General features: G+C 40.5%; 2 protein-coding genes across 10 annotated transcripts in view; both read left to right on the forward strand.

Moving 5' to 3' along the window:
- The first annotated feature begins 788 nt into the window (after nt 1-788).
- Tamm41 (TAM41 mitochondrial translocator assembly and maintenance homolog) lies at nt 789-49467 on the forward strand. Of its 6 annotated transcripts, none has more exons than XM_047534885.1 (8): nt 789-1152; nt 3543-3725; nt 6746-6838; nt 18408-18558; nt 28944-29089; nt 37192-37357; nt 38689-38751; nt 49331-49467. In XM_047534885.1, the coding sequence occupies exons 1-8, from the start codon at nt 1018-1020 to the stop codon at nt 49405-49407; spliced, it is 1014 nt and encodes a 337-aa protein (XP_047390841.1). In that variant the 5' UTR covers nt 789-1017; the 3' UTR covers nt 49408-49467. The 6 variants fall into 6 exon arrangements, with proteins under 6 accessions (XP_047390841.1, XP_047390845.1, XP_047390843.1 ...); XM_047534886.1 differs by having other exon boundaries at nt 796-862; XM_047534890.1 differs by lacking the exon at nt 789-1152 and adding an exon at nt 3810-3909 and having other exon boundaries at nt 3589-3725.
- Nucleotides 49468-107369: 57902 nt separating this feature from the next.
- Nucleotides 107370-144179, forward strand: part of Vgll4 (vestigial like family member 4) — a 139638-nt gene continuing 102828 nt past the window's right edge. Inside the window, exons 1-2 of one of the 4 annotated variants that reach the window (XM_047535013.1) lie at nt 107370-107722; nt 122936-123011. In XM_047535013.1, coding sequence (XP_047390969.1) covers nt 122948-123011 — 64 coding nt within the window. In that variant the 5' untranslated portion in view covers nt 107370-107722; nt 122936-122947. Of the gene's footprint in view, nt 107723-107968; nt 108022-108523; nt 108768-114278; nt 114402-122935; nt 123012-144179 lie in introns of those variants that run through there. The other 3 variants (XM_047535015.1, XM_047535014.1, XM_047535010.1) reach the window with 3 other exon arrangements.

The raw sequence follows: 144179 nt of genomic DNA on the forward strand, positions 1-144179 counted from the left end.
ACAGTACTTTTCCATTTATGAAGCATTTTCATATCCATCATGGGATTTGAAAAGGGCTTTAATGGGAAGAAGTCACAGCCAAATATTAACAGTTTTTAATCTCCAGATGGTGGAGTTTAGGCGTATTTTTTAAATTGTTTTTTTCTAAACCTTCAAAATCCCCTTCAAGCTGGGCACCTGGCACCCGCCTGTAATCCCAGTTACTTGGGAGGCGTAGGTGGAAGGATCATAAATTCGAGGCCTGCCTCAGCAACTAAGCAACTTAGTGAGCCCCTGTCTCAAAATAAAAAATTAATTAATTAATTAAAAAAGCGCTGGGGATGTAACTCAGTGACTAAATACCCGTGGGTTCAATCCCTAGAACCTCTCCCCAACACGAAAAAAAAAAAAAATCCTTCAATATAAAATCACAAAGAGATGATGGTTGCATAATATTGTTAATGCATAAATGGCACTTAACTAGTTAATTCTACATATGAGCATAATTCTACATATCTTCATTTTAAGAAGTCTTCGACACACACGATTTTTTAACCATTTCTTAAACTGTGGCTTGAGGAGAAAGTTACGGAAGATTCTTTAGACTCAAGATTGGTTTCGTTAGCCGACATTCACCTGCGACCCCCATCCGCCCTGAGACCCGCGCTTATTTGTTCAAGTTGCTCAAACCAGGCCTGCAGAGCGCTCCTCCGACCACCAGGGGTCTCTGCAGAGCCCTTGTGTCCGCAAACACCGGAGAACGCCGTCTCTTGTGCGTGGGGGGCGGGGCCAGGAACGGAAGCTGAGCCTGCGTGACCGCCGCCCACCTGAGGCTAACCGGGTGCACCTCTTGCCTTGGGTTCTGACTGACTGCTCCAACTCCGTACGAGTCTTTGAAGTCCCTCCTCTCCACTCAGCCTTCATTCGTTTGATCGGGTCCCCAACTTCCATTTCCTCGCCCTTAACCCTTTGTCCCTGCTACCGTGTTCCTTCATCCCGCTCCGCCAAGGGTCCTCGGTTTCTCTCAGCCTCTGGCCCATGGCGCTTCAGGCGCTGCACAGTTCGGGGGTGGCCTTCCGCAAGATCCTGTCTCATTTCCCCGAGGAACTGAGCCTGGCTTTCGCCTACGGCTCCGGGGTATACCGCCAGGCGGGTCCCAATTCAGACCAGAAGGTGAGCCCGGCCCCAGAGACCGGACCTTCCCCATGCGACTCCTCCGGTCAGCCCCATTGTCCGAGATCCGCTTGTTCTCACGAGTCCCTTCGTGCGTTCGATCCCTTCAGAACCCTAGAGTGACCTGTGGGCTCTGCGCACTCCAAGCGTCACTTAGGAGGATGCAGATCGTTGAGAAGTATTCTTAGTATTACGATAACGTGAGCTGAGTTTTGAAGAATAATTTAGGAGTCCATTTGGGTCTAGAGCTGGAACTGCAGTTAGGCGTAGGGAAAAACTGTTGCATAGGCAAGGTGGAAGAAAGACAAAGAGATAGTTGCTAGGTACTAATTCAGTGTTTTCAGCCTTGACTCTACATTGGAATTTTCTAGGGAACTTTAAAAAATAACCAATGCCTGGGTTCCACCTGAGATTTCTGCTTTAATTCATCTAGAATGACGCTTGGGCTTCAGGAATTTAAGAAACTTCCCTGGTGATTCTAGTGTGCAGCCAAGTTTGAGAATCCTGTCCGTAACTGTAGGAGAAAATACGAAATAATCCTCTGACTTAAAGAAAACTGATGAATTGTCTGTAGGGTCAGGGCAGGTACCGTGAAGGTAACTAATGACAACAGTTAGTGGTGGCCAACGTATGTGTACTCACGCTCAGCACATTTAACAAGTGTCTAGTGGGGACTAAACATTGTTACTCTTCAGAGTTGGCTGAGCACAACAGCAATATCGTTTTCATTTGTGATTTACAGAATTCAGTGTGAAAATTGCAATAGGGATTCTGGGACTTGGATACTTGGCTGTAATTTGCCTTCTGGTTAGTTTGCCTATTCACTTCCTGGTGAGGCTATCTGTAGCCTGGATTTCCTGTCTATGCTGTTACAATGTTTTTCTTTAAATTGGCAGCATTTGAAATTATATGAGAAATTACAGGATAGTATGGCCTAATTACTTTTTCTAATATACTTTTACATAATTATAGATTTTTTTTTTAAAATCATGTTTATCCATGTCTTCCTCACATCTTAAATATCACCAGTGGTTTGTGGATCACACTGGGGGAAACCCAGAGCATCCTTTAGTCTCCTGTAGCCTCCTCATCATTTTTCAGTGAAGGTTTTCCTTTGAGTAGAACTGGAATTCCCTCCAAGAAAAGATTCTTCCCTTTCCCTCATTCATGTTAACAAGGCTTGTATATTCCAACACTAAATCTCTTCCAAACCAGTCCCTCCCCTCAGTGCCTCAGCTCATACCTTTTTGGTACTCACCTGGAATTTTACACCTATCAGATTTCCCTTATCCTTTATCTCGTCTCTCCAGTCAGTTCTTTTGCAGGAAAGTTTTCTAGCACAACAAACAGCCTCTCTTTCTGGTCACATCTCACACAACAGCAGTATGTTTTGTTCTGGCACTATCAAACTGCAGGTCCAGAGCATGCCTGTCTCCTATCCGTAGAAGCAGTTTCCTGTACATGACTCTCTTCCTTCTCCATACTTCCCCAAGTCCTTCCAACAACCCCGTTTCCCTTGCATGCCTTCTTTAAGACACATACTTGGGTCCCCTAGAAAAATCTCTGCTTTTTTTTTTTGTTTTTTTTGTACCAGTGATTGAACTCAAGGGTACTTAACCACTGAGTCACATCCCCAGCCCTTTTTATTTTTTTATTTTGAGACAGGGATTCACTAGGTTACTTACAGCCTCACTAAGTTGCTGAGACTGACTTTGGACCTGCAGTCCTGTCTCAGCCTCCCGAGCCACTGGGGATCTGCCCCGACTCTTCAGTGACGTTAGTACATGACACATTCCTTTATCAAGTCAATTTGTCTACTCTCTCCAGTAGACTGAGCTCTTCTACCCTAGGACCTATCAGAACTCATAGTTTCTTTATTAGTAGTTAGTTAATAACTTATTTCCTTTTATATACTACTTAGTAGAGTTTGTCCTTGTAATCTTATCTGAAAGAAAAGTGGAACACATTTATTTAACTGCAGTTAAGAGAAAGACAATGTAGTATAATTATTCAGCACACAGAATTTGTTATCATACTACTTAGGTCTACAGCTCACTAGCTCTGTGTGCCTGGGCACAATACTTATCCTGAACATTGGTTTCCTTTCCTATAAAATTGGAATAATAGCATGCTTACCTTGTGGGATTGTTTTGAAGATAAAATGAGTTACTGTATATATTACATATAAAGTACTGACATAATATATGTTTAATCAGTATTTGTTTTGATAAAACAAAGCTCACATTGCTTCCAGAGACTGACTAACTTAGTTTCTGATGATGACCCTAGATCTTCTGACTGTTAATCATAATAGCACAGTATTTGGGAGGTTTCTATTCTGTCTAGCCACTTTTCTAGGAATTAATGAATTAATTCTCTTTTCCTTACAGAATGCAATGCTGGATTTTGTGTTCACAGTAGATGACCCTGTTGCATGGCATTCAGAAAACCTGAAAAAGAATTGGAGCCACTACTCTTTTCTAAAAGTTTTAGGGCCCAAGGTTATCACATCTGTCCAGAATAACTATGGTGCTGGAGTTTACTACAATCCATTGATCACATGTGATGGTAGGGTAAGTGACTTTGGGCCTTTGTCTTAACTTGGGCTCTATTAACTTTGTTAATAGAGCACCAGTGAAATATGTATGTTTGTGCAGGCAGGAAAGGGTCACACCCCTGCTGGATGTCCTGAACCCAGGGACAGAGCAGACACTGGAGTCTTCATCTCCCCTTCAACCATGATTGCAGAGTGAGAAGGTGATTGAATGTCATTTGCTTTATTTTTTGGCCTTTGGCTCTCAAGTTTTAATCTATTATACATCCAATTGCAGGGATCCACCCCAAGTTTTTGATTCAGTAGGTCTGGGTTGGGGCTAGATAATTTGTTTTTCTAACAAGCTTCCAAATGATTGAAACTTCAGGTCTGGGAACCACACTTTGAGAACTACTGTTTTGGGCAATGAAAGGAATAGACAGTCCTGTTTAAGATCAAGGTGGAGATTAATCTTATCTGGAAGGAGGAGCAGACACCCCCAGAAAGAAGTTGGAAATGAAGAGGGCATCAAGTGGGGCTGGGAGTCTGTGGGGCCAAATGATAGGCAGGAACCTATCAGTATCAGCAGGTGGGTGGAATTCAAGAGTAGGGTGTTGGAGAGGAAGGGTCCCCAAAGAGGGATTGTCTGACATCAGGGACCCTTGCCTATCTTCTTTTAGATGAAGCACCCCAGAGGCTTGGTCTGTAGCTCAGTAGAATGCTGGCCTAGCAGGTATGAGGCCCTGAGTTTGATCCCTAGCTATAGCACTACCTAAAAAAAAAAAAAAAAAAAAAAAGCAAACCAAATGAAGCATCCCAATATCTTAAGAGGACTGCCAAAAGCTAAGCAGACCTGTGAAGACCAGTGGGGATCTAACTCAGATGCCTCCTGTACATTAACTGGGTTAGGAATGAGGTGTGGGCTTTCCTTGCTGGGCTAGCACTGCTGCTGATTTTAGAGCAAACTTACAGGCATATGGATCACATGGGGATCTTGTTGAAATGCATATTCTGATTCAGATAGTCTGAGATGGAACCTGAGATTCTGCATATTTTACAAGCTCACTGGTGATGCTTATGCAACTGGTCAAAGAAGCATGCATTAAAGGGCAGGACCTAGTAAGTGACTGGAGTACTGACTTGAGAAGATTTGAAGACCTAGCTGAACTTGGCTGAGGAATGAATGCTGTGATTGACTGGTGATGTCTGTAAACCCTTAGGGCCATCTATTTGCTTTTCTGGTTGAGGTTCTATCCTGCTTCCCCTGCTTTTTTTTCTTTTCTTTTTTCTTTTATGTGGTACTGAGGTTTGAACTCAGAGGTACTCTACCACTGAGCAACATCCCCACCCCTTTTTAAAAAAAAAATTTTTTTTAGATGTTGATAGACCTTTATTTCATTCATTTGTTTATATGTGGTGCTGAGAATCAAACCCAGTGCCTCACATATGCCAGGCTAGCACTCTGCCACTGAGCCACAACCCTATCCCCCCAACCCCTTTAAAATTTTTATTTTGAAACATTTTCTTGCTGGATTGCCCAGACTGGCCTCAGTCTTGTAATTCTCCTGCCTGAGCCTCCTGTGTAGCTGGGGTTCTAAGTGTACACATAGCTACACCTGCATCTTGCAGATGAGGAAATGAAGGTTTAAAGAGAGGAAACGCCTTCTATAAGGTCAGGACCTAGTTAGTGTCAGGTTCCTTGACTTCCAGACCCTTGCTGTTTCCACTGCCTCCCATCTCTTACTTGCTTGTAGCAAGAATGATTTCTGCAGTCCTGTGACCTAGTGGAGGGAAAAGGTAGGTAGTTATTCAGCACAACCTTCTACTTCCACTTATACATGCAAAACACATAACTCTTGTTTTTTATGCATAATTAATGTTATGCTGAGCCTATCTCTAATTAGTAATTTTCAAACAATATTACAAGCTTCAGTAACTAAAGATTTAGGCAAAATTGTATACCAAGGAGGCTGTACATTGTAATTGAAATTCTTTAGATACTTTGTAGATATGTGCAACCTGAGAAGGCTATTTGGATACCAAAGTTGAGTAAAGTGAATCTGAAGGTATTTGTTGACACAAATCAAACTCTGTAACCTGGGAAATCTACATTCAGGTTTATACAAATTATTATGGAAATTGACTTGACTATAATTCCATGTGTTTAGCACTGATAAAGAGGTTTCATTTGGGGATGTGGCTTTGTAACTATAAGCCTTTCAGAGTCAACAGCAACAGATAAATTCACCATGTAAAGGATATCAGTGAAAATTTTTAATTGAAGAAACTTTCTGGTACTTTGCAATGAAAGAACATTGGAACTGAAGTTCTAGGATCTAGTTTATTTGTTTGTCTTTGTGGTACTGCAGATGGAACCCAAGGACACATGCATGCTAGGCAAGCACCACTGAGTATATTCCCAGCCCTTATTTTGTTTTAGAGGGGACACGGTCTCTTGTATTATTCAGGCTGGTCCTATAGTACTGGCTCAAGCAATCCTCCTGCCTCAGCCTCCAAAATATCTGGGTCTCTAGATACATACTACTGTGCCTGGCTCTAGGACCTAGTTTTAACTCTGCTACTACTGTTGCCACTTTGGGTGTTTCTTTTATTCTCTCGGGCCTCAACTTTTTGTTCCTCAGATGGAGAACATTAACTAAATCAACATTTCTCAAACCTGTGGAAAGGACCAGTTTTTTTTGTTTTGTTTTGTTTTTTGTTTTGATTTTTGCAGAATAGACTGTGTTATGGACCAGTGGTGTCCAAGAGCCATTCTGCCTTTAACGTCACTAAGTTTGACCTAAGTTTGTGGTCAGCTCACCTCATGTACCTTGAACTATACTTTGAACCATACCTGACTTCCAGTTCAGTTTTGGACATTAAACCTCTCAAGGGTTTTGGTGGAGATGTGGGTGTTCACATGGAAGGCATTTTGAGTAATTTTGGAAATCAAGGTCCTACTCTGGTCCAGATTTTGATCTATTTCCTTATATTCTGTACTTGCATAAGCAACAACCTGATATTTTGCTTTTTTTCTCACCCATTTCTTTCCTTTTTCAGCTTATCAAATACGGGGTTATTAGCACTAGTCTTCTGATTGAAGATCTTCTCAACTGGAATAACTTATATGTTGCTGGACGCCTCCAAAAACCGGTGAGTGTGTGTTTTTTTAGGCTGCCATAATCAGGGTGCCTCTGATCCTTACTTGACTTTGATCCTTGTGATTACAATGAGATGGAACTCCAGGAAATGGAAATGCCTGTTAGATTCCTCCTACTCCCTATAAAATTATTACCAATGTCCAGATATTACTCTGATATTGTGATATAATAAGAAATATATATGATTGGTTTTTGCCCCTGGCTTCTGGCACAGAGCTCCTACAAGCTTTGGAATTCCTGAGTGGTAGGAATAATAAGTCCCTTTCAACCATACCTGAGTTCATGCTAATGAGGTAACTTTTTTTTTTCTTTTCCTTCTGCCTATGCTGGGGATTGAACCCAGAGCCTCATGTATATGCATATTGAGCAAGCACTGAACCTCTGAGCCCCATCCCCAGCCTTCCCAGGTGACTCCTGATGGGCCCCTAGAGAGCTTCAGGATAGGGGCTGGTTACCAGAGGACCACCAATGTGCTTAGTGGGTTAAACCTTTCATCCTGAGCTCCCTTTCTGCCCACCCCCGCACCCCCACCTCTGGGAAGGGAAGAGGGCTAGAGACTGAGTTACTCCTAAAGGCAGTGAATTAATCAGTCATGCCTAGGTAGTGGAACCACCATAAAAACCCTCCATGACAGAGTTCCAAGAATTTCCATGTTGATGAACATATTGAGGTGCTGGGAGGATGGTACCCTTAGAGAGGGCGCAGAGCTCAGTTCCCAGTCCCACCCAACAATACCTCACCCTGTGTTGTTGTTGTTGTTGCTGCTGCTGCTCCTCCTCCTTCTCTTCCTCCTCCTCCTTCCTCTTCTTTCTTCTTCTTTTCCTCTTCCTTTCTCCTCCTCCTCCTCTTCTCCCTTCTTCCTTCCCCTTCTTTCTTCTCCTCCTCTTCCTCCCCTTCCTCCCTCCTCCTTATCTTCTTCCTATTCCTTCCCCCTCCTCCCTCCTTCCTCATCTTTCCTCTCTCCCTCCTCCTCTTCTCTTCCTCTTTCTCCTTCTTCATATGCTTGGTGTCAAACCTAGGGTCTTGCACATGTTAAGTGCTCTACCACTGCGCTACATCCCCAACCCCTGCATCACTCTATTAAGCTGATCCTGAGTTGGATACTTTAGAATAAATTGATGATAGTAAGTAAAGTGCTTTCCTGAGTTCTGTGAGCCCTGATAACAAATTATCAACCCAGAGTAAGGAGTTGTGGAAACTCCCCAATTTACAGCTACTTAGTCTTGTGGAATTAAGCCCCTAACCTATGGGATCTCTATGTAGCTCAAGGTGGATAATATCAAAATTAAATTGTGGGACTGGGATTGTGACTACCGCACTTGCCTAGCATGTGTGAGGCACTGGGTTCCATCCTCAGCACCACGTAAAAATAAATGAATGAAATAAAGGTATTGTGTCATCTACAACTAAAAAAAAATATTTTTAAAAAAATTGAATTGTATTGTAAGACACACAACTGGTATCCAAAAAGTTGGAGAAGTGGTTGGTGTGAAGGAAAAAGCCCCATGCGTGTCAGATGCTGACAGTAAAAGACAGATTGTCATATGCCCACACTGCTGTCCCTGCTCTCAGGTACAGGGTCAGTCCATTTGGGCTGGAGGAAGATGGCAGAGGAGGTGTCCAGTGTCTTAGTGGCACCTCTGTCAGTACTATCCCCGTCATCTTTTCTTCTAGAACCTCAGTGCCATGGAGGTACTCTTTTGTCTACTTTTGTTTCCCTAAAGAGACAGTGCCTGTAGGACAGTGCTTGTCACACAGAAAGCAGTCAGTAACTGTTGAGTAAATGAATGAGCCAAGCTGTCATTCTAGGGTGGAGTGATATTCTGGACCCTGTTTTATCCTCCTGAGGCCAATGGTAATGTCCTGTCACTACTTTCTTACCTCACTGGAGATACTCCGAGGAGAGACTGTGTGATTTTGGCTTCTCCAGGGCTTTGATAAAAACAAACAGGAACAAAGAAGTGGGAAGGAACTTGAACCTTTAAAAAGTGTTTCCAGCTATCATGTTTTCTCTCTTTTTTTTTTTTTCAAATATATGGTCTATTTTCTGAGAAAGTTTCTTTTCCTAGTTTTAAGAACTATGTGAGCCAGGTGCAATGGCACACACCTTGAATGCACATAACTCAGGAGGCTAAGGCAGGAGAATCACAAGTTTGAGAACAGCTGGGACAACTTAGCAAGACCCTGTCTCAAAATAAAAAATAAAAAGTGCTGGGGATGGAGCTCAGTGGTTAAGTGCCCCTGAGTTCAATCCCCAGTACTATGCTAACTAGTCACAGTCGTCAATCTCACACACCTCCCAAGGAAAATTTTCATTATATTGACCAAGGGTCTTAGGTTCCAAAAATAGCAGATGGGTTGTTCTCAGGTATCTCCCATAACAGCGACCCCCTTCCTTCTTTTATAGTGAGCTATGGGAAAAATTAGAGAGTCCTCCAGTCATAGTTCATTTGGTTTGTGTCAGAAAATTTTCTTTATTGGTGTCTATAGGCTGTCAAGATGCTCTTGCTTTGTACCTGGTCTTAAAATTTAATAATGTAAATGGAATTTTATTCAGAAAGAATAAAACCCTTCCTAAAGAAGAATAAAATTCTGTCATTTGCAGAAAAATGGATTGAAACAGAGACCATAATTTTGAGTGAAATAAGTGAGACTCACAGATTAAAGTATCATATGTGAAAACCAGAGATATGTATTCTCTCATGTGTGAAAGCCAAAGGGATGAAACCAAAAGGATGCCATGAAATTAGAAGGGAGACCACCAAGGTAGAGGAAGTAGATAAGGGGAGTAGGAGATGCTAGGGAATGAAAGTGACCAAATGACATTTTATTTATATATGTATATATCACAATGAAATTAAATAATATGCACCAATAAAAAAATAGAAAAAGCCAGGCACGGTGGCACACCCTGTAATCCCAATGGCTCAGAAGGCTGAGACAGGAGGATCATGAGTTCAAAGCCAGCCTCAGCAATAAGGTGCTGAGCAATTCAGCGAGACCCTGTCTCTAAGTAAAATACAAAATAGAAACGGGGATGTGGCTCAGTGGTTGAGTGCCCCTGAGTTCAACCCCTAGTACCCAAAAAGAAAAAGAAAATAATTAATAGTATAACTCATTAAAATATGCAGAAATACTTGAGCATGGTACATATGTAATAAATATGTAAAAATTTATCAAGCCAAACCCTTCAGATATGTGAATTTATGTAATTTTTCCTTTGGTAAAAACTTACACTTACTATTATTATTTTGGCAGTGCTGAGGATCAAACCAGCACATACTAGGCAAGTGTCCTACCACTGAGCTGTATCCCCCCACCCAAGAAAAACAGATTCTTATTGAACCTAAGGAAATAACTGTATTACCATAAAATAAGAATATTTCCCAGTAAATTTTAAAATTTTGGAGAGATGATTAAGTAGGGAGAAAAGAAAATGTAATTTTGTTTCAGAGCAAACTACCAAATCACTATAATCCATAAATAACCCTAAATAGAAAAAGTTTTCTTGTGTCCGGAAAACAAGAGAATTTGCAAGGTGCTTTTTCATTATGTTTTGTTTTTGTGGTGCTGGAGATGGAGCCCAGGGCCTCACACATGCTAGGCAGGTGCTCCACCACTGAGCTACACCCTCAGCCCATACATAATTTTTTGTTTTTTAACATCCAGAAAGAGTAGGCCTACTGAAATAATTTCATATATCTATAGATGAACTTCTCATTCCTAGACTGGAAAACAGGTAAAACTCGTAATTAAGCAAATAAATGCAATTGAAAATATATAAATATTCATTTTACTTCTAAGTGTTTTTTAATTTATAAAATGTGTTATTGATAAGAAGATAAATGAGGGACTGGGGATATAGCTCAGTTGGTAGAGTGCTTGCCTGGAAAGCACAAGGCCCTGGGTTCAATGTCCAGCACCGCAAAAAAAAAAAGATGATAAATGAATGTGGAATTATAAATCTAAGGTCATATTCATTCCTACCACTTATTAGCAGTTTATATGAACTCAAGCAACTGGTTTTATCTTTCTAAATGTCAGTCAATTCATGTGTAGAATAGGGATAATAGTACTTACCCTGCCAGTGCCATAAGGTGTTGAAAATTGGAAGTAGAGTGATAATGCTGGGAAGCACACAGGCGGTTTAGAATCTGACAGAGCTAAGGTTAGGATCCCAGCTCTGACACTTCCTAATCTGTGACCCTGTGCTACTGATAGAGTCCCTCACACCTTGGTATGTTTTCATCTGTGGACAAGGGTTCTGAAATTCCTGGCTCTTCAGAACCATTCAGAAAATGATATTTCTTTTCTCTCCATCCTTGGCTATCTCAGTTACGTTGAGGTAAAATGAGATCATATAGAAAAATATTCTCTATTATACTTCTTTTTTTCTCTATTATACTTTATGCTTGGAATTTTTTAAATTAAAAAAAAAAAAAAAACAGGTGTTAGAAACCTGTAATGCCCCCAAATTTAAGAATGTAAGTACTGGAAATTACGTTTTTGTTTTGTTTGGTTTGGTTTTGGGGAGTGAACCCAGGACCTTGCACATGCTAAGTGTGTGACCTACTGAGCTATATCCCCTGGCCTGATCTCAGAATTTGTCTAAATGTTCTATGTTTTTATAAAATAAAAGCAGTCCAAGACAAGGAATAGCAGCTACACTTAGCCTTAAGCAAAACTATGCATTTCTTGACTAATTTAGAGACTAAAATATCAGTGATAATGATGTTTATCTCTCATGCTTATTAAGTTTCTAACACTAGAAAATTAGGCTAGAGAGCTAGTAGGGACATAACTCAGTGTGAGAGCATGTTGCTTAGCATTGGGTTCAATCATTCCAAGCTCCAAAAAGAGGCAAAAAAATGAAGACAAGAAAAAAAGCAAAAGAAAGTTAAGCTATCTTAAACTTGGCATGGTGGCTCACACCTGAATCCTAGCCCTCTGGAAGACTGAGGCAGGAGGATCTCAATTTCAAGGCCAGCCTCAGCAACTTAGTAAGACCCTCACTCAAAATAAAAAGGACTGGGGGTGTAGCTCAGAACACCCCTGAGTTCAATCACTGGTACCAAAAAAAACAAAAAAAGAAAAAAACTATCTTTTAAACAAGTGAAATTAATAAGCAGGTAAAGTAACTCCATCCCACTCCTGCCCCCAGTTTTCCACTCCTGTGGAAATCACTGTTAACCAGACTTCTCAGTGATAACAGTCTTTAAATAAACCATTTTTCCCTCTAGGTGGCAGCAAATATTAATCAAACTTGAGCAAATCTGATGAAAGGGTGGTAGCATTTTCAACAAGAAAAATGGGTAAATATTTTTAAAATTATGAAAATGAGTATGAATTCTTTTTTTATGTTTTAAAAGACGTTGCATTAAGTTATATTGTCTAAAACTCCAAAGTCGACTTGCCCTTGCAAATTGAAATAGAATTTCTCAATTTCTTGCAAGTTAAGTCTTTAAAAAGAATATACAGGAGTTAAAAAGATGGATATTTCTGGGAAAAGTTGGGTCTAAAATTAAACTTCTGTTATACTTTACTAGCAACATACCTCATAATTGAGGAGATACCACGTGTTTATTTCTAGTACAGCCTTAAATTTCTGAGTCATTTAGTCATTTGCAGTTGGTGTATGCTATGTGTGTGTGTGGCTGAGCGTGGAACCCAGGGCCTTGTGTGGCTGAAGGCCATCATTGAGCTACATCCTAAGCACTGCAAATATTTTCTGAGTGAAGAATCATGGAATTTAAATTATTTAATTGAACATTGTAGACAATCTTTTATAAGTTAAAAAAAAAAAAAAACTAAAGCAACTTCAAGTCAGTTCCCTAATTAATCTGACATAATTTTGGATTTTTATATTTCACATTGTTTTTCATGTAGATAATTTTGTTTGACATTTCTTTTTTTCTTTCACAGCTCTAGGGGTAGAACCTAGGGCCTCAGGCATGCTAGGCAAGCCCCTCTACCTCTGAGCTACACTGAAGCTTTGGTTTTTTGTAATAGCTCTATTGAGATACAGTTCACATACCATATAATTCAACCATTAAAGTGTACAGTTCAGTGATTTTGGTATATTTACAGTCCTGTAACTATCACCATATTGTAGCTCTATTTATTTATGTATTTTTAATAGAAAAAAGGCCAATGGTATAAAAGATCCCTGAACTGGGAATTGGAAAACCTCGTTTACTAGTTTTGGCTCTTCCCTGTTGTGAGCCAGCATTTGATTCTCTCGCCTTTGAAATGCAAAGATTGAGCCATTTATTTAGTTATTCAAAAGACAACTAAGTTTCTTCTTTGTGCATGCCAAAAATAAAAAGACCCCACATTTCTTGTCCTTGAAGATCCCCCAGTCTAGCAAGTAGATAAGGTTTGATCCCACTCTGTGTTCCGCCCTTCTTCGTCTTGAAGCAGTGACTATTTAGAAGAGTCACCCCTCTTGACCATTTGGAATGGAAAAGTTCTGGCAAATGGTTGAGTCCCACTAGGTAGAGTTGCCTTTTTTGTAACTGAAACTTCACTCTTTGCAATTCAAGTAGTCTCTCCCCGTGACTGTTATAGAGACCAAGGGTGGCTTTCTTTTTTTTTCTCTGTCTTGAAAGGTACTCACAAATCTCTCCTTTGAAAGTCCCTTCAAGCTTTGCCCCTTCCTCTCTGCAGTCAAGATCTGTGGCCTGGCAGTAGTGCTACTGTTATCTATGCAGTTCAGGTCGGGGCATTCCCAGTAAGGTACAAACAGCTATTCACAACTCTGAGGACTTTCTTCTTTTCCCAGGCCTCTCTGGCAGTGCCCCAAGCGTTCATTGGCTTTTCACTCTGAACAACAAATAACAGTGCTGCCGAGACAAGTTCCTAGTTCACCTTTCGTTGAAGAACCAGATCAGCACAGTAGCAGAGCCTTCAGAATTCACGTTTTCCCTTTGAGTAAGGATGTTTTTATTTGCACTCTCTTCCCCTTAAATAGTGGACTGATTTCTTACAACCTAAGTAGAACAGCTCTCTTGGAGAACAAGTGGTTATTCTGTTAACTAGGAAAAATCTTCCAAACTTATTTTATTTGCATCTTTGAATTTTTAGCATCTCAGAATAGTTTTTAATTTCCCTGGGTTTCTGTAATAACCACAAAAACAGAAACAAAAAAGAGAGAGAGAGAGAATTATCAGGAAGGACCTGGTGAATTAGGATGAAGAATGAAGAGCAGGAATGTGAAAGCAGAGCAGTATCACAGGGGACAAATTAGGGGTCTGGACCCAGATCGGTCCATTTTGCCACTTCTTCTCTTAGAGAAAAAATTTTAATTTCTCTGGCCCTCAGTTTTTCCACCAACAAGAGGAGGAGGGTGCCCTCCTAGATCAGTGATTCCATATGGAATACAAAATTGGGGAAAGTTAGTCAACAATAAAAATAGGAGTTATAGGACCTTAATATTTCAGGAACTGGAGATGCAACTCAGTAGTAGAGTACTTGCCCAGTAAATGTAGAGCCCCCAGTTCAATTCCCATATGGAAAAAAAAAAATTGTATTTGTTTTAATCATCTGTCAAAATAAGAAGTCAAACAGAATACATCCCTAACTGAATGCATGAGAACAACTCAAAATATTTAGATTTGCATAGTATAAGGGTGTGGCCCTGGTTTTTGCCATTGATTCATGGTGCGACCTTAGGCAAGTCTTGTTCCTGGGCTGTTCCTTGGTTTTACACTCTGCAGATGATTGCAGAGATACTAAACTCACCCAAGCTGAGAGGCTTAATTGAGGTCTATTAAGTTCTCATAATTATAAGGGTAGAGGAGGTGATATTGAATCAAGTGGTTTACCTCTCACATGTGAGTTTATAAATATTCCCTTAGAAAAAAGGTAGATAACACAAGGCAAAAGTTAGAATTTAGTAAGCTTGATTTATAAATTAATTATATGCATTATGGTACTGCCACTTTTTTTTAAACAACAAAAAACTGTGCCTTGGAATAACATCATTCTCCTCTTTCCTTGCTTTCTAATAAAATTTTATTTTGGAATTTGTTAGAGTATGCCTTTTATATGCCATTTTAATTTATCAGGCATTATTTGAATTTGACAAAAGGAACTTTTTCCCTGCCTTCTAGAATAGGAGGACAATTTATCGATAATACCAAGTTGTTTAGAGACAGTTGATACATTTCAAATATATACAAGTCCAAAGATCTCTCCTGTGTTCTTGGATAGGCAGAATTAATATTGTCAAAATGGCCATACTACCAAAAGTGCTATACAGATTCAATGCAATTCCAATTAAAATCCCAATGATGTACCTTACAGAAATAGAGCAAGCAATCATGAAATTCATCTGGAAGAATAAGAGACCCAGAATAGCTAAAGCAATCCTTAGCAGGAAGAGTGAAACAGGTGGTATTGCCATACCAGAACTTCAACTATACTACAAAGCAATAGTAACAAAAGCAGCATGGTATTGGTACCAAAATAGACAGGTGGATCAATGGTACAGAATAGAGGACATGGACACAAACCCAAATAGATACAGTTTTCTCATACTAGACAAAGGGGCCAAAAATATGCAATGGAGAAAAGATAACCTCTTCAACAAATGGTGCTGGGAAAACTGGAAATCCATATGCAGCTGAATGAAATTAAACCCCTATCTGTCACCCTGTACAAAACTCAACTCAAAATGGATCAAGGACCTTGGAATCAGACCAGAGACCCTTCATCTTATAGAAGAAAAAGTAGGTCCAAATCTTCAACATGTCAGCTTAGGATCAGACTTCCTCAACAGGACTTCCATAGCACAAGAAATAAAAGCAAGAATCAATAACTGGGATAGATTCAAACTAAAAAGCTTTCTCTCAGCAAAGGAAACTATCAGCAATGTGAAGAGAGAGCCTACAGAGTGGGAGAAAATCTTTGCCACTCACACTTCAGATAGAGCACTAATTTCCAGAATCTATAAAGAACTCAAAAAACTCTACACCAAGAATACAATTAACCCAATCAACAAATGGGCTAAGGAAATGAACAGACACTTCACAGAAGAAGATCTACAAACAATCAACAGATATATGAAAAAATGTTCAAAGTCTCTAGTAATAAGAGAAATGCAAATCTAAACCACCCTAAGATTCCATCTCAACCCAATTAGAATGGTGATTATCAAGAATACAAGCAACAATAGGTGCTGGCAAGGATGTGGGGAAAAAGGTACACTCATACATTGCTGGTGGGGTTGCAAATTAGTGCAGCCACTCTGGAAAGCAGTGTGGAGATTCCTTAGAAAACTTGGAATGGAACCACCATTTGACCCAGCTATCCCACTCCTCAGCCTATACCCAAAGGACTTAAAATTAGCATACTACAGAGATGCAGCCACATCAATGTTCATTGCTGCTCAATTCACAATAGCCAGATTGTGGAACCAACCTAGATGTCCTTCAATTGATGAATGGATAAAGAAACTGTGGATACAATGGAATATTACTCAGCCATAAAGAATAATAAAATTATGGCATTTGCAGGCAAATGGATGAAATTGGGGAATATCATGCTAAGTGAGATAAAGCCAATCCCAAAAAACTAAAGAATGAATGATCTCGCTGATAAGCGGATGATGATACATAATGGGGGGTGGGAGGGAGGCAAGAATGGAGGAAGGAGGGACTTTATAGAGGGAAAAGAGGGGTGAGAGGGGTGGGGGAGAAGGAAAAATAATAGAATGAATCAAACATCATTACCCTATGTAAATGTATGATTACACAAATGGTACTCCTCTACTTCATGTACAACCAGAGAAACAAGTTGTACCCCATTTGTTTACAATTTTAAAAAAAAGAAGAAGAATTTCTAGGGACTGGGGATGTAACTCAGTTCATAGAGTGCTTGCCTGTCAGGCACAAGGCCCTGGGTTCAATCCCCAGCACCGAAAAAAAAAAAAAAAAAAAAAAACTTGTAGACTTTCCTTGTATAGAAAAATCAGTCAATAGCTGATGTTTTAAAAAGATTATGGTGGGAGTACAAATTGATATAACCATTCTGATGAGTAATTTGGTAATTCTACTTCTAAACATAATGCCTTAAAGTATTCTCAATGTGGTTTGTGGCTGGGCACAGTGGTGCATGCCTGTAATCCCAGTGACTCAAGAGGCTGAGGCAGGAGGATCACAAGTTCAAGGCCAGCCTCGGCAACATAGTGAGACCCTGTCTCAAAATAAAAGGGACTGGGGATGTGGCTTATTGGTTAAGCACCCTAGTTCAATCCCCAGTACCAAAAAAAAAGCCGTCCCTGAACCCAAAGCAGCCTCTGCATTTCCTAAGACCTCATTAGAGATACACATTTTCAAGCCTCGTTCAGGTCAACTGAATTAGAAGCTTTGGGTTTGGGGGCCCATTATTATGTGTTTTCATAAGCTCTCCCATGATGCTAATGCTAGCAAAGGTGAGATCCCCTCGCCCAGAGAAACTCATTCCTTGTGTACTACGAAGCACGCCCAAGGAAGCTCATTTTAGCTAGTGTATCATGTGCCATATCTCAATTGGTCTTCCCAGCACACTTATGAGCTTGATTTTGTTAACCCCATATTATTGATTAGGAATTATGTCTATCACCACAGTTAGGAGGAGGAGAAGCTGGGACCTAAACATATTCTCTTAACTAGAGTGCAAATTTTGTCTGTGTGTATGTGTATGTCTGTAACTGGGGATGGAACCCAGGGCCTTAAACATGCCAAGCAAACACTCTACCACTGAGTTACATTCCCAGCCCTGCCTTACTGTCTTTAAAATAGAGACTCTCAAAACAGACTGGAGCTCTTTTTGTATTTAATGGGTTTGGAGGAAGTCAAAGACAGCTGCTTCCGCCATATATTTAGGAGAATGATCCTTTTTATTGAGCAAGGCAAGTACTTGAACACAGGGTACTTTACATTTATTGTTGTTTTCAATCTTTGTGACAATTCCTCGATAGAAATCGTTATCCCTATTTTATAAATGATGACTTAAGTTCTGAGAAGTTAGGTCATTTGCCCAAACTCACACAGTTAGTAAGTATCTGGATATGAGCCCAGAGCTGTATTTAAAACCCATGATTTTTCAATTGTAGCTAATTTTCTTTCCATTTTCCTTAACCGAGTTCCAAATCTGTGTATCTAAAAATCATAAAGCATGAACTGCCTGGGTTATATGTGAGCAAGAAGAGATGTGAGTTCTGAGTAAAGAAATAAAATGAAAATTTAAAAAGTGAGATAAAAAATAAAAAAATATTGATGTTCCCAAAGGATATTTATTCTTTTTCAAAGCCTGTGGTGAGTTTCCTCATTTAAAAGGAATATTAATTTTGTTTTCTTTGGCATTGTGATCCTTTCCTATGTGATGATTTCTCTGATTTTGACTTAAGAGGAGATTCTGGGATTACTTATTAGAACAGTAATTATTTCATGTGAACCAAACTAATTCCAAGGTCCTCAGTAGTAGGTGTCTGGGATGGTTCTGGCTACATTGTATCAACCTGCAACTTGAGCAATACTCCTCTTCTAAAATTTTTCTTCTGAATGTTCTGCCTTTTCCAGGTGAAAATTGTTGCAATGAATGAAAATGTCATCCTTCGGTCAGCCCTTGATAAAAATCTGAAGAGCGCTGTGACTGCTGCTTTCCTCATGCTCCCTGAAAGCTTTTCTGAGGAAGACCTCTTCATAGAGATCGCTGGACTCTCCTACTCAGGTTAGTGTCCTGTGTGCCCAAATCTTTTCCAAGAAGATTTGTCATCTGAAGGCTATGCAAATGCTTGCTCCTTACTTTGCACTGGAATTGCAACAGTCTTAGTTCTAAATTCCATCACTTCCTGTATAACTGCATGCAGTAACTTCTTAATTTGCCTCTCTACCTCCAGTGTCTCCTTCTTCCTTTTCCACATCCCTCCAAATATGATATGAGAGTAAATTTTGGTTGTTGCTTTTGCTCATTTTTTTTTGAAATGATTGTAAACCTACAGATAAGTTTTTGAGAAAAAGAAAACTCCCTAAACCCCTTTCCCAGATTCACCAATTTTAACATTTTACTACATGTTTTCTCATTCTCTGTGTATCAGTAGTTTCCAAACTCAGTATGCCTCTGAGAGCTTATTAAAACAGACCACTGACTGGATTTGGTGGTGCATACCTTAATCCCAGTGATTTGGGAGGCTGAGGCAGGAGGATTGCAAGTTCAAGGTCAGCCTCAGCAACTTAGTAAGACTGTGTTTCAAAATAAAAATAAAAAGGACTGGGGATGTAGCTCAGTGGTAAAGCACCCCCAGATTTTATTCCCAGTACTGCCAAAAAATATTTAATTAATTAATTAAAAAATATACAGACTACTGACCTTACCCACAGATAGCCGATTTAGTAGCTTTGAGGTTTGGCCTAAGACCTTGTATTTCTAACAAGATTCTGGGGTGTGCTAATGCTCCTCTAGGGACCCGGCTTTCACTGCTCTTTCTGTATATAAATACACTGTATTGTTAGTTTGTTTGTTTGTTTCTGAACTGTTTGTTAGTAGGTCATACATATCCTGTCTTCTTTAGACCAAACCACAGTACAGTTATCAAATTCAGGAAATTTAATATGGATGCAGCAGGTTGAGGTGTCCCACATCTGTAATCCCAGCAATTTCAGAGGCTGAGGCAGGAGAATCTCAAGTTCCAGGCCAGTCTCAGCAATTTGGTAACATCCTGTCTCAAAGTAAAATAATAAGGGCTGAGGATATAGCTTAGTAGTAGAGCACCCTTGAGTTCAGTCCCTAGTACTAGATGATGATGATGATGATGATGATGATGATGCAGTGTTTGATCAAATTGACAATACATATTCCAAATATCAGGTGTTCCAATAATGTCCTTTGTGACATGTTTTTCCTCAAGTACCTGACCCAGCAGCTTATTTACTCTCCAAATCTCAATACAGATAACATTTCGTGGAAATATTATGCTGTAAGAGACTTCAGAGGTGTCATTCTTCAGTCTTCTTCCTGAAATGTATCTAGCACAGTGCAGCTGTATTTGCAACACTGGAAAGAACAGAAGTGAAGTAAACTTGACCTTTTGTTGCTTCCAGCTTCACCTGGCAGCATCCATGCCCTTCATCAAGAGGCAAAAAATAGTGTGACTACATACCAGAATAAACGGGATGTGCAGTTAGTGGGAAAAGAGAGTGCCTTTTTAGGGTGGTTCCCTCCCTAAACTCCCATGTAGAAAAAAGAGATGTAACAGAAGCCTTTTGTGATAGGTTGACTTTGGGGAAAGATGCAGGACTACTCTGTATGACCCACAATGTTACCACTCCTTCATTTTTTTTCTCCCATGTAATAATATCCACATAGTAGTGGGTGGATTCTGGTTGGAAGTTCTCTTTAATATATTCTAAACATTGACTAGAAAATGACAGAACTATTTTTACCTGTCTGCTGACTCTTTTAGTGCTGGGAATTGAATCAAAACCTCACACTTGCTGAACACGTGCTCAATCGCTGAGCTCTGTCTCCAGTTCTTGATTTCTTAAGTGTACATTCAAGTTGCTATGAATCTGTAGCTGAGTTTTGTTGGAATTACATTAATAATGGTAGAAAAGGATGTAGGCGCTGTGAGTAGGTCATTTTCACAGGTTTGAGACTTGCTTCAGGCCATGTGTCAAAAGGCAAATTTTCCTCCTGTCTTTCCTAGGCTTCTGAGAACCCAGGATCCTTGAATCAATAGAATTATGGCCCTTTGTTAAACCCTAATCTCCCAAGACCTCAGAATATTCCAGTATTGAAACTACCCAACCAGTCTCTTTTTTATTTACAACTCGGACATTTTCCTTCATTTCGCAGTTAAGAGATTATATGGGTTCCCTTCCCTATGAAGTTCAACATTTCTCCTGGGAGAAGGAAAGAGGAGGGGATAGAGAAAACAGTGCCTCTCTTCGTTAATTGGACAAGTCCCTGCCAGTAGTTACTGGCAGAGTCAAGATCTGTCAGTATTACTATGAATAATAATAACCCATACATTTTATATAGTACTTAAAGGTCACTTTGCTCTGGGGCCCCTATTTATGGCAGCATTATTGTAAATGATGGGTGAGAAAGGAGTAGGTGGAGGACAAGGGCCTGCAAAATTAGGGAGGAGAAAGCGTTCTAGTCCTTCACTTATTCTTAGAAGTTGGCACTTAAGTAAACAGAAAAAGAATACCACATGAATTTGAAATACTCGCCTTGAACTTTCTTAAGTAAGTGCAAACTATAAAAGTGACTAATTTTAGGTAACGATCCTGTTTTAACATTTATCAAATGAGTCAGCCACTCATACCCTAAAGAACTGAAGATAGAACTTCTGCTCCAAGGAACTTCACACTGGTAAACACATGCAGTCACAGTGAGTCAGTGGTGAACTGAAAAAAAAAAAAAAAAGTGTGAAAAAGAAGACAAGGAGGCATTTAGGGGAAGAGCCCATGGACTGAAGTCCATGAGAAAGTTGCACTTAACATTATATGCCAGGAACTACCCCAGTACTTTGAATGTGGTAACTAGTTTAATAATCCTCATAGTAGCCTTTTGATTTGGTTGCTGTGTTATTGTCCCATTTCAAAGATGAGAAAACTGAAGCCTAGGGATGTTACCTGACCAAGGTCCTTCATCTACATGGCAGACCTATTACCAGCTTTCTGAAGTTGCTTAACTCTTTCCAAGCCCCCCTCCCCCATTTTCTTATTTATGAGGTAGAAATAAGTATCTCATAAAGAATTTTCCAGTGAGATAATATATATAAAAGCCCCCACATCTTATCTCATTGATAGTGCTCAGAAAATGATTATTATCGTTTTGTTTATTTACTGTAGTACTTAGGTTTGAATCCAGGGGCACTTAACCACTGAGCTACATGCCCAGTTCTTTTTATTTTTCATTTTGAGACTGAGACTGGACTTGAATTTGTGATCCTCCTGTCTCAGCCTCCCCAAGCAGCTAGAATTACAGCTGTGTGCTACCATACCCATTTACTGATTGATTGAATGGTGCTAGGGATTAAACCCAGGGCCTCACACATGCTAGTCAAGTGCTTTACCACTGAAGTTCATTGCCAGCCCAGCCAGAACTAGAAAACTTGTTACATGTTGACAAAAAAAAGTCTGTCCAAATTAGGATATTTAAGGTGGATGGACAGCCCAGTTCATCTGTTCCTTTAAGGTCCTTAAGGAATGAAAAAAAACACCTTCTCTAGCACTGTCCTGGGAGAGAGGAGAGTGAATGGGCTGCTGTCCATGCCAGATTGTCTGAACGCAGGCAAGCCGACTTCTAGGAACAAACAGAGCAGTGAGGGAGTTGCCAGTCAATTCTTGGGGGAAAAAATCAGTATGTACGCCAGTGCTCGAAAGTGTGAGTAAACGTCCTCTTGCCTGGAATCTGGTAAAAGCCAGTGGAGAGACATTTTTTCTTTGGAGTGAAAGCTATTAAGATTTTATTTCATGATGTCATACCTTCCAAAACCTTGCCAGCAGTGCCACTGGGTGCTCTGGACATGGGGGTGGGGAGACTTGGAGGATTCAGGAGGCGACTGTCAGGATTCGGAGGCTGCCGTCTGCTTGGCTGACTTGACCTTTGGTTGAGGCCTCAGCTGGAACCTCTGTGACCACTTGACTGTGTGGTCACTTGATTATTTCTGAAAATGCAGCATTTCCAAAGGACATGAATCATGAACAACGTCCAACTCTCCTGGGTGACTTACTGTGTCGGGGATTCTCTTAGTACTTTGCATGTGTCAATTTATTCATTCCCTCCAACAGATAAGCTGGTTCCTATCATGGCTCCCTGTTCACATTTGAGGGTGCCATAGCTCGTGTAATTGCCAAGCTGTGATTTGAACTCAGAGGGCCTGATCCCAGAACCCTGCTATTAACCACTCGCTGTCTGATGGGGGTGCTGGTTCACACCTGGGACAGTTTTCCCTCATGGTTCTACTGGCTCACCTCCCACCAGGGCACCCAAAGGCCTCCATCCTGGCTTATCTGAAGTCTTGCCTGCCCACCCCTGCCACCCCAATATTGCGTATTGTTTTTCCCTGCTTTTCTTTTTTCTCCTCAGCATTTTCCACAATCTAACACAAATTTTTATTTATTGGTTGGTTTATTTGTCTTTGGAAGGGAAGGAATTTTTGTCTTTTATTGTTGTTTTGGGGGTTGGGGGAGGTTGGTGCTGAGGGTTGAACCCAGGGCCTCCATTTTATACCTCTCTAAAGTAGAAAGAAGAAAAATTATTCAGATTTATATAACTAAGTACTTCAGCAGTTTATTCTTATCTCATTCTCTTCTACATGTGACTTAGTGCAGTATAATATCTTTCCTACAACTATGGAGATATTTCTGAGGATGCCTTTTGAGTAGTACTTTTTTTAGGCTGGCTCTTAGAGAAACTGCCTTAGGTTTTTTATTTTTTATTTTTTTGGTTTATTAGCAGTACTGGGGATTGAACCCAGGGTGTTCTACCTCTGAGCCCTGGCTTTATTTTTTATTTTGAGACAGGGTCTCACTAAGTTGCCCAGGCTGGACTCAAACTTAGCATTCTCCTGCTTCAGCCTCCCAAGTAGCTCGGCTGAAAGGAGTGTGTCATTTCATCTGGCTTGGCTTACTCATTTTTGTTATAATAAATATTATTTTGTTCAATTGCAAAAGAATGTAGTTAGATCCCTAATTCACACTATACACAAAATTTACTCAAAATGAATCATGGATATAAGAGTTAAATGTAAAAGATAAATCTATAAAAAGCTTAAAAGAGTGACTTTAAGTTAGAAAAATTATTTCTCAGATATATGCCAAAATGTATACCAAAAGCAGAAACAAAACTTTTGTGCTGCAAATCATATCATCAGGAAAGTAAAAAGCAACTAACAAAGTAGAAGAAAATGTTTATAAATCATATATCTGACAAGGAACTACTATCAAAATATATAAAGAATTCTTAGAATTACAATAAAAACAACCCAAGTTAAAAACAGGCAGAGGATTTGAATAGACATTTTTATCAAACAGAATACGCACATGGCCACTAAGCACATGAAAAGATGCTCAACATTATTAGTATTAGGGAAATGCCAGTCAAAGCCACAGACACCATTCAGAACCACTAGGATAGCTGTGCTATCAGGACAGACATGCCAATCCTGGTGGTACACACCTGTAATCCCAGCAACTGGGGAGGCTGAGGCAGGAGGATCACAAATTCTCAGCAACTTAGTGATACCCTGTCTCAAAATAAAAAATTAAAAGGGCTCAAGATGTAACTCCATGGTAGAATGCTTATATGGCATGTTTGATGCCCTGGGTTCAGTCCCTAGTACTTCAATAAGAAAACATCTAGTTTGGACTACAGTCCTTGGAAGTACCACATAAAATCCTGCACTGAATTATGTGTCATTTGCTTCCTGAGGGAGGGACTAGACTATTGTTATCTCCAGTAGCTAGCACAGCTTGTGGGACTTAGTAACCACCCAGATAGTTAGTGAACTGAAATGACAGCAGTATTGTGACTAATTTAAAAAGGAGAAAGTTAGCCAATAAGATAATAAAGTTATCTTAAACATAGGACTTCCTCTGTCCTCTATCCTCTGCCTATACTGTTTGTTTCTTTTTTGGTTTTGGTACTGGGGATTGAATCCAGGACCCAGGGTCTCTTTATCAGTGAGCTACATCTCCAACCCTTTTTATTTTGTATTTTGAGACGGTGTCTCACAAAGGTACCCAAGCTGGCCATGAACTTGCAATCCCCCTATCTGAGCCTCCCAAGTTGCTGGGTTATAGGTGTGCACCACTGTGCCCATTTGCCCATCCTGTGCACAAATCATACCATCAGCAGTATCTGCTTTCCTACTTGACAAAACATTCTCTAATACATTAGTTCTGTAAATCTGAAAGTAATTGTGAGGTTGTACGATTAGTAGGATTGTAAAGCCATTTTACAGAGAAGGAAACTGACTGAGAAAAGCTGACTCAAATCACCCTGGGACATTGCCAGGCTTGGAAGAGTCTTTCCACGGTACTGTGCACCCACCTCCCACCCTCATGTTTATAATTAGATCCCTGACTGCTGGGTGCATGCCTGGATCACAGAGCTATAGATGGTTTACAAGCCTCTGAGCTTGTCTCATGTCAAATCCAAAGAGAAATTATTCTTTTGGTTGCCCCATTGCATTATTCTGGCAGTTCTCTGGGTAGAACAGTCAAGAATTAAAAATAGCAGTAGATAAAAAATAAAAGTTAACAGTTTTTCTCAGTCCGTTGCAAATAGATCTCCAAAGGTAAGAAAAACTGATTCTTATGATCAGATGCTGGTTCACATTGTGCCTATGATTTTATTCACTTTGTTCTGAAGAAATGAGTAATCAATCCATTTGCATATGGGCCCCTGTGGCTGGGCTTGAGGTTCTGCTGTGCAGCAGTTGGAGAAACTCAATTCAGCAGACATTTATCCATGTGCCTTCTCTGCCAGGCAATGCACAAGGAGCTGGGGGGTTCAGAGCTGAATGAGCCCTTCTTTGTTCTCAAAGTCCAAGTTCTCTAGGTCCTTTAGTCATGGCACACAGTTTTTCTCTAGGGAGAGGATTCAGATTCATTTGCTTTTACATTTTGGTCAATCAAATACAATCATCTCGGAAAATTACTGTGTAAACTGTAAGAAATTTTTTGTGGAAAGTATAGAAAGACAAAAATTGACATGAATATTTAGGGCTCAGCAGTGGTGCAAACTGATCTTTCATTTCAGGGCCAGCCCTGTGAAATTCAGTGTTAGATGACATTTCACCCTTTCAAAGATTTCATTTCAAAGATTTCATTTTCAATGAAAGCATAAGGGTTTGCACGTTTGGAAGTTAACCCAGCTGCAGCTTCATTCACATTCATCATCACACCTATATGTCCTATGAATTTATTTGAAAATACTACAAGTAGTACGCCAACATTATAGAAGTGAGGAAAAATCACAGAGTAAAATAGTTGCCTAAAATGTCACTACCCTGATACTGAGAGTCACTTGAACTTTGGGCACATTATCTATGTACCTGAATCTCCTCATCTGTAAAACTGGAATGAGAGATACTTCATGAGGCTTTTCTAGGGCTAAGAAATAGCAAATGTAAAGCACATATACACAGAACCCACAGTAAATGTGTATTTTATCAGAGAAAAAATAACTTCTTTTGTGTGTATGGTGCTGAGGGTGGACCCAGGGCCTTGTGCATTCTAGATAGGCACTCTTCCATTGAGCTTCCCTGCAACCCCTGATTTTTATATGATCCCTTTGTCTTGTTTCCCATGTGTTTTTTTTTTTTTTTTTTTTTTTTTTTACAGTTTTTTTGTTGTAATTCTGTATCCTCGTTTCATATTGCATATTGTTATACAATCATTTTCTTTGTTGCATTATATGTGATGACAGTAATTTTTAATGGTGGTACACTGTTGCTCCGTGCTAGGATATGGACATACCATCACAGCTTATTCATTCCCCTATTGTGCGTTTGGGTTGCTTCCAGTATAAATAACACTTCAATGAATAGGGTTTTTGTTATTGTTCTTGTGGTGCTGGAGAGCAAACCCAGTGTCTTACATGTCAGACAAGCACTCTACCACTGAGCTATGTCCTGTCCTAAGCCCATTTTTGATATGTAGTGATATGACTTCCAGGGAAGTCATAGTCAGGTCACTTAATCTCTGTGGCAGTTGCCTTGTCTACTAACTGGAGAAGGAACAATCTATCTTAGAGGAGAGCTGTGTGGGCAAAATGGGGCAGGACAACAAAGCCCAGGGAGCAGAGCCTGGTGTGTACCAGATGCTCAGTAAACATTACCTCTTAATATCTGGTTTTGGTTTATTTCTTTAGGCTTGCTTGCCAGTGATGAGGTTTCTTGATTTGCTGCTTTCCAAGGATTTTGGCAGTTTATAATGGCAACAGTAATAGGTGAAAGGACCAGTTTCTCAACACCCTCATTGGCAGTGATCCTTGGTTTTAACTATATAACTCTCTTTCCCTTTAAAATAGGGCAGCAGCAGGTATACAGCACTCACCTAGCAGGTGTGAGGCCCTGGTTTTGATCCCCAGAACCATAATCAATCTATCAAATTGGAATGAAACATCAAATTCATCAAATTTGGGCAGCGTGTTATGATGGGATCTCTTCTGCTCACTCATCTGGTCAGTGCCTATGCCAAGGTTGAGTTCCTCAGGATGTTTAGAAACCTGCACTCCCCAACTGCATTCTACCAATTTATTGTATAAGTTGGACCTTTGAAACTTAAAAACCTAGAGTATTTTATTTCTTACTGAAGTGCATCCTCTCTGGATAAATTATAAAGAAGAGAGGTTTATTTGAGGTCACACTTCTGGTTCAAGGCCAAAGGACCACACCTGTTGGTGACCTTGCTGGCAGAGTCCCACACAGTGCAGGCCATCACACAGTGATAGGGAACATGTATACATCTGTCTTCTGCTCTTTCTTCTTATAAGCCACCAGTGTTCAGTCATGGGGCCTCCACCCTAATGACATTATCTAATCATAATTAATCTCCCAAAGGCCCCACCTCTAAGCCTCAGAGTCTGATTAAGTTTTTACCCTTTTAATACCTCCCAAAAAAAGATTAACCCCCAACATGAGTTTCAGAGGGGACAAATCATATTCAAACCATTGGCAGACCCCTTTATATTTTTACTTTTCCCCAAATAAGCCAGCAGTTTGCTCTAGGAAAATCACTGTGGCAGGCAGTGGCCTCTGATTTCTTCCTCCGTCCAGAGAAAAGAAATTGGCAAGGGTAACCAGTATGCCCTGGTTTTCCCAGTTAATACTTGTCCTGCTGTAATTGTCTGTAGTGCTCTCTTCATCCTCTAAAATGACCTAGTTTGGATGAGAAATTATACCATCCTCCTAGTCCCAGGGGTTTCTCAGCAGCTGGGGCATCTGTCTATACTTGCCACCTCCCTGGCACTTTCCTGTCTGTCCAAGAAATGTTTCAGGCATATTTTTCTCACCATGCTTATTTAACCTGGGAGTGTCCAGCTTCTTTTTTTGTCTCTCTCTCTCTTTTTCCCCTTTCTTCCCCCCCCCCCTTTGTGTGTGTGTGCATGTGTGTGTTCTGGGGATTGAACCCAGGGACCTCATACTTGCTAAGCACGTGCTACCACTGAGCTACATTCCAACTCCTACCAGCTTTTTCTGAATTCACATTCACCCACTGGGCATTCACTCAAACATTCCCATTTTATCACTCTTTTTTCCTCCACGTCTTACTGATGATTGTCATTGGCAGAGGCAGGCACTTTTCATTTTGTTTCAAATGTTTCTCTTTGTCTTTGTTATTTATGTCTCAGCTCAGTTCATGCCACAAGCAAATATAACATCCCTCATTTTTTACCACTTGTAGTTATTCAGATTCTATCTGCTTTTAATTTCATCTTAAATGGAAACCTCTTCATACTGGGATTTTTAAGACTCACTGCTCTTGCCCTCATCAAATGCAATAAGGTTAATTACATTCATACAGCATCACAGAAGCCCTCATGCAAACAAATCAACAAGGAGTGAGCAATGGCAGGGACAAATCTTAAGCGCTAGTATACAGCTTCTGCCTCCATGAATGGCCACAGGCAGAGTGTTCTTTATAAGATAAAGGATAAGTACAGAATCTTCTGCATTCGAAAAACAAAAACAAACTAGCTTCTCACTGATGATTACCTTGTTTACTTAGGTAACTATATTTTCACTAGTCAATAGGGTTTTGTGATTTGAGAGGCTCTCTCCCACCCCTCCCTACCACAAGTGCCTTCCTTGGATAACATATTTGCTGTTTTAAAAACTTTAAAATATGTATTTTTAGTTGTAGATGTACACAATACCTTTATTTCATTTATGTATTTTTATGTGGTGCTGAAGATCGAACCCAGTGCCCCACACGTGCCAGGCAAGTGCTCTGCCTCTGAGTTACAGCCCCAGCCCAGTGTTTCCTGTCTTAAGGAAGAAAAGTGGATGAGGGATCCAGCCAAGTCCATGTGGGGGCTACAGTTCCTAGATGCTCATGGGCATTCTAAATGGGAGTTTATTTTTCTGTTTTAACTAGGTGACTTTCGGATGGTGATTGGAGAGGATAAGACAAAAGTGTTGAATATTGTACAGCCCAACATGGCACACTTCCGCGAGCTGTATAGCAGCATTCTACAGGAGAATCCCCAAGTGGTATATAAAACCCAGCAAGGCAGACTGGAGGTAAACTGTAGGTGGGAAATAACTTCCATCATTCCTAAGGCAAGAGCTATTTGTGGCACTGGGGATTGAACTGAAAAGACAACTTGAAGAAATAGGAATTATTTGTGGTACTGGGAATTTAACCCAGGAGTGCTCTACCACTGAGCTATATCCAGTAGCCCTTTTTTATTTTTTATTTTGAGACAGGGTCTCCTTAAGTTCCCCAGGCTGGCCTTGAACTTGTGATGCCTCAGCCCCCTGAGTTGCTGGCATTATAGGTGCACATCACTGCACCTGCAGGAATTCTTAAAGTAAGAAAAGAGCAGATAATGTGAAATGCCAGAACACCCAATGCTCAGATTTTGCCATGTTTGCTTTAGGTTAAAGTTTTTTGGTTTTCGTTTTTTTCATTTTTACTTTTATCAAAGTAATATCTGCACATGGTTTAAAAGCCAAGTGGTATCTTGAGGTTTATAACAAAAAATAGCAGTTCACTTCTCTGCCCTTCCCTGCTTTCTCTGACTGCCTCAGCTCTACAACCGATTCCTGTGGTATTTACCACCACATTCTAAAATAACATGATTTGACTTCTTTCTTGATTACCATCAGTTTTATACTTTATTTTTGCCATCCTACTATGAAGATGAGGATTCTTTTTCCTCTGATACTACCCCACCAATGCACACACACTTTGTCTCTCTCACTCACTTTCCACTCTTACCTCACCTCCTTATGCTCCACATATAGTTATTGTATAATTATTGATAAAGTTAGTATTCAGTATTTACTTTATTATGACCCCCCCAACCCCCATTCAGGGAATGGAACTCAAAATGTTGCACATTCTAGGCAAGTGTCCTACCACTGAGCTCCACCCCCAGAGCTATGACAGCTTCGTTTTTATTGCTGAGGTATAGTACTATGAAATTTCCTTTCCTGTACAACTTGTTTCTCCTGGAGTCAATAACCGCCTCCTCCCCCTGTCCCCTCTTGCTTGGCTTATTTGGTAGAGTGTTTGTGCTTTCCTAGCGTGGGCAAGGCCCTGGGTTCTATCCCCACCACAGGAAAACAAAAATTCCTCAAACTCTCAGAGATCTGTAAAACTCATCTGCTTATAGACAAATACATTGAATATTTTCTTTATTCTCTTTTTTCCCCCCTTGGGGACATTCTTCTTTGAGGTCCTTGTCCTGTCCCTTCCTGAGAATTTCCTTTGCCTGTTTTCTGGATCTTGTATCTTCCTCCTTTATGATTTACATTTAATTTTGGTGAAGTATGTCTGTACCTTTTTCACATAGATTTAAGTGAGGCAAGTTTTCAAGTGCAGATAAATTGGCTAGATATCAAATTCTAGGGTAGAAATAATTTTCCCTCAGAATTTTAAGTCATATTTCCATTTCTTCTAACTTCAGTATTACATTAAAATATTCAGTGACATTCGATTGCTTGTCCTTTGGATATGACCCCTTTTATCTATGATAGTAGTTAGACTTTTTTCCTTTTTTGCAGACTTTTTTTTTTCTGTTGTCGTTGTTATTTGTTTGTTTTGGTACTGAGGATTTAATCCAGGGGCATTTAACCACTGAGCCAAATCCTCACCCCTTTTTATTTTTATTTTGAGGCAGGGTACTATTAAGTTGCTTAGGGCCTTGCTTAGTTGCTAAGGCTAGCCTTGAGCTTGAGATCCTCCTGCCTCAACCTCCCAAGTCACTGGGATTACAGGCGTGTGCCCTGACACCTGCCCAGTATTCTTAACTTTTGTGATGATTTACCTTTATTTTTTATATGTCTCTTTTAAATTTATTAAAATTTAAATTTAAAAATTAAATTGGTGAGCCTTTTCTATGTGGAAAATTGTGAACTTCAGTTTTAGGGAATTTTTTTCTATTAAATAATTTCCTCATACTCATTTTCTTAGTTTATACTTTTGGGAATGCCTGTAACTGCTTTGGGTTTTTTTTTTTTTTCTTTTTCGGTCTTGTTTTGTTTTCCACTTTCCTGTTTCTTTAAGGTTTTCTGTTCAGCTTTCTGGAAGAATTTTTCAAGATTGATCACTTAACTCTTCTATTGAATTTTCAGATCGCCTTGAATACTCTTTTTTTATAATTTTAATTATAAAATTATAAATTTTATAATTTTGAAGTTTTTTCTTGCTTCCTTCATTTGTCTCTTTTTCTTAGTTCCTTTGATTCACTCATCTGTTGTGTTAGAGGTCTTCCTCAAACATCTGGATGCTTCTCCTGGCCTGTTTTTAAAAAGTGAAGCACTAAAATGCAGACTGAGAGTTCTTTGTGACAGATAGGGTATACCAACTGATGAGCTTCATACAGAATTAGGTAGCAAGGAATTGGCTATTTTATTGTAGGACCCTAAATGTCAGTATCTGTAGAATTTCTCCAGAGAGATATCTTCTCTCGGTCTAGAGAATAGTAAAGGGTTATATTTCTAACTGCCAACTTTTCTAGAAACTGAGCAAAAAAAGAAAAAATTGGAATTTCTCTAAGTACGAAGCTAGACTTACCCAAACTCCCTGTGGTCTGCAAAAGCCTACATGATCTAATTTTCAGCTGATTTCTTTTCCTAAGGAAACTTAACAAGAATAAGATTAGGGTATTGAGCTCTCGTACACAGATCAACATCTGTTCCTGAGGCTGCAACTAATACTCATGTTCTCCCTCTTTTTCTACCCATTCCAAATTCCCTTCACCCTCACCTAACTTCTCCTTATCTAGATGAGGTGGCTTAGGCCCACACCTGCAAAGAATATGAGACCCTCATCACCATTCCCATCTCTTGGCTCCTCTTATGATCAGAACTGGTCAAGGGGTACTAAGAGATCTGTATTTGCAACCCTACCTCCTACTGATCAGGGTCAGTTGCTCCTGTTGATATGTAGGAGACTCATTTCCTAGACTTTAAGCATGGAATTCTAAAGTAATGGGTGACTGTCCTATTAAAGTGTAATGAGATACTTGCTATGTCTTGGGAGAAGCCATCCTCTTCTGGGAACTGGGACCTTTAAACCCACAGATCTAGAGAGTTGTGAGGTGAGACATAGCTGGTTCCCAGGTGGTCACTGGAGGTGATACTAAGCAGGATCACTTCTTCTACCCTTGGTTCCCAGACCTTTGTCTCTGCCAGTTGGAAATGGTACTATGCAGTGGTCATTAATTTAGGACGTCTACTACAGCATCTTCATAGGCATAGGGTATCATTGCCAAGCTGGTGCCTCAGCTGTACCTTCATGGCTGTCATAGACCTTTTCAGTGTGGCCCATTGACATTTTAAACCAGATAATTGTTTGTTGTGTGGGGTAAAAATTGTCCCCCTTTGAGAACCACTGCTCCACTGGGCTGGCAGCTGTGGTACAGTATGTGGTAGTACAGTGGAGCCATGGTCCTGAGCCCACTGCTGTCCCTCCACTCCTCCTTTGCTCTAAAATGACCCCATGAGTTCTGTCACATAGTACACCAAGTTGATGAATCCATCGTTCTCTGATCCTCATGCAGTGGTACTGGCTAGGTTCTGTGGGCAGGAAAGGCAAAACTATCATCCTCTCATCTCTCTTGGTAAGTGGGTCTGAACATTATTCTCTATTCTGCCTGAGAACCTAAGGAGGCCCAGCCCATCACTGTGCTTCTTTCTTAAAGGTGGGAGACATGAGATGCCATAAGTTAGACTTTACTCTGGAAAGGATGTCCCAGCATTTAGGGATCAAGACTAACTTGACCCTGCCAGGCAAGGCAGGAGGATGGTGAGTTCAAAGCAATTTAGCGAGGCCCTATCTCTAAATAAAATACAAAAAGTGCTGGGGATGTGGATCTGTGGTTAAGTGCCCATGGGTTCAATCCCTGGTACAGGAAGGAAGGAAGGAAAGAAGGAAGGAAGGAAGAAAAGAAGGGGGGAGAGAGGGAGGGAGGGGAAGGAGGGGGAGGGGAAGGGAAAAGAAAGAGATAGAAAGAAAGAAAAAGAAAAGAAAAAAATTTCCTTATAGCTCACCAGGTAACACATTATATCATTGATCTAGTTCAACATGATGATATACTAAATGTCCAAATAAACTGTTTTCCTCTAAATGTAACAGGGGATGTTCTAGCTGTGAGGTGAACCATAAGGTATACTCTTTTCTGTCCCATGAATGAGAGATGATTCTGATCCTCTGACCTATTTAAGATGGAAAAGAGTGCATTCATTCACTATGTCTGTGGTCTCAAATGCATACCTGTAGTTTTATTGATCTGCTTTTAGAAGATTTACCACATCTGGCACAGCAGATGCTGTTGGGGTTCCTATTTCCTTGAGTTTGTAGCACAGTCTGCAAAACCTATCAGGGTCTATTTGGTTTTGTAAGGGCCACACTTAATGGGTACGTGATGGGGTCCATCAACCCTTGTGTTTGTCAGGATTCTCCAGAGAAACAGAACCAACTGTGTGTGTGTGTGTGTTTGTGTGAAGAGACAGGGGGAGAGGGAGAGAGGGAGAGAGAGAGATTGACTTTAAGAAATTGGCTCATCAGTTGTGGGATCTGGCAAGTTCTATTTGTCATTACTGGGGATTGAACCCAGGGATGCTCTGCCACAGAACTACATCCCCAACCCTTTTTATTTTATTCTGAGGCAGGGTCTCATGACATTCCTGAGAGCTGGCCTCAGCCTCTCAAGTCACCAGGATTATAGTCATGTGTCACCGTGCCTGGTGGAGTCTGGCAAGTTCTAAGTTTAGGGGTATCAGGCTGGAGACTCAGGGAGGGGTCAGCATTGCAGCCTTGAGTCTAGAGACAGAATTCCTGGGAGAGGGAGAGACCTTGGCCTTTTCTCTTAATTCCTTTATGTGATTGGATGAGGCCTACCCATAATCACAGAGGATAATCAGCTGTACTCAAAGTTGACTGATTTAAATGTTGATTGCATCTTAAAAATACCTTCCAGTCAACATCTAGTCTGGTATAGTACTAAGCAGCTGAGCACTATAGCCCAACTCAAGGACACCCAAAATTAGCCACCACATCCTTGAGGGATGCAGCTGGTACTAATCACTGCCATCGCTCCCAGGGTAATGTTTTATTTTTTCTTTACTCTTTTGGCCAGGGGAGAGAATGTCAACTTCAGAGTCTTCCACTTAGTCTTCTGCATTGTGGCAGCTCCAGAATTCCATCTTGGAGTCTGTTTGCTGGGACCACCCCTGGCACCAGTTGAGTAAGGTCAAGATTGGGCAGATTTGCTTAAAAAGGCCTCTGATTCTGTGGTGGTGCTTGGGAGCCAGAGGGCCCCTCAGAGTTGTCCAACATGGCTCAGAGTCTAGCCTTTGTACTCTGGCATTGTCCAGTTATTGGATATAAGTAACTTCCTTTGGCAGGAGATGGTTCTAAGGACTCCAAGAGAGGGGGTCAGCTGACTTTCCCAGTACCTTGGTCCTCCTCAGATCTGAGTGGTGTGCCACAGCTTCCGCTATCATAGGACTCTGTCTGCTTTTTTAAAATATGAGTTTTATTGATGCATTTTTCATGTAACATAAAATTGAACCCAGAGGCACTGTACCACTGAACCACACCCACAACCCTTTTTAAATTTTTTTATTTTGAGACAGGGTCTCAATAAGTTGTCCAGGCTGGTCTTGAGCTTGAGGTCTTCCTGCCTCAGCCTCCTGAATTGCTACAATTACAGTTGTGCACAAATTCACTGGTCTTTATTGTATTCAGAGAGTTGTGCAGTCATCACCACAGTATAATTTTAGGACATTTCCATCACTCTGTACAGAAACCCCATACCCGTTAGTAATTCCCAGCTTTCAACTGCCCCAGGCAACCATTAATCTACTTTCTGTCTCTATGGATTGGCCTACTCTGGATACTTCATATAAATGGAATCATACTTTTAAAATGTTTTTTGACTTGCACAACTTAACTGCTTTCACTTTCATGCTTTAATGAGAATTTTAAAATACAAAGAATAAATCTACCAATTTATTTGAAGATGTCACCTAATATTTTTTCTTTAAACACATGCTTTCAAATAAAAATTTCAGTACATTCTTTTCCTCAAGAGAAAGCATTGGCAAACACTATTTTCTGATTGTTCATATTATTCAAGCCACTTTGGCATTTCTAAAATTCTTAGAATCTTATTTATTTCATTGCTGAAGCATAAATTAAATATAAGATCCTTTTGACTTATCTTAATACATGGCCCCAAAACAAGAATCTATAAATATCATTTCTGGAATAATCTACAGAAATATCAACATTTTTTGGCATCTGTATAGCAAACACTAAGTAAAGATGGAGCCTGTGAATTTATAACCATCCTAGTGATAAATATGAAGTATTTAGATTTAAAAAAAAGAAAACCTCCTCTATCTTTACTGGAGCCACTAAATAATGGCATTTCCTTCTTCTTTGCATAGATTTTTAAACAATACTAGAAAATTTAGGCATTTGACATTTATATATATGTATGTGTGTGTATATATATATATATATATATATATATATATACACACACATACATATACTTAGTAAATATTTGTTGAATTAAAAACATGGTAGAATAAATGAATTCTAATTATTTTTTTTGAATTCTGATTATTAAGAAAATTGATCAAAGCTAGAAAATCTTAATCTAAAATTTTATACATTTGTTTGTCCAAGTTTTTTGTTTTTTAACTATCCTCTTAATTGAAGTTAAGACCCAAGCATTTTTTTAAAATAATGTAATGGAATTTCTTAATTAGAAAATAATGTGCTGGGGGCTGCATTTGTGGCTCAGTGGTAGAGTGCTCACCCAACGTGTGGTCCGATCCTCATCACCACATAAAATTGAATAATTAAAATAAAGGTATTGTGTCCATCTGCAACTAAAATATATACATATATATGTATAGATTTTGAAAATATATGTATATATTTTGAAAAGAAAATAACATGCTGAGCTGCTGAGGGCAGTATTGCTGGTTCTCATCTTGGCAAGCAGGCAGTGTTTATGTGTAGACTTTTTTTAAAAAATGTAATTCCAGCAGCTTGGAAATTTGAGACAGGAAAATCTCAAGTTCAAAGCCAGCCTCAGCAAAAGCAAGGCACTAAGCATCTCAGTGTCTCTAAATAAAAAATTCAAAGCAGGGTTTAGGATGTGACTCAGTGGTCAAGTGCCCCTGAGTTCAATACCTGGTTCCCCCGGCCAAAAAAAAAAAAAAAAAAAAACAATGAAGCAGAGTAAAGTGTAATAGTGAAGCTGGTCTGATTGCAGTCCTGTTACTACCTTTGGATTCAGTGGTTTCCAGGCAGAGTCTAATGTATAGTTTTATGTTTTATATGTGTATTTTTTAACAACATACTTTAGAACTCATTAGGAACAGATCCATTCACATTGCTCCCTCTTACTTAGCAAGTGATGACAGCCAAGTTATATTGATTCATTTATTTGTTCCTTCATTCATCCAGTGTATTTCGAGTATCTACTATGTGCCAGGGGATTAAAAGTGAATATAAGTCTTCATCATCAGTATATTCCCATGGTTTGTGAAGTCCAACATGGTATGTAAAAGACCGTAAGGGCAAGAAGCACAAATTCACATTTCACTCATTATTACTGGCTCTGTTTGTTATTATTACATGCTATGTGCATGTTATTCAAACTCCCTGCATTTACAATGGGAAGGATAATTTGAGTGTCCTGGTTTGATAGGTATTTGTTACCTATAACCCACCTTTTCATAACCACTGGATTTTAGACAAATGAAAATTTTAATAAAGTCAGAAACTCATCCTCAGTAGAGGCTTCTCTTCTTTTCTCATGTCAAAATAGAATATAATAGGAAAAGAATTGTCCTTTTTGAAGGGATTTGGGATTCTAAACACAAAGATGTTGAGTTTCAGAAAGAAGAGAGGCTCCTTAGCATGCTGCCTAGCTTAGGTGTGGGTGCTTATTGTTTGTGTGATTTAATTTGATTTTACTTTATTTTTAACTATAGAAAAAACATATTTAATTACGTATGTATGCCTGGAAGCCCCACATAATATGAGATTCCTGTTTGTGTTATTTTAAATAGAAGCCATGTGTCTCTGAATATTTATAAAATTCACAGCACTTCCATAGATACCATTTCTCTTTTTTTTTTATCCCCCTCAGATAGATAAAAGCCCAGAAGGACAATTCACTCAGCTAATGACATTGCCCAAAACCTTACAGCAACAAATAAATCACATTATGGACCCTCCTGGAAAAAATAGAGATGTGGAAGAAACTTTACTCCAACTTGCCCATGATCCTGACTGCGGTGATGTGGTGCGGTTAGGTATGTTTGCACGTTTAAGGCAAAGAAGTGCTGGCTGCAGGTAAAAGCAGCCTTTGTGTGTGATGGAGATGTATTATTTCTTCCTTTTTCCTTAGTGAAATTGAGAGAGAGAGATTACCTCAGGGAAGAAGAAAAACTCCCTACACTTTGGGGTTTTCCCAATCTAAATTTTCATTGGTTTGAAATAAGGTGGTGAAATACTTTTTTCAGATTTCTGTATCCCAAATCACTGTCAAAGGGAGAAGCAGTACTGCTTTTGGTTCCAAGAGCATAACTTCTAGAAGTTGTTTAAAAGGTATGCCTGTGTTCTCCATGGTGGTCTAAGAAGGAAGGAGACTGGTGACATTTTTAATGTTTTCATAATATCAGGAACATAGCTCTCATCAGCCACCTCCTACTGGATGTGTCTCAGACTATGTTCAGCAGGTTCCTTCCAGCATAGCCCACATTTTACAGCATTATCCCAAGGCCTCCCTAATTGTCAAAAAAATAGGAACCTTCAGAGATCTACTTTCCTGGAGGTGGTAAAGGTAATTTACAAGGTCAGTCAGTAAAGAAAGAATTATGAAATTGAGAATCTCTCAAATGAGTGCATTCTCCTGTTTTCATTCAGTAAACATTTAGTGAACCCCTCCAGGGTGCAGGCTCCCTGCTAGATGTAATTTACAGTAACAGTTTTGAACATTAAGCCCCAGCTGAACACTAGCTGCCCTGGGTGACTCCTCTCTCTCTGAGACCTGCCCAGGTTTTCAGAGCATACATTTTTATGCTCCCTGTGGCAGAGTTCTGAGGCACATTGTTGTTGTTTGTTTTAATGTGTCTTAGTAACAGTGTGACCTCTGCTGTTTCTTTCAAGGGATGGAAGACTTGTACTGTGGCTCCTCACTTGAATACCCTGTATATGTATTTTCATGATGGAAGTTTTTCTCCTAGATTTAAAAAAAAAAAAAAAAAAAAACTTGGTTTTTTGTTTTGTTTTGATCTTTTCACATTTTGGAATTGAGAACCAAGAACCTTACATGGATTTAAATTCCTAAAATGACCTTTGAGGGTTACCTGCCCTCCACCTCTTATTTTAAGGTGATATGGCCTGGGCTCAGAGGAGTTTGGTCATTTGCCTGAGCTCACACAGCGGGGAAGTATTGGAGCTGTCCCCTCCAGGGTCCTGGCCCTCAATCCTGATGCCCTTTTCACTGCCACTCTGTGAAGAACTGGATTTGCTTCTTTTATTGGATAACTGGAAAGAATATTTAGTTTCAGGTTTTAAAACTGTTAAGATAACTAACATCTGTTTTTGGTTTTCTTGGTGTCCTTTTGTTTTTTTCTCACAGGGCTTTCAGCAATTGTGAGACCTTCCAGTATAAAACAGAGTACCAAAGGCATTTTTACTGCTGGTAAGAACTTTAGGAAATCCATATGGCGGCAACTGTATTGTGGCTCAGTGGGAGATTGCTGGCCTAGCATGCATAAGATTGCGGATTTGATCCCCAGCACCATACAAAAAAGAAAGGAAAGAAAATCCTTAATTCACATACCTGCTGGATTGAGTGGCCTCAGTGCTCTAGGTTAAAACCAGCATACAACTTTACCTGTACTGTATCTTTTATGTGTTTGTGAAAGACTGAATTCTGATTGTCATACACTAAGATGTTGTAGTAATGTAAAAACAGGCTCAGGAGCAGTGTTGGTAGTCTAAAAAAACCAGACCAGTTGAGGTCCTGTTGGAAGGTTTTGCTGCTTCTCTAACAGTCTTGAACAATTCCTTCCTTGCAGGACTTTTTTCCTCATAATTTTATATTTATCACAGTTCCACATGCAGAGCATTGCAAAAACAGCATCCCCTCCCCTTTTTCCCCCTCTTCAGAGACAACTAATTCCAAATTTCTTGGTGAGTTATTTTTATTTTTATTGCCATTTCTGAGAATAACATGTGTCTATTGCTCCTTCGGTGTTTATCTTTAGGCACAATCTATTGATATCTCACTGAGGAGATCAGAATTCAACTCATACACCCACCCTCACTATACTTACCCTCTTGGTTGTCTCCATCCTAAAATACTTGTAGTTTTGGCTAAGTCAGTATTTAGCATTTAACTATTTTTTTAGGGAGGGTGAGTACTGGGGATCAAACCCAGGGGTACTTTACCACTGAGCCACATCCCCAACCCTTCTTATTTTGAGATTCTCACTGAGTTACTTAGGGCCTCCTTAAGTTGCTTAGTCTAACCTCAACCTCATGATCCTCCTGCTTCAGCCTCCTGAGTATCTGGGATTACAGACATGCATGTACCACCACATCTAGCTGGCACCTAACATTGTTATGAGCCACATGATATCATTTCCTCCCCTGCAGTGGAGAGTGTCTTCACCTGTCCTTTTGACCTTTGTAGGAATACACTATCTCTGTCTCATGTCTTTTACTTTTTTGGTGTACACATTCATTTTGGTGAAGTACATGATCCAGTGATTTCCTGAGAAAGGGTGCATAGGATACAAGGTTGGAAGCTATGCATGGCTGAAAATTTCTTTTGTCTACCATCACACACAATTAATACTTAGGTTGGGTATTAATTAAAAATCATCTCTCTCTCTCGAATTAGAAATTCTAATCTTTAGAATTCTGAAATCATTGCTGCTGTATATTCTCACTTCCAGGACTGCTACTGAAGTGCAAAGCCATTCTGATTCTTAATCCTTTGTGCATGTTCTCTCTGGAAGACCAGTAGGTCTTCATTTTTTCCCCAGAGCTTTGAAATCTCTCAGTTATGTATGTGCTTTGATAAGTCTGCTTTTGTCTGTTTTATGGGGTACTCACTGCCCTTTCAGTTTGGAAACTTCAGAATATAAGAATACAAGAAAATTCTTTTATTCTTTCTTTAATTTCCTCCCATCTGTTCTTTTTATTCTCTTTTTAGAACTTCTTTTATTTAGATATTGAACCTCCCAGACTTAGATTTCTTTCCAATACTTGGTTTTTCTTTTTTGCAGGACTTGGTATTGAACCCAGGGGTGCTGTACCACTGAACCTCGTCCCCAGCCCTTATTAATTTTTATTTAGAGACAGGGCCTCGCTAAGTTTTTGAGACTGGCCTTGAACTTGTGATCCTCCTGCTGGGATTATAGGTGTATGCCACTACACTCAGCAGTTTTCTTTCGTTTGTTTCCTATGTATTTCCTCTTTGCTTTTTTGGAATTTCTGGGGAGGTTTTCTCAACTTTAGTTTCTAGTCTTTCTGTTGAGTTTTTTTGGTTCTGCCCTTTTTGTATGTGTGATGCTGGAGATGGAATCTGGGCCTCACACATGCTAGGCAAGTGCTCTACCACTGAGCTACATCCCTAGCCCCTACTCTTACATTTTTAATTTCCAGCTTTTTTGTTGTTGTTGTTATTCTCTAAATGTTCCCTTTTGTTGTTATTGTTGTTGTTATTTGTTTACATGATGTTCTTGTTTTATGACCTTAACCACTTGAACATATCCTTAGATATTGCTATGTTTTCCCTCCAAAGTGACCATATTGATTCATAGTCCTACGAGCACTGTGTGAGAACTCAGTTTTCTCCCCATTCTTTCCAACAAGTGATTGACTTTCCTCCTTTAGTCTTTTTTGTGTAACTGTTGATCATCTCTCATGTGCTAACTCTTCTGGATATAAACACAAACACACCATCCTGCATTCCTGGGGCTCAGAATCTAGGGGATACAGATGTATTAATAGAAATTGGTAATCTTGGGGATGAATGGCAATGAACTAGCCCCCAAAAGGCAGTGATCTTTCAACCTGCACCTATTCCCTGCATTTGTGATCTCCTGGGTGCTGGTGTGGTCTCTCAATGTCTTACAGCCCAGCCACCTGGATGCCTATCCAAAGCATTTGGCCTTTGAAACATAGCATTACCCTCCTGAACTTTCGGAAAGATTCAAGAGATTCAGTACCATTTATCCTTAATGTATTAAAGTAAGGATATTCCTACCACTTGGGGGTGCAAAACTTTGCATTTCCAATTATGATAATCATTTAATCTATGTTCTTGCTGGTTTATCCTGGTAAGACTACAGATGAGTTGCTTTTGTTTGCTTGGGTGATTCAGGCTATTAATTAAGGTTTTGCATGATCAACACTCCCTTGCCATGCTCCTTCTCAAGTGAGACTTAATGATTTATTTTCTTGATCTTGGCTTTCTATGCTATAAGGAATTATTAGAATTATTATTATTATGCTTTTAGTTGTGATAATGGTGTTGTTATGGGGTTTTTAAAGACAATTTTCTTTCAGAGATAACATAATAAAATATCTATGATACAGTGCCTGGCATTTGCCTCAAAATAAAGCATGGTAGAGAGAAGTGGGTGAGGACTAGATTACACAAGATTAGGAGGCAAGTATGTTATTGAAGCTGAGCAGGGAAACATGGAGATACATCATACTATTCTGTGTGGGGTTTTTTGTTTTGGGGTCTTTTTTGTTTGTTTATTTGTTTGGTCTGGGGATTGAACACAGGGATGCTTACCAGTGAACTACCACCCCAGTCCTTTTTTTCTTTAATTTTAATTATTTTAGTTGTAGATGAACACAATACCTTTATTTTATTTATTTATTTTTTTAATGTGGTGCTGAGGATCCATCCCAGAGCCTCGCACGTGCTAGGTGAGTGCCACTGAGCCACAACCCCTGTCCCCTCCCCAACCCTTTTTTTTTTTTTTTTTTTTTGAGTCAGGGCCTCAGTAAGTTGCTGAGGCTAGCCTCACACTTGAAATCCTATTTACAGGCATGTGCCACGGATCTATTTTTTTTTAATAAGCTTGAATTTTTCTCTAATAAAAAATTTTAAAAGAGCCATCATCATCTCTTGATACCTCCAGTCTGGAATGAGACTGATTCAGTCTCTTTCTGCTTGTTCTTTCCCTTCGCCAGCAGGGGGCAGTGAGTTGCAGAATCCACAGCCCGATTTTCCTAGTGTCCCAGGAGTGTAGGTGCTGGTTCCCCTGAGCACTTACTTTTTTCTCTTTCACTTCTAAGGATGCCACATTGCACCATGGAATTTCAGAGCAACAGAAAGTGTATAACCTGGCACTGAGGCTGCAGAAACCTCTTCAAATTCTACCCTACCTTGCCCTCTGGTTTCTATTTACGGCAGTCGTGGGCTATGATGAAGTGCCAAGTATAATGCCAGAGACAGGGGCTTGTGAACCCCAGAGACTAGTGTTCATATCTTAACCTCTGTGACTTGAACCAACTGCTTTATTTTTCTGATTTCTAATTTCATAGAAATAATTATGCCTGTCTTACTAGATTGTGAAACTCACTTCTTAAGACATAAAAGGACCAGTACTGTGATTGGTCTCTCCTCTTTTGGTACCATTACCTAAAGGCTTCCTGACCTCTCTTTATAACATGCCTCCTTACCAATGGCACCAGCCCATTAACCAGTTCTCCAGCTGGAGTGAGCTAGCAGGAATAGACACAAAGGGACTGGTTCATTCTCCTGCCCTCCTGCCCCTTGTTCCCGTTGGAGTCACAGCTTTGGTTGTTCCATCTTGCTTTTGCTGTGTCATTTTCCCTGAAATCTCCAAAGTTATGTCTTCCTGCAGTTTTTCATACAGATAGCATAAACCCTGATGTGCTTGATTTAGTTTTTATTCCCTCATAGTCCTTATCTTCCCTCCCTTTGCCACCTTGTACTCTTACAGGGATAGAAAGGAATATTCTCTCTTTCCCCTTAACTGGAATTCAGTTAAATTCAGGGAGACAGCTAACTGAAAGGGCTAAGCTTGGGGTCAAAAGACATGAACTTGAGGTCCTAGTTGTTCCTTTCTTCATTGTGTAACCTTGGTATGTTAATGAACTTGTCTCCTGTGAAACAGATGTTAATAGCCAACTCACAAGGAGTTCTGAGGCCTAAAAAAGGTGTCTAGTGTGTCACCCAGTACCCAGTAGGTACTGTATCAACTTGAATAAACCTAACTATTAAGTAATAGTTACTCTTCCTAGAAATGTCACTCTTCCTAGAAAAAATGGAAACCAGGTGTCTATAAACCAGCTCAAAGGATTATGCATCCTAGTAAATTCTGTTAGAGAACATGGTAGTGTATTCATATAGCCTGACACTCTTAAATAGTTCTCTTGAAATTTCCTGACCATCAGATAACACCCATGTTTAAGTATGAGGATAGAAATGCTTCCAAAGCTAAGCACTGCTCTTCTTTTCCTTTTTCCTGGGAGTTTCTTTCTTTCTTTTTTAAATAGTTTTAGTTGTAGATGGGCACAATACCTCCATTGTATTTATTTTTATGCAGTGGTATGAATCGAACCTGGTGCCCCACACATGCGAGGCAAGCACTCCATGGCTCAGCCCCAGCCCCAGCCCCGCCTGGGAGTTTCTTATTTAGAAAATAATATCAACTTCTCCTCGACCAGGCTATTGGTAGACTAGTACAGTTCTCATCAAGGCCACAGGTCAGCAGCTGAAGCCAGCCAGCTCAGGACTGCAAAAGATCAAAGCCTCCTCATACCTACCTCTCTGCCTCTCGTGGTAGCAGCAGACAGTGTCACATCTCAGGCTCATCACAAAAGACCAGCTAAGCAAACTGTCATTTTCTGAGTAGCAACCTTTTCAAAAGTTTATTGCCCTGTTGGAGAGAAGTGGAGCTGTTTGGGTATGCTAGCGTGGGAACAGGTGGGTGAGAAGTGGGGAATACAAGTGGCCAGACTGAGAGATAGGCAGACAGACGGAGGCCTTAAAGCCACGGTGAGGAATGCAGAGTTTCTCCGGGGCAGAAGGAAGCCACTGGAAGATGGTAGCAAGACCACCATAGCCAGAGAAGAGAGAACAGACCAAAGGACAAGAGAGCTGTTATTAGGGAGACTGATTAGATATGATTGTAGCCAGCAGAGGAGTCACTACAGCCTCAGAGGCCATTGCAGTGCAGACAGATGAGGTTCCTGCAGGGAATGACTGGGTCTTGGTGACGAAAGGATATGGGAAGAGAAGGAGAGGAGGAGTCAGGTTTCTGGCTTGGGATAGCAGGGACACTGTTCCTTAAGGTGAGGAAGGATCTGAGTCTTATTTTCAAAATCTTGCTTTATTTTTCTCCACCTGACTTTCTACACAATCATAATTAACTCCTGGGTCAGATACCTGTTTACCACTGTAGTTTCAAAAGATTTCAACTGAATTAACAAGGCAGGTTTGGTCTTGTTCCTGAAAAGATTCTGGCATGCCTCAGTTGATCCTTTCCAACCCTTTCCTGAAACACAATAGAATGGATCATCATTTCCTCTCTTTCTGATTTCTCCCAATTTTTTTTTTTGCCTTCAAATTTAAATAAGAACATGAAAGATTTTTCTTCCAATGCTTTTTTAACAGTGCTATGTATTGAACCCTGAGACCCTCGACCACTGATGAACTGTACTCCTAGCCCTTTTTATTTTGAGACAGGGTCTTACTAAGTTGCCAAGACTGACCTAGAACTTATAACCCCTCTGCCTCAGCCTCCCCTGGGATTATAGGCATGCACCAACCACCATGCCCTACTGAAAGTTCTTAAAATAAATTGTACTTATTTTAAGGAGAAATTTTCTTTGTAGTTATGTCTGACTGTGGTTGGAAATTAATTGGAAGAGTGTAGGTACCCAAAAATCTAAATATAGAATTATAGGAAGATAGAGACCTCCCATCCTAGGCATATCTCTGGCTCACAGTGTTTTCTGGAAATTTTGTCTGTTGGGGGACTCTTCTGTTTAAGGTCACACAGAGGTTCACAGTCTTCCATGTGTGTTAACTTTACTATAGGTCATGTGAAGTAGGCTGGACCTCAGCATAAGAGAAACCTCAGGAACCATATGTTGATATAGATTTCTGTATTCTTCCCATGCAAAACCTCGACTGGCAGCACTAATCCATATTCATAATGACTAACTTTAGGTTTTGCACCTTTTTCCATTGAGGAAGGAGCATAAGACAGAGTCAAGTTTCTCTCTCAGCAGGCTATCTTCCCTCAAAGACCATCTAAAGAGGGTCTGGGGAGTCACAGAATTCCTAAATCACCATCCTTTTCTCGAGAAAGGAAGCAGAAATAAAGAGCAAACTTAATGCAGGCCCAGTAGGGTTCTGTGGGTTATAAACTCTATGAGGGCAGAGACCACCTGCTGTCCATACCAACATCCCCAAAAGCTTGCCAGTGTACACGGCAGCATGAGTACTCAAGGACCCTTATCGTTCCCCCCACAGCACTGCTTCCCCAAGGGTAAGCACCAGCCTGACTCCCAACACCATGGCTCTGTTTTGCCCACTTTATATAAGTAAGTCCTCTTTTGCATCTTCACTCCTCATTATGTCCTCAGAACATCCTACTATTGATGGACACTAGGGGGTTTGCATTTTGGGACCATTACAGATAGTGCAGCTGTGCATATTTTTGTACTGATCTTTTGGTGAATGTGCTTACTCATGTCTGTCAGGTGTATACTCAGGGAGAATTTCTAGATTACAGAGCATGTGAATGTTCAGTGTAAATAAATAACAGTTGTCCAGCCTTACACTCCAGCTAGCAGAGTTCCTGTTGCAGCACACCCCCCGCCCCCGACCAGGATTTGATAATATATGTTCTTTACATTTTAGGCACTCTGGTAAGTACTGGTATCATCTTGGGGTTTAATTTACGCTTTTCTGTTGATGAAGGACGTGAGCAATTTTATTTATTTATTTATTTTTTACTTGTAGATGGACACAATACCTTTATTTATTTTTATATTGTGCTGAGGATCAAACCCAATGCCCCACACATGCTAGGCAAGGGCTCTATTACTGAGTCACAACCCCCAGTCCTTGGGAGTTTTTCATATGTTTATTTGGATAATCCTCTTTTGAGAAGTATCTGGTTATTCTTTGACCCACTTTTCTATTAGTTGTCTGCCTTTTTCTTATGAATTTTCTACATAGTCTGGATAAAAGTTCTTGTATTTGTTTATTGGTATTGGAAATTGAACCCAGGGCTTCACATGCTAAGTACTTGCTGTACCACTGAGCTATAGCCTATATATCATTTATATGTCATATATATAATGCAAAAATTTCCCACTCTGGGTATTATCACGTCACTCTATTAATGATGTCTTTCAGTGAAAAGAAATTCTTAGTTTTACTTAGTCCAGTTTATCATTTTTTTTCTTTATGGTTAGCAGTTGTTTGTGTTTTGTTAGGAAATTTTTGTCTATTTCAAATACAGAGAACTTAAGTCCTCTGCTTTTGTTGAAATTAGAGCATTGAGTCAGAAAGGGCCCTTCTTTCTAATCTGTTGGGTTTTGACCTTTTGCAAATCTAGGATCCCTTTGCAAATTTGTCTATAACTGTGGACCCTCTCACAGCAGCACACATAACACATACATGGCATATTTCCCTGCAGTTTCAGGGAGTTCTGAACCCCTGACATTTTACAGAAGAGAAAATTGAGGCCCTGAAGAGCAAGCGTCAGGCTTCCATACAATTCGGCCTGGCTGGGCACTCAGGTCTCTTGACTCCTATTCCAGTGCTCTTTAGCCTGCTGTAGTCTTTCTGAGAATCTCTGGCAGAGCCATAGAAGAGAATGTGTTTAGTCAAGGGAGGTTTCTGTTCAGCAGTAGCAAAAGATGGCTGCATGGTGACACGCTTCTGCTTTATGTATTTACCTTAAATGTTTGAGCTCCAAGGAGTCTGTGACTAAGTTTTCTGATGGTGAGCTGGGAATTATCATGGTCTGTGCATCTGCCTCTAGCCGTGACTCAGTGCCTTGGGGGTGCTATATTGAACCTTGCCATGTGTAACTCCCTGCATTCTGCTCAGACTCTTGGTTGGTTCTGGCTGTAATTTTAAAAAGCACCTTATGTAATAAGTTACCAGCCTCTATTCTCAAATGGGTGAGGTCTACCAGAGTGGTTGCTGCAGGGAGAAAATTAAAAGGGGTGGAAGCAGAGAAAGGAGCTGTGAGCTTTTTGTCCAGCTTATGCCAGTTCATAAGTAGTTACCTGGTGGACAGACCAGGCCAGAGGAACCAGACAGAGTCATTAATGATTTTACCAGTACCTGTGACTCCCCCTGTCACTGCCCACAGAAACTCCTTCAGAGGTTATAAGTGGGCTAGGCACAGTACCACACACCTATAATCCCAGTGCCTTGTGAGGCTAAGGCAAGAAGATTGCAAGTTTAAGACCAGCCTCAACAACTTAGCAAACAAACAAACAAAAAAAAAAATTTGTTTTTTAAAGGACTGGGGATATAATTCATAAAACAAAAGCCAAGTAAGGTTCCAGACAGACTAGGCAGTTGACAGGGGGCAGAGACAGATATTTTCAAGAGATCACTCAAACCCTAATACCAGGCATCTCTGGAATAAATCCTGTCACCTTGTCAGCATGCTTACCAAGCACACTGTTGGGGATGTGCATTCCAGACTCTCTGCACAGTCATTGTGTACATCTAAGAGTGAAAAAGACTATTGGGTTCTTTGGGCCACACACAGACTGAATGACCTCTCCACACAAAGGAAGTTAAGTCCATGATAACTTCCCTGAGCAGTATCTTATCAGATCTGATAGACAAATAGCATCAGGTTTATTTTATCCCATTTTATGTCTTTCCCATGAGCCTCCAGAGCAACTCTTCTGTTTCATCATGTACCTGTGACTAAGTCATCAAGGGGTGCTTAGAGGGTCATCTATCTGAATAATAAGGTGCATTTGTTTTGACATTTCAAAAGCATTTGCTGAGGGTTGAGTGTGATGGCATTGAGTGTGATGGCACATGCCTATAATCCTAGCAGCCCAGGAGGCTGAGGAAGGAGGATCAAGAGTTTAAAGCCAGCCTCAGCAACTTAGCAAGGTCCTAAGCAATTCAGTGAGACCCTATCTCTAAAAAAATACAAAAAGGGACTGGGGGTGTAACTCAGTGGTTAAGTGCCCCTGGGTTCAATTCCCGGTACCCGCCCCCCGGAAAAAAAAAAAAAAAAGCATTTGCTGAGCACCTACTGTGTGCTGCAGGGTCATATACTAGGTATATAGGACAAGATCCTCATCCTCAAGTAGCTCACAGTCTAGCCAGAGGGACGGGTGGGTCCATTGATAGGCACTATACAGTGGGATAAGTGCCACACAGGAGGTGAGCACAGGTACATGGAACCATCCTGGTACTTCTTGGAGTAGGAATCCTCAAGCAGGTGTTGAGTCTACTAGGCAGAAAGTGGTGGGAACAACAGGCAGGCAACATACACAGGAACACAGAAGCAGCAAACTGAGGTAGGTGCTTGGAATGTAGACCTGTAAGAGAGAAGGGGCAAGGATGGCCAATGACATACAGACTTTTTTTTTGTTTTGGTACTGGGGATTGAACTCAGGGGCACTTTACCCCTGAGCTACATCCCCAGCATTTTTATTTCATTTTATTTTTTATTTGGGGATGCTGGGAATCAAACCCAGGGCATCACTCATGCTAGGACAGTGGTGTACCACTGAGCTACATTCCCAGCTCTTTTTTGTTGTTGTTGTTGTTGTTGTTGTTGTTGTTTGTTTTTTGTTTTGAGACAGGGTTTCAGTAAATTGCTGAGGCTGGCTTTGAACTTTTGAGGCCTGCCTCAGCCTCATAAGTCCTGGGATTACAGGCATGCACCACTGCACCGGCTATATTATAGACTCTTATCTCTGCCTGCCTTTCTGCTTTTTAAAAAAGCTACTAAATCCAAAGGCTGCCAACACACTCATAATTCGAAAAATTCACTTATCCCAGGAACTCAGGTTCTGTTGGCATCCATATCACTGTTCCAACAGGTAGATACCTAAATGAGAATCTTCCCCCAATACCAGTCACAGTGACCTTTGGTAACCTTTCATTCCCTGGTCTCCCAGAGCACCCCAGTCAGGCCATCACTGCCCTGCTCCTAGACAAATCTTACATAGACTGTTCCTGAAACTCTGCACATCTCACCCTCTCTTCCTTTCTCTTCCAGGCTTGAAGAAGTCAGTGATTTATAGTTCACTGAAACTGCACAAAATGTGGAAAGGATGGCTGAGGAAAACATCCTGATTTTGCTGGCTTTTATAAGTGTTTATAGATGAATAAAGTGTTTGATCCTTTTTAACAGAACAGTGTCTGTTACCTTGACCCATTGCTTGAATTTTGAAGAGACTGCTATTTGTCTAATATTTGATTTTTTGAAATGTATTCATCAGATATTTACCCAGGTGGGACCCAAATATATAAGAGGTCTGAGCAACTGAAGAAAAGAATCCTTTCCATGTATGGAACCACGAGTCCTGCATTTTGTAGACACTTGAGAGTCGGAGACATGACAAGTGATGTTTGTACAGATGGACATGCAGGCCAGGAGAATTGCAGGTCAGGCAGGCGGAGTTCTGCCTGTCTGGTTCTGTCCATAGCCTCCCTCCCATTCCCTCTGCTTTTGCCAAAAAGAGTTCTCAAGTGTCGCATAAGCATTTTTCTGGATTAGGCTTTTTACTTTTTTGTTTTCCAAGGTGTGTGGCAGAGTGACTTTCGGGTGAGGAGCCTGAAACAGACACTGCAGAGGGGCCTGAGACAGACACTGCAGAGCCTACAGACATGTTTGGGCAACAGGACCCCATGATAGTTACCTGGAGCAACAGAATGGACTCATTCATTCACCCTAGTCCCTTTCCATCTCTGCTCTCCATCCTTTGCAGTATCGGTGGCTTACTAAGGTTGGCTTTCCTCATGTTGTGAGAATACTGGCAACATTTTCCAGGGCTTTCTGCTTCCCCGTCCCCTTTTGGGGAGACAGAAGATTCTTTTCAAAACTTCTCTTAGAAAAGCAAGAAGGAAAACTTTCCAGCAGCCCCTGGCAAGCCTCCGTTTGTATTCATGGACCCTGATTGAATGACACGCCCATCTGAGCCATTAAGTGACTGGACCATGCTGATTAGCTCAGGCCTGAACTCCTTACCTCTCTCCAAGAGGCAGCTTCCTCATAGGCTCTGGGACTGCGGAGAAGGACTGGACACCTGAATAGAAACTGGGGAGGAAGGGCATCAAGAAGCAACCCCTCATCCATCTCATTATGTGCATCTGTCCAGTCAAAGCTCAAGGTTGTCTATTTTTTCCTTTGCAGCTATGTGACTTTGGATGGGTTATTTAATCTCTGAACACTTTCACGATCTGGAAAACAGAGATAACAATATAAAATTTCATGAACTGTGAACTAAGGTTTGTGACACAGGGCAACACTGAACCCATTGCATTCATTGTATGACATTTGCTGCCATCATCTTTTGTACTGTGGTTTTTGTTACTATTTTCTTCCTCATGAAGCTAAAATGATTTCCCACTCCTTCTAGGACAAATAAGAGTCTTACCAGCCTTGCCCAGCACAGTGGCACACATCTGTAATCCCAGTGACTTGGGAGGCTGAAGCAGGAGGATTGCAGGTTCAAAGCCAGCCTCAGCAATTTAGAGAGGCTCTGAGCAACTAGCGAGCCCTGTCTCAAAATATAAGAAAGGGCTGGGCATGTGGCTCAGTGGTTAAATACCCCTGGGTTCAATCCCTGGTACCAAAAAAAAAGTAAAAAGAATTTTACTAGCCTCATCAAGACCCTCTATAATTGGGCTTTATTTTACCTTATTTTACTAAAATTTCTAACCATGTCTGATACAGCTTTTTATATTCCCAAGGTAGATACTTTGCAAAGTAGCAAGTAGTAGAGCACAGAATATCAGATCGATTCTACAGATGTGGAATATGAGACATCTGGAGAGAAGGCAACCACCTGGGGTCATAACAGGTGAGCAACGTAGCTGGGACTTGAACCCAGGCTCCTAAGCTCCTGTCCCATGCCTTTTCCCACGCACCCTGCCGCTCATGAGAAATGAACACTCGAGTCTTTGTGTTCCTGTTCCCCTACGTGTATTCTGGTCTTCCTCTTCCTCAATCCATTTTGAAAGGTAGCTAATATCTAAGTTGGGATTTATCCAACTGGCACATAAGGATGAGAGGTGAGAGTTCCTCTGAGGAAGATGGAGCCCTTTGGCAAGAAGTAGTGCTTCTCATTCCTGAAGACCCAAGAAAGAAGTGTGTTCTCTTTCCAGCTATGTCCTTGGGCAAGTTATTTAAAACTTCAGAGCCTCAGTCTCCACATCTGTAATGTAGGCATACTCGTACCCATTTGTCAGAGTTGGTGTTAGAATTAAGTGTGGCATAATTCATAATCCACCTACTGTGTGTGGTACGTGGTTAATATTTCTACAAGTATCTTTGCCATTCAATTCAGATAGTGAATTTGGATAGCTAGAGATAACCCCACATTAGTGAGAATCCTGTCAGGAGAAAAGCAACTACCCTAGGTATATCAAATAGAAGGAATTTAATACAGGGAATTCATTACAAAAATATTGGAGGTGCTAATAAAAGAGAAGGGGAATGCTAAAGGAGGAAGAGAGGCTGTGTTCAGAGAGCAGGGAGCTGCTTATGCCCCTGGGCTAGAAGCTAGAGGCCCACACCTAATTCTATGTTGCTGCCTATGGTGGTTTTTAAAAAATATGTCTGCAAATTCTTTGGGTCTCCTCCCATCTATAGGTGCAATTTAATTTTTCCTCTTTGAGTGCGAGCTGACCTTAGTGATTTGACTTGCTTCTAACAGAGAGAATGCAATGGACAAGATATTGTGTGACTTCTGAGACTAGATCTCAAGAGAGCACAAAAGATAACAAACTTCAGTGTGACTCTGGGGATGCTTCTTAGCACCCAGCTGCCATGTTGTAAGGAAGCCTGGGACACTTAGAGAGTCAGCCAACTGACAGCCCACATCAACTGCCAGGTGAGCAAGTGAGCAAGGCTTTGCTGTAACTCCAGCCCCAGCTCCTTTTCTGCAACAGCAGGAGACAACCCAAACAGGAACTGCCTAGCCAAACCAAATCAGCTCCCCAAAGTCTAAGAAAGAAAACAAACTGAAAAATGTTGTTTGAAGTCAGTAAGTTTGGGGGGCTTGTGGGCGGCCTTAGACAACTGGCACAGTACCCCAGCCACTGCTGAAGATGCCTCTTGTCATTCACCAGTGCTTGCTGCTGCTTTTGAGTCAACCCTGGGAACTTCTCTCATCCTCCCACCTTCTGATCTGCCATCTTTGTCTCCAAAGGGCAGAACTAAATAGAAGACTAGGGGCTGTGATTTGCAGGCTCCTATCCCCAGCAGTACAGAGAGGAGTATCAGAAAAATGGGTGTGGAGTGCAGACACTCCAGATAACTGGTATGGTCCACTCCTGTGGGGACAGCATCCACATGTGCCCTTAAGTCATACGAAGACCTCTGCCCAATTAAGCAGCAATCGACTGCTTCCACCCATTACAAAGTAGCTCGCCTTTGCCCAAAGAAAAGTCTCTCATTCTGACAGAAGAGAGAAGAGTACAGTCCCTGCAGTTACTTTATCAATCTCTGTGCAATGGTAATTCCTTTTAATTACAATCCCAGCTGGATATTTTATGACCTAGAGACTAACCTATCAACCACCCACACTCCATGTAGAAAGTAGGTGAATAAAGGGAGTGTGCCTGTGGGAGAAAGGGAGTGTGTACATCTACCTTATCCGGCAAAGAAGGAAATACATATGCCTAGCTCTGATCATGATATCAGAGCGATGCTTATAACATATTTCTTCCATTACCCATTCTGTGTTCCTGTTGTCCTCAGCCTGCACTTCAGTTGGGCATTTACTGTTTGGAATGACCCAAACCCTCATTACTAAAGAGCTGTCTTTATAGAGTTGCTCCAGCCTTTCATTGATTTTTACTATTGAACATCGTTCCATACCGCATATTGAATAGTGAGAATTCGATTAGTACTTACTATTCAAAGCATCATTTCTCATATGAACTCATTTATCCCCACAGCAACCTTATAAGGCATGGACTTATTCTAATTTAACAGATGAATAACTGAGGCTTAAAGGGGTTAAGAAGTTTGCCCACAGTTGTACAGCTAGATAAATAATAGAGCCAAGATTCAAATCTTTGTCTTTGAATAGTCTCATTTCAGTCTCAGTATACTTTAACTCCTGTGCAGGACTGAGGGGGTAGCTCAGCAGTAGAGCACTTGTATAGCATGTGCAAGGCCTGAGGTTTAATATGCAGTACTGCAAAAATCAAACAAAAAAATCTCAATAACCAACTGAGCATGCAATAGGTGCCTAGTAAATACCAGCTGTTATTGGTACTTCCATTTGATTACTACTTCCATTGGTACTTCCATTGGTTACTTCCATTTGATGCCTATTGGAATTATAAATCTTTTACTCCCTGCTTTACAAAACAATCAGTTGGCTAAACAATGTTCATTGAAGAAGAAGTTACCTTTCTGATTTCTGACTGAATCCCTTAAAATGCTGTTTCAGAACTTAATACTGTCCTATGAAAAGTCAGATTCCCAAAAGAAAATGAATTGAGGGTCCTGGTTTCCAGTTATAACATTTTCCCCATCAGCCAGCTAGGAAAACTTTGGTTTGATAACCAAAACTACATAATTGCATCCCAACTTGGCTCTGCCACACATTAGCCCAGTGACGTTGAGTCCAATCTTAAATTGCTGGTGATTGAGCTTCAGGATGGTTAGTCTTTGAGAGACTAGGGAAAAAAATGGCTCAGCAAGACAATAAATACAAGTGAGCTCAACACTGGTGGGCTGCCTGTGCTTGCAGTGTGATGTCAGAACCCAAGTGACCCCCAACTAAGGGTCAATAGCCATGCACTCAGGTTCCTTCATTCTCTGTAACGTCTTAGAAATAAGAAGTTCTCTGGTTCCCTAGGAGTTGCTGAGGGTCTCCACAGCCAGGGTCCTAAATTGAAGCTCTGAATCATGACTTCTTACTCTCTGAATTACTATGTGCCTGTGAGTCTTCAGGTCCCGTGTCCCACCTGAGATCTACCCTCTATTCCTCCAAAGCAGGTGATCACCTTGACTGCCAAAATACCCTCCATGAGCTACAGGAAGCATAGGACTGAACCTTATCAGACTTGGAAGATGCGTATTGATGTAGCTACTACATGCTACCAAAACAGCCAAGCTACTGTGACCCAGTATTGAAGTATGAATTGAGGGTCCTGGTTTCCAGTTATAACATTTTCCCCATCAGCCAGCTAGGAAAACTTTGGTTTGATAACCAAACCACAGAAGTGACCCACAGAAGCATCCATCTCCCAAATTCTAACCTTGTGAAGAGTGAGTAAAGTTTATAGGTATAAGCTCATATTCTTGTACATATCTTTAATCTAGTGAAGGATTATAGAGGATAGGAAAAATAGTCTAACATTTATGGGAGGCTTTTACATAGCAGGTATGATATATAAACAGCCTCATTTAATCCTTACCCTAATCCCACAACAAAGATATGATCCCATTTTTTCCCCAAACCAGGGAAACAGGATTACAAAGTTTAAGTGATAACTGAAATTTGGGTTGTTTTTTTTTTAAAGAATTTCACCTTTATTTTATTTATGTATTTATGTACTTATTTATTTATTCATTTATTTATTTATGTGGTGCTAAGGATAGAACGCAGTGCCTCACACATGCTAGGCAAGCATTCTACAACTGAGTGACAACCCCAGCCCAATAACTGGAATTTTAATTAAGCTTTATGTAACTCTCAACTCTCCTATCACACCATGCCTTTGGGCCTTGCCTATAAGATGTGGACAGTTCTCTCCAAGTTTAATCATATCCTGTGGTTATTCTTCATCATTGGTCATGGGACTAAAGACACCCAGTGTTGGTCCTTTCTGTTTCCTCTATTCCTTCTGATATCAAGTGAGGCCGTAGAAAATTCCTACCTAGAATGCTCTAAAGAGAGATCATGTCAGAATTGATAAGAAATTTAAAAATCTTTTAAACTCCCTCATTTTCCAGGTCAGTCACAAGTTGTGACTTCCAAGGTCACATCTATTTGTTGACAGCCTGGACTGAAACCTGGTTCTCTTACCTTCTACTTAACACCCCCTTTGCTTTAGCCCTGTGTTCTATCTACTCAGCATCTGGGTGAATTATAACAGGATCTAGGACCTTAGATGGAGGAACAAAATCTCTGAGCTCCCTGTTTTTTAAAAATTACAGGACACCTGATCTAAATGTAACTCCCACCTCTAACTTGAGTTTCATTGTCCTCAAGCCATTTTGTAAAGCTAATCTACTATAACAATTGAGCTTCAGAATTCCAGGTTACAGTGGATTATGTCAAAACAGATCATAGGACATGGAAGGTGGGAAAGCAGGAAAAGTCTTTAAGGTGGATCTCTGGGAGGAGTTTGATTGAACAGGTTTCAATTTATTGTGTGCCAAGAATAAAATTTTGTTAAGCAATGTTGGGTCAGAGAGCAAAGGAATATGCCCAGAGGACCATTCAGTAAGCTTACAAGGTATGAACAACATTTACCTGTGTGTCAAAATACAAGATGAGAATTGACCAAGTTCCCTCATTTATTGATTTACTCAAACATTTAATAAATATTGATTTAGTAAATGATTATTGCATGCCAGGAACTGGATAGAGTCCTAGAGAGTCATCATAACTCTGATGGTCTTACAGTGCAGAAGAGTAAGTAAGCAAGTAAATTGTGGATTGTAGTTCTTGGTAAGTGCGTAATTATAGGTGTAATTATTGGCTGCTATGGACATACATCAAAGTAATGGCAAACATTGGTTGAGCCAGTTCAGTGTGTCAGGCACTGTTCTAAGCACCTTCTTTATATTCACTCATTTAATCCTCACCACAATCTTATGTAATAGGGACTCCTATTGTCTGCTCAAGGCAGTGGAGGCACAGAGAAGTAAAATGCACAGCGTCACAGGTAGTACATGACAGTCAAGTTTCAGAACTGGACCATCCAGTTCCAAAGTCCTTTCTCTTGACCGCTAAACTATCTTTTAATCACTTAGTGTTCTCCCAGGTGGAAGGGAAAGAGAAACTGATGCGCAGTCTGTTGCTTTAACAACAAGTAGGAGTTACCCAGGAAGAATAGTCCAGGCATAGCCACATGGATATTCAAAAGCCCTGGATGAAGAAGAGATCAATATGTCTAGGGAACTCAAGATAGCTCAAGATGAATGAAGTGCCAAGCAGATGTTGTGCAGGAGTAAGGCTGGAGCAACGACTGCGGCCAGATTAGGAAAGGCCTTAGCCTGGTAGTGTGTTACTCCTTATCCCCAGAGCATTGGAGAGCCAGTGAGGAATTCCAAGCTGGAGAGTGACAAAACAGGATTTGTATTTTATAAAAAGCAGTATGGCTGCAACTTGGAGACTGAATTTGAAGGGCAGGAGTGTGACCTAGGGCAGAATCTCTGAGAATGAGCCATAGGGATACATTAAAGCAATACTTAGGAAGTAAACTCAGTACAACCTGGTGGTCAACTGTGAAGAAGGTGGTGCCAAGGCTCTGACTGGGGAAATTAGGAAAATGGCGTGTGTCCATGTCCCAAGCTGGGGATCCAGGAAAAGCAGCAGATTTGGAGGTGACATGAGGACAGTGGCATGCCTTGGCATGTGTGTGGAAGATGTTTAGCAAGCAGTTGCCACTCATGTCTGCAGCAGAGGTGATGCTGGTTACAGACACCATGAGATTGAATGAGATGTCCCTAGGAAGTCTGCAGAGTACAAAAAGAAGAAAGTCAAAGACACGAACATGAAAGAAAGAGGCAAAGGCATCAGAGGAGTAACTGGAGGCCAGAGGGCAACCAGGAGGACAGGGCATCAGGCCCTACAGGAGATGGATGGTGAGAATGTGTTCAGTCCTATTACTGTTCCCCTCAATAACCTACTTTCCAGCAGGGTATGGTGGTGCACACCTATAATCTCAGCACCTTAGGAGGCTATGGCAGGAAGATCACAAGATGCTGCCTCAGAATAAAAAATAAAAAGAACTGGGGATATAGCTCAGTGGTAGAGTGCTCCTGAGTTCAATCTCTAGTATAATAATAATAATAACAATAACAACAACCTCCTTTCCTCCCTGCAGTGTCCCCCTCCTTATGGGAGGAATAATTTCACTCCCTGACTGACATCATGTTTGACCTTATGACTTGTTTTAGCTAATGGATTGAGAATGGGAGCAACATGGGTCACTTCTGAGCAGAAACATAAGGGTCAGCCTAGAGTTGACTGTGTCTCATCTTCCCTCTGCCACAGGACTGGCAACATTCCAGATAGAGGCTCTTTCATCAGCTGGGTCCTGGAACAACATGCAGCAGAGCCAAAGCTGACCCATGATGCACACTTAGCATGAGTGAGAAACATTTGTTGCTGTAGCCTCTGAGATGTTAGAACCAGTCGTTACTGCAGTACAACAGCAGTACCAACCTACCATGTTACAGTTGTAACAGCCTACCGTGGCAAGATGGGAAAAGTTAAAGTCAGCGGTAGCTCCAGGCAGTAAAAGTTTTCATGCAGTCAATTGATTTTTGACAAGGGACTCTTACCTCTCACCATATAGAAAATTACTCAAGTGCATCAAAGACCAAAATGTAACAGCTACAGAAGTCTAAGAAGAAAACGTATGGTTAAATCTTTATGACCTTGGATCAGTCACTGACTTCTCACACATGACACCAAACCACAAGTAATAAATAGATCACTGTACATCATCATTAAAATGAAAAACTTTTGTGTTTCAAAAGACATTGTCAAGATAGTGAAAAGAATACCCACACCCCAGCACCAAAAAAAAAAAAAAAAAAAAAAAAAAAAAAAAAAAAAACACAAAATGGGAGAAAAACTCTGGTAAGGTGCTTATACCTAAAATAAATAAAGAGCTATTATAATCCAATGACAAAAAGATAATCAGCCATATTAAAATGGGCCAAAGGATTTGAATACACATTTCTCCCCAGAAAATACATAAGTGACCAATAAATACATGAAAAGATGTTCAATATCACCAATCATTAGGGAAATGAAAATGGACCAGCAGTGAAAAGACTAAAGTAAAAAAGGTGTTTTAACAAGTGTGGTGAAGATGTGGAGAAACCGGGTTGCTCCTACGCTGTTGGTTGGAATGTAAAGAGGCCCAGCTCTGTGAAAAACATTCTGGCAGTTCTTCACATGGCTAAATGTTACCATATGACCTGGCAATTCCACTCTCAAGTATCTACCCAAGAGAAACAAAAACATATGTCCACACAAAATCTTATACATGAAAGTCCGGAGTACCATTAGCTATAATAGCTGAAAAGTAGAAACAGCCCAATGTTCATTAACTGATGAGTGAATAATTAAAATGTGGCATGTATCATTCGATGGTGTTTTAGTCAGCTTTTTCACCACTGTGACCAAAAGACCTGACAACAATTTTAGAGGAGGAAAGTTTATTTGGCGCTCATAGTTTCAGAAGTCTCAATTCATGGACAACTGACTCCATGCTCTGGGGCCAAGGTGAGGCGGAACATCATGGTGGAAGAGTGTAGGGAAGGAGAGCTGCTCAGGACCTGACAACCAGGAAGCAGAGACAGCTCCACTCACAAAATGTAAACTCCAAAGCCACGCCCCAGTGACGTGCCTCCTCAGTCACACCCTATCTGCCTATAGTTACCACCTAGTTAATCCCTATCAGTGGATTAATTCACTAATTGGCTTACAACTCTCATCATCAATCATTGCACCTCCAAACCTTCTTGCATTGTCTCGAGCTTTTGGGGACACCTCATAACCTTAACAGATGAAATAGTAACAATAAAAGACAAGGTACTGATGTGTGGTGCTACAACATGGCTCAGTCTTGGAAACAGTATGCCAAGTGAAAGAAACCACACTCAAAAGACCCCGGATTGTATGATTCTGTTTATAAAAAATGCCCAGAATAAACAAATGTGTAGAGACAGAAAGTAGGTTGGTGGCCATCTTGGGCTAGAAGAGGGTAATAATGGGGGACTTGGGAGTTACAGCTAAGGGATTGGGGGTTTCTTTTTGCATTAATGAAAATTTTATAAAATTGACTATGATGGTTGCACAATTCTGAATATACTGAAAACCCCAGAATTTTGCACCTTAAATGGTTGAATTATATGGTATGTCAATTATACCTCAATAAGGTCATTCAAAATTTCAACCAAATTTTCAGGGAGAAAAAGTTCTTTGATATGGTCTCAAAAGAGTGGTAGAAGTTTAATAAATGAAGAAAGAACAAGTAAGAAGGGGCATAAATTTTGGTAAAGCAAGAAATTGACAGGAAAGAATAAGATTTATTTATTTTTATTTATTTATTTTTTTATTTTTTGCCCTAGTTTAGAGTTTTGTGTTAGGGTCTCAAGACACTAAACAAAGCTAAAGTTTGAAACACAGACATAAAGGACATCACCCTGTCTTTGTTTCCTGTCAAATGCTGTTCCTGCATATTTGCTCATTGCCTCCAGCCCTCTACTAGGAGAGAGGAGTCTTCAGCCTGCCCCAGAGTTGGCATTGTCCTTGGAGATGCGAGGTTAGGGGAACTTCAGAGTTGAGTATCTACAGACCTCACCACATGGTGGCAAAGCAAGGCAGAAATGGTGGGCCCATAGTGCCATCCAATCTTACATCTTTTGCATAACAAGGAGCAAATTTTTCACCATTCTTTTATAGAAATTGGAGAAGCCAATATGATTTCTAAAACCGGAAGGGTTTTGAAGAAGAATTTGCAGTGACTGCATATTTTCTGCCCATGTGACAGCTATGTTGCCAATTGTCTGGCAAGAGACCCAGGGATCTGGGCATCCTTGAACAAATCTGACTAACACAATTCTCAGTCTGTTAGTACAGCTGCTTCTCTTAAGGATAGTGTAAAAGGGATGTGTGCCATGGCACTTGTCTTTGTGACTCAAAGAAGGATTCTACCTGCAGGAGTTTTATTGGGCAATGTTCTTAAAAATAACCCCTGCAAGGGCCAGGAACAGAGGCGCATACCTGTAATCCTAGTGCCTCAGGAGGCTAAAACAGGAAAATCTCAAGTTTGAGGCTAGCCTGGGCAACTTGGGGAGACCCTGTCTCAAAATTAAAAATAGGAAGTGCTGGGGGCATAGCTCAGTGATAGAGCAACACTGGGTTCAATCCCCAGTACCAAAATAAATAAATAAACATATCTGAAAGGAAGTAGCAACAGGCAGAGACCCCAGGGCCATGATATAGCTGTGCTGCAATAGAGACCTCAGTGCATCCTGCATCCCACAGGGAAGCTCTGGAACTGGGATGGAGCTGTGGTTTAGATAAGTGTCCCCCCAAACGCCTGTGTGTTAAAGGTTTTCTTGGCAGCCTGTGGCACTATTGGGAGATGGTAAAACCTTCAGGAAATGGAGTCTAGTGAAGGAAGTTAGGTCATTGGAGGTGTGCCCTTGAAGGGGATATTGGGACCCCAGCCTCACCTCTTTCCTTGTCTTCACTTCCTCGTAAACAGTGTTGCTCCACCACATACTCCCCACCATCATTTGTTGATTTGCCACAGGCCCAAAAAACCAAGGATCATGCAACTGAAACCTCCAAAACTATGAGCCAAAATAAAACTTTCTACCTTAAAAATTGAATATCTCAGATATTATGTCACAGTAATGGAAAAACTGGCTAACATAGGTGGCCCTTCAGAATTTGGTCCCAACTTGAGATGAGGCAGCAAGCAGCCTTTTATATTGCAGCAAAAACCAGTTATCAGATATAAAGACTGATTCTGGGTAGGTGACTCCCTTCAACTGGTGGCGATTCCCACAGAAGGACTCAACTATGTAATAGTCAAAATTCTTGGCATCTGGAGGAATGTTTGCACTATATCCAGAGGGGAAATCTGTATGGTACCAAAGTCAAAGGGCCACCTTTTTATTTACTTATTTTTTAGCTATAAAATCTTAGAGGCTCTGTAATGCAGGAGAAGCAATCAAATATTAAATATTTGTATGCTAACATATTTTTTACAAAGCCCTCAAAGACTTCGTAAACTAACATGGTGGCCACTCGACACATGGCCATAGAGTACTTGAAATGTGACAGATCCAAACTGAGATGTGACATCCAGTGTCAAATCACACCAGATTATGAATGCTTGATATGAAAAAAGGCATGAAGAATATCACATTAGTAATTTTTAAGATATTGATTGTGTATTGAAATGATATTTTAGATACATTGGCTAAAATATGTTAATACAAATCTCAATATAAGTCTTACCTATTCCTTTTTACTTTTTTATTTCAATATGCTCCTAGGAGATTTAAAATTACGTGTGTGTCTCCCACTGTCTGCTGCTGTCAAAGACCTCTTCAGAATGAATTCTTACTTCTTGATAAGAAGTAAGAATTAATATTCATTTCCTCTGGCAAACCACGCAGAGCCCACAGTAAGCTTTCACAAATTAGTTGAGGAAAATGATGAATCAAGAAAACCCTACTTTGGCTTCTTTCTCTCTTGTAGATGATGCTGCACTGTTTTGTTTATCAGAGTCCTAGCTTCTTCATAGCTGGGGAAGAAGAAAAGTTGTGGGTATGTCCAGGGTATGTGAAAGGAAGAGTGACTTATTGGAACATAGTGATGTCATTTAAAGTAGTTTGGTGAGGATTGTACAATAACAGTGACCTCCACTTTGCAGAGTTTAACAGCTATGAAATGTCGTTCTAGCTGGGCTCTGTAGTGCATGCCTGTAATCCCAGCAACTAGGGAAGCTGAGGCAGGAGAATCACAAGTTTGAGGCCAGCCTAGGAGACTTAGCGAGACCCTGTCTCAAAATAAAATTGAAAAGAACTAAGGATAGAGTTCAGAAGTAGAATGCGGCTGGGTTTGATTCCCAGAACCACAAAGAAGAAGTCTTGAATGCCTTTTCATGGGCATTTTCTGATATTATTTCATTGGAAAAATTATACATTCCTTTGGTTTGTATCTCTGTGTCTTCATCTATCCCAATAAATCATAAATTTGGTCTTTTCACCTTGTCCCATAGTTCTTGGAAGTTGTATTCATGGTTTCTTAACATCTCTCCATGGTCAACTCTATTTTCATTGCCTGAGTATCTGTCTTCCAAGTGGTCCAGTCTGTTGGTGATGCTTTCTATTGAATTTTTAATTGGGTTTATTGTTTCCTTCATTTTGAGTATTTCTGCATTTTTTTTCAGAATCTCTATCTCTTTATCCAAATGATCTTTTGCTACCTGTATTTGCTCTCTTACATCATCCTTTACTTCACGATCAGTTTATGTACATTCTAAACTCCTTCTCTGATATTTTTTCCACTGAGGTGTTGATAGATTCTGTTATTGGAGTACCTTGGTTTTCTTGGGATGATTTGTTCCCCTGTTTTTCATGTTGTTTGTGTGTCTATCCATCTAACAGTATAGATCTGAAGCAGTAGAGTTTCTACCCTATGGATTTATAGTGTCCCTGAAGTTTTCTAGTACCTCACTATTTAGGGGGAGACAAATAATAACAACAACCTATGTAATTACAGCATTAAACCAAATAGTTCCTGCTATGACATCTACAATGTTAATTATCACAATAAATAGAAATGATATGAGCAGTTATTGCCTGTAATTAAAACAGCAAGTTTGCAAAAGGATTTACATTTTCAAATGGTGGACAGGGAAAGAACAGAAGTGATGTAGGATGTGATGATTATGACAGAGGAGGAGAGAAGACAGAAGTAAAAGATTAAAGGAACAGTGAAAGAGAGAACAATAGGGATTGGCTGTTAGCAGAAGAAAAGAGAATCAAGGGAAACAGGAGAAAAAATATATGAAGCAAAAACTTAAATAAATCAAAAATAAAATGAATACAAAATAAAACTATAATATACTAATTGAACCTAATCCTAGTTAACAAAAAACTAATCCATGTAAAATAACTGGCTTCAAATATGCTGGAGATCAGAAGAAGAAAAAAAAATAGGAAATCGTATAAATGTCCATGTGCCCTTAAGGTCACAATTAAATAGTGAAAAAGAATTTTAAAAGAAAAAGAAAAAAAAATCTTGATGAAAAGTTAAAGAATTCTTTCTGCTGGAGTTCAAAATACTCTCAGCTTCTCTTCTCAGCAGTGTTAGGTGGGGTCTTCTGGGGGGTGAACCCCACCCTCTGGAATGCTGGAGCTTGAGAAGGTAACCCTGGGGTGGAGTCCTTGGAGACAGGCTGTAGGCTTACGTGGGCTCCAGGCTCTTGGATGACTGCTAATTGGTCTGGAGATTTTAAATCAGAGCACCTTCAGTGTCCAGAACTTGCTGGTCCATGCCAAAGGACTTTACCCCAGGGCTCCCCTGGGTTGCACTCATGTGGTAGGGGAGCCGATTTTTAGTCCCCTACATCACCTGCAGACCCCATGTTTCCTGGTCTTGGGTTCAGTCAAACAATCTCTCCTTCCCCCTACCTTCTGAGTTCCCAACCAGATGTGTCTCTCCCAGCTGGTCTTGCAAGTAGTAGGATTGGAGTGGGAGGGTGGGTTTCTGAAACCAATTGTCCCCTGTGTAAATCTCTCTCCATGTCTGATTTTCTTCTGGTCATTAAGCATACTCTATGACATGCAGCATATTTACTGGGCCTGTATTTCGGGCCAAACTGGGGTTTGCCAGGAATTGGCCCCCTCAGTTGCTAGCCCCCATGCAGTGGCTGTAGAATGGTTTCTTCCTTTGTCCTCCACATGATACCTGAAGAGATGGTGGCTTCCTTCCCCACACACAGATATTGTGCAGTGTGTCTTTCACATTTGCCCAACAATGTCCTTGATCTCTAAATGCTCCATACCCACACATGCCTCCAGCCTCCCCAAAATATGGGTTTCTTAAATTCCCTTATCTCTCCACTATTCTCACAGAGGAACCATTCTGACTGGTGCTTTCAGCCCTGCTACAGCAGAGACAGTTGCTATGTTGCTGGAGATTTCTTCCTTATTTTTTATAACCAACCTCCTGAGTCCATGATCTGCTTTGAATGTCCAGTTTTAAATTCCAGGAAAGTCCCCCTGCATTTTTTTGTTTGTTCATTTGTTTTTGTTTTTGTTTTGTTTTGTTTTTTGTTCACCCACCTTGCTGAGAAGCTACCTATCTGCTTTCTTGGTTTCACTCCATGGAGCAGCCAGGAAAGTGACTTTCTCTATTCCACCATCTTCAAAAAGTCCTTCATGGGCATTTTCTAATTTAATTCTCATAATGGTACTTCAAGGTATATATTTTTAATTTCCTTATTTTTACAGGTGAAATAACTTTTGTCTCTCCAAGCTCTGGTTTATATTGCCTGACTGGCACTATGGGATTTGAGGTTCTGATTACAGTTGCTTGGCCAATTACATATATTTTTAATATTTGAAAAAAAAAAAGAATTGAAGGGGGCTGGAAGTGTCATGTGGTGGTAAAGTACATGCTTAGCATGCCCTAGGCCCTGGATTCAATCCTAGCACCACAAAAAAAAAAAAAAAAAACAAAGAACTGGGGATCATGGGTGGAAGAAGGGTGGATATGATCCATTGTGACTACAGGCATGTGCGAAAATATCATACTGAATCCCACTAATACATATAATTAAATGTGTTAACAAAATAAATTTTTTATTTTGTAAATAAATATATAAATATTATATACATAAATTTTTATATATGCATTTATAAAATAATATTGAATAGTATTTACTTATAAAATATTTTTAAAATATTTTTTAGTTATCAATGGATCTTTTTTATTTTATTTATTTATTTGTATGCAGTGCTGAGGATTGAACCCAGGGCCTCTCACATGACAGGCAAACACTCTAACACTGAACCAGAACTCCAACCCCAAAATAATATTATTGAATAAAATTTATTTATAAAATTTTATATAAATAATATAGATTTATTTATTTTATACATAAATATTTGTTTTGGTCCCAGGGATTGAAACCAGGGGTGCTTTACCACTGGGCCACATCCCCAGCCCTTTTTATTTTTTATTTTGAGACAGGGTCTAGCTAAGTTGCTCAGGGTCTTGTTAAGTGTCCAGGCTAGCCTCAAACTTGCAATCCTCCTGTCTTAGCCTCCCTGAACTACTGGATTCACAGGCATGTGCCATCACACATGGCTTAAAATAGATATTTTCCAAAATTGATTAAAACCAAATAAATAGTGTTAGAATCTAAGTTGTAGTCTTCATCTCTGTTTCTTCTCCTTTCTTGCTAGAGATCAAACTCAGGGTCTTAAGCATGCTGAGCACTGTATACCCCCAACCCCTCAATTTTAATTCAAATATTTTAACTGAACTAGTATGGTTTTTTATTTGTTTGTTTAAAATAGGCCTCCCTAACTTGTCCAGACCAGCCTCAAACTCTTGCCCTCAAATAATCCTGCCTCAGCATTCTAAGAGAGGCTAGGACTATAGGCAAGTACCATGAAGCCAGCTCCACTGAACTTTCTGAATCCAACACATTTACATTGTGATTTAAATATTTATAAATCTTTAAATATTTATAGATATTTATGTAGACATGATTTGATCTCTAGCACAGAAAATTTGATTTACAATTTTTTGTAATACATTGTAGTTGTTTAACATAACCTTGTAATGTATCTTTCTAAACTCAAAGATTATTTTAAGATTTTCTTGCGGGAGAGGAACAGATGCTGAAAATTCTGTGTTTTTCAAATTTCAGAGCTATTTCAGAATATGAAACCAATGGAGGCAGATAACTCTGAATTCTCTGGGAGGTGACCCCATTCCAACTCAGCAGTCCAGGGCAGGGTTTGGGGTAAACATTTTATTACGAGTACAGTCACAGCCAGCAAATGAGAGATGTCAATGGTTTTATTTAACTAAAATAACAAACATATGTTTTCCAAATATTTTTATTAAAGACAAAAAAAAGCATGACTTTTTTTTTTTCAGTAAAGGAATAGGAATTTTTTAAATGCTGATTCACTTACAAATATAGCATACACTTTAAAAAATATAGTCCTTCACTCAATATCTGTGAGGGATTACTTCTAGGACCCCCAAGGACCCCACAATCCACAGATAATCAAGTCCCTTATGTATAATCTTCCTATAGACTTTGAATCATCTCTAGTTTACTTGAATACCTACTACCATATAAATGCTATATAAATAGTTGTTATTCTGAATTGTTCAGGGGATCATGAAAAGGAAAAAAAGTCTGCATATGTTCGGTATAGATATAGATATTTTTGCCTAAGTACTCAGGTGACAATCTGCTTGGTTGAATCTACAGATGGGGAACCTGCAGGTGCAGAGGGCAAACTGTACATATGTACTAAATAGGTTGTTGACATCTGATTGTGGTGTGGATCTTAAAATATGCAGTTCATGTTGCCCAGCCCAGTGGTGTATGCCTGTAATCCCAGGCATACACTTAGGAGACTTAGGAGGCTAAGGCAGGAGGATTGCAAGTTTGAGGCCGATCTGGGCAATTTAGCAAGATCCTCAGTACCTTAGCTAGACCCTGTCTCAAAATTAAAAAAGAAAGAAAGAAAAAGAAAGAAAGGACGAGGATGATGTAACTCTGTGGTAAAGTATCCCTGGGTTCAATCCCCAGTACCAAAAAAAAAAAAAAAAAAAAAAAAAAAAAAAGGAAAAGAAAAGAAAAGAAAAAATAATCTCACAATTATTTCACACATAATGACATACATATATATGATTGTAGCCACAAGCCACATTTTGTTTCTCTTTGTTATTTTTTTGGAGGTGTTAGGATTCAATCCCAAGTTCTAAAGGATGCTAGACAAGTACTCTACCACTGAGCTACACCTCCAGTGCCTCTCCGTTCTTATTCACAGGACAGAGAAGAAAACATTTCCACTTTCCAGTTCCCAAATTATATCTCTATACATTATTAACTTATCCAAAGGAAATAAATATTCTTTTTATTCTATTGCTGTTTGAGGTTTAATTATCGACTCAGAAAGTTGCTGTGTGGTTTCACTGTGGCCTCTGGATGTAGTAAGACTTAAATTCAAATCCCAACCCTATTGCTCATCAGTTGAGTGGCCCTGGGAGATGATTTCTCCTCTAAAAGGTTGCCTTTTATCTCCTGGAAAATGGGAATAATAATACCTACCTCCCAAAGATTGACTTAGGATCAAATTAAATGACCACGGTAGCACTTTATCCATCCTGAAGTTCACGGCTAATGTCCTCTTTGATGAATTGCAGTGAAGAAGAGGCAGCGTGGTGCAATACGAAGAGCTCTGGACATGAAGTCCCAAGAGGGAGAGAGAATAACAATAATTAAGTACCTACTGCCAGCCTGGCACTTTACATAAGCTGTATCATTTTTCTTACAATAACTCTGCCAGGTAGGTTGTTAATATTTCCATTTTGCAATCTCCTCACTATACCTCTTAGACCAGAGTTCAAGTTTCCATTATGCCACTTACTCTGTGGCCTTGGGGACCTCATTTATTCTAACACTCAGTTTTCCTATCTGTAAAATTGTAGTAGTATCAATCCTGATATCACTTAGTAGCCCTTCAGTTCCTTTTTGAAAAGGCTTATAATTTTTTAGAGCTGCATTAGCTCTAAATAAAAAGTGAGAGCTCTAATGGCTCTTTTTTTCCTTCTAGCTTTATTGAGGTATAAGTGTCAAAATTACATGCATTTAAGATATACAATGTGATTATTTTATTTTATATATTTGTATAATAATAGATTCACTTCACTATATTTACTATTAAATATATATGTTCATGTATCTATATTTAGTGAAATGAATGCCACAGTCAAGTTAATTAATATACTCATTACCTCATATAGTTACGATTATATTAAAAATAAGAACTATTCTTTCGGCAAATTTCAAGTATATAATACAATATTTTTTAACTACAGTCACCAGACTGGACAGTAGGTCCCCAGAACTGGCTCATACCCTTCAACCAACATCTCCCCATTTCACCCTGTTCCTGGCAAACATGACTCTGCTCTCTGCCGCTTTAGGTTCAGTGTCTTTAGATTTCACGTACATGTGAGATCATGGTCTTTGTTTTTCTGTGTTTGACCCACTCCATTTAGCATTGCGGCCTCCAGTGTTTTATCCATGTTGTTACAAATGGCAGGATTTCTTCCCTTTGTGACTAAATAATATTCCATTGCCTGACTGTGCACAGTGTGCACCTTTTTTTCTTCATTTATCACCACTTGGGTTGTTTCTGCACCGTGGCTATTGTGAGCAATGCTGCTCAAATGGTTATCTTCAGGGTCTGACTGGACAACACGCATAGCAACACATGATTCACAGTAGGAGCTAGAAAAATACTCATTATACCAAATCTAAGTAAAATTACTTCTACCAGCACACTGACATGACTTTCTTTTCTTTTTTCTTTCTTTCTTTTTTTGTTTTGTTTTTTGTTTTGTTTTGTTTTGTTTTGTTTGGAAGGTGGGGTGGGTATTGGGGACTTAATCCAAAGGCTATTTACCACTGAGCCACATTCCAAGACCTTTTTATATTTTTAACATTTTTATTTTTTGGTACTGGGGATTGAAACTAGGGGTACTTAACCACTAAGCCACACCCCCATTCCTTTTTATATTTTATTTTCAGACAGGGTCTCACTAATTTGCTTGGGGCCTCGCTAGGTTTCTGAAGCTGGCCTTGAACTTGAGATATTCCTGCCTCAGCCTCCCAAACTGCTGGGATTACAGGCATGCATCACTGTACCCAGCGTGACTTTCTTTTAAAACTTATCAGCAACAGCTCCAGAAGCTGAGAGAGAGTGTTCTTTTCTGCCAGGTAAGGTTGCAGGGAGAGGACAGCTAGGTGTGAGGAAACTGCCCCTCCCCAGACACTAAATCTGCAGAGGCCTTGATCTTGAACTTCCCAGAACTTTGCAAAATACATTTCTGTTGTTTGTAAGACACCCACTTATGGTGTTTTGTTAAAGTAGCTGAAGATAAGCCTCAAAGGGACCGAGATAGGATTGTGGCAGACTTATGTCTAGGGCATTACAGGTTCCAGCCCTGGGAACCTCTGCATGTGGCTGCTTTATGAAAAGTGCCTCCTCTTCTGCTTTTGGCACAACTGTTCTATCTTGTGCTAGCCTGGCCTTCTAGTTAATGCCTCTCTGACACTCGATTTCTGTTTTTGTTGGCAGGGTGGAGGGCCTGTCTTTTTCAACTTGGTTTGAAGGAGAACTTTCCAGATGTACACAAAAGGTGGCATAGCACCCATGATTCCCAGGGAAGAGAAGAGAATGACTCCTAGGGCCGGAGACTCTAAACTGGTGAGAGAGCTCTCATGCTGTTTTCTCCAGGAAGTTTTCCTTTGCATAAATTGTGCATTCATAGAGCCAAAGAACAAGGGTGCTCAAACCTGTTTTAAGTGGCAGAACACCTGGAAGTCTTAGCTTCCTTTGCATAAGATAATGAAGCTCTGACATTTCCATTTCTCATTATATGAGCCATGATTTAGCTCAGAACACATTGATGGATTTAGCATTTAGGTTGAGCTAGAAACATTCTGCTTAATTAAATGTGTATCTTAGCTGGTCACAATGGTGCACACATGTAATCCCAGGGACTTGGGAAGCTAGTGCAGGAGGAGCTCAAATTTAAGACCAACCTCAACAGTTTAACAGGACCTTGTCTCAAAAAGGGGGCACTGTAGCTCAGTGGTAGAATGTACCTGGGTTCAATCCCCAGTACCAGTACTACTTAAAAAAAAGTTCATACTGTTGTAAATTAACAAAATTCCAGCCATAAGCATGCTGGCTCATGGAGAAAACAAGCCACAAGCCATAGAGTTGCTGGGGATCAAGTTTCCAAGTGTCCCCATTATTATTTACTAGCTAATAGTTGGGTGTTCTGTCAGTACTTGATAGTAGCCGTCGAAGAAAAATGTTGGGAGAACAACTTAAAATTGACAAAATGTTAATTATTAGCTCCCCCCTCTTTCCAAACAAATCATATTTTAGGGTCTTTGGAGTCAAAAAGAACTAAGTTTGATTTTTTTTTTTTTTTCAGTACCAAAGATTGAACCCAGGTCCTTACACAGGCTTGGCAAGTGCTCTATCACTAAGCTACATTCTGATGCTTACTTATTTTGGAAAGTGGGAAAAATAATCACCTTACTTGCAGGGTATCTGGAGATTCACATTACCCGTGCAAAGCCAGCAGCACAGTCCTAACCTTAGGTAGGTGGCTTCATAGGTATTGTTAATATTATCAGCCTCATTAAACACTGGTGTTCCATTAGAAGGGACAGACTGAGCTGGAAAAAACCTGGAAACCACTTAGTTCTCTTCCCCCTATAACAGAGCAAATAACAGAGATTCAGAGGGGAGTCCAAAGTCATACAGACAAGTTTGTGGAAGCCAGGTATAGAATCCCAGGCCCCAGTGGCTTTCCTACCACACTGTTCTGCTCTCTTCTGCAAACCCAGGGCCTCTCTAAAATGCCCTACATGCCTCCCCTGAGGCCACAGGCTATTGCATTCTCTTTTGGTAGCCAGCCAAAAGGAGCGAATGTGCGGTGACTCACCAGGTAAGCCAGTCCCCAATCCTCCTGACTCTTCCTTGTTAAAGAAAACACTCCTCTCTCAACTGTGCCCACAGGTTTATGTTCCTTGTTATTTTTATTCCTGCCTTCTGTTTGGAGAATTCATAAAGTGTGGGTGTGGAGGGTGCCTGTCACTGCAGAGGCCATAGCTTGAGATTCTGGAATTGTGGCCATCCCCAGAAGAGAAGGGCCAGGGTCCACACCTGGTAGAGGCTGCTGAGCTGGGGGTGGAGGGCTGAGTGCCAGCTTTGGGGCTGCAGAAAGCAGGTTTGGGCAGAGAGGAGGGGACTGGGAGTGCAGGGGGAACGTGTCAGCACTTGTCTGCAAGCCTCAGCTCAGCCCTCTGGGGAGTGAGACACCTGGGACATGGAGGGAGGCAGAAGTAATACAAATAACCCAGAGGACTTTAGGAATGGTGCATAGTTTCCATTACCTTGGGAGCCCTCTTTATTACTTAAAACATGAACCCAGTGCTTTAAAAGACATTAGTTGGTTGTCTCTCCCCAACCCTGCACCCTGGAGCATGCTGCCTTAGCATCCAACATCTTCCTGGTTTGTAGCTCCGCTGGTGAGAAGCTGCTGGCCAATCATGTTCCTGAAATTCCTATTACATCACCTGTAGCCAATCAGAGCTTCTGATCGGCTTGCCCTAACCAGTGTTACTACCTGGGTTGACATAATCCTAGCTAAGAGCAAAGAAACTTGACAGCTTTTGTCAGCAGACAGTCTTTTAAATAGTTTTTTGAAAGCCTGCAAATACTTGCAAGTCAACCTCGACCTCGTTACTCCCTTGGGGAAATCCCAGCTAAGAACCAGTGATGTAGCCCAGCCCCCTTCTTTTGCCCAGAGAAGGGAAGGGGCTTGACCAGGGTCACATAGGAGGTATAAATAGAGTGGCAGGAACCTTCGAACTGCAGGCTGACCTCCAGGCACAGCTGCAGAGTGTGTTTAATAGGACTGTTCATATGCTTCTAAACCTTTCTCCATGTCTCCATTCCCCACAGACTGATTAGATGTGTGCACACAAAGGTAGCAAGTCATTGTGCAAAGATGACAACAGGCATGGAGAAAGAGTCTGTACAGCCCAAGCTAGGCCAGGAGGGTCACCTGCTCCTGACTCTCCAACTCCTAGAGTCCAGGACCAACTAACTGTACACCCCTCCCACTTCTATGAGTACCCTAAACAAAGACTACTTAAAATATCTGGAATAAAGCATTCCCATTTGTCAAGTCAAATGGTGCTTTTCCAAGACTTTCTCCTTAGTTTTCAAGGCTTCTCCTTTCCTGGGCAGGATTATCATATCTCCTAAGTCACTACAGTGACCCTAATGAGTGATATACTTTGGCATAGCTTAGGGGCTCTGCATTGCTTATTAGGAAATGCAAAGCCTATGTTCAAGGACTGAATCCTTCTGAGGTCTGAAGGTAAGCTCTGCCTCAAAGACAGTTTGATTTTTACCACCAGTGAGAGAATTTCCAGATAGTCAGAACAGAAGTCTGTTAGCTTTCATTCTTTCCAGTCTAATCTAGAAGTCATTAAACTATGGCCCTCTAGGAAAAATCCACCCCAGGTGGCTTTGTAAGTAAATTTTTATTAGAACATCACCAACTTCATTCATTTAAGAGTTGTCTTATAGCTGCTTTCATGCCACAAAAAGAGTAGAAAAGTTGTGATGAAGACTATATGACCTACAAGGCCACAAATATATACCATTTGATGTTTCATAGAAAAAGCTCAATGGCCCCTTAATCCATGTACCTGGTTGTCTCAGAGTGACCCCTTAAGACTCAGATCCAATCCCATCACTCTTGTGCTTATAAAAGTATCTCAAAATTCACTGTGTAGGTGGCTCCTTCTTAGTGTGGGTCTTTGTGACCTGGTTCACATTTCTTTCTGTCCCTGTCTTCATCCTCTGCTTCTACTCCCCCTCATCTCTGACATCACCGGTCATGCCCTTGTACATACTGTGCTAGAGATCAGGGACCTTGCCTCATTGCCTTTCTGCCCCTGCCAGGAAGGGAGATGAACCATCTGGATAATTAGTTGAGTCAGAAGCAAACTCTTCTATACCACCTTTTATGATTGGCTCTCTGATTTCTTCTTTATCTTTGTACCTCCTGATAGGTGGAATAGACCAGTGCTCAAAAGATATCTGAATGAGTATGCAAGTGAATAAAGTACATGTTTTTTCTTCTGTTCTAACATCAAACTGCAGGAAATATATTGTCATATTCAGTTTACCATTGAGTATATTCAGGATTTTTGAAATATTCTAACTCCATCCAAAGAAGATATTAAAATGGCCAGTAAGTAAATAAAAAATACTCAACACTGTTAGTCATTAGGGCAATGCAAATCAAAACCTCAGTGAGATAGCCCTTCTTATCCACCATGATGGCTAGGATAAACAGACAGCAGCAAGTGTTGACTAGTGTGGAGCAATCAGAGCCCTTATCCATTTTGGATGGAAATGTAGCACAAAGATGACACTGTAAAAAACAGTTGACAGTTCAATGTAGTTATCATGTGACCCAGTAATTCCACACCTAAGTACCTATGCAAGAAAAATGAAAGTATTTATCCACAGAAAATTGTGTGCAGTGATATTCATGGTGGCATTATTTGTAATAGCAAAAATGAGAGACCATGTAAATGTACATTGACTGATGGATGGATTAAATAAAATGTTGCATATTCCATCCATTAAATATTATTCAGCCTTAAAAATGAATGACATTCTGAGGCAGGAGGATCATGAGTTCAAAGCCAGCCTCAGCAACGTATTGAAGTGCTAAGCAAGTCAGTGAGACTCTGTCTCTAAATAAAATACAAAAACGAGTTGGGGATGTGGCTTGGTGGTTAAGTGCCCCTGAGTTCAATCCCTAGTACCAAAAAAAAAAAAAAAAAAAAAAAAAAATGGCATTCTGATACATGTCACAACATGGATCAACCTTGAATACATTTTCTGAAGGAACAAAACCAGACACAAAAGACCACATATCATATGGCATGATTCCATTTATAGTAAATGCCCAGAATAGACAAAAGTATAGAGACAGAAAGTACACTAAAGGTTGCCTAGGGTTGGTGGGGAGGGACAAGGAAGAAGTGACTGCTAATGAATGGGGGGGTTTCTTTTTGAGGCCATGAAATATTCTGGAATTGGTGGTGATGGTTGTACAACTCTGCAAATATACTAAAATCAGTGGATGAATTTTGTCATATGTGGGTGATAAGTGTTAGGAAAAAAAGTATTCTTACATCAAATAAGAGCTAAAATCAGTGAATTTTATCTATTCAAACAGCGTGATTGGGAAAATGTACTATAGCTTTGCAAGATATGACCATTGGGGAAAACTGAGTAAAGGTTACACAGAATCTCTATTATGTATTACAACTGCACGTGAGTCTACAATGAACTCAAAATAAAAAGTTTAATTTAAAAGCATATTCTAGGAGCCAGGCACGATGGCACACACCTGTGATCCAGGGACTCCGGATCCTGAGGCAGTAGGATCTCAGTTTTGAGGCCAGCCTTATCAACTTAGTGAGGCCCTATCTCAAAATACAAAATAAAAAGGTCTGAGGATGTAGCACAGTGTTAAAGTGCCCTGGGATTCAATTCCTAATACCACAAACAGAATGAAACAATAACCAAAAACTGTACCTCTTTTTTTATTCTTCTACTCAGTGTGGCTCAGTGATACAGCACTTGCCTAGCATGTGTGGGGCACTGGGTTTGATCCTCAGCACCACAGAAAAATAAACAAATAAAGGTATTGTGTCCATCTACAACTAAAACAAAATTTTTTTAAAGAATTTACCAGTAAGTGTGTGCGTATGTATACATATGTGTATGTAGGTATATATACCTTTATTTGACACAGGCTGTGTCAAATCTCTGTGTTGGTTCAGGTTGGCCCCTGTTGGATACACCAAAAATATTTACTTTTTGGTCTAGGGATGGAGCCCGAGACCTCATACATGCTAAGCATATCTCTACTACTGAGCTACAACCCCCCAGTCCCTCCAAAAATATTGACTTCAAAAGGTGAAAAGAAAACAATAAAATCATTAACAAATGATTGAATATCTACAAAATATGATCTTACATCAAATAGCTGCAACTTAGTTCAACTTGTATCTTTCTGTAGTTGTATTAGTGTGTAAGTATACATACTTAGATTTAACATGGGCTGTCCTGAGGATTCAACACCAAAAATATTCTGGTTTTGAATTCTGTTTTTTCCTCCCATAGCTCTGTGTCTTTGGATAAGTTTCTTAACTTCCTTGAGTCTTTATTTCATTACATATAAAAATAAAATTGTAATATCAACTTCATAAAGTTGTTTAGACACTTAAAATTACATGAATTACTAACTTATGTAAAGTCTCAGTAGAGTACACGTTCCATAGAAAGGGCCCAATATGCAGTGGCTACTATGGGGACCATAATACCAAAAATGGTGATTTACACATGGTTGCCCGTGGTGTATATTTGGGGGTAATGGCAGGAGCAGTAAAAGCTGAGAGCCCAGTAGGCGTCAGAGCTGGAGTAGGCTTGTATTGTATTGTCAGTTCTGCAGGAGGGACAATAGGAAGAGAACAAAGGCCTGTTTCCATTGAAGGCTCTAGCAAATATTATTTTAAGTGAAAGCTACAAAAACAGTGCAGCAAAACCACAGGAGGGGTGAGGCCAGCCGAGCTTTGCGTGGTGAGGTCAGCTGATGGTTGACTGAGTCACGAAGCACTTTGTACAAATCGTGATCTGACAATGGCTGTATTTTCCTGGCTAACATTCAGGATCACTGAGTTTTAAAAGCTGCGTTTTAGGGAGAAAAAGTGAATATGATTTGAGGTGCATCATATGTGAAAAAACTTAAGCCCAACTCAAATTTGGTCATACATTTATCCACTTGTCTTTATTGAACTTTTGTTTGATTTTGTTGTTTTGCAGTATAGGGGATTTAACCTACAGCCCTGTGCATGCCGGGAAAGTACTCTACACTAAACTGCACCCCAAGACCCAGTTGTCTTTACTGAAAAGAGTAAGATGATATGACATTGGGACCTTGACTGCTGGTAAACCTGAGCCTTCAGGTTGTATGACATTAGAAGGTTAAGTATTTGGAAGCTCTGCAAACTTGTCAAGACCTGGATACTCCTAAGCACCGAGGATGCAGAGTAGTCCCTGTCCTCAGGCATACACAGAATTGTACCTATAAAATGTAACAAAACAAAGAAGCCTGTAATAAATGTAAGTCAGTGATTCCACAAATGTTCTACCTTCTTATTCAAACATAATAATATTGAAACTAAAATGACAACAAAGTTTATCTTCATGCTTCAGGCCTTGAAAAGTAATGTTTTAGAAAAACAAACTGATGTAGAAAGAGTACTGATCTACTAGACAATATAAAGATTAGAATCAAAAAGATCCCCATTTGGGACCAAGTTCTGCCCCTTATCCATTCTGTGGCATTAGCCAAGTTACTTAACCAATATGCTTCAGTTTCCTCATCTATAAAATAAATGAATAATCATACTTCCTTAGTTTGATGTGAAACCAAGAGAGATGAATGGAGTGTTATTCAAATGTAAAGGATCATTATAGGAAATTGTAGCAAAGATTCTCAGTTGGAGACTGTTTATAAATAACCCAGGATCACAGAACTGCATTATTTCTAGATGTGTTTGTTTTTCATGGTTTAGGCCAAAATTAGAGTAGAAATAAAAATTACAGGACAACAGAAGGAGACCACTACATGAAACTAATATATCTGTTTTTCTATGTGTCATCTTTCAAGAGCTTTAGGACAACCAAATAGTTAAGGAGAAATTTATGTCTATACTGGGAGGGCCCAATGCTCATCAATCAAAAGCCATGCTTGAAGTGTGATATAAGAAGAGTCATGTGGAAAGGTAGGAGCAAGAAGAGAAAGTTCTCTAACTGGTTGTGATGTTTACCATGGATAGGCAGGAAAGTCAGTTGTTCACTTATCTTGCCTTTGTTTATGTGGGGTGGTACTAAGGATTGAACCCAGGGTCTCACACATGCTAGGCAAGTGCTCTGCCCTTGAGCTACACCCCATCCCTCTTTATTGTATTTTGAGACAGGGTCTGCCTAAGTTGCTCAGGCTGGCCTCAAACTTGTGATCCTTCTGCCTCAATCTTCCAAGTAACTGGGATTTCAGACAGGTGCCATTGAACCAGTTACTTATCTTATATCACTAAAACAGAGGACACTGTATTCGATTTAGGGGGAAAGAAGCAAAGGAGGTTTATAATAAATTTAAGTCAGTGATGAGACTCTGCTATAGTTTGGATCTCAAATGTCCCCCAGAGGATGGTGTGTTGAAAGCTTGGTCCCCAGTCTCTGGTGAGGGAGGTAATGGAACCTTTAGGAAGTGGCGCCAAGAGGGAGGAAGTTGGGTTTTTGGGGGTGTGCCCTTGAAGAAGATATTGGACCCTTTTTCCCTGTTCTCTTTCTAAATCCCCTTTCCTTCCTGGTTCCCATGAGATGAACAGTTTCTTCTGCCATGTGCTCCCACCATGATGTGCTGCCTCATCATAGGTCCAAAAGCAATGGAGCTAATTTGCCCATGGACTGAAACCTCTGAAACAATGAGCTAAAATAAACCTTTCCTTTTTATAAGTTGTTTTTCTCAGGGATTTTTGTCATAGTAATGGAAAGCTGACCAACAGAGTCTAAGGTTATGATACTAAAAAAAAAATTAACTGAGAACATATTTTGTACAAGGACAATGGAGGGTGTATGGGGCTGTATTCCTTAGTGTTCCAGATGAAAGCCTTGGTATCAGTAGACTGAAGTTCAAATCCTAGATCTGTCATTTGACAGTTGACTTTGGCAAAAAGGTAGTGTCAACTGTATAAACCCTGTGAGTGTTTCTTTTTTTTTCCTAATTAGTTGACCCATCATACATAAATGGAGTATAACTTCTCATTCTTCTGCTTGTACATGATGTAGAATCACACTGGTGGTATAATTACATATACACATAGGGTAATGGTGTACAATTCATTCCACTCTCTTTCCTACCTGCATATCCCATCCCCTCCCTTCACTCCCCTCTGCCTAATTCAAAGTACCTCTATTTATCTCTAGACCCCCATTGTGAATTAGCATCTACAGATCAGATAAAACAGTCAACCTTTGTTTTTTGGGGGGGATTTGACTTATTTTTCTTAGCATGCTATTCTCCAGCTCCATCCATTTACCTGCAAATGCCATAATTTCATTCTTCTATAAAGCTGAGTAATATTCCATTGGGTATATATACCACATTTTCTTTATCCATTCATCTGTTGAAGGGCATCTAGGTTGGTTCCATAGTTTAGCTTTTGTGAATCAAGCTGCTATTAACATGTGGCTTGTCACTGTAGTATGCTGATTTTAAGTTATTTGGCTATAAACCTAGGAGTGGGATAGCTGGGTAAAATGGTGGTTCCATTCAAGTTTTCTGAGGAATATCCATACTGCTTTCCAGAGTGGTTGCATCAATTTGCAGTCCCACCAGCAATGTATGTGAACCTTTTCCCCCCACATCCTCGCCGACATTTATTGTTGCTTATATTCTTGATAATTGCCATTCTGACTGGAGTGAGATGAAATCTTAATTTTGATTTTCATTTCTCTAATTGTTAGAGATGTTGAACCTTTTTTCATATATTTGTTAATCGATTGTATTTCTTCCTCTGTGAACTTAAGAGGGTTTCTGATGCTCCAAGTATATGAAATGATAGATAGTTGTGAAAAGAGAAAAAAGCATAGCCATTCTTAAAAATATAATATCTCTGTGGAGCAGAAATGAAAGAGATACATATGTGATAAATGGCCCAGGGGCACTGGGTAGGTGTTGGATACAGAGGTGACCAGGAACTGGGACTTTGTGTCATCACAAGCATGACCAGGGCATCAAGCAAGGTGCAAAGCCAACTCAGGCCCCTTGCTTGCATGAGGTCCTGGGTTTGATCTACCCAGTCCTGAAAAAGAGAAATTCATTGCAGATAAAATGAAAATACTAAAGTGAAAATGACTTAAAGGGATAGAGGGAAGAATAAAACCTGTTATTTTTTTGTAAAAGGACAGAAGTGAATCTAGAATGAAAAGATATGGATATGAAAAAGAAGCAAATGTCTAACATGCAGAATTGTCCTTGACAACCAAGTTCTTGTGAACTGAAAAGAAAACAGCTAATTCAGCTTGGTGGTCATGCTCAGGAGGAAGTGTGGAGCTGGTGCTTCATAGATTCTAGCAGTAGCACCAGCAGGGACTGTCCTTAAGCAAGTCTTGTAATATTAGACTCATTAGCTATTAGGTCAATGTGAGAAATGGCATAGACTGACTTCCAGGCTTTGGGGAGAAGGGTAGGCAGTTACTTACATTATAGAGAAGAAAACAACCTTTGTTTGACAAGGAGGCTAATTTATTTCCTTAAGTAAAAAATGCTTCCTGGGAGGTCAGCAACTTGTCCATCCAGAATTACTACAATTGATAAGTTCTAAAAATATTAGATCCACCAACTTTGTGTGAGTTTTCTACTCAGGAATGTTTTCCATTTTTTTTTCTTCTTCTTCTTTTTATCCCCCTTGGTTTCTTTTTGTGATAGTGAAGATTGAACCCAGGGCCTCATGCATGCTAAGCAAGCACGCTACCACTGAGCCATACACTCAGCATCAAAACTTGATTTCTTAAACTTGATTAATAGAATTTGGGTTTAGTCTTTATGCTCAGACCCAGCAGGTGGAAGAACTAGGGTAGGGCAGAGGAATTAACATTTATTGAACCATAGCAGGGCTTGGTGGCACATGACTGTAATCCCATTGACTCAGAAAGTTGAGGCAGGAGAATTGCAACTTCAAGGGCAGCCTCAGCAATTCAGCAAGCCCCTATCTCAAAATAAAAAATAAAATAGAACTGGGGATGTAGCTTAGTGGTATAGTGCCCCTAGATTCAATCACTAGTACAAAAAAAAAAATTATATACACACAGGAGCAATGGGAGTGTAGCTCAGTGATAGAGCCCTTGCCTAGCACATGCGAGGATCTGGGTTCCCCAGCACCAGAAAAAATATGCAGGGCTGGGGTGTAGCCCCCTGGCACAGCATGTGCTTAGCACGCATGAGACCTGTGGTCCAGTCTCCAGCACCTAAATAAATACACACACACACATACAGATGATCATGTCACTCCCTGCTAAAATCCTTGAATGTTTCCTTTGCTCTTAAAAAAAAACCCAAAAACCAAAACCAAAACAAACCAAAAAAAACCCCCAAAACAAAAAACCCTAAACCCCTTAACAACTTTTCTCAGCTCCAGGTTCCCATAGGAGCTGCCCCTACCAAGACATCCTATATATAGCCTTACCTCACGGGGCTCTCCTACTTGCTCTCTAAGCTCCAGACAGCTGGCATGGTCTCATTCCTTGGGCTTTGCTGTCCGTCTGCAGCCTTCACAGGTGCTGTTCTTACCTTCTTTTATTTGACTCCTCCTTAACCTCCTGGCCTCAGCTTTGGTGTCTCTTCTGTAGGGAATAGCCTCTGCCCTCCCAGGACTGAGTTGGGACCCCTGTGTTTTGCTTTTTATAGTTTTCTATGTCTCTTGTTTATAAAACCCCTAAACAATTTTAATTATTTCTTAAATGTCTCCCTTCTCTACTAGAATCAGTTTCTAAATTTCTGGGACCATATCATTCTTATTCTTTTTTTTTTTTTTTTTTTTTTTTTTTTCAGTGCTGGGGATCGAACCCAGGGCCTTGTGCTTGCAAGGCAAGCACTGTACCAACTGAGCTATATCCCCAGCCCTCATTCTTATTCTTGATCAGCTAGTCTGCTATCAGGGCTGGGAACAACTCTTAGTGCATACATGTTGTCTACATGAGTGATTGTCACCCTGCCCTTAAGCAGGGACATGGTTAGTGATTGAGGGGAAGTGACACAGAATTGCTTCTAAATCGCAGAATCAGAGCAAAGATTAAGCAGCTATGTGATTTATTTCTGAGTGTGTTTCAGATGAGGAGCTCCTGATGGGGATAGAATAAGTTACAAAGCATTGTCATTTTGCTGTCTGAGGCCAGTGGTTCATCAAACCCCTGTGGGCCCCAGTTCCCACGAGGGAAATAAACAAGGTGACATCATGGTGACACACTCCCGAGGGATGGCTCAAGTCTGCCAGCTCCATTTGCTGGTTGGAAGAGACCGTCTGTGATCTCTTGGGCTACTAATCATCTCTGTAAGGCTCATGATTCTGTAGCTCTCCAGGGATGGGTGACAAACTTCAGTCTCTCAGTCCCTTTGTCCTCCTTGTGGCCTTGGGGATTTAGCCTGGGGTGATGGTCTCCACTGTACATTCAGAGTTCCAGGAGAACCATGCTCTTAATCACTGGTTTTCAAACCCTGAGACCATTTGGAACATGCTCCCACTTGACTCTCAACCTAACAGCTCACCTCCCTGTAGCACATCCCAGTTTGTAAACCTCTGCATTTGTCCTCTCTTGTTCGCTCACCAACTTTATGTTCATGGAAGGAAGGAGATACAGTAAAGACTGTGTGCTGTCTGTGCAAACACAGATTCAGCTCAGAGACCTGGTCAAGTTCTTCTTCACCTCTTTATACTTTACTTTTCTTAAAATGGGATAATAATAGTAACATTGTCACCTGACATTTGCAAAAGTTAATTAAATTAGTACATGTACTGAGCTACAAGTTTCCAGCTGATAAGTAATCACCAAGTGTTAACTGTTTTTACTACTGTAATCATTATATAGTATTTTTCATGATAAGGAATGGAATCTATTAGAAAAACCTGGGCTTTGGAATCTGAAAGACTGGGTTTCTGTCCTGGAATATCAGTGACTGGCTGATAATTTGTCTTCTCAGAGTCTCAATTTGCTTATATATAGCATAGCAAGTAATACTACTGACCTCAAAGAGTCATTGTGAGTATTAACCAAGATACTACTTAGAAAACACCTAGTGAAGGCCAGGCAGAGTGGACGCATAGTAAATGATAGCTCCTGCCTACTCCTCGTCATGGAAAACACATTACGTCCAATGCATAATAAAAGAGAAATTACACTCAGGTTACGTGGCAAAGGGAGGTCAAGGAAGAAGGGAAGAAACCATGCTATCAGATTCTGTTGATAGCATTCAACACACAGTTATCCAATGAGTCTAGCATTGAGTGTCAAGGGCAGAGAAGGGGAACTAACACTGAGTACCTACCATGTTCCATGTACTTTATTTAAGCCATTTGAGCCTGAAAAAGACCTGCAATAAGTTCTATTTTCTATCCGTTATAATAACACTCAATCATGCTAATGTTTTTATAAGAATGAAAAGACAGTAGCCAGGAGGAAGGAGGGAGGAGAAATGTTTTATGGGGTGAAATCATTGCATGGCATGGCTCAGAACCAAGAGCAGGCAGACCCTGTAGGAGTGGAAGGATGGGTACTGGGAATACAGTGAGAGGTGAAGCGGTGAGCAGGTAGAGAACGGAGCATGGAGGGTCCTTTGCAGCTCTGTGGTCCCCTCCCAGTGGCAGGAGAGACACATTACCCAACAGCCTTAGCATGAGCCATTGAATACACGTTGGCCCCCAGGGAATGATGTGACATGGCTCTCCTCTTCTGGTGCCGGTTGAACCTCCTGACCTGATGGCATACAGGTTGCCTGCAGTATTCAGAGGTAGTTCTGTTTTGTCCCCCTTCCTTGCCCAGCTCCTGGTGCATGTACTTGGACCACTGCCCACTCCTTTACAGTTAGGCATTTTGCCTTGACCTTTTCTTCTTTATCTCTCTCTGGGCAGCCCCCCTCCACCCTGCTAGTACTTCCAAATTCCTTCCCCAGAAGCCAAACTTCCTCCTTTCTCCTGCATTGCTTGTGAGAGGATCCAGGATGAGTGGTCCTGGGCCATTGGGAGAGGCATCTGCAAGGTCCAGATATTTTACAAAACCTAGACAGTGGCCCTCTTTGCATTCCTTCCATGTGTTTGGTACGCCAAACCTCATCTCTGATACCTTGAATCCCATTCTGAAGGCATCTCTTGTTATTTCAGCTTGGGCATCTTGCCAAGGCTGGGGAAAATGGGACTGGGGGAAGAAGGGAGGTAAAAAATGGATTCTAACACCCCAGGAGCAGGAGTTTTGACTTTTTCAGGTGCATCCCAGGCAGGCTCATATCTTAGTGAGTTCACCATGGTGGCAGTGTGAAGAGCATATTTGAGGGGAACAGGACTCAGGTAGGGGGTGTGATCAGGGATCTGCTGCAGCTCCCCAGGGAAGAGCTGTGATCATATGGTTTATATGGTCATCTGGATTTCCATCTTGGTTTTCTTAGTGACCATCTATCTGTGCAACTTTGGGGAAGTGACTTCTCAGACCCTCAATTTGATATAAAGGATAGTGATTAATACTATTTATTGATTTCCAAGAGTCATTGTGACTATGAACTAAGGCAGGTGGTATAATCTGAACATTATTTATCCCCTCAGAAAACTTAGATTGAAATTTAATGCTGCAGTGAGGTGTTGGGGGGGGGACTTAATCTGACTATGGTGTTTGGAGGTGGGGCCTGTGGGAAGTGTTTAGGATTAGATAAAGTCATCAGGGAACCCCCTAATCCCCACCACGATGAAACACTGATGATGGTAAGAGGAGAGAGTTGCTGGGGTGTGACTCAGGGGTTGAGTGGGTACTTAGCATGCACAAGGTCCTTGGTTCCATCCCCAGTACTACACACACACACACACACACACACAGAGGCAGAGAGACCATGACAATATACACGTGCTCCTGGTCTCTCATCAAGTGATGCCCTATATCATCTTGGGACTCTCCAAATAAGAAAGCCGTCACCAGATGTGACCCTTTGACCTTGGCCCAGAATCACAATCCAAATAAGTATAAATATATCTTTTCTTTATAACTTATCCAGACTCTACTATTATTGCAATAAAGAATGGATTAAGACATGAAGACAATGAGGAAAAGAGACAGGTTTGAGGAATGCTTAGGAGTTTGAAAGACCTGATTGGCTGAAGCTGGCAGGACAGAGGGAAGAACTCACTGTGACACGCTGGTCTCCAGGTAGTTGGTTTTCTGGGTGACAGGTAGTGTTAGCAACTGAGCTGGAGATATAAGGAATGGGAAAGATCAATGAGACAATGCTGGAGAGCTTTGAACAAGTTTGAGGAGCTCATGAGATAGCGGCTGGAGGGTCTAGCAGATATTTGATACCTGAGTCCAAAGCCCAGGAGAGAAGTCTGTGTTGCCAACTGAGAGTAACCAAGATTCCTTCAGGTAAAATAAGAAGAGTAGGTTGGAGAGCCACAGATACAGGGCAGGTGAAAAACAGCAGCTCATAAAAAAATACACAGGTGCTCAGGAAGATGAAGAAACTGGAAGGAATCCCGTTGCATTAAGCATAAATCTGAAGTCCTACTTGCTGCCCACAGGGCCCAGCAAACTGTGGTCTTCCCATATTATCTCATCCCTTGCCCTTCCTGTCCTGACTCAGGACAGATCTGATCTACAACCTTCGTCTTTCCTTGGGTGCAATGAATGTTTTCTTTTTTGCTATGATTTGGATGTTTTCTCCTCAAATTTCATATGTTGAAAACAAAACCCCAAACTCATATGGTGATATTATCTGGAAGTGAGGCCTTTAGAAGGATTAGATGAGGTCATGAAAGTGAAAGCCTTAACTGCTTAATAAAGCAGGGGAGAGAGGCCCCAGTTAGCATGCTTGCTCTGCCTCTCCTTGTTGTGGTGCATCACGGGGCCCTTGCCAGAAGCTGGCACCATGCTCTTTTACTCCCTGGCCTCCAGAACCATGAGCTATACAAACTTCTGTTCTTTGTAGATTACCAAAGTTTGGTATTTGGTTATAGCAACAAAAAACACCTGTTTGGGATCTGCTCCTCCCAGATCACCACCTCCCAGGGCAGCCATTCTTGACCATCCTATCTATGGCAGCTCTCTATGTCTCCTGACTATTGCTTCATCCTGATTCATTTCTTTGGATCTCATAGTACAACCTGAACCCTTTTAAATATTTATTTGCTTTTTTGTCTCTCTCCACTGAAATGAAAGCTTCATAGGGACAATGACCTTATCTGCCTTGTTCATCTTGTTCACCTACCAGAGTTTCTCACACCTACCTGCAGAATGAATAAAGGGACCAGAGAAGGGTACTGCTCCAAAAGACAGAGGTAGCGGTTCTCTGTCAGGGCTGCTGCATCAAAGTTGCTCATGAGGCTTTGTGAGCTACAGAGACCTGCACCCTACCCCCCATCCATCAAATTAGAATCCCCTGAGAATTAGTAAGTGTAAAATGATCCACTTTGGTATACTCAGATGACAGGCAGGGTCAAGGACAATGAATGTAGAGAATTTCAAGATGCATCAACAGTGGCAAATGAGGAAGGGAGTTTCATCAATGAAGGACTGACAAAGTGCACCCTTGAATACTTCAGGGTTAAGCTAGTGAATCGGTCTGTTTTCTGTTACTAAAATGAAACACCAGAGGCTGAGTACTTATAAAGAAAAGAGGTTTATTTAGCTCATGGTTTTGGAGGCTGAAAGTTCATAGAGCATGGCACTAACTCTGGCAAGGGCTTTTTTCACTATATCTCATCATGGTGGGAATCTGTGGGAAAGAGAGAGATCACATAGCAAGAGAGAGCCAAAGCATGAGGAAGGGCCTTTTGACTTCCTATTAGGTCCCAGCTCTGAAAGGTTCCCCCACCTCTTTACACTGCCACAGTGGGGACCAATCTCCTAAAACATGGACCTTTGGGAGACATGCTCAAACTATATCCAAGCCACAGCAGTTGGTCAATTCAAAGTCTGGAGGATGCTGTTCTGAAAGAAATACACCAGTTTCCTTCCAGAGCCAGCCTCATCTTCTCCTACCCACAGTACCCTGATTGTTTTTTGGGGGATTTATTCCACCCCATTCTCAGTCATAAGGTTTGATAGGACTTATCCACCCAGGGCAGGCTCTGACTCGGCACAGGAATGTGCTTACCTCCTGCAGTGTTTGACTCAGGGCTACACTTGGGAACAAACCAAAGCCAAGGGTGTCCAAGATGCATTCTCAGGATCTTAAGTAAAAATGTTATGTTGTCAGCTTTTTGTCACTGTGACCAAATACCTGACAAGAGCAACTTAGAGGAGGAACTGTTTATTTTGGCTCACAATTTCAGAGGATTTTGCCCATGGTCAGGTGACTCCAAGACAGAAACATAATGGCAGAAGGATTTGGCAGAGGAAAGCTGCTGAGTTTGTGGCAATCAGGAAGCAGAGAGGGTTGGGAGGTGGGCAATGAGCCAGGGACAGATATAGACCCCAGGGGTATGCCCCAAGTGACTTCAGGCCATGCCCCACCTGCCTAGTTATCATCTGGTGATCCATTCAAATTATTAATCCATCAAATGGATTAACCTATTGGTGAGGTTACAGCCTTCATGAGCCAACCATTTCACCTCTGAACATTCCACATTGCCTAACACATGAATTTTTGGGGGTTGCGGGGGGGACATTACAGATCCAAACTGTAACAAATGTCTTCGGTAAATTCCTGGAAGATATTCTTCCTCCGGGTGTGGTGCTGTGATAATCTGCAACCTGGAACCATGGCAGTCATTTTGCTGCCACAAAATCCAGAGCATTTTTGTGCATTTTGACCCTTCTCAGGTAAATGAGGCCCCACAGAAGGGAGAGTTGAGGGTAAAAGTAACTGGGGCCTTGGTAAGAGGTGGGATCCATAGGAACAAGCCCCATCTGGAGTCAGTTCCCTATGAATGCCTCAGTTCCATACATCAATAAATTCTTCTTGTGGATTACTATGGTTTAGATGTGTTATTTTTTTCATCTGTTAGAGACTTGGTCCCCAGTGAGGTGATATTAAGAGATGGTTGGATCTTTAAGAGGTAAGGCGTAGTGGGAGTTAATTTGGTCACTGGGGACACGTCCCTCAGAAGGGAGTAATATAGTTTGTTGGAGTTTGTCTCTGGCTTCCTGTCTTGTGATGTGATGACTCTCTCTTTCATGGGCTCCCACCATGATCCATCTGCCACATAGTCCTCACCAGAGTCAAACTGAGCTTGTGCCACATTGTTTGAATTTCATCCTCCCAAGCTGTGAGCTAAGTAAACATCCTATCTTTGCAGAGTATCTACTCTCAGATATTTCATTATAGTAACAGAAAATGAACTAAAACATAGTTGAAAGAATCATAACAGATATAACTAATATGCCAACCTATGTATCTGGTGTGTTGAGGGTGAACTGGAATTTAGCTTGTTGAGGTCCAGACTCTTAAACAGATCTTACTGAGCAAAAGTGTAAAACCAAGCCCAAAGACTCCAGTTACTAGAATGAAGTGAGCAGTCACAAGATCTGTCAGCAGCAGTCAATATGTGTAAAGATTACAACCTGGGGATTACTTTAGATGGTTAGCCTTTAGGTTAGCCCTAAAGTAGTTTTGATTTTGGAAAGCAAATCTTTTATAACTGCCCAGCACAGAGAAAGCTTTATAGAAAGAGACACTCCATAAAGTCTTTGGCTCATATGGACACACATGGATGCTGAGATGTTTTAGTATCCAAATGACCATGGTAGTCTTAATAACCAAAGCTGACTTTTAATATCTTTGGAAGCCAACATGGGAATGAGCAGAACTACCAGATGTCAAGTTACTGTGGGTGCACATGGGTCCTTCCATTTTTTTCATATCTGAATGTCCTATGTCTGTTTTGGGTTGCACATTGTGTTTGGGTATTTATGCTTTGAGTCATGCTAGCTTCTCATATTATGGACTTGATCTGTGTTGAACACCACCATAAATAAAAACAAGTATGTGGCTGAGAGAAAAAAAGAAAAATCCAGAAAGAAAACCCCAGCAGATCCTCACCAATTCCAGTAACAATGGACTGCTCCCCAGTCTTATTCTCATGTAAATTGAAGATGTACACAATTCAGAGACTCTTCTGGGGACTCCAATCATTATAAAACAGGGGAAACAGGCTCGGGTAGTCAGGACCCAAGGGTTATAAATATAGCATTTCACTTTCCAGCTTTGTAGCCAAAAGAATATAGACTTTGGAGACAGATTTAGGTTCAAGTCCAAGTTCTACCACTTACTGGCTGTGTGACAAGTGATTTAGTAAATCTGAGCCTCTCCGCTCAACTGTAAACATGAGTACAATGAAAGCGACTTACTTGAGGATTAAATGATAACACGTAAGTGAGAGAGGCAAGCAGGACTCCCTGGCAGCTCCAGGTTCTCCTATCCCAGAGTGGTGGGACAGATTCAAATCTCACGTCCTCCACCGCTTCATCGAGAGACCCCTCTGGCTGTCACAAACGTCAGTTTCTGTTCCTTTTCTTTCTCTCTTGTTTTACGGCTGCATATAAACACAGAAAAAGCACCAAAACTTTTAATATGAGACATTCTAATTATTCTGAAGCTGAATAGTGGGATCGTAGTGTTTAAATACTGAGTATGTTCTTTCCATTGGTGTCCTACTAGCTGCTTTTCAACTATTTTGAAGTACAATTTAGATATATTTTAAGTGTACAGTTTGAGAACTTTTGATGAACAACTGTACTCCTGTGGCCACCAATCAAGATAAACTATTTCTGCCTTTTCAGAATGTTCCTACATGCCTTATTGCAGACAGTCCCTCATAACTCCTATCCCAGATTTCTATCATGATGTAATTTCTATCATGACAGATTACTCTTTTCTAGAATTTCTAGGTATAGATGAAATCACATTGCATGTGATCTCTTGTAACTTTTTGTTTGTTTCCTCAGTGAAATTTTCTTTGCCGGGGGTGGGGGGGGGGGGGGTGGGGGGGAGTGGGTACTGGCGATTGAACCCAAGGTGCTTTACCACTGAGCTACCATCCCCAGTGGCTTCCCCTGCCCACTTTTATTTTTTAGTTTGAAACAGGAACTCACAAAATTGCTTAGGGCCTTTCTAAGTTGCTGAGGCTGGCCTCAAACTTGTGATCCTCCTGCCTCAGCCTCCTGAGTCACGGGGATTATAGGTGTTATGCCTGTGCGCCCATCAGTGTGATATTTTTGAGATTCATGCATTGTCATGTATGTCAATAGTTCATTCCTCTTATTAAATATTAGTAGTATTCATGCCAGGCATGGTCATGCATGCCTATAATACCCGCTACTTTGGAGGCTGAGACAGGAGGATGGCAAGTTCAAGTTCAGCCTCTACCACTTAACAAAACCCTGTCTCAAAATAAATAAAAAGGGCTTGGGTGTAACTCAGTAGTAAAAATCCCCTGGGTTCAATCCTGGGTATAAAAATGAAGGAAGGAAAAAGAAAAGTGAGTAGTATTCCATTGTAGGAATCTTCCACAATGTTTTTTAAATCTGTTTATCTGTTGATGAGCATTTGACCTGTTTTCAGCTTTTGACTGACATAGATAAAGTTACTCTGACATTTTTGTAACCTTTCATTTCTCTCGGGTACATACCTTACTGTGGAATTGCTGAATCACGGGGTAAGTCCATGTTTAAACTTTTGAAAATTTATCCAAAGCATCAGTGTATTAGAATTGCAGTTACTTCACATCTTTGCCAGTGCTCAATATTGTAAGGCTTGTTTAGTTTGAGCCATTCTAGTAAATATGAAGTGGAAACTCATTGTGGTTTGCCTCTCACTTAAAAAAAAAATTTACTTAAAATTTACCATCTTGACCATTTTCCATGTCCAATTTGGTGGTATTAAGTAACTTCACATGGTTGGGGATCATCACTGCCATCCATGCAGAGAACTCTCTTCATCTTACAATTTTGAAATTTTATGTTCATTGCCAAAGACAAATTATAACAAATGTAAAGATCCTTCTCCCTCTCCCTCTTCCTCTCCCTCCCTCTCCCTCTCCTTCTCCCTCCTTCTTTCTCTTTCTTTCTCTCTCTCTCTCTCTTTTTTTTTTTTTTTTTGATGCAGGGGGTCAAACTCAGGGCCTCACTATGCTCTATCACTGAGCTACACCCACAGCCCCTTTACCTATTTTTTTCTTACCATCCTAGAATTAAGCAACACTCCATTCCATAAAATAGAATGAGTATTTCAACTAACTGAGCAGAGAGGGTTGGTTTTATAGACAAGAAGGCTGAAGAAACCAAAAGAAGGAAGGAGGAAGAGGAGGGGAGGGTATACTGGGGAGAGGGAGGAGAAAGAAACCAGAGAACAAAAAAACACTGGTCATTTCAAACTTACTTTCTTCATAAGGTGGGGACAGGGAGATAGAACAATAGAAAAATAAATGTTAATGTCAGGTTGCTTGGGGTTAGTTTTTGTGGTAAGGATTAAAGCAGAGGAAGCTTCATCCTCATTGCATTCTCTCTTTCCTAATTCCTCAGAAGGTCAGACACCACTTAGTTTTAGTTTAGTGTCAGGGGGCTTTAGCATGAACGACTCCATGTTGATTTTCAGTATGGTCTGTTGGGGCCTCGGGCAGGAGCTTAGTCCAAAACAGTGGCCTTATGTCATTTTTATGTAATATCTGTAAACACTAAATTTGTACTCCATCTCTCCACACCTCATAGTAACCACCATTTACTTTCTATTTCTCTGAATTTGAGTGCTCTAGGGATGTTATATATGTGAAATTTTATGGTATCAACCTGTCTTTTTCTGGCTTATTTCACTTAGCATAATGTCCTCGAGATTTGTTCACATGGTAGCAGCTGTCAGAATACCTTTCTTTTTAATACTGGGTAATATTCTATTTTATGTGTGTATCAATTTTGTTTATCCACTTACCTGTCAAGCCCCTTCTGTACTTGCTTCCACCTTTTGGCAATTATGAATAATAATTGCTATAAACATGAATGTTCAAATATCTCTTTGAATTTCACCTCTCAATGTTTTTGGGTGTGTGCTCAGAAATGTAATTCTATTTTTAATTTTTTAAGGAACTGACATACTATGTTCTATAGTGGCTGCACCATTTTATATTGTACCAACAAAGCACAAAAGTTCCAATTTCTCCACATCCTTTGTCAAAGTGTGTAGTTTTCTTTTTTTTGTGGCTGTAGCCATCCTCGGGGTATAAATTGGTGTGTCATTGTGGGTTTGATTTAGATTTATATTCCCCTTAATGTTGAGCATCTTTGTTTTTGTTTGTACACTTTTAAACTGTGGTTCTCTTTGTAGTGTTATTCCATTTTAAAGTTGAAGAAACTTTAGTTGTTTTCTTGTGTGTGTATGTGTGTGTTTGTGTGTGTGTGTGTGTGTGTGTGTGGTGCTGGAAAATGAATCCAGAGCTAAGTATGGACTCTAATACCGAGCTGTATCTCCAACCTAAGAAATCAACAGTTCTGAGTGGTAAAGTGACTGTAATAGTACTAGCCACAAGCTTCGTTCATCTCACCAGAGATAAAGATAAGTGATCCATTCATCGGACTCTTGATTGAACATATATACCAAGGGCAATGGAAGGGTGATAGATGCTGAGGATACCAGGTTTACAGTCCTATGAGGGACACGAATAAAGAGTCAATGATAATACAATGTGACAGGTGCTATAATAGAAAGCATCAGGAAGAACCTGATATTAGTAAGGTATATTTGGGAACTGAAAGTAGTTAGTATATCAGAGCACTGATGGAAGGACTGGTTAGAAATGAACCCAGAGAGGGGAATTGGTTTTTAGTTGTGAAGATCAGAATCCTCTTGAGCTTATTCACACAGAAAATAAATGTGTAAAAGAATATTAGGTAGTTTACATCTCCAAGAGAGCCAGAGAATGGGATATGGAGGCCATGACCAGAAACAAAGCCCCCCAAAACCATCCTTCAGTACTCTCAGCAAAGACCCCATTGCCAGACACAGAAGCTCACTGGCTTTGGTGACCACTACTGCTGCTTCCTAGGAGCTCTGCTGTCACCTGGCTTCGGGTGGACTTCCTGGGTTGCCTGCTCCCTGGCATCACCCTCTTCCGAACAGTCTTCCATTGTTGTGTCTGATTGGTAGAGATGAAGCTCCCTCCCCAAGGGCAAGGGAGGTTGAGAGAATGAATTGCTCAGGCTTCTTTCTTCAGTAGGCAGTATCTATTGGAGAGGTAGTACCCCAATCATAAGAACAGGTTTGCTATAGTTTGGATCTTAAATGTCCCCCAAGGCACAGGTGTGAAAGACTTGGTTACTAGCCTGTAGCACTACTGGGAGATGGTGGAATCTTTAGGAGGTGGGGCCTAATGGGAGAAAGTTAGGTTATGAGTTTATGCCCTTAAATAGGATATTTGCACTCCAGTCCCATTCCTGTCTCTCTTTTACTTCCTGGCCAGCCTGAGGTGAGTAGGTCCCCTCCACCATGTGTTCCTACCAATGCTGTACTGTGTGGTCTCAGGTTCAAACCAATAGGGCCACATAAGCATGAACTTAAACCTTGAAATCATGAGCAAAAATAAATCTTTCCTTTTTTGTAAGTTATTTCAAATATTTTTGAAATACGGAAAGTTGACTAACATAAGGTTTGAAAAGTGGTTATATGTTCTTTCTTTTTTTTATAAAAATTTTTTTAGTTGTAGATGGACATAATACCTTATTTTATTAATTTATATTTTTGTGTGCTGAGGATCAAACCCAATGCCTCCCACATGTTAGGCAAGTTTTTTACCACTGAGCTACAACTCCAGACCAGACCTTGGTGATATGTTCTTGTACAAAAACTTGTATACAAATGTTCATTGTTCACAGATGTTCAACTTTGTTTGCAAAAGCCCCAAACTATAAATAGTCCAGATGTCTATCAACTGGTGAATAGTTAAGCCAACCGTGGTCCATCCATACGTGTTGTTCAGCAATAAAAGGAACGAATACATAACAATACATAATAACTTGGATGAATCTTCAAGATATTATGCTGAGAGAAGGAACCCAATCCCCCAGAATTATTCCCATACCACATCACTCCATTTATGTAACATTTTGAGATGGTGAAGTTTTACAAAAGGATACAGATTGGTATCTACCCCAAGTCAGGGGTAGGGAGAAGGGCCACAGTGGGAAGGAAGAGAATGTGGTTACAGAAAAGCAAGGAATTCTTGTACTTGATGGAAATGTTCTATATCTTGAGTGTGGAGATGGGCACATGGACCTACACACATGTTAAAAAGGTATAGAAGTAAACACACACATGCGTGCAATGCTTTGGTCTGAATGTGTGTGCTCTCATTGGAACTTAACCCCCAAGGTGATAGTACAAAGAGATGGGGCCTTTGTAGGTTATGCAGAAACCTCAAAAATGGATTAGGTGCCCTTAATACATGAGCTTGAGAGAGTGAGTTCAGTTCTCTTGCTCTTCCGTGTTCTGCCAACTGAAGACATAGCAACAAAGCACCATCTTGGAAGCAGGGAGCAGCTCTCACCAAACACCAATGCCAGCACCTTGATCTCCAACTTCCCATTCTCTGGAACTGTAAGAAGTAAATTTCTGTTCTTTATAAATTACTTAGTCTGAAATATTTTGTCATAGCAGCATAAACAGACTTGCACACACATGCATGCAAAGACATACATAAAAGCATACAACTAAAACTGGGGAACATTGAATACAACTGGTAGATTGCATAAATCTCAGGGTCCTGGTGGTGGTATTGTATTGCAGTTTTAGATGATATTAACATTGGGGAAAACATACATGGGGCCTCTCTGTATTATTTATTACAAGTATCTGTGGATTTACAGTTATGCCCATAGAAAAACAGAAAGAAAAAAAAAAGCACTGGGAAGCCAGAAAACACTAGGGGGTTGGGACTTTATTTTAAGAGCGATGAGCAACTATTGAGGGATTTTCAGCAGGTGTGACACATGTCTTCATTTAGTGCCTATTTTTTATTCAATGCTAGGATAATATTATCCTGGCCTAACTTACTACTGTGACATTTAAGTTTAAAATAAAGTGTAAAAGATATCTCTCTCTCCTTTATTTTTTTAATTTTTTTTTTTTTTTTTTTTAGCCTCTTGTGATTTTTCCAGATTTTCTAGGAAAGCAATTTTAGGCTCAGTGTATGGGCTCTGATTCCTCCTGTAGCAGAAATAATAAGGAAGGATTCTTTATTTTATTCCTTCCACAAATGTTTAGTAAGCATATGCTATGGGTCAGGCTCTGTGCCAGGCACTGTAGATTCAGTGATGAATAAGACACAGTCTTACCTTTGAGAGGCTGCATTGTTAACCCCTCGGGGGAGAAACAGTGACTCCAATAAGAAAGGGATTTATTTGAGCCACGTGTAATCTAAAGTCTAGGGATGAAGGTGTGGGGTTGATACATTGACCTCAAGATATTATTAATGTCCCAAGCTCTTGTTATCATTTTGCTTCACCATCTTTATTTAGCATGTCTTCTACCCTCAAGATCACTGTGGGCATCTCAATTCATCATAAGAAGTATATTAGTCCGGTTTTGGTTACTATAATGAAACACTTGAGGCTGAATACTTTATAAAGAAAAGAAGTTTGTTTAGATCATAGTTCTGGAGGTCAAGGGCATACACTGGTAAGGACCTCAGTGCAGATGACATTTTAATGCTGGGAGCACCACCAATGATTTAGTATATCTGGGATGGGACTGGAGAATTTGCATTATATTATCAACAAATGCCCTGCAGTTCAGGGGAGCCCATTTTAAGAATCACAGGTGTAAGTACTAGGGGGTGAACGAAGAATAAAGTCATTAGTTTTTTAGGAGAATCACCCAGGGAATTAACCTAAAGATGGAATTATTTCCTACAAAGGTTAAATCCCTCAGATATAGCAGCTCCCTTTTAGCACAGCCTTAAAATGAAGGCAGCTGCCCTTAAGGCATTACACTGTTTAGCACATATGGTGTCTTAGTCTGTTTTCTGTTGCTGTAACTGAAAACCTGAGACTGGGTAATTTATAAAGAATTGAAGTTTATTTAATTTATGGTTCTGGAGACTGGGGAGTTCAAGAGTATGGTGCCAGCATCTCCTGGTATCTGATGTGGTCTTCTTGCTGCATCCTAACCTGACAAAAGGCATCACATGGTAACACAGAAGTGGGCTAGCTCTTCCTTCTTATAAAGCCACTTAATGCCATCATGGAGGCCCCATCCTCAATATCTCACTTACTTCTAATTACCTCCCAAAGCCCTCCTCCCAAATACCACTAACATATGATTTTGGAGATTATGTTTTCAACACATGAACTTTGTGGGGACACATTCAAACCATAACATATGTTAAGAGTATCGAGTTCAGAGGAATCGATTCCTGTTCCATCTCTGTGACCCTCTGGTTGTATGAACTTGGGCTACTGTGTTAAACAATCCAAATGTCAACTAGGACATTGGTAACAATAATTAGTACCATTTTTTGAGCAATTACAGAGATCATCTTGTTTAACACAACTTTCCTAAAAAGTAAATCCTGTGGTTCTGTTTTACAGGTGAGAAAATGAAGTCTCAGAGATAAAATAACTTGCTTAAGATTGTAAGACTTGTAAGGGGTAGAGGTGAGATCCAATACCATGGTTTTTACTTTAAACTCCAAAGCTTATGCACCTGATTACTTTGTCATGATTTCTGAAACTGGAGCTTACAAATACAGTCATTGAAATTTCTGAGTTGTCTATGAGATTTTTTAAAAATTTAGTATTTTTGTATATTTATCATTAAAGCATTGATATAAGCAAATGTTGGGTCATGTGGACAAATTTTCTAGCTGATTTCAGACCCGGCATTTGCATTTGCATTGGAATCAAGTAAAGCAATTCTAATTGTCCCAGCTAAATGACAAAAAACAAAAAACAAAAAAACCCAAAACAGAACACTGTAGTCTTCATTTGTGAATGATGTGCCCAGCAGAGAGCAAATGCTCTGAAGACAAACTGTACACAGGAAGTATACAAATGAAACAGAGGAGAGGTGTGGAGCTCAGTCACCAAGTGGCCCACAGCAATAAAAAATACAGCCACAGGAGCCCAGGTCAGTGAGTTTCACAGTCACATAACAAACTACTATTTAGTTTCACAGAACAGGATGATCTGTCATATCGAGTTAATGTTCATTTCAACAGTGCAGATTTGGTAGTGTTACTTATATTTAGCTTGCAAATGTGTTTGTGTTTTATAGTTGCTTAAAGCTGCAAGCCTCCGAGGAGTTTATTGTTGGTTTTATGGTGTACATATGTGAGTTACGTGAGAACAAAACTAATGTAAGTCAAATCTTGGAGTCCAAGAGAAATTTTGTTTTTTTAATGGAGGTCTGAAAATTGCTTAAGATTAAGCCAGAGTTTGGATTATAGACAACAGAAACGGTATCTGGTTAATATAAGTGGAAATGGAGTTTATGGGGTGGGTACTGGGTAATGGAAGAACAGATGGGACGACTAGAGAACCAGACTCAGAAAGTTGTTAAGAGGTAGAGTGGTCTGTACCCGGAGTTAACTGGTATAGACAAACTCCTGACTTCCAGCACTGGAGTCACCACCTCTGCACAGTGTGACAATTCCAGGACTTGGTGCCATTATCACCAAGCCTTAGGCCATTCCCTCAAGAGTTAAGACCCTGGGCAAGAACACGAAGCTGACTGAGCCTACCTCTTAGCCCCAGGGTAGGACTCTCTGGCTCTTTTTGGCTTCTGTAGACCCAGTCCATGGTGAATTTCTCCAACTAGGAAGGGAGGCTAGATACTGAGGAGCCAAAACCCAGCCAATGTCTTCTCAACACACTCTCCTATAAAGCAGAGAACAGGACCAATTTCAGAAATGTCAGCATTAAATAAGATGACCTCATGGACAGCAACTATGAAGTCCTGTCCACAGGTTTGCTGGTTGCTGGAGCAGCTGCAATGAGGCCCCGCTATGATCACGAGCAGTGACGAAAGGTCCAGACCCCACACTGGTGTTTTTGTTTCATGGCCCCCATTACAGTGGGCAGATCAGGAGGGAACCTCCCAAGGTAATTTAACAGGCCAGAGAGATAAGGCGCCATCTTGGAAGCAGAGAGAAACCCTCACCAAATCCCAATGCCAGTGCCTTGGTCTTGGGCTTCCCAGTCTCTAGGGATGTCAGAAATGAATTTCTGTTCTTTATAAATTACCTAGTCTAAAATATTTTTGCCTAAACTATGTCTTGTTGAAAAAAAATTCTTCTTTCCATTTCACCCCACTTTTTTCTGTTATTTACAAACAAACAAAAAACAAACAAACAAAACCCAAGCTAATAAAAAACCTCTGGCTTGGATTTTGGAGCTGAAATTTGGAAGACAAAGTGTTTATCAGAGCAGTATTGTTGTTGCTGTCCTCCTGGGCTAATCGGTTTTGCTCTGAGCATGAGGGATGGGAAGCATTTGTCCAGGTCTTTGATGGCACTTGCTAAAAATGCCGCCCTGCGGTGCTTCACATGTGGCTGCAATTAACTGTGTAGAAAACCTGCTGCACCAGGGGAAAATCGTGTATTCTGAGCTCTACATTACAAAACGGTTCCCCTTTCTTATTTTGGTCACAAATCCTCCACTTTGAAGGTGTTTCATTTTGGGAACTGCGCAGGAAGTTCCTGATGGTGCATTGCTTTCTTCACAATAATTCCTGCACGGGGAAATAGGTTTGTTTTTCTCTCTCCTTCTCGAGTTACACAAAGTTGTTGGTGGAAAACGCTCTGCTTTGTCTACTGCATGACCTGCCCATCCCCCCACCTCTCTGACCTCATCTCTACAGCTCTTCCCCAATCCCCACCTCAGTCCAGCTGCACTCGTCTCCTGGTTGGTTTTGGATCATGCCAGGTACTGTCCTGCCTCTGGGCCTTTGCACTCGCTCTGCCCTCCCCTGGCACATCACAGTCTTCCCCCATGAGGTACCTCAGTTTCATTAAGGTTTCTGCTCACATCTTGCCTTACTAAAAAAGTCTTGTTACTTCTAGCAATTCCATCCTCCACCCACTGGTACTTTCTCATTCATCTTGCACTACTATTTTCCAGGGCACCTGAAACACTATCTAATTGTTTATTTGTTTATTATTTGACTTCTTTTAGAATGCAATACTCATGAGGCAGAGACTGTCTTTCTCTCTGCCTATCATCACTACCCAGCATATAGTAGGCATTCAATAAACTATGTGTTGAGGATGGGGTGTGTAGTTCAATAGTTCCACTTGTCCAGTTTGCACAAGGCCCTGGATTCAGTCCCCAACACCAGGAAGAAAAAAAAAAAAAAACCTGAAAATCCTGTGAAACCTGAAAAAAACTGTGTTAATGAGAGAATTCATATAATAGTAAGAACTATCACTTAATAAATTATAAACATTATCTATCATAGAAGAATGAAGTTATACTAATGTGGTAAAGTCACAGAAGTTCAGTAGTAAGGAGGGATCCAGACCACTGTAGGAGTAGGTGTCAGGATCATAAACCACTGGGTCAAGGGGAACATGCAATATTTATTTACCTATTTTGAATCTTTATTTTATTTATTTATATGTGGTACTGAGAATTGAACCCAGTGCCTCACACATGCTAGGCAAGCTCTTTTCCACTGAGCTATAACCCAGCCCCTTAAAAAGGCAATATTTAAATCTTCAGTTTTGACTTTTCTGAATCCCTGGCTCATGTCTCCAACTGGGTTTCCAAAATCTGCTTTTGGATGTCTCATGAGCAGCTCACACAATGTATGTGCAAAATGGAACTCTTAAATTTCCCCTGCCTCCAGTAAAAATCTGCTTCTTTCTCAACTTCCCATTTTGGTAATGACCACCTTCCACCTTTGCTCAGGCCAAAAGTCAAACTGTCATATCAGGAGCCTCATATTCCTTCAAGTACCACATGCAACCTACAAGAGAGCTTGATGATGTTCCCTGATCCAGATGACCATTCGATCACCAAAGATCTGTGTACTGTTTCCATAGCACAGAGCTGTTGACAGGTAGTAGCTGCCCACAAAGAGATCACATCTCCTAGTCCCCCTTTATTCACTTGAGGCCACAGGACTAGTTTTCAGCCATGGAATAGAAATAGCAATGTATGCAACAGCCTGGTCCATGTGGTTAAGAAGTGTGTAGGTCTTCTTCACACTCCTTTTCCGGCTGGATGAACAAGACTCTAGGGCACCAGAAGCCAAGAGTCCCAAGACAGCAGAACCCTGGATCCCCGGGTTACTGTTTGGAGAAGAGCCGTCATCTCTTCCAGAGCCACCTGTTGAGACGTGATGTAAAAACCCACCAAGATTTTAGAGTTTATTTGCTGTGGTTGCTGGCATTACCTTAACTAATTCATCTGCATACCTCCAAAATATCTCTCTAATCTATCCACTTTGTTTTATTGATCTTCCTCTTATTTTGAACCACTGTCTTCTCTCTCCTGAAAGGTTGTAAAGTGTAACATTTCCTTGCTTTTATTGATCATATATTTTTATTTTCTTTTCTCTTCTCTTCCTTTCTTTTCTTTTCTTTTTATAGTACTGGGGATTGAACCCAGGAGTACTCTACAACTGACTCACCCTCACCCCGGCCCTTTTTATTTTTTGAGATAAGGTCTCACTAAGTTTCTTAGGGCCTTGCTAAATTGCTGGGGCTAGTTTTGAACTCACAGTCTCTCACTGCCTCAGCCTCCCAAGCCATTGGGATTATAGGTATGCACCACCACACCAAGCTTTTATTACTATTTTATCACTATTTTTTCTTTCTTTTTTTTTTTTTTTTTTTTCTTTTTTGCAGTGCTGGGAATCAAACCCAGAATCTTGTGCACACTAGGAAAGCATTCCACCACTGAGCTACGATCTTACCCACTTAAAGATTATTGTTATTATTATTAACCAGGCATGGTGATGCATGCCTACAGTTCCAGCTACTTGGGAAGCTGAGGCAGAAAAACCATTTGAGCCTAGGAGTTTGAGACCGGACTGGGCAACATAAAGAAATCTTGTCTTTAAAAAAAAAAAAAAAAATTATTACTTTTGTTGCTATTTTGCAGTGCTGGGGGTGGAACCCAGGACCTCACACATGCTAGGCAAGTGCTCTCCCCTGAATTTAACTTATAAAACTTAAATTAGGTTTCCCAGATAATGGTCTTTTCCCCCATCTTCTCCCCAGCATCTCCCCATTAGGATATAAACTGTGATTGCAGGAGTTTGTCCTTCCCCTCTTCCTTTCTCTCTCTTCATTTTCTCCCTTCCTTCCTTCCTTCTTCTAGCCTGTAAATAGCACCGTGCTTATAGGAACAAAATGCAAAAGAGGAAATTGAAGTGCAGAAAGATTTGGCAATTCCAGTTTGAAGTCTTTCTCTCTGAGGTGGTGTTGTACTTTATATATGCAGGGAAAAAAACAAAAACAAACAAACAAAAACAACACATGCTCATTTTGGGTAAGTTCCCTAATTGAAACCACTCTGTCTGAGAAGCAGCTAGGTAACTGTGGTCAATCTTGGACTGGTCTTGAGTCCAGTATCTGCAAATTCTTTTCTGAGGAAAATGGCTCTCGTTATCTCTTGCAGCAGTCCAATGAAGTTTCTCTCTAGCAAAGACAGCAAGAATATATTGCCAAACTGAATTTTTCTTATATTCTCTGAAGGAAAATCCCTCATGTGAGGACAAATCCAATCTCTGGATCAGTGTTAAATACCAATCGGATGTCTGAGGTCTGAGCAGTCATCTGGTCATAAATCTGGTTCTGATAAGGGGGCTCCTTCAGAACCATGCTGTGCAAAGAGCTGTCCCAGACAGGTCTCAAAATGGGATATCCCCAAACCTTGGAACAGTGCCCTCAAACACAGCTTTTCAGCTAACTCTGAAATGAACTCTGAACTCAGGTTACCACCACTCAATATGGCCCCATCACTGGACTCTATTTAGTTGAGTGAAGGGTAAAATCAGTATTGGGTCATGGTGAAGGTGAGGTTCCTTCTAGATCCTGAGACAGTTGCAAGAGAGAAGAAAAGGCATTCATTTTTATTGAATGCTTACTGTGTACCTGGCATTGGTAGATGCTTTTATAAACATGTCTAGAAATTCTGAAAATGTTTTAACCTTGGGTAGTTCTGTTATATACCCCTTTCTGATCTTCTAACTATATCTGTGAAATCTGAACAGTAGAGGATGTAGCAGTCAGACCTGTGGTTGAATTCTGACTACCCAGACTAGAATGACAGCTTAGCAACGGCAATGTTTGCTCTCAGCCATATGCCCAGCGCTGAGAACAGCACCTTGCACACAGAAGAACCTCAATACCTATTTGTGTTGGGCTGCTTAACTTAGAATCTTAAAATTGCATTTCCCTAACAACAAAAGCAGGAAAAATACAACCTGCAATCATAAGATTTTTAAAAATGATTTTTAAAATTTTTAGATTATTGTAGATTCACATGCAATCATAGGAAGTAATACAGACAAAGCCTACGTTTCCTTTTCTCCTGTGGTAACATTTTTAAAAACTGTAGGACATTATCATATCCAGGATATTGACATGGATCAGTTCATTGGTCTTGTAGGATTTTTCTTTTCTTTTTTTTCAAGACAGGTTCTTGCTATGTTGCCCAGGCTGGCCTTGAATTGCGAGGCTCAGGGATTCTTCTGCCTCAGCCTCCCTAATAGCTGGCATGAGAGGTGTATGCCACCGTGTCTGGCTCCTTATAGGATTTTTTTTTAATTAAATGTAATTATAAAGGCATAATGTTTATCACAGTGCATGTACATGGGAAACATTAAAAAACTGTAGATAATATCCTGATCAGAGGCAATATGGTGTAGCTCAGTGCTTCTCAAAATTTAGTGTGAACATGAGCCCCCCAGGAGGTTTGTCAAAATTCAGATTCCAATTCAGTAGGTATGGAGGGACCTGAGAGTCGGTAATTACAGTAAGTTCCCAGCAAGTGCCTGATGCAATTTGTAGGCACTGCTGAAAAGCAAGAGACTAAGCATGTGGTTCCAGAATCAGACTGTCAGGCTTAACTCTAGTTCCATGCTTATTATCTTTAAGATCTTGGACAAGTTAGTTAATGTCTCCATGTTTCAGTTTCTTTATTCATAAAATGGGGACATATATAGTCTCTATCTTGTAGGTTGTCCTGAGACTTACATTAGAAAATTTATAAGGCTCTTAGAGTGGTACCTGCAACATAGTTAAGTGTTAATTGAGTATTAGGCATTATTATAATTTTAGACCGTTTTATTCATTGCTCTTTCATTGATGTAAGGTAATTTTGAGTTTTTTCCATTGGTTACTTTGGTCCCTAGGAAAAGAGAAATAATCTCCAGTATATTCACGTATTTCAAAATTGCTAAAAGAATACCTTTTCCCCTTGCCACCATTCTCTAAACATGCAGTATGACTACTCTTTGCATAGCATTTACATTGCATTATGTATTATAAATAATCTAGAGATGATTTCAAGTGTTTGGGAGGATGTGTATGGGTTATATGCAGATTTGACATCATTTTACACAAGAGAATTAAGCATCTGAGGATTTGGGTATCCTAGGGGTGGGCTGGGGGAACCCAGGGAACAATGAAAGGATGACTGTATCTGATAACAGACTTGTGTTCAGAATATATAAAGAATTCTTACAATTCCATAATAAAAAGCCCAATTTAAAAATGGAGAGAGGGAGAGAGGAAGGAAGAGAGGTTATTGTTAGAAGGGACATTTAGAGCCCTTCTAGACCAAAAATGGCAAATATCTGCTATGATGACCATAGCAGACATTACCAGTCAATCCTGACACTCTACTGAGCCTCAACTATGTCACCAGACATCTCAAGAGCGGGTTCCCCAGGCAAAGCTGTTGTTCAAATTGAACTTTGGGAATACTGCTCTGGTCCAAGCTTCTCACAGATGGGAAATGTGGACCCAGAGGTATGAAATGACTTCCCTGGGCCTACATTGTCATCTAGAGACCAAATCTAAACCAGAAACCACTGCTTTTGACTGCTCGATACTTTTTGTGGGACAAGTTGGAGGGAAGAGAAGAGCAGGAGAGATTCACATGAGCACATTTAAGCAAAAGGATGTTGGGTAGGAAAAAAACCCCATACTTCTTATGCCATGGAGGAGAACAATGGAAGTCTATGGGCACTATGAGCATCTGAGATTGGCAGCCATCTGTGGTTCCTTTATTTCCCCCTTGGCAGTATGACATGGAAGAACATATTGAAAAATAAACTGTGGTTGACCCTTGGACAATGCAGGGGCTGGGGACATCAACCCCCCCACCCTGCCAGTTGAAAATCTGCTGTGTATAACTTTTGACTCCTGAAATAGCAACAGCAGGTGGCTACGAAATCATTACAATGGTATAGTGTGTACTATAGTTAATTTTATGCAGTTATGATTTAATAACTGTATCTTTAATAAATTTGTTGACATTGCTCTTGACAGAATGGTGCCATGTACCACCTGTGTGTGTGTAAGTTTTGATAAACTTTAACTTTCTATAATAGATTCATGTATAATTTTATTGTAAGTGACAAAATAGACATATTTTATGCATTCATAGCATAGCTTTTTCCTCCCCCCCCCTTCTCCCTCCCTCCCTTCCTTCCTTTCTTTTCCTTATATAAAAAATACAATTATCGGTAGTTCATCTGAGAGGTTTTTCAAATTGCTGCAAATCTTGCAGGGGGCAGGGGTCTGCCTATAAGTGAACCCAGGCAGTTTAAATCTGTGATGTTCAAGGATCTACTGTACTTATTGAACTATTTTGAGGTTTAAATTAGATAATTCTCTTAAAGCACTTAGAGCAGTACCTGGAGCATAGCAAATGCTCACTAAACATTTGGCATCATCATTAGTATTATTTTAGACTGCTTCTTATTTAGTATACTGTCATTGAAATAAGAACATTTTGAGTTTTTCCACTGGTTTTACATTTGGTGTGGAAAATGAAACTTTTTCACATTCCACTCACTAATGGAAGAGGTGAAGGAATTGTAGAAAGGCAAAGAACTTATTCTTAGCTAACTGCACTCCTGAGAACTTTTCAACGTGTGGCAGTCTTGGGACCGTGCCATTCGTACAGCTGGCAGTGGACTATGCTTCTCATTTCTGAACTATGCTTGACTCCACAGACCCTTTGGGATGCATGACTTCCAGGCAGATCAGATGACAGCCAATTCTGGATTAGTAGAAAGAAAGGAATCAGATTCATTCTCTGAGTAGTGTGAACCATGTAGGTATAAAAGGAGTTAGTTCCAAAAGTCATTTACAAGACCCTGAAGGTACTGCGGTAGTTGTAGGCAGGAGGTGGCAGAAACCAAAAGGGGTAGTAGGGACAGCAATCAGAGAACCAGAGCTATCAGGAAACTCCTTAGCAGAGAGAAGAGAAAGAGCTAGATGGGATAGGAGACACAAAGAAATAGGGACAAAGGAAACTGATCAACAATATCATGGCCCATGGGTGACAACCACAATAACGGTCCACAAAGCATCTTTTGGTCCTCTGTGTTTCTCTCCCCGCCACACTCTTTTTTAAAAAATGGTTTAATATGAAAAATTTCAAACATATATAAGAGTAGACAGAACAGTATAACCACTCCCCTTCGCCTCCCCACTTCCTCTTCATATTCGTAAAATGGTTTTAACAATGACCAACTCTGATCCAATCTTGTTTCTTCTCTAACTCCGGGCACCTACTTCCTTGATTATTTTAATTTTTTAAAAATGAACTTTTGATGCATTTATAAAAGCCTTAGTTTGAAATACATTCTTGTCAGTAGTCTATGTACAGTCTATCTTTATTTATTTAGTGAGTTACTTAAGTAGTGTTTGCTTTCTTTTTGGTTTGTCCAATCTTTTTCTTTAGTTCCTTAGACATTTTAAAAATTTGTGGTAAAAGACTTAACATAAAGTTTACCTCTTAAATTTTTTAATTAATTTATTTTTTTGAGGCTGGGTTGCTCAAGAGATTTTCCTGACTCAGTCTTCTCAGTAGCTGGGAGTAGAGAGTGTCGCTGTATTCAGTTTCTGACTTGTTTATATATGTGTGTGTGTGTGTGTGTGTGTGTGTGTGTGTATGTATAATTTTATTGCAAGTATATGTCCTCCTAAAATCATTTTTCATTTTATTATTTTTTTAAAGTTTTGTGTTTTTTTGTTTGTTTGTTTGATTTTGGTACTGGGAATTTAACCAGGACACTTTACTACTGTACTACATCCGTAGCCCTCAAAAAAAAAAAAAAAAAAAAAATTTTTTTTGAGACAGGTCTTGCTAAGTTGCTGTGGCTGTCCTTGAGCTTGGAGATCTTCCTGCCTTAGCCTCTCAAGTCTCTGGGATTACAGGTATGTACCTCTGCACCTGGCTCATTTTATTTCTAATGTTACAAATAGAGTATTCTGTTGTATGCAATCGTTTGGGACTTACTTTTGTCATTAATAGTGTCCATACTGTTGCAAGTCTCTGTGAGTCATTTGTTAGACTAATATATGCTATGTGCTGTGTTCTAGTTCCAGTTTTCTTATACCTTAAAACTTTTATCTTTTTTTTTTCTTTCTTTCTCTTATTTATTTATTTATTTATTGCAGTACCAGGGGTTGAAACCAGGGGCATTCTACCCAAGCTACATCCCCAGCCCTTTAGAATTTTTTAAATTTTATTTTGAGGTAGGGTCTTGCTAACTTGCAATCCTCCTGCCTCGGCCTCCCGAGTTGCTGGGATTACGGGTTTGTGCCACCATGCCTAGCCTTCCTATACCTTTATTGCTGAACTTTTTTTGTGGTAACTTGTGTGTGTCTCTACTTCACACAACTAAAACAACTTAACTAGAACAACCATGCTTAGATGCTGCCAGAGCTAAGTTACATTCCTGCTGATGTAAGGCAAGGAGTGAGATTAATCCATGCAAAGGTTAAAGACTGGTCACATGTCCATGAGAAAAGGCCCTCTGTCCCCATGAGTTATCTGCAGAGTAAGGTTCACGCTAAGCAGTGATGGAAATTAAAGAGGCAGCTTTAGGACCTCCACACTGACCCTGAATGGAAATCATTTAGTGGCAAGCAAATGGCAATGTTGTCATAAAGATCAAATGAGATAATGATATGTGGGAAAACTTTGTGAACCCTAGGCCATTTTTATAAATGTTCAGTTGTATTATTTTGTCATCATTATTCATTTGCAATATCTAGGCAAATTGTTTCCCTATTCCTCCCTCCTAAGTGATTGTCTGTTTGTAAAGTGCTCAGCAAGACTAGTTTCATATCTGGAGGAGAGAAAGGGGGAGAGGTAACCATTCACTGAACTGCTGTTCCTTGTCCTTTGCCCCTCCAATGACTCCTGAAAGGAAGAATTATTATCATCTCTTTTTTTTTTTTTTTTTTTGTACCAGGGATTGAACCCAGGGGTGCTTAACATTGAGCCACATCCCCAGCCTTTTTAATATTTTATTTAGAGACAGGGTCTTGCTAAGTTGTTCAGGGCATCACTAAGTTGCTGAGGCTGGCTTTGAACCAGCAATCCTCCTGCCTTAACCTCTTGAGCGGCTGGGATTACAGGTGCCACTGTGCCTTGGGTCATCTCTATCTTAATAGGTGAAAAAAGTGAAGCTTGATAATTTGCCCAAAGTTCTAAATGAGTAGAGGTAGGGTTGGGATTCAAATTCAGGTCTGAATCCAGAACACTTTCTCTGTTTTCCCACACTTCCTGGAATCTGCTCCAGCAGTCCTCATTCTTTCCTCATTCCCTGTCTGAGTCTGGTTGAATGAAAATCTCTGATTTGTGCTTTTTCTCAGAATTTCTTTTCCTATACTGAGACTATCCATGAACTGAAAGAGAATCTAGGCACAAATATTGGGAAGACAGAGTCTTCAAGCTGAATTTTAACAGAGGAACCACAACATCCAAGGATGGCGATGCTTGTCACTTAGGCTGTCACATCTCCAGGGTGGATGGGTTGGAGGAGAGTGCCTCTAACAAGGGACCATAAGATGAGGGCAACCTGCTTTAGGTAAACCATCTCATTTCACTGTAATACGGAGGTGTTCGTACCTGTCGTACATATACAACAGGGCTGGGACCTAATGTGATAATGTGCTATGGGGTTGACAGGATCAGATGAGGTAGCAGATGGGAAAACAGTTTGAAAACTGCAGACCATTTTTCTTCCCAGTCCTAATGTGTTTGTTTTAATTGTTCCCATTCTCTCTCACCAGAGACCTCTCCAGGGAAAGCCCTTATGATAAGGCCTCCTCCTAAAGACTGAGGTTTGAGAACAGCTAGGTTAGCAACGTGAAACCGTGTAAAGCAAATTAGAGGAAGTCCAGTCGCTATTTTATGAAGTTAGCGGCTGAATATGTTAAGCAAATGTTTTCTTAATTGTGGCAGTATGAGAAAAACAATGGGGCAAGGGCGGCCTGGGATGGGGGAGTGTCAGGCCTCCACTCCCCTACCCGCCACCACCAAATCTCCAGAGAATGACAGGAAAAAATTAAAGACAGGCCTTTTCTTTTCGTGGTCACATGTCTACGCTGCCGCTGTAATAAGAACCTGCGCCAATTAGAAACGTTCACCTCCTCCTCCCCGCCCCTCCCCGGGCCCATTTCAGAGCAGGCCGGGTCGTGGACTCCAGGAGTTTGCCAAACACAGCAAACATTGGTGTGCCAGCGGCGGAGGGGACTCTTTCTACTTCGACCTCCCTCTTTCGCCTCTCGGCTCCCTCCCTTCCACACTGTTTTGATTTACTAGGACTTCCTTCTCCGGGAGAGGGGGCGGGGGAAGGAAAGACGCCACCGAGCGCCTGGATTTGTGTGTGTGTATGTGTGTGAGCGCGCGCGGGTGTGTGCGCGCTGTGGAGTGGTGGAGTGTAAAATACTGTAATGGGAGGAAACCGAGCTGCGTCCGAGTGCCCTGAACTGCAGCGGCTGTTCTGATTCCAGGTGGCACTTGAGCGCATATTTCCCAAGCAAGTGCGACCTGTATCTTCAGGTACGTGTAGTCGTCTGCTTGTCGGGGCAGTGTGGCTTGGGTGTGGGTGGGTAACGAGACGCAGAGGCCATGAGTAGCCCAGGGTGGCGCCCCGTGGAGCGTGGAGCTCAGAGCTTGGGAGGCGTGAGGCAGCAGTGCGTGCCGGTGTGCTCGGGGGTGGACGCCGACCCCCAGGCGCTGCAGGGCTGCTACGCCCTTCGGTTGCAGAGTATGAGGCTGGGACGGCAGCGGGTCGGAGCAGAAGGCAGCGTGGGTGCCGCAGGTCTGACTGGAACGCGCTGAACTGGGCTGGCTGATTGGTGGGTAAGGGGCAGCAAGTCCAGGGGGCAAGGAGTGCGACTGGACCGAGGTGCTGTGTCCGCTGGGTGTGGGGAACGTGTGGGAACGTGCCTGGCCCAGAGCGGCAGGAACCTGGGCACGCACCAAATGTTCGTTTGTGCTTGTCCACTGAAGGTGTGTTCCCACGGGGGCCCGGGGCCACGGGGCCGTAGGAGATGCTGGGCGCACGCAGTGTGGGCTGTGCCCACGTGCCCTATCCCGCAAGCGCCTACTCCGAGGGGCCCAAGCTGGGAGCACCAGGCCCTCAGCTAATATTCTCTACAAGAGCGCGTCTGCACCGGCCGGTAGGTACGAGCTGACGCCCCGTGTGCGGCGGGCGGGGGAGGGGAACGAGCCTCTCCGGCTGCTCGGGGCTCGGGCCCCGCCTCCCCTCGGGCTCACCTGGGCTCGGCCCCCACCTGCTCGTGGTGGAGGCGTGGCCTGGGCGTGGCCTGGGTAGCCCTGCGGAACCCGGGAGAAGGCGGGCGGCTCCTCATTCCAGGGATTCCTCGCGCTCCGGTCCGCCGCAGAGCCGGCCTGGCGCGCGCGGCCCGAGTCTGCGTGTGCTTAGCGGACAGCCGGTGCGGGAGCGCGGGCGCGAGCGCGCCTGTGCGTCCGCGCGTCCCCGGAGTGCTCCCCGCGCGCCTCGCGGCCCCGCCTCTTATCCCTAGCCGCCCCCTGCGGGGCCCGGCCGGCCCGAGGCGGGCGAGCCTGGAGCCGCCCGGTGGTGAGTGAGCAAGAACCGGGCGGGCCCCGGGCTGGGTGAGGGTTGGCCTGCTGGGGACCTTAGGAGTGGGTTGATCTGGAGTGGGACGGGGACGCCTTCCTGGAGGGGAGGAGGCGGCTTGTCCTCACTGGACAGCTTATGAGGCTTGCGTTGGGGATGGAAGTGACTGTGCTTCGGGAGGGGGAGATTCAGCTCGTGGAGGGAGTACAAGGCACCGGGCCGACGTTGAGGCCCCGCACCCTGCATCCGCTTGGTCCTGGCCCGCTTCGAGCCAGGGCTGAGGTGCGGGACTGAAGGAAGGGGCTGAAAGATGGGCAGCAGGGACCGGGCTCTTTCCTCTTACTGTACTTCCCGCCCCTTGCCCCAAACAAAACTGCACACTGTTCCTGCACTATGTGCAGGCCTCGCGGAAAAGCAAAGGTCTTTTCCTTTTTTGTTTTCCGTAGAATCTCCTTTGATTAATCACACGGAGACATTTACTTGTCTTAGGTTAGGATGACAATACTTGCTGGGGCTGTTAAGTTAGTCTTTATGTGCTTTACTGGCATGTATTCATCTCTTTAAGCTAGATGATTAAAAAAATCGGTTTCACTTTGATCATTGGTGCTTTATGTTGCCAGTTGTATTTCCTTCTCGTGGTTAATAGGAACCAGCAACCTGGTGCGGGGGTTTGGGGGGAAATGGAGGCGGCTCTTCCAGTTTTATCAGCGCGGGTCACCCCTCTATTTAAAACGTACTATCCCAGTTTGTAAGATTTTAATATCTTTTTTTCTAAGCCCAAGGCTATCTTGACCAAGAATTAGACTATTTGGAACAAAGACAAAACACGACAAATGTCAGTTAGCGTGTTAAGATTTGAAGGTCAGTTTTGCCTCCGAAACTTTAACTCTCTGCCTTAGTGTTTTCACGGCCTTGAGGTTCATTGTTCCCGCTGCAGCTAAGGAGGAGACTGGCATGACTACCAGAAGGGTAGAGTAGGAAGTTTGAAAGAGATCTCTTTGGAGTGGGTAGCGTTAAGTGGGAACCAAAGGTGTGATATTTTTTTTTTTTTTTAAATGATGCTGGGGATGGAATCCAAGGCTTCGTGTATGCTAGGCAAGCGCTCTACCACAGACCCCTATCCCCATCCCAATGGTGTGAACTTGGGAGAAGTTATTTATATCTTTAAATCTCCATGTTCTGAATTTAAATGATGGATTTAGAAATACTTTCCTCAAAAGTTTCTTATACCCAAGATGGTTTTCTAACGTCTTTTTTTTTGTTTTGTTTTGTTTTTTTGACTCTTGTGTGGTTCCTGTTGCATCTGGCTGAAACGTCCCCCACCCCATGGAAATGATGTAAACCCCTTAATTTGTTGTTTAACTTTGGCAAAATTTTAATCCCAGAACGACTTCCCCTGCCTTGCCACTGTTTTTTCACACTTCTGGGCAACTTGCCTTTGCTTTTCCATTTGGAAGGGAATGCAAACTAATTTTTTTTTTGTTATTGTTGTTGACCAAAACACAATACAATTAAGAAGATAATTCTGCTATAAATAACCGTGGTCTGCATTCCAAAACTCTGAATGTTGTAGTAAAAACAGCTCTGGTTTCTTATTCTGGAGACTCGAGTTCAAGTCCTAACTATGTCACCTACTAAGGTTTTGGAGCAGAAAAAGTTATTCATACTTAACCTTTGTGTTTTGTTTACCTCTGTTAGAGGGTGATACTGTCTGTTCTAGAACATCACACAGTTTCAGGAATTACAGGGAATAATGTGCTTTGAAAGTATTTTGTGTTAGGTTATTTATAAAAGTCTTTGAAGGTTGGAAAGAGCTTCATAAATACAGTCCTTGCCACTTCCCCCGACTGACGTAGAGCTATGACTTTAAGATTTTAACAGTCTGTGCAGACGTAATTAAGAAGCTAAAATCTTCACTTTTAAATGTTCTGTAATGTAACTTCCTTTTAACTCCTTATTAGAGTTCATGTTGTTATATGTTGTTACCTGCCTCTGGTGATTGCCAGACAGATCCAGAGGAAGATGTTATTTTTGTGTCTCTTCTGGATAGATTTGCTATGCAACTTTTAATTTACTTGATATGTAGAATAACAATAATAAATAAAAGTTATCTTGCAACTTTGAATGTGACAATAAAATACAAACAGTTGCAAGTTGAGTCAAGCACAAAATCTTCATGTAGTAAATTATGACATGGTATATTAATATCAAGTTATCTGTTTAATGTGAATCAGATGAGCTGTTGCAGATATAAGGACCTGGTAGAAGAGGAAATGGTGTGTGTGTAGAACTTGTTGTAAGATATATTAGCTGAGACTTGTGATTCTTTCAGGGAACCTTTCTCAAGTTATTGAAGCCTATATGGGTAGGTTTAATAGAAGATTGAAGCAAATTAAAAAAAAAAAAACTGCTAATCAGCCTCTAACCAATAGTATCCATCCACATTAAAAACAAACAGCTGGGCACAGTGGTGCATGCCTGAAATTCCATCTATTTAGGATGCTGAGGCAGGAGGGGTAAAAATTTGAGGCTCCTCTGGGCAATTCAGAAAGACCCTGTCTCAAAATAAAATAGAGCTGGGATGTAACTCACTGCTTGCCCAGCATTTGTGAAGCCTGGGTTCAACCCCTAGTTCTGCAAAACAAACAAACAATTTAGGAACCAAATTGCCAAATCTTGATGGTAGAAGTTGCCAAGGTAGAAGAGGAAAGAGCATAGGAGATGTTGAAACCAGGAAAAAAAAAAAAAAAAAAATCATTGTATCTGGTATACAGTATAGAATGTGCTTTCTGTGTCTCATGCCCCAGGCCTGATAATCGGATACAGCTGATCCTTATTGTTCATATTTATGAATTTGCCTACTTGGAAAAATGTGTTTGCAACCCCCAAAGCAGTACTTGCAGTGCTTTGTTGGACACTGGGGAGCAAGTGCATGGTGAGGAAAAATGTGAGTCCACTGATTTGAATGTTCTCAGTCATAATGGGAAAAGGTAATATTTTGAATATTCTGTCTTCTTCAGCTCTCACACTACATACACACAAGTGTGCTTTGGGGGACTCTTCAGCATCAGTGTTTTTGTTTGTTTGTTTTTTGTTTTTGCATTTTTGTGCTTTTTGATGGTGATTTTGTTTAAAATTGCCTCCAAATGTGATGCCAAAGTGTGCTGTCTGTAGCCCAGAAGGTTTTGATAGTCCTTATGGAGAAAATTCCTGTGTTAGATAAAATGGGTTCAGGCATGAGACTGTTATCTGTGGATTCAGTATTATTAAATCAACAATAGATATTCAGTAAAGAGTCTGAACAACACACAGAAAAAAGGTGATAAACTGGTTTTGATGGCACAGACTGCAATCCCTGCTACCTGGGAGTCTGAGGCAGGAGAATCGAAAGCTTGAGGCCGGTCTGGGCAATTTGCTGGGACCCTGTCTCAAAATAGAGAAGGGGTGGAGGTGTATGTAGTTGTAGTAGAGCACCCCTGGTTTCAATCTCCAAAGGAACCTAATTCAGCATTTATGTTGACTTTATGGAACATAATTATAGTGAATAATGACAATTGACTGCCTTTACTGATGGGTTAATTAAAGTTGACCTAATAGAGCATGTCATGAGTTAGAAGAGTTTATCTGGGCTTTAATAGGCTGGGAGTTGAGATTTGGGGAGTTAGACCTGGAACATTATGGGAACTTTTCCAACTTGAACCATGATGCAAATTGATTTTTTTTTTTTTTTTTTTTTTTTCCTATTGGGGGTATACTGGGGATTGAATCCCCAGTCATTTTTTATTTTGAGACAAGGTCTCACTAAGGTTGCTGAGGGCCTCACTGAATTGCCCAGGTTGGCTTTGAACTTGAGATCCTCTTACCTCAACCTCTGAATTGGCTGGGATTACAGGTGTGAGCCCCTGTGCTTAGCTATCACTCTTATTCTTAAGCATAATAGGTCCCTGAGAATATGTTGCCCCTCAACACTTGTGAATAGGAAATTCAAATAAAATGAATGCAAGAATCAGCATATCCAGAGTAAGCTACAAATGCCAAAGAGTTTCTCTTATTTCGTTTGCAGTGTTCTGTAAGACTGAGATCTTCAAAATGAAAAGATAGATTTCTAGTAACCTAGTGAAGCATAGTTCCTTTTTAATCTGGGCTGATAGTAATGTTGAACAATGATGGGGACTGGTAGTCTGCTCCAGAAGTCTGGATTTGAATTGTATTGTTACTGATTAGACACAGCCATGTCATTGTGGGCCCACTGCCACTGTTCAGGGATTTTCCAGGGGCATCTCAGGGAGATGGATGAACTTCAGCCAGTAGTTGAAGTTATGCCAGCATTAGACAGCCTTGCTCAAGGCTTGTGAAATGTGCTGTAAGTTTGGTTTTGCAATTTTTGTGCCTGCATAGATGGCCCTTGCTTGGCACATGGTCAGCTTTCATAGTCTGTATATTAGTAGCAAATTAATAGCAAACTGCATTGTAGTAACTGAGGATCTCAGTCATTGCATGGCAGCACTGTCTGCCAGCTCCTGTTGCTAGTGTCATTGCTTAAGTATCACATCCCTACCTTTCCACCGGGTTGACCCAGGGACTGAGGGAAATGGAGCCTGGGGTCACTATTGCTTCAGGAAACCTCAAGTGATTGAGTTAAGCTTTCATTTGGCCTTCCCATCTAGAGTGGTGTCCCTTTATTCAACCCAAGCCCACTGAAGTCTGGCTCTCTGTCGAGGTGATGAGGTGGAGAGAAGCAGCAGCCTGAGCTAAGTTGATGCCCCAGAGCCTGAGGTTACCTGTTCCTGATATCTAAGGTTGTAGTGTCAGAGACTGATATCCCCTTAACCTGTCGATCTGCCTCCTGCAGAGGGATCATGGGAAGGGGACATACCTGTACCAACTTACCAGCTTATTTTATTTTCTAGGATAATGGGAGGACCATTGCCAACAGACCTGGTTCTTGTTCTAGCTTATGCTGGAGGTTACAAGCACCCCAAAGAACCCTGATAAGGGATTTTAAGCATATACATTTATATTTTTTTTAATTCTCTGGGAATAAACATAGAACATGTAGGCATATTCATATTTCAGACATTTAGCCTTCTGGTGAATTTTTGGGGACGATTATGTGTAGATGTAGGGAGTTGGGTATAAGCAGAAGTTGACCAAGACCTTCAGGCATTGTCTCTGGTGCTTCAAATTATGGCCACATGGGTCAGTTATTCATGCTCAGAACATGCCCAGATGAGGAAAGCTGAAGCAGCCATGGATTTGTCTGGATGCTCTTTTTATTAGTATGCCTATAGATAGAGTAGTTTGAATAAGGTATCATATGATTTAAAGTTGTGGAATTCTAAGCTCAAGGTGCTACTTCAAACTGTGGTTCACTGTTGAAACATCCACAGGTTTTCTTGAGAGTGACTAAGTAGATGTCACCCTTCTTCCTTATACAGAGTCTGTTTCTTGGATCCTGTGAGCTTTGACTTGATTCTACTGTTGCTGCAGCCCCAGGGATCCCGAAGGCTCTGGAGTCTGTTGCCAGTGGTATTGATCATTCATCCCAGCCTCTCCATTAACAGCTTTTCTTTCCTGCTTTGGTTACTATTGTGTGGTTCCATGCCTGCCTGGATTAAAAGAAAAGAAAATATGGTACGGTTTTCATGTTCTAGAGAAGAGAGAGCTTGTTCCCTGTGCCAACTATAGAAGTTTTCACATTATTGTTTGATACACATCTCAAGGTACAGGCAACAGAGCACAGGCTTGGAAGTCTTGGTTACTGAGGGAAGGTTTTCTTATATAACTTCAAATACTTGTACTTATTTCCAAAAACTCTTCATGCTGATCAACTTAAAAATAGTAAAAGTAGAACTGGGTACATTGGTGCATGCCTATAATCCCAGTGTCTTGGGAGGCTGAGGTAGGAGGATTGCAAGTTCAAAGCTAGCCTTAGCAACTTAGCAAGGCCCTAAGCAACTTAGTGAGATCCTGCCACCAAATAAAAAAATAAAATAAAAAGGACTTAGTATGTGACTCAGTGGTTATGTGATCCTGGTTCAATCCCCAGTACCAAAAAAAAAAACAAAAAAAAAACAGTAAAAGTGGGAGGAGGAAAGGTTAACCAGTAGGTACTAAGTTACCATTAACTAAGAGCAGGAAGTTCTGATTTTCACAGTAGGGTGACCTTAAGTAATCGTAAAGTACTGTATATTTAAAAAAGTTAGGTGAAAGAATTTTGAATGTTTTCATCATAAAGAAATGAAAAAATGAGATAGATATTTTTACTCTCATTTAAACATTGCACAATTTATATACATATATCATAACATCAAATGGCACCCCATAAATTTGTATAGTTTTTATGGGTTTATGTACCAATGAAAAAATATATTTAAATAAAATAAAAATTTAAAAACAAGGAATAGGAAGAATAACATTGTATGGTGGGTCAGGAGATTTAGGTTCTAATCTTAGCTTCTTGAGGAAGTCACTTATGTTCTTGGCAGCTTGGTTTTTTATCTGCAGCACAATAAAAATAGTTCTTTTTGTCCATTTGGTCTAACAGCTTGCTTACAGTGAGGTTATTTATGTTTGTTTTGAAAAAGCATGTGCTACGCAGGTGTGTGATGTTGGTAGAAGTAGGGTGACAGAATCTATGTCTTACATGATCTATAACATGGCTTTAGTTGTATCATTTAATCCATAGGACAAGTTTGTGACCGAAGGACGTTAGGCAGTGTTCTTGTTACTTACTTTAAGGAACCTTGGGCCTGGAAAGTTTAAATTTCCATATAGTTAATGTTAGACATCAACAGTAAAACCTGGAATGAAATAGGTGTTCTGTGGTTAATTGTTGATTGAATAGGTGAAAGTATTACAGTGGACTCACACCGAGGGCTTCTGATGCTGGCATCCTGGCTGTATTGGTTGAACACATGGTAAAGCATGAGAAGAGAAATAATGCAGACGAGACATTTTTAGCAAGAAGAGCAGAGAGGAATGGTTTGAGAGTTGCATGTGAACAGGAAGAATGTTTTGGGAAGTTGGTGGAGCATCATTTGAACATACTTTGGGGAAGAAACAGGAGGATGTTAAAGCTACAAGAGCCGTGCTTGCCTGTGACCACCAAAATCTTGTGGCACTTTGGACTTTGTTTTCATTTTAGTTATCTTCTTGCTGAGACTATTGGCCAACCAAATCCACCATGGTGTGGTCCACATTGGGCTCATGGGCAAGGATTTTACCTGTGTTTATCCGTAATGTCTAACTAGAGTGTTTAATAGAAATAGGAGCTATTCAGCAGAGATCTCAATTCTTGTCAACCAAAAGGGCCATATACCCTGTTTCATGGTGTGATAGTTTATACCATTGAAAGGTATTAGCCAAGGCCAAGTTGGTTCACCCAGGGAATATCCTGATCTGGAGGGGAATGGAGTCTGGATTGGTGATGTAACAAGGCCACCAGGAATTAGGGCTGTTTAATAGCATACTTCTGTAAGTTGGAGAGACCATCAGGTGATTCAGAAGAGTGATTGATGCCTTTGTGTTTCTGACATTGGACCAAGTTACAGTGTGGCAGGAACATATGGTAGTTTGAATGGAATTCCTCCCATCCCCACCTCCACTGGTGTCCAACTCTAGCCATAGAGGTTATTTTATGTTCTTAAACTCCTTACTGAATTAACAAGTAGATGACTGCTGCTACTGGGGACCCGTAGACCGAGGCATACTTGCTGTTGTAACTTTCATCTTAGAAATCTTCGTGGACAACTTCTTAATGTATCTTGAAATTTCGTTGCCTTACTTGAAAAAATATAATCTAGTGCACGCCATAATTTTGTTCTAAGACAGGCCCACTTGTCCCCTCGTTGACCAAAATGGCACTGTTCTTTATGGAAGACCAAAGTAATGGCTTGTAAATTTATAACTGACCTTGGTATTAGCACTGAAAACACCTACATTTTAGTGGCTTTAGAATTGATACCTCTTCTTCCATATGTCTCAACCGTAAGCTTTTTGGAAGAGCATGTTATTTGGGGGATCAGACAGTTTTAGGAAAGGAAAGTGGGCTGGTAGAACAAAATATTTAACTATTGCCTAAAAACACATACACAGAAGACAATACATGTTGTATTCAAGATGAATTATGTTCGTGTTTGACCACAGCCATGAAAAAAGGTGACTGGATAGACCAGATATGGGTTTACAATACAGAGGAGCTGCCACCGTGCACTTCCTTTTTCTAGAATTGTGTTCCTTTCTCTTTCATATCATTATGTTCTCGGTGTCTGTGTGTCAAGTTATCCTGTTTTGGTTATCACCAAATTTTAACGTAAAAACCAGTGTAGAAATAAGATGATGATATTGGGATATCCTTAAGTCTATCTTGTAGATAGATGCTGCATAGTCTTTTGCAAAAGGTCAAGGATAATTTGTGGTTCATAAAGATATAAAATAAACATGTCAGGTTGTTTGCTTCCTTGCTTGAAACCAGTCAGACACTGAAGGGCTTTTCACCTCCTTGGTAAGACCTCAGTGTTATTGTGCTCTCCCCACACCCTTTCTGCTTTTTCCTGAGCTGATATCTGTTATGGTTTAGATGCTACGTGTCCCCCAGAAGCTCATGTGTGAGACAAGGTAAGAACATTCAGAGGTGAAATGTGGATTAATCCCCTAATGGTGATTAACTGAGTGATAACCAAAGGCAGATAGGGTATGGCTGAAAGAGGCATTGGGGGCGTGCCTTCGGGTTGTGTATTTTATATCTGGTGAGTAGAGTCTGTCTCTCTGCTTTCTGATCGTCATGTGAGCTGCTTTCCTCCACCACTCTTCACCATGATGTTCTCTGCCTCACCTCGAACCCCAAGGGATGGAGCTGGCTGGTTGTGGACTGAGACCTCAGAAACTGTAAGCCCCCACATAAACTTGTGCTCTTCTAAAGTTCTTAGGTCTTTTGGTCACAGCAGTGAAAAAGCTGGCTAAAATAATACCTCTTATTGTTTGGGGTCTCGGCCTCCATTCCCCTCTTCAGGGAAATCTTTCTAGACTTCTCTATCTAAAGCAATGGTCAATGCCTCATCATTTGCAATTTATTTAATATACTAGGTGTATATTTTTGTTTCAACAATAATTATTTTAATACCTAGAAAGTCTGCTCACTTCTCAGAGCACTCTATGAGAGAGCAGGTATGGATGTCCCCATTTTACAGATGGCAAAACAGGCAGACAGAGGTAAAGTCACTTCCCAGAGTCACAGAGTTAGGAAGTGGCTAAACCCAATGTCAAACAGTTGTCCAGAGATAACACTCTTAAATAGCCATGATGCTGATTGTCCTCTCAATGTAGTGTGACCCTCCATCAAGCACTGTAGCCATAGTGCCCCCCCACGCCCATGCCCACATGGTCAATATATTTTATTGGACTGTGAATATTGTACATAATGTAAAATTCAGAAGACCTCTTTTTTTTTTAATTGCCACTATCTTCCACCTCTATTTGCTTAGTTCTTTTGTGGCTAGATAATGCCTGGTCCCTGACCTTATCTCCCACATGTATTATTGTACCAGCCACTGCTGCCCTTATCTCACACCTGCTTCCTACAGAAGCCTCTAGTAACTCCTCACTTCACCCCTTCAGGTCAGACCTTCCTAGGCAGAACTCTAAACTGAAGTAGCATTAATATCCTGTCACCAGTGGGCTTAGAGTCTGAAGTTAAGTGTACACCTGTCTGGTCAACCTCCAGCTCTTTCCCAAGTTCACCCCTTATCACACTCACCCAAACTTAGCTTCTCACACTTCCTCACATGGACACCCAATTCTAACCAGGCTGCCTGTCCCAGGTGCCCATTCCTATCTCTGTGCCTTTCTGTAGACCGTTGACCCAGCATGACTATCCTGTGGATAAGACAGGGTCCTGGTAACCTGGAAATACACAAGCAGTGCTGTCAAGTAGGTAGGGAAGGTCATAGAGGAGAGTGTCGTTCTGGAGGAGGAAAACTGGGGAAGGAAACCTGTGAAATAACTTTTTTGGAACCCTCCCCCCGCAGCCCCAGACAAATGAAAAATAAATGCTCATAAGTTCAACACTTTTGCTGACATTGATCCCTCCTTTATCACAAAATATACATTTTAGTTTTAAGCAATGCTTCATCTTTTATTATCATGTTTTTCATTTTCTTTTTTTCTTTATTTTTTGTGGTACTAGGGATTGAATCCTTGCCTTGGTGCTAGGCAGATACTTTACCACTGAGCCACACCCCCATCCCTGTTATTGTCTTTTTAAATTTGCCTTTCACTGTTATATCCCATATACTTTAGTTTCATGAAGGAGATAGCACATCTTGAAATCAGGGATCATATCTTCTATTTCTCCCTCTCTTTACAAAAAAAAAAATTTATATAGGTATTGGGGACTTAACTCGGTTGCTCTACCACTGAGCCACATACCTGGAGCTTTTTTTTTTTTATTTTGAAACAGGGCCTTGCTGAGTTGCCAAGACTGACTTTGAAATTTCGATCCCAAATTTCTGGGATTACAGGTGTGTGCCACTGCCTGGAATATCTCCCCGCCCCCCAATCTTTTCCAGGCAATTTGCTGAACCCAGAATTAAAAACTAATATGCTTCATTAGTAAACTTTTAGTAGATGGCAGGTGCCTTGAGGATGAACCTTAAACAGCTCATCTCTTACCTACCTACTTCAAATGTAAGTTCCTTGGGGGTTTTAGATTCCAGAGTATCTGAGTAAACTTAAATATCTAATCTCTTATGCCAGAATTCTAGGTCTACTTCTTTGTATCATTTGATGCATTTATGGTTGGTTATTTTGCTTCTGTGGCATATTTTTGCCTCATTTAAAGCATATGTTAATATATATGTTCATTTGGGTTTAGAATTTTGAAAGCATTATCCTTTGCTTAAGGTGGGATTATTCAAGAAATTGTGAACCTCAATACTGTATTATGGAATAGAATGTTTATCAGCAATTCTTTGCTGAGACTCACAAGACCCACCTCCCCCACACCTGGTACCGGGGACTGAATTCAGGGGTGCTTTACCACTGAGTTACCCCCCCAGCCCTTTTTATTTTGAGACAGGGTCTTGGTAAGTTGCCCAGGCTGCCTTGAACTTGTGATACTCCTACCTCAGCCTCCTGAGTTGCTGGGATCAGGTGTCAGCCATCACATCTGCAAATACCACAACTTTTAACGCAGTACTTGTCTGAATAGGACACCAATTGGGGTGAAGAGACTCTTACCCAATTCCTGGGAATGGAGTGGACCTTTCCTGTCAGTTTTGTAGCAGTTGACAAATCCTTACTCTCAGTATGGTCTTTTTTGTTTTATAAAGAAGCCTGGGGATGTGAACACCCTATGTTTTTCTCTCAGACCTCTGATTTTTCCTCAATCATTTTGGTCTAGGGCATTATTGCCCACCTGGCACTTGGTCTTCTCTGACACTCCACTCCCCTGCGAAACCTGCCAAGCACCATCAGTTCTTTCTCTGCAGTTTTCTTTTATCCCCCTTGTCTCCACACTCAAGTACTCCTTGCCTTCTGCATGCCTGCTTTTTGCAACCGACTACCTGCTTTTAGCTTCCCAGGCTCTGCTCCATTCTACATAGTGCTTCCAGAACAATGTGCATAGACTGCATCATTGAGTAAGTTATTCTGCTCAGAGATTTCAGTGGATCCTTCACACCTGTAAAATCAAGGCCAAACTCCATCATTATCTGCTATCCTTCCCCAATGTGGTCCCAATCTAAATTCCTATCCTTGTCTCTTACTTCCTGTCCTCATTGTACTTGTGCACGTGGTCTGAAGATCATTTTATGCTGTATTTTTCATGTACCTGCATTTTGATGGTGACCCATCATGTGATGTCAGGTGGAGATTTGCATAGGTGGCATCATGTTGGTGCTCAAAAAGTATTGGAGTTTAGAGCATTTTGGATTTGGAGTTTTTAGACTGGGGATGTCAACCTGTGTTCTTTTGTTCATTCTTTTTTTTTTGGGGGGGGGGGTGCTGCGGTTTGAACCCAGGGCCTTGTGCTTGCAAGGCAGGTACTCTCCCAACTGAGCTATACCCTCAGCTCCTTGTTCGTTCTTCAGAGCCTGAGCTGTGGTTCTGTTTGTTCCATGAAGTCTTTCAAAAGTCATCTGTATTTCTGTAGAACTTTTTTTTTTGCAGTCCTGTTTTGGCCCTTGCACATTCTGCCTCAGCCTAATATTACCTTAAGTCTTCCCCAAGAGATGCTGTAGGTTCAAAGAATGGTCAGTGAAGTTGAATGATTTCATGTACATAAAGCTACTGGCTCCACTGCCTTTGTCCCCTTCACAGTGCAAGGCAGGAAAATATGCTGCTTAATTTGGTTTGCTCCAGGGTTCCCCAAAATTACTTACCACAGAAAAACATTTTTATTCATACCAAATACAAGCATGCAGTACAAAATGCGTTGAAAAAACAGACTCGAATCACATATCTTGTACACATACCTGCTCTGCAGATGGAAAGCTCTTTGAAGGGAACTGGTCTTTGTTCATTTGTCCTTCCTTTAGCAACTGGTGGGTAATCCATGCTTATTGAATGAAGTCACATGGCAAGATCAAGGGTGTTTCTTTGAAGGCCTGAAGTATGAATATTATATAGAAAAGCAGGGCTATCACATGTAGTAACATGCCCTGACATAGTAGATAGTTGGGAAATGGTGAAAATACTGAGTAAATGCTTAGTGTTTTCAAAGGGTACAGTTAAGAATGGGTTTTCCTCAGTTGTTGAATTTCCTCAGTTGTGTATGATTCTTTAATCACTGTGTGTTTAAATAATCTGGAATAGGGAAACTGGGCAAAAGCAATCTAGTTTTCTAGGGGTTTCATTGACCTTGAAATCTTTTTCAAATTTTGCTTTCTAGGTATGCTATAATTGAAGGGAGCAGAATTTTTTTTTTTTTGGACCAGGAATTGAACCCAGGGGCACTTAACCATGAACTTTTTATTTTTTTATTTTGAGATAGGGTCTTGCTAAGTTGCTGAGGCTGGCTTTGAACTTGTGATCCTCCTGCATTAACCTCTGGAGCCTCTGGGATTACAGACATGTGCCACCACACCCAGCAGGAAGCAGAGTTAAATATAAAAATCCAGTCTTATTAAAAAAAAGTGCTGTGGACTGGGGGTTTAACTCAGTGGTAGAGTACTTGCCTAGCATGCAAGACAAAGGTTCCACTGAGTCTCTGGGTTTATCCCACAGCACTGCAGAAAAATACAAACTAAAAATTGTAGTGCTACATAAATTGTTAAGCATTGGTGATAGTACTATATGTACTATAAATTGTAACATTTAAAATTAAAGATTCCTGGGATGGAGGCATAGCTCTGTGGTAGAGTACTTGCCTAGCATGCACAGGCCCTGGGTTCTGTCTCCAGCATCATGAAGAAAAATAAAAATCCCAATGAACTTAAAATACCATTTAATTTGCCAGTGGAATTCTCACACACAACTTTTCATGAACATGCTGTAGATATGAAGCTACACCTACATGGTCATGCAGGTGCCCTGGCTATTGCCATGAGAGGGTCTACAGTGGCTCGTCCGCTTAGGGAGGCGAGAGAACAAGATGGTTCAATCTTAAATGATTTTGGGGGAAACTAATAAACCAACAACTACCACTGCCACCACCACCACAAAAATCACAGGCAGGCAGTAATGCTGCGTTCATAGAGACCTTTGTTCTGAATGCTATTTATTATTGGGTATGTCTGTACAGACACATTACTTGTGCACGTAAACATTTATAAGCACAAATAACATGAGAATGAATATTCAAAATATTCCTCTTTTTATTACTCACATGAACTCTTCCCTGGGGTTGGCAAACTTGAGCTTGGTAGACAGAATGGAATTTAACCCTTTTCTGTGTTCCTGAACCAAGACCTTTCTGTTTCTTCAGATGAAAGAATGTCATCCTTGGAAAAATGATTTGCATTTAGCGAATGAATTGTTCTATTGACTAGTAGAGGTTTTTTTTTCCCCCCTATCATGTTGCTGGAGATGGAACCCAGGGTCTCATGAATGCTAAGCACATTCTCTGGGCTACACTCCTAGTCCTGCTAACTACTAGAATTCTAAAAAAAAGTCTTTTAGATTCTGTTTAAATTATTTCCCCCCCCCCTCACCTCTCTGTTTCTTTTTAGGTTCAACCAGGAATGGAGACACCATTGGATGTTTTGTCCAGGGCAGCATCTCTGGTCCATGCTGATGATGAAAAACGTAAGTCAGTAATCTTTTTTTTTTTTTTTCCTCCTTAAAGGAATTTATTTCGAGTGCTTTTTACCCGTGCTTCTTGTCTCTTGGCGTCATATTGAAATGATGTGCTTCTCCACATGACTTTGTGACCATATGCTGTTGATTTTGGTTGTTTTCCTCAGATATAAGAGCTTGGCATCCTTAATTTTATTTGCAAGCACCAAAACCTTTTTTTTTTCCTTGCTGGGAATAGAACTCAGTGCTCACTGTGCTAGGCTCTACCTCTCAGTTATAGGACAAAAAAAAAAATTTTTTTTTTTTTTTTTTTTTTTTTTTTTTTTGGTACCAAGATTGAACCCAGGGAGCTCAACCACTGAGCCTTATCCCCAGGCCTTTTTATATTTATCTAGAGTCAGGGTCTTGCTAAATTGCTTAGGACTTTGTTTAGTTGCTGAGGATGGCTTTGAACTTGGAATCCTCCTGCTTCAGCCTCCTGAGTTGCTGGGATTACAAGTGTGCTCAATTGTGACTGACCAAGTATTCTTGTTTTTAAGCAATACTTTTCTTCTTCTTCTATTTTTTTTTTTTTTCTTGCTATTCTGGGAGTGGAACCCAGGTCCTCATGCGTGGTAGGCAAGCACTCTGCCACTGAGCCTGAGCTGCATCTCCAGAAGTAAGCACTAAAATACTAAGAACAAAAACTCAAGGTTGAACTTCTGTACATTATACATTCTCAAAGATGAGATACTCTCTAGTTTGGTTGTTACCAGACTGGCAGCTGCAAAGAGCATGGGCTTGAAATGTTAGATCTACCCTGTTACTGGTTGTTAGACTTATTCTCTTAAGCTCCAGTTTTCTCAATGGTAACATGAAATAACAATACATGCTTATAAAGGGTTGTGAGATCAAATGAACTGTACTGTGTATAGTGTCAGCCTTACCTTTTAGCCTTCTCTCCTGGCTCCTTGTTGATCCTCTGATGGGATTTTTTTCTAGTCTTCAGTATCATTGTGTGTGTCCCCCCCCCCCCCCCCATCACCATTACCACTGGTCACACGAGGTTGTCATTGGAGTAGTAACTGGATGAAGCAGTCATTAAGGTTTTTTTCCCCTAGCCTCTTATATAATTCACTTCTAGTTAGCCTTTGATTGTTGGAAGGCTGTAACTGCCTCATGGTGAGGTATAATTATCCCTTACTAAGGAAATTGAAGCCCAGGGATGTTAAGTGTCATTCCCAAGGACACTGAGCCAGGGAGAAGTGGCTAAAGGCTATTATCTAAGCCCTAGAGGCTTTATGCCTCCAAGATGGCAATACTTGTGACTGACTGGATAGCTCTTTACAGACTTTGTTGAATGTTAACATGCTTAATTTAGAAGTTTTTGCACAGGAGAATATTTTGACTTTCTCTGTTTTATAATGTCTGAATGTAGTTAGGATATGTGAAGCAAAATACTGTTTATACAAATGAAAGATAGAAGTAATCACCTCAAGGTGGCTCTTTGTATAAAACCTTGAGTGTGAGGAGTAAAAGAATTTCTTCTCTCCCTGTCTTTTCCTTTTTCCTTCCTTTTCAATTTTTCTCCTGGTTCAGCTTTAGGATCACTTTATTTCAATCCTGGGAAAGATTTTTTTTTTTTTTTGGTATTGGGAATTGATCCCAAAGATCTTTTACCACTGAACTTTACCACATTTCTCAAGGTCCTTGAGAAAGGACCTTGCTAAGTTACTGAGGGCCTTGATGAGTTGATGAGGCTAGCCTCAAACTTTTGATACTCCTACCTCAGCCTCCTGAGTTGCTGGGATTATAGGTGTGCATCACCACATCTGGCCTGTAAGTGATGATTAAACATTTATGTATAAGGAATGATAAAGATGAAGAAGGTACCGTCCCTCTGCTTATGAACAGTGTGTTCATAAGCTGCAGCTGCTGAGCGTATAGAGGAGGAGATGGGTCTATGTGGGAGAGCCATTTTCAGAGAAAAGGCAGAGATTGCCAAGGGAGAGAAGACTGAGTTTTACCCAACCTAGTGGTGTTTTTGCAGAATAAGGATAAATACATCTGGAAGGCCAGAATAATCAGGGTTGACTTTCCTCTGGAACCTTCTTCCTTTGCCTCTGTTGACTTCAGTCGGTTCAGGAATGGGGTGGCGTGTTCTCGGAATCCTTCTGTCATGGTTTCAGCTTCTCAGTATCATTTTTTACATTGGAAGAAGAGGAAAAAAGTTCAAAGATATCCATAATTATTATTATTAACATGTTGGCAATGTTTTTTTTTTCTTGTGCGGGGGATGGAACCCAGGGCCTTGGGGATGCTAAGCAGGTGCTGGACCACTGAGCTATGTTAGTGTACCTGGGCCCCATCTTTAAAGGGATTTTCTTACTGCCCAGCTTTGTGTACCATTGTCAGATTCAGAACTCTAATATGATAATAATGTATCATTGTGTAAGCTTGTCCCAATTCATATACCTTACCAACTGAACATGAAGTTCAGTGTCTTCCAGTAGATTTATTTGACTTCTCTGGGTAAGTTGAACCTGACTCAGATTTCTTTGCCCTAGATTCATTCTATTTTGGCTTTTGTTATAAATTGCTCTTAAACTTTAGGGGTGGTTAACATTCTCCCCAACACTTCCAAAAAAGCCTTGTGTCTATAATCTGATTTGGGTGTCCTATTACGAACACAGAAATGTTCTATTCCTTGAGATCGGCTTCCCAGTGCATCTAAGTGACCCCAAATGATTCTCTTCACTTTTCTTGGGCTCCTGGAGAACCAAAAACTTGGGCATTTTTGAGGATGTCATTGTTCTAGCCTTTTGAAGAGAACAGTACCCATTTTGACTTAAGTTTCTAATACCTGATGGCCTTAAGGCTTCAAAATGTCTACTAGCCGCGAATAAAAGAAATAATCTCCAACAGTGAACTGCAGAGCTGAAGTGAATCATGAAAGGGTAGTTTTGAAGTAACTCAATCATCGCTTATCTCAGTGGCCTAGAAGGAATAAATTTACTTAAAATAATCATCCCACTGCTCATGAGACATCGATTTCATCAGCATGCACGCCGATTCTGGAAGGTACAGAATGAAAATCCGACTTGTGATTGCTCTTGTTTCCTGTGCTTGAAGAATCTGTCAGTGATCCTTCATACTGGTGCTAGCAAGTCCCTGACTTTTTCCAGCTTTATTTATTTAAGTAGCAAAATTTGATCAAAATGGAGACCAGAGCATTTTACACCAATATTCAAAACAATACCTAGTGTGGTCATTAACACCGACCTTATCTTCTTGTGATGTTTACACAGCACTTTTGTTTTTGGTAATTTTGTTCATGTATCTTCTGGATGATAATATCTTGTAGTTGCTGACTTCTTCATTTGTATTAAAATCTATTTTTTTCCCTACCTCGAGATGGGGTCTTGTTCTGTTGCCCAACCTCACCTCAAACTTCTGGGCTCAAGCAGTCTTCCTGTCTCAGCCTCCTGAGGCGCTGGTTTTATAGGCGCCGAACACAACACCCAGATAAAATCATTGTGAGAAAAGTGCAACTTTGTTCTCGAGGGCTTGAGTGGAGGGATTAATGCTTTTTCATCCAGTCTAATGAATATGCAGATGTCAGAAAAAGCCTGATCAGGCTGGCTGGAGCCACAAGAATGGCATGAGAGGACACAGTGACACAGCTACCAGTGTCCGTTTTGCATCTGCTCACAGAACTTCTCTAACTCCTTGTTTGGTAAGGCTCCTTGAAAGTGAATGATGCATCAGTTACCATCATCCTTCCAGGTAAAGAATTCCTAGGAACTTGAGCTTTTATTGCTAAGGGCCTCACTGAGTTGCTGAGCCTGGCCTCGAATTTGCAATCCTCCTGCCTCAGCCTGGTAATTTATGCATCATGACTTTGATCTGATCCATTAATGAATTGAGACCTACAGTTTGTAAAAACATGATTAGGTTTATCTCTCTTTTATGAGATATTTTACTCTTTGCTGCACCATTGTGTGTACTAGGAAGATCTGACCATGAAAATAAAACAAGCCAGAGTGTTCAGATAGGCAGGAATGGATCAGAGTCTCCTCATGGTCTAGGAGGCCAGTGCCATGGAGGTGGTGAGCAGCAGCAGCCAGACATACTGCAGGGCTCAAGAGGGAGCTATGAGGGCCTCACAGTAGAGGAGGGGCCATTTTCTTGGGCACTGATTCAAAGCTAGGAACAATACAGGCTTAGAGCAAAGAGGAACTGCTTCTAATGGAGCAGTGACGGTGACTGACAGGATGCCAAGTTCCTGGTGCTCTAGGAAGAGAACAATATAATGACATCATTCCCGCCCAGTCACCAGAGTCTTGGTGACTCTGGGCAGAATGGTTTGCTCTTAGTGAGGGAAAGAGCCCTAATGGGCTCCTGTTTCCCAGCAGCTGTTATGTCAGGCTGAAAGTCAGTGCTGTGGAACTCTTGGGACAGATGCATCAGGATAATCTAGGAGAGAAGTGTAACTGTTCTTTTGATGTCTGTTTGTCTTTCAGGGACTCCTGGTTTTGTAAAGATGCATCAGGAGAGCCTGGGAGGAAAGCATAGCTGTTCTTTTGGTGTCTGTTTGTCTTTCAGGGACTCCTGGTTTTGTAAAGATCCATTAGGTGAGCCTAGGAGGAAAGTGTAGCTGTTCTCTTAGTGTCTGTTTGTCTTTCAGGGACTCCTGGTTTTGTAAAGTTACACTTTAGAAAAGTTAGATCTACAAACAGCGCTGTGTAACAATATCTTTGAGTTCTTTTCCTTCCTCAATTTGGGGTTTTATTTTTTCTGTCGTGGTGACACAGTGCTGGTGTGGGACCCAGGACCTCACATGCCAGGCAAATACTCTATTCCTGACCTGCCCTGTAGTGTTCATTCAGGACTTCACTCTGTGATTGTTTGATGTTTGGAGACAGATTTGATACCTCTGTGGGTGATTTTTACCTTTGTATCCTAAAACTCCTGAGGGGGCTTACTGTATTGTTTCTGCCCTTCTTCTGTCAGATGAAGAATAAAATGCAGTCACTGAAATCATATGGCACAAGTTGGTTTTTGAGGCATGTGATTCAGAATATGCTCACTATCACCTCTTTTAAAAGATTTTCACTGAAATAACAAAAGTAAAAATTCTCATGGTCTCCTGAGCCTCAGTGTGTGAACTGCAGTTTAAGGACTACTATATTGTCTTGTTTCTTTCTCCTAGTGACCCTGTCTGTTAAGCAGGTACCACAGGTAGCTTAGTGGTAAAGTGATTGCTGAGCATGCACAAGGCCCTGGGTTCCATCCCCAGCACAGCCAAACAAACAAAACATGGGTGCTATAATCAGTCCCATTTTATAGATAAAGAAAATGGACTTTTATAGATACAGATAATTTGCCCAGAGACACATAGTTGGTAGTGGCAAGCCCCACTTTGGAACTGAAGTAGCCTGGCTCTGAAATGTCAGCCCTCAATCTGCTATTTGTTTTTACAGATAGAGTACATGGTAGACTTATGCACATATTTAAAAGCACATGCATGATACACAGAACTCCTATATCTCCTCCCCCTGCTGATAAGACAGCAAAGACATTTTCATTTGGAAAAGTGTTCCTAGCCAGTGAAATAGCATTTCCAAAATAGTAACTCTCTGGAATTGGCCAAACTTTCAGCATGGATGGCAGCTTGTCCTTAGCAACTGTCCTTGACTTCCCTGGTTGTAACTGCCTTCTCACCTACTGATGGCTCTGGAGCACCTTGCCCCAGAATCTCACTCACTCTATGTTGCGTTTTCTTTTCTAGTAAGTCCCTCAGTAAACTCAAAGGAACTCTGTTCAGATGACACGGGCTGCTTCACTAAGTAATGAGAAACTGCTCAGCCACAGTGGAGGCAAGTTAATTGTGCCTCAGGAGAATGGCTATAGTTGCTGGGTGATCTGACATTCTGAGAGTCTGTATTAGATCTTATGCCTGTTGAGGATGGGAGTCCTGTTCCATTCTCCTTTGTATTCCAATCATTCCCCATTGGTGTGTATGGTTGGCATTTAAAAAACATTTTCTGTTTTTTGGTATTGGGAATTGAACCTGGGGCACTTAACCACTGAGCCTTGAATTTGTGATCTTCCTGTCTCAGCTTCCTGAATCTCTGGTAATCAACATTTGTCATGGAAAAAAAAAAAAAAGCCACTGGAGTGTAAGCTTCCTCTTTAAGAAATTAATTTATTTAACACTAGCAAAAATGAGTCATTATAGTGATCACTGTTGCTACGTATAATATGCAAATTTCCATTGGCTACCATTACATAGTATATGAAACATTTTCCTTTGATTTTTATAGAAAGAGTCTTGGCAAGTAGGCTGGGTGGGAAGTATCAGAGAAATGAAACTTGGAGAAGTTAGATGTCTAATTGAAGATTAGAATTAAAAAAAAAGAAAAAACCGGAATGTGTTCTTTCCCCTCGGTGCACTAATGTGCAGTCACATGTGGTGGTCACCAGAAAAGCAGTTAACATGAGAGAAGTAGCAAAGGTCCTAAGTAAGGTAGGAAATCACAATGTCTTGAGGAGCTGTCTTTGCTGTTGTGTTCGCAGCCTTTTTATATTTTCTGTGGTGCCAGGGATTAGACCCAGGGCCTTATGCATGCTACCACTGAGCCATGCCTCCAGGCCTCCTAAGCCTCCTTTTGCATTTCCAAAAAACTGAATTTCCTGTGATTTCTAAATATTGCAGCCACCAGTGATACATTTTGTGCTTTCAGTTGCTTCTCTTTTGTGGACAATGCCATCAAAAAATACCATCTCCCACTACTCTTTTTTTTCCTTAAAAACAAAAACAAAATAAAAACCACACCAAAACCAAAACATCTTCGTTAAACATGAAACCTAAAGTCTGGTAGTATTATGTGCTTATTTAAGTCAGTCTCTAGGTGTTGTTAGTTATTATAACGAAAGTTTGCATCCCAGGATAGACATCTGGCATTTAATCGGAAGGGCTTCCCCCCAGAGACAGCTGTTGCAAGCCTCTGCTATTTTTTTAATAGTTTTTTTTATCAGATCAAATTTGCATGATAAGTGTTAGAAGTGGATCTCTACTGTGGAAAATAAAATGGCTTGTTAATTAGCATAATGGGTGTTGAAAATAGTTGCTTCCCTTGAATAGCTCAGTAGATACTCTTTTATTATGTTTCCTTTAGACGCATATATCTCAATCTTTCATCCATGTTTTCCTTTAATACACATAAAAATGTTGTGAGCTATTTTAATGTCCTTTGCAATTCAAATTGCAATATGAGAGTCAAGAATTCTGGGATGAAGCATTCCCCACCCCAACCCAGTTCGGTGCTTAACCTCCTTATCGGTCTTGCCTTCTCTCTGAAGCTTGAGAGTCTCTCTCCCCTAACAGGTATTGTTGGAACAGCTCCAGTGCAGTCAACCCTGGTTTTCAGATGTTTCTCCCCTCATCATGACTGTCTTCTTCACCAGCCCTGGTTTCTCAGTGTTTCCCCACAATGTGGTACCTAAACAAAGATTTTACATATGATTTTATCATGATAGTGTATCCAAGACAACTTGGACCAAGCCCAGGAGTTCTTGAAAGTGAAGGGAGGCGGTGGGGGGTGGGGGTTGGACAGGCTGGTGACAAGCACAGGATTCCTGTTGGGAACTCCATCAGCCTTGAGGGAATATTTACACCAAGGCACATATTAAAGGCTTTTAAAACTTTTTAAAAATAGATATTTTTATTTCTGTAGAGAGATAGTTGTTAAAATTTGCCAGTGTGCCCATGGCTCCAGTGAACTGCTTTTTCTGTGGGAATGTGGGACTGGGTTTGTCATCTTTTGTGGTTGATCAAGACAAACTGGAAACTCCAGTTTTTACATACATTTCTAGAGTTTTAAAATTCTATGGAAGTCAAGCAGTAGTTCTTTGGCCAGGATTGGACCAGTAAGCATCTATCCAGATCTTGTCCCAATACATTAGAAGTAAAACCTAAAATAACAGTGGATTTTATTTTTAAAATTTTCTTTGTTGCTGGGGATCAACCCAGGGCCTGGAGCATGCTTCATAAGTGCTCTACTGCTGAGCTACACCCCCATCTCCAGATTTTTTTTTTTTTTTTTTTTTTTTTTTTTTTTTTTAAACAACCTCCTGTGGCTTCTCTCCCTCTCCTACTGTGGCATGAATTACCGAAGCAACTCTTCAAGCTGAAGAACAGTGACATTCTAACCTTTAACTCCCAGGTCTGCCATTATCTCCATGAGGAAATTAATTTGGATATGTGTGTACCTCTCCCATTCAGATTTTTCTCAGTGTCTTTTGCTTTCTTCAAGATTTATGTCACACTTTTATGCAATACTCATTGACTTGGCATTTGTGGTGGATAAAATTTGTCAAAGCAATACCCATTGGGTTTCCGCTCCTAGAGAAATCAAATTGAGTCTGAAAAATCAAGCTTTTACATCCTTAGTGGTTTTAGATTTGTTGTGACTGCCTTTTTTTTTCTTTATTATATCAAACTCTTGATTCCTTGTAAATGAAACGATTAAATCTTCCCATTTAAAATCTGGTGAAGTTACAGTTTCACCTCCCTGATTGCCTTTCTCATTAAACACAGTGTTTTTTCTCACCTGGAAAAACATTACCTAAATGTCACTTCTTTCCTGGAACTTATCCTGTTTAGTTGGACATACTCACTTACTTTTAAATGAACTGTACAGAAAAAAAAAACAAAAAAAACAAAACTGGTTTTGTTTACCAGAAACTAGGGGCTCAGAAGAATGATTTTTTTTTTTCCCAGTTCCCTAGCAGAGTGCTAGTTTAGGGTCCTATGATCAAAACAGTTAGAATTAAAGAATATTTCATATAATACTTCCAGAGGACAAATTAGATTTTCAGATTCAAGTTGCAACTTAACCTATGCATATAACTTCCCCATTGCCAAAATCCTTTAAAAGAACAAAAGATAGGGACTGGGGTATAGCTCCATTGGTAGATTGCTTGCCTCGCATGAACAAGGCCCAGGGTTCAATCCCCAGCACCACCAATAAATGAATAAAAAATAAAAGAATAAAAAATAGATACTAAAAAAAATAACAGAACTGTAAAGTGCTGGAAAATTAGGAGCGCCTACCTTCAGTAAACTAAATTATGAAGAATTCCTAGAAAACTGAAAACAGATGGGTTCAACAAAAGGAAAACAAAAATGAAATTAAAAAAAAAATAAGCATAGCTCAAAACACAGGTGCAGAAGAAAAGGGAATTCAAAGCAGAGCTTACAGTGAAAAACAGCTACCCACAGGAAGGGGCCTGGAGTAATATTTAAGACACTGAAGTATTATATTTATTCCAGTGACCCCTGGCTGAGAACTGTACTCTAAAGAAATCGAGTGCCCTGTCTGCCAAGGTTATGTGGAGTTGGTCTTAGGGACCTGAGAGAGAAGCAGAGTATGATTTCACATTGCCGTGGTCACCCCTCTTGCCCCATCCCTGAGAAAAAAGACTTGCAGGCAAGGAAAGGTTAGCTCTCTAACAGATGGTATCTGTGAAAGTTCTTCACCACTGGGAGAAGGAATTCATTTTGGGTGGTTTGTGTATTTTCTCTCACTTCCCAACCTGCCTCCTTGTTTGTTCCCAATTCTGCATACTCCCCGCCCCCCAGTGCTGGGAATGGAACCCAGGGTCTTTTTTGTTTTTTTTTTGTTTTTTTTTTTTTTTGAGTGCTGGGGAATCGAACTCAGGGCCTTGTGCTTACAAGGCAAGCACTCTACCGACTGAGCTATCTCCCCAGCCCCTACCCAGGGTCTTTTATGTGCCTGACCAGTACTCTACCACTGAGCCACACCCCCAAACCTTGCTCACCTTTCTTGTATTTTAAAGCAAAGTCCATCATTGGACACCTGTTCCCTAGGAGAGTCCTAATTTCTGGAGAGGAAGCTTGCATTCCTTACCCTCATTGATTGGTCCAGTTTTTATTCTACAGTACAAATGCATATCAAAGGAGCACCAGACAATTGAGAAAAATAAACACAACAAAGAAAAAGCTCAGAGTAAGCAAATTTTAGAGATGTATGAGAAGCTAAAAAACATTTTGTTATCGTCAAGAGACTTGTGATAGAATAAAGTAACCTGCTGTGAATGAAGATCATTCGGAACTGCGAAGTTCAGGGACCTTAATATGTCAATAATGAACTGAAAAACTCCCTCTGAGAATCAAATAGGTGTGATTTCAGGCAAAATTAGCAACCTGCAAGATAGGCAACAGAACTTTGCAGAATGTAGAGCCAAACAAGGAGTGACGTGGGACAAGGAAAGGAGTAGGCGTGGAGATCCACCTAGGATTCCGTGTTCGCCAGATAGATGTTCTAGAGAATGGGGCCAAAGAAATATTGAGAAAGATATGTTTATTAGAAAAATAAGAAATGAAACAAGTCAAATGAACAACACTAATAGCAACAGAAAAACAAATCCAAAAAGAATTTTCCTCTCTCACTCTTTTTTTCCCCCTCTACTGGAATTGAAACCAGGAGTATGTTACTACTGAGCTACACCTCTGGCCCTTTTTATTTCGAGACAAGGTTTCCCATAAGTTACCCAGGTTGGCTTTGAACTTGTGATCCTTCTGCCTCAACCTCCTGAGTAGCTGGGATTACAGGTCCATTTTTTTCTTTTTAAATTTTATTTTCATTTTTCTGCAAGTTTGCATCCTATCATCAATATACCTCTTAATCCTCTCTGAAAGAAAAAGTTGATCTCTGCTTTTATCTTTATAAATTAAAATGAAAATAAACCAGTAAATCTGAAAATAGAACCCAAAACTTTTTAAAAAAATTAGACCAACAAATTAAACTTTTGGTGAATTTGATTAGGGGAAAAAAAGAATATACAGTTACATAGACCATTAGAAATGAGAAAAGGGACGTGAGTACAGATGACAATAATATACAAATATGCACACATACCAATAAAAATGTAGATGAAATAGGCAGATTTATTTGAATCTTGAAGAGGTAGAAAACAAATTGGTTAATAATCATAATAAAAATTGAAAAGCAGCTAGAGATATGAGGCATAGGTAGTTTCCTTGGTGAATTTTACCAAATCTTCAAGAAACATATTTCCCTATATTATAACATGATTCTAGATTGTAGAACACTTTTTTGTTCCTTCTAAAAGTAACAGCACTATGGTACTAACACTGGAAACTGAGAAACTAACACTGAGAAAAGGAAAGGAACATGTATATATTATAAATCAGTGTTGCTTGTAAATATGAAAATACTAAATTAAATATTGAAAAATTCAGTCTAACAGTGTGTAAGAATTAACATCATGTATTCAGGTGTGTTCAGAATTAACATAACACACACCCAAGTAAATCATTTTCATTGCAGGAATGCAAAGATGGTTCAATAACCTTAACTCTTTAATGTGATAAATTATTTATATTATTTTATGCTAAAGAAAAATCCAGTTAGTGTTCATGACAAAGTCTAAAGAGTATGAAATTCAGTATCTTTTCATGATAAAAATTAGCAAGATTTAAATCAAATGAAACTTTTTAACATTTTAACTGATACATAACAGCATAAATTATACCTATCAGTGGGGTACATGCATACTTTATGTCATGTTTAAATCAAGTTGAACATATCTGTCTCCTCAGACATTCACCATCATGGTGAGAACTTTCAAAATCCTTTTTCCATCTTTTTGAAATGTGCAGTACGTTATTGTAATCTAATTGTCCCCCTACTATACAATAACACACCAGAATTTCTTGCTCCTCTCTTACTGTAATTTGGTACTTGTGAATCAACCCCCACTTACCGCCTACTCTTCCCCAGCCTCTGGAAACTACCATTCTACTCTGAATTTCTATGAGATCAAAAAAGAAACTTTCTTAAATGGATAAAGGCTTATCTACTAGAAAACTGTGATGAATATGTTTAATGGTGAAACAAGGAAACAAGACAACTCCAGTAGCACTGAACCTGAGGTTTTAACTAGTGAACTTTTAAAAATAGAAATAGCGCTGGGGTGTGGCTCAGTGGTAGAGTGCTTGCCTAGCATGCATGAGAACCTGGATTCCATCCTTAGCATTGCTAAAACAAAACAAACAACAAAAAAACCCCAAAACACAACAGCAACTGGTCCAATTGGATCAGACCCTCCAAAACTGTGAGCTCAAATAACTTTTTATAGGTTAATAATCTCAGTTATTTGTTGTAATTATGGAAAGTTAATGCAGTAATTGAAACAGAATAAAGTCCAGAAATATTAACAGATACCTCTAAGAATGAAATATAAAGGCAAAATTTTAGATCCATGAAGAATGGAGTTTTTTTTTTTTTTAATTGTGAGAGAATACATGCAAAATTTATCATCTTGGGTTCTTTTTTTTTGGGGGGGGGTGCAGTACTGGGGTTTGAACCAGTATATGCCCAGCCCTTTTTATTTTTATTTTGAGAAAGATCTCACTAAGTTACTGAAGCTGAGGCTGGCCCTGAACTTGCGATCCTCCTGTCTCAGCCTCCTGAGTAGCTGAGTTACCACAGTTCTTCTCATTTTATGAAGCTGACATTCTACCTGTTAAATAGTAACTCTCCAGGCTGGGACTGTAGCTCAGTGGATAGAGTACATTTTTAATATGAATGAGACCCTGGGTTCCATCCTCAGTACTGCAAACTCCCAAACTCTATCCCCTGGCATCCACCATTCATTCTTTTTATGAATTTGATTAGTCAAGATACAGCATATAAATGAAATCACATAATATTTGTCTCTTTGTGACTAGCTTATTTTATTTAACATGTCCTCAAGGTTCATCCATGTTATATGTAGCCTCTATCAGAATTTCCTTCCTTTTTAAGGCTGAGTATTATTCCATTGTATGGAGAGAACACATTTATTTTGTTTTTCTTTCATCCACCAGTGTTCATGTGAATTTCTTCTATGTCCAGTCCCAATGGATATGAAGTCATTATCTCATTGAGGTTTCGATTTGCATTTCCCTAATGATGAGTGATATTGACTATCTTCACATACTTGTTAGCCATTTGTATATCTTCTTTGGAGAAATGTCTATTCATGTTCATGTTTGTGTGTATGTGTGTGTTAGGGGAAGTTCTGGGGATGGAACTTAGGGCCTCAGGCATGGGAGGCGAGTGCTCTACCACTGAACCATGACCCTAGCCCCTTAAGTTGTTTGCCTCTTTTTTAAGGTCTTTCTCTTATTGAGTTGTAAGAGCTCTTTATATAATCCAGATACTCTCACCATCTATTATGATTTGCTTATATTTTCTCCTATAGGTTATGTTTTCACTTTGACCAGTCATTTGGAAGAAAGTTGGGTTACCTCATGTTGTACAACAAAATAAATTTTGGATGGATTAAAGAACTTACATATATTTTTAAAAAAGCTTATATTCTTCATATATATTTAAAATATAGAACAACAAACGGTTGATAGAGTCTTAAAGAGGACAATACCTAAAAGTTAGTAACAGCTTTAGACCATGTAAAAATTAAACTTTTTCTATTACAGGTTTCCACAAAGGGGAAAGTGACGAATCATTTTTTCAAGGTTCACATTGTTAGTAAACACTGATTTAAAACACACACACACTGATTTTATAGCAATTAAGATAAAATTGTGTATTTAATTTATCTGATCTGAAGCTATAAAAACATTAACTGAACATATAATTGGGGAACTTGATGTACTTATTGCTGTGACAAAGCTAGTTATCATTTAAAAGAGACAAGATTACAGAGGTCTAGCTATTACAGGAACATTTATAGAAGCCAAATGAAGATCAGGGAATGATAAAGTAAATTGAATGACAAAAAGCCTACTAAAGAAATAAAATCTATACTGGTTCTAATATAATTCTTCCTGTAGCAAAAGTAATGAGGGTGTTTATAAGATTTCATTCATTCAGGAATTCTTATTGATGACCTGATTTGTATAGGCAATCATTAAAATGCATCATTACATGAGCCTTGCTTCTAATCTATCAAGAGAGAGATTTTAATGAGCAATTGTACTAGTTTTAAATTGCTGCTATAACAATATCCACTGAGCAGCTCAGATGAACCTATTTCTTTTTATTGTTCCCTTGATCTGAATTTGCCTTCTTTAAATGTTCCTGGGCTTCATAGATTTTGCTTTGCTGTGTCAGTTTAGGTCCACTTTTCCTCAGTGTTTTCCTTCTGTCTCGGCTTTCAGAAGAAACTTGGGAGTTAAATTACAAGAAGCTACTTTATCTTTATCTCTTTGCGAGTGAAATATCTTTTCTTCATCTCTCTGTATTTTAAACTTCATTATTATTTTTTTCCCCAAACCAGTCAGTCTTGTCACCAAAGAGGTAGCCTTTGAAATAATTCGGTTTGAGGCCGGGCCCATATCTGCAACCCAGTTCCCTCTCCCCCTCTTAGTGTAAGTGCAAACTTGGCAAGCAAAAGGAAAGCCTGTGGAGGTTTGCATCCCAACTCTGTTTGAACCAAATGTGGTCTGTTCTTCAGAATTTGTTGTAAATTTGTTGTGATGATAGACTATTAATTTCTCAAGTGTATGGAATTGAAATGTGGAGTAACTGTCCTTGCAGCAAGCATATTCTGAAAACATACTGCATTTTGTTTTCTGAATTTGATTTTTTTTTTTCATGGTATTAAACTTGAGTTTCAGTTGAGATTTATGAAGTCTCATTTGTGGATACTCACCTTTCATAGATGTGAGCCACAGGTAACTTTATAAAGAAATGAATGTCCAGATCTTAATAGCAGGGGGGATAGCATGGTTAAAGTTCATCAGTAAGAGGATTATCAGTTGAGATTGGATGCTGTGGTTTTTCATGTGTTTTCCACCAGTAAGTTAATTACTTGCCTCCCTTGAAAGGGAGAGAAGGATTTTTTAAAAAAAGTTTAGCTTTATGTTTAATTTTAGCATTATTGATTACCCTTGACCATGACTGAACTTCAGTATTTGCAGAACCATAGTGTCCTAATTGAGGACTCTCAGCCCCTGAAACTTTGGCAGCGGAGGCTGAAGTGGGTTATTCATAAGAATGGAAGTAGGTTTTTTTTCCTTCTTTATTGTATTTGTTTGTAATTGTAATATTTATGCGCCATGGTGTTTTCTGTTGAGCTGCTGAATGTTTTACAATTTAATTTTGTGAAACACTGAGGCTGGTTTGACATTGGGCATGTGGTATCCTGTTGAAGTAATTGGTACACAAAAGCTTTCCTAAGTCTTTGTAAGGGATTGAGATGTGTGCCGCATGGCCCAGTCTCTCCTGCTCCTGGCCCTGTCAGCCGGCAGCACTAGATCTCGGCCCTCAGGTGGTGGAAGCCCAGTCTCCTGAGGTCGTGTCCCTTTCTGGGTGCAGTTCACATTCAGTGCCTGATGGATGGCAGGGTATAAAGGTCCAGCTAGTCCTCTTGTCCTGACTCTTTGGGGTCAGCCTCTTCTGGAACTCTCTCTGGGATAGGATGAGCCCCTACTCTCCCTGTCTCTTAGCCCAAAGTCCCCCTCTGCTTCCCTGTTCTGCCCTCCACCTCCAGGGCTGATCCTGAGAGTAACTTCCCCACCACCGATCTCTTTCTTAGCTTGCCTTCTGGGGATCCCTGCTTGCAGTGGACTCCTTCCTTGTGAGGACTTCTGCACACAGGTCCTCATTTAGGATTATAGGATGGACAGGACCTGGATGATCCTTATGGTCACTCTCCCCTCTCATGAGGGGGTGCCCATGCAGTATTCCTGATGTTTGGCTTCTGCCCTGTGCTTGAACGTGATAGGTGGAGGGTGTGTTACAGCATTCTCCCCTTTTCCACAGGAGTTCTATTCCAAGACCTCCAGGGGATGCCTGAAACTGCAGAGTTTCAAACCCTGCATGCACGATGCATGGTACATTTCTACAACTTATAAATTACGTACAATAAGAAGTTAATAAAACAATATACCCTAAGAAAAGTTACTTTAAAACTTGTTTCTGAAAATTTCCACTTACTATTTTCAAGCCACAGTTGACCACAGGGAGCTGAAACTTCCCAGCAGTGGGACTGTGGATGAGACAGTGTCAGTTGTCAAACAGTCCTGAGGGAAAGAATGCTTCAGTTGTTGAGTGGAAACCTACATTTCCATAACCACTTCCTGCTACTCAGAATGTCTCTTCAGTTTCCACCTGGGAATAGTTGAAGAAAGTTACAAATTCTCCCTAACTTTTCTCTAATCCTATCAAAATGCTTTCTTCTCCCCTATTACTTTTGACATACTTTCTACATCCCCCATGTCTTGTCTTTTTTCTTCATCTTCCGGAGTCTGGCTATGTTGCACAGGCTAGCCTCTAGTTCCTGGGTTCAGGTGATCCTGCCTGATCCTCCTGGGTGCAAAGACTATAGGTATGTGTCACTGCACCCAGCTATATTTATGTGTTTTATAACTGTTCTCTGATTCTTGTCTTTGTCATATATAATTGAATTTTTAGTTAAGCTGTTAGGTCCCATAGTCCCATTTATGGAACACCTAAAAAACTCAAGTTGAACAACAAATGTAGCTCTTGTGTTAACTTTGAGCTAAGCATTAATATTTTTAGAGTGCTGTTCTATTGAAAAAAATAGGTGAATGATTTCTGATAATGTTCATTAACATTGATACCATTGATATCAATGATAATAAATCATAATAAACTTTAGATTATGATTTTCTACTTATTTTAATGCACCTGTGTCAATTTGGTTGAAAAACTGGCAGAATTGCTAACTGGGGACTTCGTGGGTTAAGTCATCTTTCGATTAGTGGAATTCATAACTTCTTGTTTTCTGATTATTGTTTCACATTGTTACTATATTACTTCCCAGTATGTGTTAACATTATTAAGTGTAAAGTCATATATTCTCAATTTTTATCATAGTGCCCAGCACAGTTAAGAGCTCATAGTAGGTGTTTAATTTTGATTGGTTGATTGGAAAAAAGGAGAATTTTAGAAGAGCTAATTCTTGGGGGAAAGATGCTGAACTTTTATCAGTGTCAGATTAGATCATCATTTCTAAAAACATGAATTTGGAATTTATTCAGAGAGCACAATGATTGGCACCATGGGGATGGACAACCTCCTGGGGTAGAACAGCACAGCAGAGGAGGGTGAGGCAGGGATGGAGCTGTGGGGAAGTGATAGGAAGGGGAGATGGTGGGGGAAAGCTGCTGCAATTTACCTAGAACCTATTGCATAGTAGGGGCACAAACATCATCTCATTTAATCCCTGCAGGGATTCCATCTGCCCATCCCTTCATTCAGCAGGTATTGTTTGGGGGCATGCTAAGTGAGGAGGCACAGCATCACCTCCATCCTGTAGAGCTTGTGCCTGTGTCCTCAATGCAAGTTGATGGTGGAGAAAGGATGGGAAACCAGACTTGTCGTGGTGCATATCCTTCCTGCTGTGCTGTGCTCCTGCTGGTGAACACCAGATGGACTCATTAGAGTTAATCATGCCTGTCTATGGAGAAGGTTACTGGGTCACTTGGCACAAGTGCTGTGCGCAAGCAGAAGGTGACTGAATGGTGGCCCCTGGGACAGGCCAGGGGTCTTGCCCACCGTCCTCCCTGCTGTCCCTATGAGATAAATCTTAGTGTCCTACTGGGCTGTACTTCAGACAGCGCTCATGTGTTGTGTCCCCATGGCATTGCAACCCTTGTGACCTCCCCCACTCCCTGCTGAGGCCATGGATGATGAGGGTATCATTTTTCACTCTTCCGAGCATCCAAAGAATCTCTTTGTAGTACTTAGAGCAAAATAATTTTTTTACATTTTAAATTGAGCATTATTATTTCTCTTAAGAGATATAAATTTAGTAGTGTTTTGAGATTTTATCGTACAACTGCAAAGTAGCACATGCTTGTAATAATGGGACATGTTTCAAAAATGAGGTGGCATTTCTTAGGAACATCGCTTGCTGTGATTTAAAGAAAAGAAGAAGACTTAAGCCTTTAAAAAAATGTTATGAAAACTTTCAAACATAGAGAAATAGAGAGTTATAACTCTCTTATGTCCCACAACTGGATTGGGGTGGTGGGTTGAAGGGTCACAGCTACTGAAAGCCAGTTTAACAGGAAAGGAATATCATGCCTGCAAAGGGAGTTCCTGCCCAAAAGTGATTTGACCAGAATTAATACTGTGTATCTCTGGAGTGAGAAATACCATGGTATTAAGAATTTAGCTGTGAGTCAGAGGCATTTTGTTTTGTGTGACTCAAAGTAGGGATCCCAGATCTTGAGAATTAAAATTCAGTAATTAGGGCTTCCTTGTTGTTGTTGAAGCTAGCCCAAGGAATTATTCATTTAGATTGTAAAACAATACGAATACAAATTAAATTGGGGAAAAAATTTTTTTTTGCAGTTCTGGGGATGCACCTCGGACTGCTCTATCACTGAGCTACATCCTCAGCTCCCTGGCTCCCTGCTTTATTTTCTTAAATTTTGACGGGGGGGAGGTCTCACTGAATTGCTGAGGCTGGTCTCAAATGTGACAATCCTCCTGCCTCGATCTCCCAAGTCTCTTGGATTACAATTGTGTACACTGGGTCTGGTATTCATTTTATTAATTGAAATTTTAAAACATGATTACTTGTGTGTTGTGTGGTTGGTAGGTTGGTTGGTTTTTGGTGCTGGGGATTGAACCCAGGGTCTTGTGCACGTTAGGCAATGCTCTACCACTGAACTACACCCTCCAGTTCCCCCCCTTTTTTAAATTAAAATTTCAAGACAGCATCTTGGTAAGTTGCCCAGTTTGACCTTGAAGTTGCGATTTTCCTGCCAGAGCCTCCCCAGTAGCTGGGATTACACTACACCTGGCTAGTTTTCCTGATTTTTGTTCATGATGTACTATATTAAAGAATTTGTAGTCTTTTCTTTTTTTAATCTAACAAATCATACCCATCCTCACCAATTAGTACACTCTTCAGCTGGGTACAGAGACATGTACCTATAGTCCCAGTTCTTGGGGAGGCAGAGGCAGGAGGATCACTTGAGCCCAGGAGTTTAAGGCCAATCTGGGAACATGGTGAGATGTATCTCTAAACAAACATACACAAAACCCAGAAAACACTATTTGTGCTTAAATAACTCAGTTATACTTTGGGAAATGTATCCCAAGAAAGTAATCTGAGATTTGCTCCGTGATGCTTATTGTGGGTTTTATGAAATATTGAACATAACCTAAATACTTAACATTAAAACAAAACTCATGATATGATACTAATTCTGCCCAAAATGTGTATTATGTAGTAGAAAGCATGTATTAATTTTAGTTGTAAGATTTTTTTGGAGGTGGCTTTGAGGAATCTTTAACTCAGGGGCACTAGACTACTGAGCCAAAATCTCCAGCCCTATTTTGTATTTTATTTAGAGACAGGGTCTCACTGAGTTGCTTAGCACCTTGCTTTTGCTGAGGCTGGCTTTGAATTTATAATCTTCCTACCTCAGCTTCCTGAGCCCCGGGGATTACAGGTGTGAGCCATTGCACCCAGCAGGATTATGATTTTTATTTTTTTTCTCTATTTACAAAAAGTTAATGGATTCCATGTAAAATTACCAAATGCTTTAACCTATTTCACAGTGCTCTGATAGCTGCATAATAGTTCATTGAGTTGATATAATTTGCTTTTTATTACACCTTTTGTTAAATGATTTGCTTATAAATAATTGTAGATATTGGCCATGTTTTACCTATAGCATTTTTCTTCTCTTTAGTTATTTCCTAATTCAAGGAAGAAGACTGCTGGGTAAAAGAACATTATTTCTTAAATATCTTTTAAAAGTATAGCGTTCTAAAAGTTTTATATCAATTTACTGTGCCACAGAATACTTATATTAATTTCACCTCTATTGGACATTGGCCTCTCTCTCTTATGATTTGTGATTCAGTAGATAAAAGAATATATTTCAGTGCCATACTCTTTTGTACTTCTTTAATTACTAACTCAGATTAATAGCCTATGAGTGTTTTAAAATTATTTTTTGATTATGCAAATCCATGGAATTTTTTTAAACCACTCATTAATTCTTGGTGCTCTCTGGGATTTGAAGGTCAGATGGGGGTGTAACTAAGAAAAAGTGAAAGTAAGGAATAAAGTGTGATAAAATGGTTTCTCTAAAAAGCAAAATATATTCGAATGTAAGGAAAGCATGTATTATTGTGTGAGACTAAAATATAAGGAAAAAGCCCAAATCAAGTTGGAGCATCTCATAGAGGTGAACCCAACATTAGTCTAGTTAACAATTAGTTTTATGGAGTAAGATTTTTCAACTCCCTTGGTTATAGCTTATGTAATGTATTTGCTTCAGTTGAAAATTATTAACCAAATGATGTAGATTGCTTAATCTCTAAAGAAAGAAATCTAAAAATAAGTTTGGTTGTTATCACAAGTCAGTATGTAGATGTTAGGCAAATTAGTCTTTCACCTGTTGGACCTAGCATTGTTCTTATGAGCTTTTTTGTACATTTATGAAACAGAGAACTTATATGTTTTATTTGCATGCTTTTATTTTCTTCCCAGGATTTTACATGTGTATAAGCATTTTATTATTTTTAAAAACTATCTTAACATGTAGTTGTGCTTAGCATCCAAGAAGCTATGGGTTTGGTTTCCAGCACATCCACCCACTAAGAAAAGTACCTGAGCCAAATACATGAGCTGGTTTCTGGGTGCATGAGTCCATAGATGTGGATAAGCACCCAAATTACCCTGGGACCCTGTGAGTACAGCCAGCACACATGTCATAGCTGTAGCCTGCTCCAGACCTATTCTGGCGCATTGCATTCTGATTAAAACTGAAAAGATGGTTGGAAATGTGTTGGACTTGATTACTTGATGTCATTGAGGCAGGATGTTCTATTTAAGACTATACTTTGTAAATGCCTACTCAGGTTATTTCAATCATATTACTGTTTAGTTTCCCCCCTGCTCTGGGGATGGAACCCAGGGCCTCAGACATGCTGGGCAAGTGCCCTACTACTGAGTTCAGAAGTCCAGCTGTTGGCTTTCTGGGAGCTTAGTGGGGAATTGTGGTCAACTTGCTGCCTTAACTTGGTGCTTAAAATAGAATAAAATTGTAACACTTAATACCTTGCCTACCTTATTTCACAATACTTTGCTATTCCCTTAGTCTGCATTTAAGAAAAAAAATTTTTAAACTCTATTTTTTAAGTGGCTTTA

The sequence above is a fragment of the Sciurus carolinensis genome, chromosome 19 (assembly GCF_902686445.1).
Source record: "Sciurus carolinensis chromosome 19, mSciCar1.2, whole genome shotgun sequence".
Classification (NCBI taxonomy): Eukaryota; Metazoa; Chordata; class Mammalia; order Rodentia; family Sciuridae; genus Sciurus; species Sciurus carolinensis.

Coding starts and splice junctions, on each gene's coding strand:
- Tamm41 (XM_047534885.1), top strand. CDS start 1,018: ATGGCGCTTCAGGCGCTGCACAGTTCGGGGGTGGCCTTCCGCAAGATC. Junction 1,153..3,542: donor GTCCCAATTCAGACCAGAAG/GTGAGCCCGGCC, acceptor TTTTCCTTACAG/AATGCAATGCTGGATTTTGT. Junction 3,726..6,745: donor TGATCACATGTGATGGTAGG/GTAAGTGACTTT, acceptor TTCCTTTTTCAG/CTTATCAAATACGGGGTTAT.